Genomic DNA, 119,304 nt, shown 5'->3' with positions numbered 1-119,304 from the left:
ATCTCATTGGAGAGCTGGCTCTAGTCTGGCATCGCCCTGGAGCCGGCAAGAGACCCACCTCATGGAACAGCACCCACCAGAGGCAGTAGGAGCCAGAGGGGTGTTCCCGTGAGGAGCGGTGCGGTGCAGGGACCCCAGAAAACCCAGGAGGGCTCAGGCGGAGGACGGCAGTGTTGCACGGCTGCCCCTGTGCCCTGATCCCCAAGGCCCTGGCACTAGTGAGCACACACAGGGCTTGAAAGCATTTTCTAGCAAGCTTTCCCTTCTCCCACCCCACCCCTGAGCCACCCCTGGGACAGCAAGTAAACCTTTCCCTTCCCGTGGGCTGAAGCACGGGTGCAACGGGGTGGTAGGGCTGCAGGAAAGTAAACACGTGTCTCTCCATCTCGATGCAGTGCCCGATGGGCACTGGCACTGCCCGCGCTGCCTGCCATCGGTGGGAAAAGAGAGGGCAGCACACAGGCTGGGGAAACACCTTTGCCCACCCTGCTCTGGCAGCCCACCCGCATCCCAATGGCAACCGCCCGGGAAGAGGCGAGAAGGTGGCTGACAGCAAGATGGGACCGTGCCCAGATCCGCTCCGCGAGACATGAGAAAGGCAACAACGGCAGCGGCGCTCCGGTTAGTCACTGCCGGGAAGTGTGCCATGCCGGAGGCTGCTGGCAGGCCGGCGGTGGTTTTGGCCACCTGGTGTGCGTGGCCTTATTTTGATGATGATTTCAAGATTTCTCCGAGAAGGGGTGCAGCCGGGCAGCAGGAGTGGTGGGAAGCGCAGAGGAAGGAACAGGATAAAACTGCGGGGACTTGTTGGGGACAGTCCCCAGGGTCCCCTGGCCATGGGACCAGGCTGTCCCCATAAGGACAAGGCTCCATATGGGGCTGTGCGACTCGGGAGGCAGCTGCTGCAGGTGCTAAAAGTGGGTGCCTGGCACCTGCCAGGGGTGCAACCGTCAAGGTGACACATGTCCAGGAGGTTTGGACCAAAGGTCCCAAAGCTGGTGGGGACATGGGGTACACCAGCCCCTTTGCTGGCACAGGGGGGACCCCACAGGGCTCACCCATCCCTGCCCAAGAAACGGCTGGAGGGAGGCAGGGGAGGACATGGGAGCGGAGACAGAGCAGATGCATTTCGTTACCTGGCCAAGGGGTGTGTGTGTGTGTTGGGGGAAGGGGTGGCTGGGTGTGTGGGCGCATTTATTGCCTCTTCCCGCCAGCACCGGCTCCCTGTGCACACACGGGCGGCAGGGACCCAAGGGCACAGCCCACAGCTCGCTGGACTTTTACCCTGCTGTGCAAACAGGCAGGCGCCAGATTAGGGTATCAGTTGGAATTTCATCCTGTCAACGGCACCCACAGCCTCTCCAGGTGGGCAGCGGAGCATCTTCCCTCCAGCCCATCCCTTTGCCCACCCATGGGCACCCCAACACAGTGAGTGAATTTGGGAGAGGCACATTTCATCCCCTCCCAGGGCTCTGTTCCCCTTCAAGCTTCTCCCTTGAGCAAGACATTGGAGGCGATGGTGGTGCCCGGGGCTGCGTTGCCACCACCCCGTCCCCTGCCAGGGCAGGATCCCACCAGCCAGTCCCCATGTGGCAATGACAAAATTGGATGTCAAAGGCAGGCGAAGCCCAGTGAGGGAGGAGGATGCGTGTGGAGGAGCCAGTCCATGGCGTGGAGACCACGCTGCAGTCTGCACGCAGAAGTGGACCCCAGTTGCCCTAGTCCGGCCCAGCTCTTTGGGCAGGTGGCCCATCCAGTCCCATCCCTTTTCCCATATTGCACTGGCTCCGTTTCCTTTGCATCCCCCAGCTTGTTTTAGCTCCTGATGCCCCACATCCCCTTGCAGGGATGCAGGGAGGCAGTGGTCCCATGCCACAGGCAGTCCAGGCGCCGTGCCAGTGAGCGTGGGGTCACCAGGGTGCAGAGGTAGGTGCAGCCGCTGTTGCAAGATCAGGAGAAAACCCTTTGCTCTGTCCCTCTTTCTGCAATGCCACCTCATCCTGCTCTTGCTCCTCCATCTCCTCCACCCATGAGGACTTTATCCCGCATCAGGTGTCCCTCCACAGCCACCTGTCCTGCCCGGGCACCTCAGCACACATGTCCCCACCTCTTTCCAGGCAATGCTTGGCACATTTAGGGGCTGGAGGAGTTATTTTGGTCAGGGATTCAAGGGCAGCCCCTTGCTCAGTGCCTCAGGACCGGGGGGACCTGGCTGGGATGGAGAGAGGAGAGTGTTGGGCACTGATGCCAGCTGTCCCAGGCACTATCTCACATCCTCGTTCTCTGTTTACTCTTCTTGGACAAGGAGGATATTCAGCCCGTCAACAGCCATAAAACAAGATTAGAGGCCAGGAGGCACCAATGGGAGGTGGCCACGTCCATGGGCAGCTGGCCTTGTTCTTTGGCCTCCGCCAGCCCAAGCCTGGCCTCACCCTTTCCCCGGCTGCCCCCGGGGCTGTGAGTTTGCAGCCTTCAGGTTGCCCGGCATGGCCAGCCCTCTCAGTGGCAAAGGCCATGCCACCCCCAGCAACGCCCCTGCGGGACAGGCACACTGCATTCTACAGGGGCAAGGCTGCTGCATCAAGACATCCATCTGCACCGGTTTTGGTGGGACTGGGCAGGACCCCTCGCTCCTGACCCTGGCCGCGCTCGGGGACATCGGCACCGGTGCAGCCCCAGAGCTGGCATCCCTCCCCTGCTGCAGCACCGCAGGCTGGGAGGAGACAGCAACAAACTCGTGGCGCGCAGGAGTCCTGCTCGCTTTTATTTTCACTGATGCCTAAAAAATAAAAAGGAAAACCAGTTCTGCCTTATATATATACAAAAACTGAGCCAAAGTCCTGAGCCAATGCAAACATTCGTCCTCGCCACCAAGCGCAGCTGGCAGCAGTGGCCGAGCGAGGTGTCAGCAGCCCCCGCAGCAAGGAGACCCAAATCCTACAAACGCTGGAGCGGGGCGGCGGGCACACTGCTTGTAAAAGCCCGGACTTACTTGTAAAAGCCGCAGTGTCCCTGGGCACCTTGCTTTCTGGGCCAGGAGGGGCTGGGAGTGGTGCGAGGCTGGCGGCGGACAGGGCGGCCAAGGGATGCGATGCACAAGCAGCGTTGGGTGTGATGTGAGGGCTTGGTCGGGCGCTCTGCAGGCAGCTGGGGACATGTCTGCTGCTCCACCTTTCTGGAGCTCAGAGAAATGGGGCTGAGAAAGGCTGTGCAAGCTGCTACGTGAGGCCCGTGCACCCTCATCCCTGTCTTGGTCTTGGGAAGCCGCAGCCCAGGAGCATCCGGCGCAGCCCCAAGCAGGAGCCGCAGACACTTCTGTGTCCCAGCCATGCCCTGCTGGCCTTTGGGGCATGAGAAACCCGAGCCAATACAGTGGTCAGGACTCAGCAGGGTGAAGGGACACTTCAGCTGCAGTTCACCAGCAGGAAAAGAGGGCTATCAGTTACTGGCCTAGGGCACAGAGTGGGCGAGACGTGGTGCAGTGCATGGAGGAGGGGGGAGACGGAGGGCAAAACCTGGAGTCCTTTGGGTTCTGAATAAAACAGGAAAAACCCACTTCTCTCTCTTTCTGGAAACCACCTCTCCATCACCTAACACCAGGGCACGCGCCAGCCCTTCCTCTGCCTGAGACAGTCCCTGTCCACCCCGGCAGCAGCTCCGGGTGCCCACGGTGGCTGCACTCCCTTGGAGCAGCACCATAAAGCTCTCCCGGTATTGGCCCTTCTAGACGGCCTGGGCCAGGTTCTTGCAACCCATCCCAATGGCAAACCTTCTTGTTCTCCTCCCCTTCCCCAGTGGAAAGTGGTCTCAGAGCTCAGCAGGGTGGTCCATCTCCAGCGCGCCCATGCCCAACTGTCTCCTCTCCTGTCCCTGTGCTCCAGGTGGAGGATGGCTGCAGTGCTGCCTTGCCATGGCACAGCTGGGGGAACCAGGGCTGCCGGACACATCTCCGTGTGCCTTTTTGTGGCTGCAGGGGCAGAGCTGGGGGTGCAGGAGCAGGCACTGCCGGGATGGCAGGGACTTTCGCCAAGGGTGTGCTCCAGTTCTCCACCATTGCCGTGGTTTGAAGGAGTCCCCCCTCGGGTCCCACGGCCAAGGGTCCTGCCTGGCTCCTGCAGTCCAACTCACTCTGCATTTGGCACTCCCCTTCCCAGCATGGCAGATCCAGGAGACCAGCTTGGTGGGAATTTCTTTTGCCCTGAGTCCAGCCAGGTCTTTTTTCTAGTTCAGTCTTGTTCGAACTGCCCCAAAAGCGCCAGGCGTCTGGATCGCCAGGAGGACCGAAGGAAGTGTCCTACCAGCTCCACCTGAAGCACTGTAGGAAAGCCATCCTCCACCACTACTCGCTTCCTTCTGCTGGCATTAGGACCTTGCTTTGGGCTACAAATACCAGAGATCAGACCTGTGCATGTTTCCTACAGGAGAGCAAAACTACATAACCTATGTTTTTTACGTAGGAGAGAGCCCACCAGCCCCTTGGGAAGGTCCCGGTGCCACCTCACCCAGGCTTGCTGGCTGCCCCGTTGGTTCAGCCAGGGACCATCGTGTCTTTGGGAAGGGGCTGTCTCTCTTCAGAGCACACGGACTGGCTGGGCTCTGCTGCATAGTGCTTATCTCTTGGTGTCTATAGCTGGTGAAAGGGGTTAAGGCATGAATTCCTCCTTGATCGTCAGCGGAGACGAGGAGACGAGGTTTGGGGTGCTACTGCTGCAGAGGCCTCCGATGGGTCCTGGTGTGCCGACAGCCGGCGGGGTTGGCGTGGTGGTGCTGGTGGGCTGGCTTTGCTGCTGCATCTTCTTTTTGTTCACCTTCCTCTCCTTTGCCCTCCGATTTTGAAACCAGATTTTCACCTGCAGAAAGACAAAGGCTGCGATGCAGAGATGGGGACAGATGCAGCCAAGGATGACAACCCTTGGGGTCCCCCTGGGGCAGGGGGAGCATCCTGGAGTTTGGAAGAGAAGGCAGAGATGCGGAGCAAGGTGGGACCACCTCTGCCTGCTTGGGATGCAGCCCTTCCCCTCCCCAGCCCCATCTCCACCCGGGATGTGGGTTTTCCTGGGAGACCGCAGCACTGACCTGCCGTTCAGTGAGCCCAAGGGCAGCGGCCAGCTCAGCCTTGCGGCGGATGGTGATGTAGCGGCTGTAGTGAAACTCCTTCTCCAGCTCCAGGCGCTGGTGGTCTGTGTACACCACCCGGTACTTGTCTTTCGTCCTGGTCTTGCCTGGCAGAAAGAGCAGAGCGGGGGTGAGCTGAGAGGTTATGGAAGGGAGGGGTAGGAGCATCACTGAGGCCATGGAGGAGCTACAGAGCCACCCGTGGAGAGCTCAGGAGAAACATGGCAATGCCCTGGGGATCAGAGGAAAAGAGAGTTGTGAGGGTCCTACTGAATTTAATGCCCATTCTGGGTAGCACCAGGGTGTTTCTCCATGTTGGAAAGGACCTGGGCGTTGGGGAAATTGCTTGGTAGAAAGAGAAGGGATTCAGAGGCATCCCGAGAAGATGGACTATAAATCCCATGTGCCATGACACACTGTCCCTGAGAGGAGCAGAGCTACAAGTGCTGCGGTGGGCTGAGGACAAGCTGCCTGCAAAAATACAGCCTGGGAGGGCTGAGGGAAGCCCAGCTCTTTGCCAGGGAGCCCAAACCTAAGGTGCCATCACTCAAAGGCACATGGATCAGGACAGGGGAAAGAGGCAAAATCCAGGGATGACATAATTTTTCTGCTGCCAAGAGGGTTATTTTCCTCCTCCCAATACCGAGCTCAGACAGAGGGCAGTAGCTTATTCGTTTGGTGCAGTTTTTAAAGATGCACTGAAGAAAGCCCCCATGGTGCACAAGCACTCCCAGAGACTGGGTCCGTGGGCCAGTCACGTTTGACCAAAACCAGCCCAAATATTGCCTTGGGACCCCCATGTATGGACAGAGCTTGGGGCCATGGAGCCCCACATCTCCTCGGTGCACAAGGCAGCACTGCCACTTTCTAGCAGAAAAATACAGTCAAAAATAGCCCAGCCACCTTCTCCGTTAGCTCCTTCGTTAAATCGCACACATGCAGGGCAAGCTGCAGAGCAAGAGCCAACAGCTTGAACTCTGCCTGGCCCGAGGGCAGCGGGTGGCACTTGGAGGAAGGGTGCCCATGCCCAGCAGTTTGCTGACAAGTCCCCGGTGCTTTCTTCTGCAGAAGAGCTGATGGGCGGGGAACAAACACAGATGTGAATATTTGCTTCTCCACCCAAAATAACAAAATCCTGTTCCAGGGCATCAGGAGGGACGGAGCCGTATTTTCAGCTGAGCAGACACTGTCCTTCCAACTGGGAACCCAGCCATTTGCCTGGCAGACACATTTGCCCAACTTCTCCTGAATTTCTGCTTCTGAGAGTGGTGCTGCAATGGGAAGGGGCAGGAGCAAGCCCAGAACAGCTCCATGGATTTCCCCAGGACTGCCCTGGGTGTACCAGCGTGGACAGGATACTGCCCATCACTGCTTCAGATGTGCAGGGAGGGTTTTCTAGTGACCCAGCAACCCACATAACCTCACTTGCAGCCTGCTTCCCCCAGGAAAGGGGATCTTTGTGTGTCTGCCATCCTGTTCATCCATTCCCCCTAACAAGTCCTTGGCACATCCGTCACTTTGAGCCAAATCTGATCAACATCTAGATGTCTCAGCAATATTATTAAACTCTGACCATCCTAGTGGAAGCAGGCGTTTGGGTGGCTCAGAGCTAAACTGTGCTTCAGAGACTCCAGAGTAGCCTCAACCCTAATCAGACATCAAAGAATCTCCACACAACAAAACCCCAACCCCAGGCTGCAAATCTGTTTCTCAACCAACTCAATTTTATTTTTAAGGGTGTCTCTCCCCTGCTTCCCCATTTCAAGGAGATGGGGACTTTCCTAAGCCACCTCTGATGTTGAAATATAAATGTAAAAGAGGATCGGAGACAGGACAACCCACGGCCACGGTGCGCTGCGAGTGGGAGAGGAGCTGTCTGGAAGTGAAAACCTAATCCCTCTTCACCACTGCCAAGAGCAAACCTGCCTCTCACCACAGAGGGTGACTCTGCAGGTAAAAAGAGGGTAAAAAGGGTAATGTGATTGAGCAAGATGTGTACGGAGACGTCTGCAGACACACAGCTGAAACACAGCGATTTAGTGTGCGAGGGGTCTACGCCAGCATTCCTGGGCATTTGTCTCCTCTTTGGCACAGTGCAGGGCTGGAGCGATGCCGGGGCACCTGGCGCACGTGGGACCCCACGCTCTCCCCTCACTCTCCCACGGCACCCCTGCCCTTCCTATGGGGTCACTGCCACCTCTCACTGCCCCGCAGGTGAAGAGTTCATCAGCGTGAGAAGGACTTGTGCATCCCAGCCCAGGAGGGACCTGTGCTGAATTTGCAAACACAGCAATTCCCGGGGAGTTACAGAATAATCCAGAGGCACCAGCGGAGATTTATGCAGGGTTTAGCAGCTCCGTGAGAAACCGAGCTCCCTCTGTCTGCTCTAGCCTCAGGGACTCCTACAAGTCCTTTTCTTTCTCATATAAATTTATCTTTTTTTTATTTGAAAGCAAAAATCTTTCTGAAGAGGTAATGACTTTAAAATGATCTTACTTGCAATATTGCTGTTTGAATGCCACTGATTAGAGAAAAAACAGCTGGAAAGCAAAGGAACTGACAGATAAAGTGAAAAAAAAAATAAAGAATAAAGAAATAAGGTGGTTTGTGAATACCACATATGCCATGAATTTCAGCAGGAATTATTATTTCCTGCTGCAGCTGTAAACAGATCCATCACAGCTTGTTCTTTGTTATTCTCTCTTCACCGTTCATCCTTGATGAAGCCTGTGCTTTGCCTCAGGTCTGGCAGATAGCCGGCCGTGCCGGTGAGCCGCTGTCGTGTGATCCGGGCACCAGTCTCTCGCTGCCCAATATCAGATAGCAAAGACTCAAAGCAGAGGGCTCACGACCAAGCCAGAGATGGAAAGTTATTCATCTCGACTAATTGCTGGTTTCATCAATGTTTGCTGAATTCGGGAATGTATTGTGGGTGATTCACAAGGAAAAGAAAAGGACTCACAAGAAATACTATTGACAATGAATAATTCAACTACCTTGAATATGAATGCTGGGTTACACTTAACTGTCTCCTGGAGACTTTTTATGGCTCTGTGAAAGGAAAGAGGAAATTTGGTACGAGCCAGCCCAGCTTCTTATGGGGAGCCCTCATACCTATGGGGAAACCCCAGCGCCGCAGCGGGGAGCACGGCCAAGCAGAGGGATGGAGCCACTCCCGCATTTCCAGGGAAGCCTGGCAGCAGTGGACCAGGCTGTCTCATGGCCGGGATAGCCCGGAGCTGCTGCTGCTGCACCGGGAGGGAGTGCAGATGGGGTGTATGGGGTGCAAAGGGGGTGCTGGTGATGCCTCCTAGCACAGCTGCTAGCCCCTTCCAGCCCTGCTATGCATTTGAAGTCCCTTCTGCTTGTCCCCAAAGGACCAGGTAAAGGAATTGCTTGGGCATCCAAATGGAGTCATTCGCGGGGCCAGTGGGAATGGTTTCGGCTTTGGGATCAAGGCAGGGCCAATGGCTGCGTGCAGAGAGGGTATCGTTACCACTGTTAATGTATAACCCTAATAGCACTCACCTGAGCTGTGATTAGATAAGGGAATAGCTTTAATGTGCTGTGCAAACCCCAAAGGACACACTCCTGAGTGTTCATGCACATGCACTAGCACACACGCGGAGGGATGGGGTCCTGACCCGCAGCCTGGATCTGCTCCCCACGGCAGTCCTGGCCTGGGGATGGGGATGCTGGAGCTCCTGCCCTGGACCAGGTCAGGAGCCTGGCAGGGAAGGGAAAAATCAAACCAGATCCCTGTGCCCACCATCCTGGGCTCTGCACTCTCACAGCTGAGGCAGAGGCTGCCAAGGAGGGGGTAATTCACTCTCTCCAGCCCTGGCCTGCCCAAAGAATGGCTTTCAATGAGAAGCTGTGCCCCAAACACCCTAACAGATAGCTAATACGAGGTATTTTGAGGCTGTTGTTGAGCTGCTCTAAGAACAGCTGGGAAGAGGCTGGTTCATACCAGGGAGGAAAGAGACTGTGGGGTAGCAGCAGCATCCTGGGAAGAGGCGGAAAGTAGTGAAGGACCCAAAGCTGGCATGGTTTTTTGGAGCTTTTCTTTTCCCCAGTCCTACAAAACAACATAGCCAGCCCAGTGTGCCCAGCATGGCTAAGAGGGATCAGGCCATCTCTGAATGGAGCATCCTCATCCATGGGACACAGCCCTCCCATCTGCGGCAGGAGCAGCACGGCTGCCAGCAGTGAGGAGCATAAACCTGCATGGTTTTCTAAAGGTCTCTGTTTCACAGGTCAAAGCAGCTCCAAATTGCAGCAGCGGCAAACCCTGGCTCCGTGGGAAGATGCTATGCAGCCATCAGGGCTCCGATCAGGGCAGCCGGGGTACCTCAGCCCCAACCCGCTCACCAGAGCTGCCTAGATGAGAGCCCACCGTGGTACCGGCTGTCGCGCCCCAGCCGCAGAGGTCCTGGAGGCCTGGGGACGCGGGCACATTGCACGCTGCTTTGCAGGGAAGGTGCTGGCATGGGGGACGGAGGCGTTGCTTCCAGACCGGCCGGCCCCGTGGCTGCTCGGTGGCTCTGCATGCCCTGCTGCGTGGCAGCTCCTCGCATGACTGGCATGAAAAGCCTGGGCAACGTGCTTCTGGAGCAGCCCTGCATGGTCTCACCTTCCTGGCGATGCTCTGGCCATGCACTGGCTCCATCTGTACAGTCTCATCTGCCTGTCTGTCTGTACTGGGTGCATTTCCACACCATCTGATGGCACTACAATATTTTATTGCTGAAAAACATCAGGTGTGAAGGTCCTGTCACCAGTGAGCACCAGGGAAAGAACTTGTCTGCACTGGAGTTACAGTGCAGCAAGACGGGGTGCAAGGCTGTCCCCCGGGGTGGGTGCTTTCTCTCCATGACAAAGCTGCTTTATTCTGAATGAGCAGCATCTACATGCAAAGAGGATAAAATCCTCTTGTCCCAGAAGAATCGGTGTGCTATCAGGATTTGCCATTCCTCCCCAGGGAAAGCATCAAGGAAAACTTCCCCCCACCCCCGGCATAGCTAAGGCAATGCTACGGATGGAGAAACTGAGGCACAGAAGCAGTTTCAATCCAGAGTGAAGTCCCAGGGTCAGTGCCATGGGCTCTGGCTTCTGGCAGGACTCCCTGGGCAGCTTAACCCCTGGTCCTGCAGCTCTATGGGGGGAAATCCCACCACCACTGCAAAGAGGAGGGCAGCTGGCAGAGCGATGCCCCATGACAGAGACCCCAGGCCCAGGAGAGGACTGGGATCGGCTTCTAGCACTCAGGAGCCTCCAGGCTGGCTGTAGTCACCCCATCTGGCAGCCAGATGTGCTCCAGCTGCCTCTGTGAGGAGGGGCCGATGCTCCCTCTGCCGAGCAGAGGCGACGGCAGCCGCGCTGCGCAGCAGTAATGCTGACGCTTGGAACATGCAGCCCAGCTCATTTCACTGTCCCTAAACCTACTGCAAATGGGACTCCCAAGGTCTGCACTGACAGCGCAGGGGCTGAGCCCCCCGAGGCCCTCCCTCTGCCCCCCCTGCCCCACGCTTGCTTGCTCCCTTCCTTTTCCCTCCAGCTCCAGCAGCTGCTCCAAAACACGCAAGCTCCTCTGTGGCCAGGGAGGGGGGATAAACCCGAGCCACCACCCCCTCCCCGAGTGCTGGGAACCAGAAGGTTTTCACAAGCCTTCCCATGCATGCTTCAATATCGTCAGCTAGTTTTCCTCTGCCGCAGGAAGCAGGGGGGTGATGGATGGGACGACCAATGTGGGGCAAAGGACCGGAGCCATGTGGCTTGCTTCATCACCGCCAGTGAGAAAGGAGCCCCTCTGGAGGGCAATCCTTACTGAGATCCCTGCCTGAGATCATTCCTCTGCCAAAGGGCGTTGGATTTAGACAATTGATGGGTGTCAGAAATGGGATGAGAGGAACCACCCCCCCTCATACATATTTAATGTCTCTGTACAGCAGAGTGGGGGGATGCTGGATGAGTCCTCACCCAATGGACCCTGCCAAGGCTCCTCCAGCTCTGCTCCGGGTCTGAGAAACGGGCATTTCAGAGCTGCCGGGCTGAAGGCAGGACTCATCTGTGCCTGCGGGCGCTGGTGGCCCCTCTAAGGAGCCCAGTGACCCTCCTGCCCCCGGGGTAGGTCCTTGCATGGCTGCTTGCCTGACACTGACACAACCTGGGGATTTCTTCCTGGTGCCAAAGACTTGAAGGCAAACGGTAATGCTCCTGTGGGCACCCACCGGCAATAAAACCTAATTCAGCTTGGTATGTCGTGCACTCTATGTGTTTCACTTACAAAACCGCACCACATGTCCTGATGGCTTTCTAGTCTCTTGCACACAGAGGATTGAGCTCTACATTTCCAAAAAAGCCCTACAGCTTTGCTAAAAGTGAGTGCGTGTGGCTGGGGATTGCTTGCCTGGAGGTTATGGGACTGGCAGAGCCAGGAGGCAGAGACCAGGTCTTGGTGCATGGCACAGCCGCACAGGGCAGCCCAGCTGCTGGGAAGGGGCAGAAACACCTGGGAAAAGAGCTGGATTGGGAGAGCACAGACTGGTACGCAGGAGCACAGGCTGGCCCTGGCTGGGCTCCACGCTGCCAGCACAGCAGGATGGGGCCAGATCTACACCCACACCCACACACGTGAGTGAAGGCACCCCTCCTGCAAGCCTCATCTTCCTCCCAGGAGGTGCAAACCCCAAGGGGATGAAGAGCAGGTTGCTGGCGGTTGCAGTGAGCTGGTGGTTCCCCATAACAACCCCGCGTTCTTGGACACGGAGCAACGTGACAGGAGATGCTTCAACCCCAGGGGCAGCAGCCTGAGGCTGGGCATTGGGGCAAGTATTTCCCAGCCCTTTATTTTGGCAGCTGGCAGATTCCTTCAGTTGCTCCCATGGTTTTATGAGCTCTGAGCCAAGTGCCGCCAACCAGGCTCCTGTGCCGGATCAAAGACCGCACCAGCGCGGGAGGGCAAGGGGTGCCGGGGTGGCACGCGGGCTGGCCAGTGCGTGCGGGCTGGAAACAGCCTGTTTCAGAGCGTCACCTTTACACCAGCCCCACAGCACTGAGCCTGGATCCAGCTCACTCGGATCTGCCACCTGGATGGATTTGGCCCAGCTGCAGCATGAGGAGGAGGACAGCAAAGCGGTGGCAGTGCCGTCTGGGCACTGGGACTCCTCTCCCCCTTCACAGCCCCGTAGGTCTCAGCCCATCCTTACCATGGGGCAGTGTGGGGGAAGGATCTGGCCCCTTATCCGGGTGATTGCAAAGCTAACAGCACTGGAGTGGGCGTCCTTGAAGGGTCCTCTGTAGGAAACATCTGCCATTGGCCAGAGGTTTAGAGTGTCCCTCTGCTAATCCCAGGGTATTAGCCAGCCAAGCCCATCACGTAGGTACTGCCAGCGCTCCAGGGAAGCCTTTTTTGTTCAAGGAAAGTCAATTCTAGGAAAGTTTGAAAGGCCTGTACCTTGGCCAGCAGGCTAAGCAGTCAACAAATCCCAGCTGGGGCCAGGAGCAGGTTGTGGGTTAATAATTCAAGGGGAGAAGACCGATGGAGCCCAATGCACGCACACACTGAGTGACCCGGGGGACCAAAGGAACTCACGGGGCATGACCATGTCCTAAAGAGGGTCCCCCATGCAGGGACTGACCGGGGAAACGCACCGTCCTCCAGCCACCACCATCACCCCAAAACGTACCATGCACGGCATGAGCTCCACCTGTCCAGGGGAAATGTTTCTGTCTCATTATTGGGGTTTTTACTCTTTCCTCCAGCTTTCATGGACCTCACCAGGGCAACAAATAGAGCTGGTAAACTGAGCTGGAAATAGTGAAAACTGAGACAGAAAACTCCACACCCAGCAAATCGCCACTCGCCCATGCTCAGAGCATCACTATTTGCTTTCTATCACCCCAAAACCTGCCAGGGCACCACAGGCACTGATACCACCTGAAGCCCCGAGCACATTCACCTCCCCAAGGGATGCCCCAATTGCACTTTCACTTGCAATATTTAGCACTGCGGCCCTGGCTTGATTAGTGACCTAAAAGCCAGACCAGAGGCAGTATCTGAGGATTTGCATGACTAACGAACAGAGGGTGAATTTCAAAGTTCAGCCAGCCACCGTTTCCAGCCGCCTTCCTGAGCTTTTTATAGAGCCGGGGTGCAATTCACAGGGAAGTTTGCAAATAATTGCGAATAAGGAGGAAGCATGAGGCTCTGACACGCTGCTCGTGAAGATTTTATGAGCAGAAAAAGAGGTGACATCGGAGAGAGAAATGAGGCCTGGGGACATCTTCCAGCTTGGTTCCCTTTAACTCCCAATTTCCAGTGACCAGCCCTCTGGCATCGCAATCCCTTCTGCTGCAGGGTTATCTTGACTCAGCCGGGTGAAGTGAAGCACGCACGTATTTAGCAACAGATATATAAAATCATCCCCCTGTAAAGCCTGACTCTGCAATGAGTCACTGGGAGATTTCTCATTGATTTTTCTCTGGATTGCATTTGCAGAAGCCCCCAACACACTCATACTCCCTGTGTAACATTTTCTCTTACCACCCCACAGCTCTTTCCCAAAAGCTTTCAAACCGTGGCCAAGAACTGTTTATACAAGGCAAGACAGGGAAGGAACCTTAATTTACAACCCTCTGAAGTATTATGATTTATAGCACTCCTAATGAAACTGTTGATATTTATAGCAAAAAAGTCCGTGTATTCATTTCCTACTCGCACTGCTGTGAGATGGGTAGTTAATCAATCCAGACTGATTAAAGTCCCATGTATGGATTTCAATAAAATGATTCACCTAAGAATTTCACCCTTATCTATGTCAAACCCATCTATGCCCTGCTCTCTTTCAAGCTTAATGGAGAAAGGCTCTTTTTTTTCATTTAAAGGGCAGCCCTGGAAAACACGGGCTGCATCCCACCATCTCCCAGCACATGGTCCCACCATGGCCAAATCCTGCAGCCACTCGGCACCGGCAGCGCTGGGCTTGGACCCAGCAGAGACGCAAGGACAGGTCCTTAACCTGCAAGTGCCTTAAAAAGGGACCTTGCTGGTTGTCTGACCTGGGGAAACACCACAAGAAAGGGGCTTTCACCCCAGCACCCATCCCCGCATCCCTGGGGCTGGGCTGGGGCAGGGCTGGGGCAGCTCCTCCTCTGCGTGCAAGGGGAACAAGGCTGATTTCTCCCTTTGTAAGTATTTAATCTAGGAGATACAAACTAAGAAACTAATGATATTTTTCCAGAATTCAATCAACTCAATTGTCATCTAACTCAATCAGAGGCACTTTCAAGCCCCTGTTTTATCTCAGCCCCACTGCTGGGTGTAAAACTGTGCCCTTGATCCAGAGGAGAGGTGTGGTGATGTCTTTCTCCCCTCATCAGTCTTCCCTCCCACTTCTCTCCTCAGAAGAAACCGAGACTTTTGGACCTACAAAATCTGCAGGAGTGGTGGGGTCCCAGTTGCATGGGGGGAGCTGCAGGGTCACACCCCCCTTCCACCCCGAGGCAGAGGGAAGCCCTTAGTCCCAGCACGCCTGTGGGTCTCCATCACTGGGTATGGGGGGAGGCATTTTTCCTAAATAGGCATATTCAGTGCTTAAAACAGGCCAGGAAATACCAGCCTGCCTCTCCCCTCCTCTTTCCAGACCGGAGCTGGTTTTTTTCCATTTATCAGGATGTTCTGCCTGCTCCACCACAGCTACTGGTCCCGCTGGGACAGCCCCATCCCCAACCTGCCACGTGGATCTGGTGAACATGAGGAGCTGTTTTCCATGCTGGAAGACCCCAGGCACCTCTGCACCAGCCCCTTGCACTCGAGTCTCTCCAGGGGGCTTGGCCAGCCCCACGTGGGGACAGCGGGGAGCCAGAAACAAGCCTAAAATTGGAGACGCTTTGCAAACAGGGAGGCCTGGCCCCGATGCCGGGGATATGGGGCCACCGAAAGCAAACTCGCCCCCGAGAGATGCACAGACCACTCCTGTAGTGAGTTTGGCCCCAGCAGTGCTTTGCAGAGATCATGGCCAGCACGGGAGAGGGAGAGGGGTGGTGGGTCCGGGCAAGCCCAGCGGGCAGGGGGTCCCGCTGTGGGCAGGACGGGTCCAGGCTGGGCTGGCAGCGGTGATCGCAGCCTGGAGGGGAAGATGAAAGGGCGCGGGCAGGGCAGGACAAAGGGCCCCCGCACCTCACCTCGCTGCCAAAGGAGCCGGCCACCATCTCCATGACAAAGCGAAGTCCTTGTCAATTTGGGCTGGCCCCAAGGGGGGATCTGCCCACCGCCTTTGAAGTGGGCAGCAGGGACCCCCTGCCCAGCTGGGGCAGGGGGCTGGGGTCACCCAGACGCTTCCTCCCCCCCTGCCCCCAGGTCAGGAGTTCAGCGGGGACAGGACCCCGAGGACAGGGGGACAGAGGGACAGGACCCTGGGGACAGCACAGCCGCTCGGTACCCAGGCCAGCGGCAGGCCCAGGAGTGGGGGCACCCGCTCACGCAGTGTATGGCACCCACACACTGTGCACTTGCACACATGGCGTGCTGCACCCGCAGCACCCACATGCACCCTCCACGTGACACTGTCCCCAAACGCACCGCACTTGCACACACATCACACGTGCACACACACCACGCCTTGCACACACACCACACATGCACGCACACACTGCACCTTGCACGCACACAAGGTGCGCACGCACACACACTGCGCACGCACACACACACCGCACACACACACACCCCCCCACATGCACGCACACACTGCACATGCACACACACCAGGTGCACACGCACACACCCCGCACACGCACACACACACCGCACCTTGCACACACCCCACACATGCACGCACACACTGCACCTTGCGCACGCACCACACGCGGCACTGTCCTCAACACACAGCGCCTTGCACGCACACAGTGAGGATGTAGCATCCCTGGTACACACTCACTAACACTGTCTATACAGCAAGCCCCATACACATATGCTGCTTATGGCGCCTTGCACCTATAGCACCTCACACGCACTGAATACACCTTACATACATACACACAGTGCATGTAGCACCTTCCTTCCTCATATATACATATGGTACCTTCCCTGCACACATATACACACACACTACACACGCACGCAGCATGAAGCACCTTGCACACACATATGCACACAGCCCCTGCACGGGCTCTCACATGCAGCCACAGCCCTGCATGCTCGCCCTTGCACCCCGTCCAACACCCCCTCGGGCCCTGGGATCCCGGGGTGTCTGGCTCTGCCCATCCTACCCGATGGTGGCTGGCGAGGGCAGGGGTGCAGGGCCAGAGACTGGCCGGAAAAAAGGACTTTCCAACCATATAACCTTGGCTGCCAGCAATGCAGAAGCAACCTCCCTGCCCATCCTCAGCCCCTGCCACCGCGGCAGTGGGGTCCCCCTGCTCTTTGGGGGACAGGCGCCATGCTGAGGGCAGGCCAAGCATGCTGTCCCTCCTGGCAGTCACCATGCAGGGAGAGCCACGGAGCAGGATCCGGCCCTGCAGGACTTCAAGACCAGGGTTCCTCTGCACCAAGGAACGCGCAGGGGTGCATGGCTGGGAGGTTTCCTTACCGTTGCTGCTGGTGCTGGGAATGCTGCGTCTCATCCACTCGTACGGGGTGCGTCTCTGGGCGTTAGGGGAGAGCTGGGGGACCGAGCTGCTGATGGGTGGAGGCAGGAGTCCAGAGCTTGGGGGTTGGATGGGGTTAAAATCTGGGGGGCTGAATCCAAACTGCCCTGGGCTGGCAGTGGAAGGTGCAGCAGCGGTTCCGTAGGAATGCCAGTCCTCCTTGGCAGGGGTGTAGGGAGAGCCCCAGGCGGCTGCTGGCTGCCCGTGGTGCGGGTCGTTGTTAATCCCCGGCACATGGTGGTAGCTGGCGAAGTCCGAGTACTGGGGTGGCGCCGGCACGTAATTCTGGGGGTTGAGGTTGAGGCTGGGATGCCGGACAGGGCTGGGATACATGTTGGTGTCCTTATCCAAAAGATAACCTACATACATCTTCCCCGGCCGTCTCCACGCACATGCTGCACCGCCGTGCCGCCGGCTGCAGGCCGGGTTTGGTTTGGCAGGGAGGCGTCCGCCCCTCCTTTACTGCCGCTCACCTGGGCGCCTTGGGGAGCTGTGTCCCGGGGCCAGGCACCTCCCTGCCCACAGGCTTTTATTGGGCCCAACCTCTCGCAGCATTTGCATTGAAAGGCAGGTTTGCATTTCAAAGTGCAGGAACCCCAGCGGTCAGGGGGGCGAATTCAAATCTCCCACCCTGGCTGCAGCGGGGCCGAGGCAGTGGGTGACCCCGGGGAGCACCGAGGACCCCGTGTCCCTTCTGCTGTCACCATCCTGCAGCTGTCCCCACGCCACCAGCCTTGGTCCCTTTGTAGCAGCCGGCTTTGGGGACACTAAGGCATGGCGGGTGTTGCCCATGAGGATGCCCCAAGGAAGCCCACCCCGTCCCTGAAGCCATCTATACCCCAGGAGCAGGGTGCCTTGGTCTGAATCCTCGTTTTAAAGCCTGGCTGTGGGCAGTGGACAAGCTGGGCTGTGCCTGCCACAAGCCCTGTCCCCACGTTGGGTGACACCGAACCCTCGCTCTGGGGTGGTGCTCTCCCACACCCGGTGGCAGCATCCGCTTGATTCGGAAATGGGGGGCTGGTGGGAAGAGAAGGCTCTGGGTCCCGCTGCATTTACTCCATCTGGGGGCAAACCCACCCCTCCAACCCCGATAGCAAAGCTCAGCCCGGCCCCGGAGAGTGGGACAGACGGACAGACAGAGCCAGCTGTGTGCGGGGGGAATGCCCCCACCAGGGACCCAACAGGGAGTCCCTGCGCTCCGACATGGGTCCAAGGGGCTCCTGACCCTGCAGCAGGAAGAGTTTCTCATCTGTTTTCTTTCTTAAAGAAACAAGAAGATCCCCATACATTTTCTGATAGGGAAACCCAAGCAGAAAGTGGACAGCCGTGAAGCCATGTCTGCCTGCAAGGTGGGACGTGGGAGATCACCCGCTCGTCACCCGTCAGGCCAGGCACACCTCTGCTCCGGAGGGGGACGGAGGACTGAGGACCAGCACTGCGCCATCCAGGCCAGAAACCCCCATCATCTGCAGCCAGGAGCCTCCTCCCTGCTGACATCCCCCTCCCCACCAGTGTCACACTCCGGTTGCGTCGGCCACCACCACGTAGTCACAGTTGTCATTTGCAGGCTAACTTTTTCTCCTCAAACCAAAGCACAGCCCTGAAGAGGCTCCAGGAGGGTGTTTTGACACCTCCCCAAGGCCACGTCTCCCTTTTCTCTGCACCAGCCCCTTCCCCTGCTGGAAACACAACAGAAACAGCCTGGAATTTGACAACAAGAAACAGAAACAAACAAACAAAAAGGCAGAGAAAAAAGGGATTTGGAATGAAATTGAGAGGAGGGGATAAAAAAAGAGACTTTCAGAGCTTTTTCCTGGTATGGACCTGGGAAGTGTTTCCAGTGTGGGATTGCCTCCCAGAATCATGGGGTTAAAAGGAAAATGGGGAAAAAAACAGCAAAGCCTCTCTGACTCAAGGAGCTCAGTGCATTTGATGCACGACCATTTCTTGATTTCTTCCCCTACAGCCGGTAGCAGATGTCCCAGTGTTACAGGTGGGTCAGGAACAGCACCCGGCTATGGGTGCTCCCTGAGGCCAACGGTATCCTGAGCTCTCCCATGTGCGTGGAGGGATCGGCATGTCCCTGAGCCCCTGCAGCACTGCTGTCATCTGTTTGCTCACAGTGGACTTTGTGAGAGCTCGCTGTACCCATCTCGCAGCCCTCCCAGCCGCAGCCAGGCCAGGCTGCTGCCGTTCCCACCTTGCAAACAAGCACAGCGTGCTGGAGCCATAATGGGGCAGCACTCCCAAGCCCGGAGCTGTGGACCCGCAGTGGCTCTGCATCAGCCCTGGGTGCCTCACCCCATTGCTCCAGCCCCAATTCCAGCTGAAACTGGGTGAAAATATTACACGGATGTCCCTGTGCCACATCCACTCCATGCAAGGAGGTGGGAGCCAGGATGAGATCAAAGGGGGACGGTAAGAGGTAAGGGATCTGGTTTGCAAGAAGGGAGCAGAGTAAAACCCCAGCAATGGGAAATCACCCCCGGAGCTGGCATTGCCCAGGCTCTTGCCTCCTGAGACCTGGCATGGCCAGAGGTACCGCAAGAGATGAGCAATTTGGAGCATCCTCCCTGTTCCCCGCAGCGTCCCCAGCCCCTCACCCACCACTGTCCCGGCTCCCTTCCTCGTGACAAAGGTGACTGTCATGACTGTCCCACCCAGTGACGATCTCAGCTCACACCACAGCGCAGATTGATTGATATGCTGTATAACCCCATCTATTCTGTTTTTTTCCCAAGGTCTCAGCACAGCCATGGCTTTGTTTAAACAAGAGAGCCAAGGCCTTCTTCCTCCTCCTCCTCCTCCTGCCAGCAAAGACGCGCCGGCTCAGGCAGTGGGAAAAAAAGAAGAAAATCCCCCCTGAGCAGATGGTGGGAGGTACAGAGGGACGCAGGTGGCTGCTGGGTCCCACCCCAAGGGCGACTGCATTTCAGGGACGGGGGATGCTGGGGTTCTTCCTGCTGCTGGCTGTTTCCCGCAGGCAGTGAAGGACAGCCCAGGCCCCCTTTCCCTTTTCCCAGCCCATAGAGCCAAGGCCAAGGGCTCTGGGGGTCCAGGGGTGCGGGGGCAGCACCCCACACCTGCATTCTCCCCATGGCAGGTGAGGGGCTCGGTGAGGCGCAGCATCGCCAGGTGCCTGCTAACAGCCCTGCCGCAAGCACCCTCAGCACAGGGAGAAGGGGACAGGGGAAGACAATTGGGCCATAAAGATCCACTGACGATAACTTCCCTCTTTTCCTTTTCTTTGGCCTGTTTGCTGGTGAGGATTATGGTTGGCAAAGTTTATGCTGGGGAAGAGCCAGCTGAGGAGCCCTCCATGGCCTCCCCTCCATTGGCTTCCAGAGGAGCATCCTAGCTGCTAGACTGGGGCTGAAGGGTGCTGCTGGGGACCCTCGGTGCCCCAGGATGCCACCCGCACCGGGGTCCCATAAGTGAGCAGGTCAGGGGCTGCCAGAGCCCCCGGGGGTCCCCAGCTGGATGAGAGGAGGTGGCAGTACCCTCTCCATCCCTCCCAGAGACTCCCAGCACCAATCCCAGCCCGGGGAGCTCCTGCTAGTCCTCCAGACCTGAGATTCCTGGTGGAAACCAGGTGGATGCAGCAGAGAGGGAGAGCGGCCAGGGTTCCCCCGGCTCTCCCCGGGGCTCGGTGCTGCTATCCCTGATCGAGTGATGCCATCTCCTGGAAGCAGGAGGGCTGGGGAAGGGAGGACAGGGAGGTCCCCAGGGCCAGGCTGCAAGCAGCTATCACAGATGGAGCAGGTTTGCAGGGGAGACCACCCCACCACCTCCCATGGAGGAGACACTTACCCCTGGAAATCAAGCCCTACCTTGTCCCCCGACTTGCTCTGAACCCCCCCCATGGTTTCAGCAGGACAGGGAGATGCCTGCAGAGGGTTGAGGAGGTGCCTCCCCTTGCTCCCCTTTTCCCCCAGAGCCTCCTGCCCCACCACCTCCCCAGCAGCCCCATGGACCTGTGGTCTCCCCACTCCCCCCAGCCCCTGTTGCTCCCAAAGGCAAACCTGTGGCCTCAGACCAGCACATCCCAGAGCTGCATGGCCCCGCGCACACCCCATCCCAGCCAGCACCTTCCTCCCATTCCCGAGCTTCTCCTGCCGCCCTCCTGCAGCAGGAGGAAAGGGAGAGCAGAGCATGTCTCCTATGCATCACTCCTGCCATACACCTTTGGAGCAGCATCCCAGAGAGCAAGGGACGGATGGGGCAAGCACAACCGCCCCACCAAATGCCCCGAGAGCATCCCCTCCTCTCTGGCAACAGAGACATCAGTGCAATTCTATTGCAGAGGACAACCCCCTGCCCCAGCTCCATCAGCCCCACTGCAGACTCCCCTGTGCCCTTCGGCTTTTCTCAGGTGCCTGAACCATGTCTCTGCTGCCACTTGTGTCCCCATGCTGAGGAGGGCTCTGCAGAGCTGGTCCCCAGAGAAATAGGTGCTGGACCAGGATAACCCAAATTGATGTGCTGCCAGCACTGCCATACAGCCCCCCTCTCCCCTCCCCAGGGCTCCGTGTTGCTCTTTGGGATCTGGATCAGCTTTCCTGGCAAAATGCAAATGCCACAAATCTTGGGACTATCCTCAAGAGGGCATTGGGGACAGGGACACACGCTGGCATCTCTCATTGCTTTCCAGCGTGTGCGGGGCCCCTGCTCTCACTGTGTTGGTGATTCCCCCTGCACCAGCACAGAGCTGGGTGCTCGCGGTGCAGCCCATGGGTGCTGAGCACAGCTTGGCCACCCAGCCTGCAATGGGAGATGCAGGGTCTTGAAGGTGGCTGGGGCCTGGCGGGGAGCATCCTGGCCGTGCTTTGCTCCTTCGCCACGTTTCAGGCACTGCGTAAGCAGAGGGTTAACCATTCCCACATTAAGTGGCTGCAGATGTGTGGGAAAGTCTGGGGCGACCGGACGGCATCGCTATTAGTATTCACCCAGGAGCCTGCCGCTGCCTCCCGGGGCTCCGCCAAGCACATTTAATACCAAGGCTTGTCGTGGGAGTTAGGAAGAATGCGTGGGACGGGGCGGAAAGGCCCTGAGGCAGGGAGAGGCAGTGGGCTAGCATCCTCTGCTGCTGGCTAGTGCCTCCTCCAAGCACCCGAAACTGGGGGATGTAGGGGACAGGCCAGCCTCTGTAGGGACACAGCACCATATGGCGTATGGCTCAGTGCTACCTCCTGACTCCACCGTCACCCTGCAGCGTCCGTGACCAGCGTTCACGGACGCTGCAGGATGCTCCCCAGCCTGGGGTGCTCCCCAGCACGCTGTGCTCGGCCGTATGGTCACTCTGGAAGGAGCCCAGTACTTTCTCCCTCCCCTTACTCCCTGGCCACTGCTGTCACCCACTGCCACTCTGGCAAAGCAGGACCATGCACAGGGTAGTGGTTCCTCCAGAGGATGGGCAGAGCTCTGGAAAGGGCTGGATGAAGCCTCCGTGCAGCTCTCCCCACAGCCCAAGAGCTGGATCCAGCCAGGAGCAAGTGCTGGCTGCTGCCGTGCCAGATGGGTTGCCCAGATGTGGTGCCGTGCTCCTCGGCACCAGCCGCTCCTCTCTTGTGGTCTGGGGCTCGACACCACATCAGAGTGATACTGAAATTCCTGGGCTGACTTGGAGTTGATAGAGGCTCCGAGGAACCGAAGCCAGGGGTGAATCTGGCCCTCGTTAAATCTTTGGAGAAGCAGGAAAGGCTGACATCTGCTTCTTCTTTCCTACCTGCCTCTCACCTGCTGCCAGGTGGGACCTGTCACTGACTCCAGCACAGCCATTCCTGCCATCGTGTTGGATCACCTGGCTCTGGGATCTCTTCTCCATGTCAGGGATATGGGCTTTTCCCTGTGGTCCCAGCTCTGCCTGGTATGGGGCAGGAGGTCAGAAAGCTGCTTTCATCCAGGTGATGCCAGAGCAGTCCAAATACCCTGGAGTGTCCCTATCTCAGTGGCTGCTCTCCCCACCAGAGACGCTGTACTACATGACCCCAAGCCCCTGCTAGCACTTCATGATGCTTATCGAGGCTGGAAATCTCAGCCGAGAGCAGCTCTGGCAGCCCACACTGCAGCTGTCCCAGCCCCGGGGGAACCACTAAGTCCTGCAAGCGCCACGAATGGGGGTGCAGGCACCAAAAATAGAGGTGAGCAACAAAGTGAGGGTGAGGCAGAGGTAGCTGAGCGGCTCCCCTCCGCCCATGCACTCACACAAGCGAGTCTCTCTGGCTTCGGTGCTTCCTCCGAGCTGGCCTTTCCCAGGAGCTGCTGTAACCCTGACGCGCTGTTCCTAAACAAACTGCGCGGCCCTGGATGCTCCCTGGGGATATACAGTGTGGGCCGCCCTGTGCTTGCCGGGATGCTGTGGGCTCTCCAGGGCTCTCCCAGCATCCCAAAACAATGAACGCTGGCCTTTGCAGGCTTCTCCTGGGAGAGGGTTTTGTTTGCCCAGATTGTCCCTGCTCCCAGCCCGGGAGTGAACATTGGGGTCATCCGTTTGCAGGGGAGAGAGGGGGCAATATCGGCAACCTCGGGATCAGGATGCTCTGTCCTCAAGCGTGGTCTGTGCTAGCTTTTCTACCCCCTGCTCACCCCAGGTAGCCCATCCCCAGGGCAAGGGGGCCAGCAAGATTGTATGAGAGGGTTTTTCCCTCTCCTGGTGTGTTGGGAGCAGCAATACCGTCCTTGGAGGGGGGACGCTGCCGGGAAATAGCTCTGCTGAGCTATTCCCAGCAGCTCACATGTCCCCATGCAGGGACCTGTCAGACACATCTTTATCCCTTGGGAAAAGTGTCGGGAAGAGACATGTGCACAGCACGTCCCCTCTGCCGCCTGCCCCCCATATGAGCTGCTCTCACGCTCACCAGCTCCTCTTCTGAACGACAGACCATCTTGACTCGGGGGGGGCTGCCAGGGCCCCCCAACATGTGTCCGCCACCACATCTGGAGTCGGGGAATCCGGCCAGCTCAGCGCAGGGGAGCAGCGGAGTCTCACCCAGCCATCACCGCTTCACCCCCCCCGCCACGTAACCCAGAGTAAGAGCCCCTCCAGCTCCTGGGGAGCCGCCTCTCCAGCATCCTTCCTTTCCCCGGCCTCCCTCTCCTGCCTGGGCTCAGCCACGTCCGCATCTCCCCGGCCCTGCCCGCAGCTGTACCTGCCCGGCTGCCTGACCCTGCCAGGCACGGAGCCGGCACGTGAACCCCATGCAAAGTGCTGCTCATTGCATGTGGATAACCGGGGGTGCCGCAGCCCGGCTCTCCTCGCCCTCCGCGGCTGCACAGAATAAAGACCTTCCCCTTTGGTTTTTCATCGGTGCAAAGAAAACACCCAGATAATGGCCGATAAGCGGCAATCTCTTGGGCTAGTCCAGCCGGGGAATCATTAGCCGTCCCGATTGTGCAGGCGTTCGATAGTGAGGCAGGAGGGGACGAGTCTGTCCTGCAAACAAGCCAGGAACACAGATTTCAGCGGTGTTGTCTTTATGGGCATGGCTTTTTCATTCTTGGAAAGGGAAAAAAAAAGAAAGATAGAAAGGTATCTTTTCAGGGCAGCCTCCTTTTTCAGGATAGCCAGTGCATGTTTGCAGTTGTTCTTGTTTGGATCAGACAAAAGCTCATCCCCAAGATGGAAATGGTGGCAAGAAATGATGGGTCAAAAGATAGTTTTGATCCAAAGAGCTTCTGCACCTTGTTACAGTGCCAAAACAAATTGCAAAAAAAATCCCCTTTTAGACAAACAATAATGTTTTGCCTATTGAGAGATTCTCAGAAACTTTCTTTGAACTCGTCAAGGTGTGGGGAGAATTTAAAGCAGGTTCATCAGCTGCCCAGGGCAGGAGGGGTGCAGGACATCTGAGACGAGGTGGAAACTCCTGCCGCCTCTCCCAGCTCCATGCCCCTCGGCAGCTTAAACCGCCCCAAGTCCCCAACCAAACCCACCCTCTGCTGCAGCATCCCAGTTGCACAAGACCTTTTATTCCCCTTCCCCCCCAAAAAAAAAGGACTGGGAGGGTGCGTTGGCGGTCCCCGAGCGGCTGCAGCCGGCCGGGGGTCAGCAGGGCGGGAGGCGCAGTGCCGACACGACACGGCCCGGGGAGGCGTCCGGGGGGAATACGCGGAGTCGGTTCAGTACAGGCCTTCTTTAATAAAAACATGAGTCAGCTGCTGGCGTGGGCAGCGGATTTTCTAAACATCCCCTCATATCCTGAGAAAGGAAAAAAAAAAAAAAAAGAAAACGGGAGGGGGGGGCTTGAGGGGAAAAAAAAAAAATAAAAGAAAAAGAAAACAGGGAAAAAGGCCAGAATTGAAAGCAGACACAGGGAGAGAGCAGCTCCTTCTCTCTGGTTTAAGGAGGCGAGAGCCGGGCTGGTCCGGGCTCCTTTTGTTTCCCGTTAGCCAGGCCCTCGCTGCTCCCCCTCATCGGCAGCCTGCGGCAAAACTCCCCTCTCCTTGCAGCCACTTTGGCTTCTCCTCCTTTTTAAAATTTTTCCCCCCCCCCCGTTGCACTCGTCTGCCGGGCTTTACTCGCAAGTTTTGCTCTGCAAAGGGTCCCCGCAGAGGGTGGAGGGAGGAAGTCAGAGGGACTCCGCTCCTCATTGGCGAGGCAGCCTCCCCCCTTCTCCTCCTCCCGAGGTCTCTTTTATTTATATACGCACACACACGCATGCACATCCCTCCAAGCCCCACACCGGGGCCGAGGCAGCCGGACCCCCTCCCAGGTGGGCTAGGGGCTGCCCAGGGCGCTGCTGAGATGCACTAGAGGAGCAGAGCAAGGGCTTGGCTGCAGCCCAGCCCTGGCACAGCCTTGCCTCTCCTTTTGATTTGATTTTATTTTTTTTCCCCCTCCTCCCCTCCACTTCATTTCTTCCCTTCCCTCTCTTTCTCCTTTAAGTGGAAAAGCCTTGCCAGCTGGGGAAGGCTGGGAGGGCAGCGAGAGCCTCAGCAGGCAGCAGATAAAGAGTGCGGAGGAGGAGAGGAAAGAATTTCGGGGCGGCCAGCGCCCGTGGGACGTGCAGCACAGACGCTCGCCTGGTGGGACCCTCCCCAAGGTAAGCCCTCGCGTCGCCCACCCGGGTGCCAGCTCACCCTCTGCTCTGGCTCCCCGGCTGGGAAACCTTGTGCTGGAGGTGGTATGGACCTCAAGGACCCTCTCCCCGAGCCAGCCCGGTTGCTCTGGAAGGGACTTTGCTCCCCTGCAAGGGGCTGGCACCCGAAAACATCCCACCAAGCCCTGGGGAGGTGGTGTTTGGTGGAGGGTGGCCGAGCTCTGCAGCACCCCATGGGAAAAGCCGTCTCATCAGCTCTCGTCAGGTCCTGGGCTGGGATGGCTGCGGGGAGCCATGGCGATGCTGCGGCTGTAGGGCAGGAGGTGGGACCCCACTGCAGTGGGAGCAGGACCCAGGGGAACTCTGCTTCTCCCTGGGGAGCTCTTGCTCCCTCCCTGGATCAGGGGGTTACCCTGGCTCTCCCAGCCCAGCGGCTGTGGGAGGACTGGGGTGTGCGTGGATAAGGGGCTGCTCACCATCCCCAGCGAGACATCATCCAGAGGCGTGATTGTGCTCCGCTGCAGAGCAGCATCACCGCAGCGTTAACACATCCATGGTCATCCCTAAATGCAGCATGCTCCTAGGACCACACCGCTTCGGTCTGTGCACTTGGCAGGACTCCTGTCCCTGTGGGCCAGGCCAAGGTGAAGAGGGATGTCTGCAAGCCCTCCTCAGGGCCTGCATCCTGGCGTGGAGGGGGGAGAGCCTGGTAAAACCCTTCTAGGCTTGCATGTGGGCAACTGCTCTGCTATCCCAGGAGCTGAGGGCTTCCAACAGGCTGGAGCTGGTCCGGAACGAAGCTGCGCTGCCTCAGGGAGCCCCGACAGCCCGGGTACAGGGGGTTGCATGACCTGCGGGGATTTGGTGCTCACACTGGGACCATTGTGGGTTCAGAGCATCCAGCTCCTACACTCACCTACCAACAGGGAGACTTTCAAAGCAGGACTTGTGGTGGAAAGGGATGTTGTGCTTCTCCATTCTTGCCCCAGAGCACCTGGGGCTTCTGCTGAAGCAGTGGGCAAATAGCTAAAAGTAGTCGGTGTGGTGTGCAAACCCCGTTTGCAGGGGCTTGGCAGTCCCAAATCTTTTCAGAGGGTCTCCCATCGACGAGGAGGACCAGCAATGTTGAGCCCCAGTGCTCCCCAGGGGCCATTGAGGGGTTGGTTGAAGGGTCATTTCCCTCTCAACACCCTGTAGGACAAGGTGCCTGTGCACCTCGTGCTCTCGGGACAGGGGCACACACGTTTTCTTCAGACAGACGGAGCCAGTGACAAAGATGTGGCTCTGCCTGACAGAGGGCACATGTTGGGCTGGCTCAGAGGGGGAGCTGCCAGGTAGCCGCCCTGGTTGGCAGCCAGCCCTGGGCATGGTCTGACATGAAGCTTGAAGTCCCTCCTTGACATTGATGTCACCCAGGCACGGTTGTGCTGTGATCCCGGTAGCAGTCACCAACCAGGGTCCAGGAAATACCCCCGAGTCAGTCGATGCATCAAGAGGGATCAGTGTTTTGGAGAAGCATCAAGCCACAGTGACCCATTTGCAGCACGCAAAGGACTTTTCTCTCTCCCTAAAGCCAGCTGTCCCTTCCCCCAGCTCAACAGCATGGAGGGTCCTTGCTGAAGGAGCAGGCAGAGGGACCGCAGCCACCCAATTACCTGCCTTTGGCTCATCTCCCACATCCCCATGCAGGGCTGGGGGTTCAGGGTCTGCACACAAGCACGGCCAGCTGTAATGCTGCAGTCAGGGAGAAGTTAGCCATGGCTTGTTGTCCAAAGTCCCGGGCATTTCTAGTGGGGTCCCACAGGGCTCTGGCCTGGGCTTGGTCCTCTGCAATTTCTACACTAACCACCTGGGCGACCGACGAGCGCACATACTAAACTCCAGGCTGGCACCAAGCTGGGTGGGCAGCTGGAGTAGGGACAGATCAGAGCGCAGGAGGATCCCAAGGGCTCTGGGAGGAGTCCAGCGTCAACCAGGCAACAGCAAGCTGTGACAGCATGCTGCCATTGCGAAGGAAATATTAAATGTCTGTGTGTGATCTTGGGAGCTAACAGCCCAGGCAGTTTGTGTGGTGGGAAAGGATCTGGCTATAGCGGACACAAACCAGATTGCAGTGTGGTGCGGGGAAACACGCAGCTCTTCCCGTGGGATGTGCTGAAAGGTGCACAGCCAGAGGCAGCACGAACAGGCAGGGCGGAGGGAGTCGGTCCTCCCCAGCGAGTGATGCCAAGCGCTTCAGCAGGGATGCACACAGAGTGGAAAGGCTTGGGGAGAGCAGGGAGGGGGATCAGAAGCCCAGAAGAGGCTGCAGAGGACTGGGAGAAGGGTTGATGGGGCTTGTTGGTCACCGGGTGTTGTGGGGAGGTAGCACGCTGTCCTCATGCACAGGAAAGGTCACTGAAAAGAAAAAAGTTAGCTTTTAGGGGAAGTCTGTAGGTTTAAAGACATGAGGCTGGGTGCCCTCAGCCCCACAGGTTTCAAAGGACATGTTGGGCAAACCTCTGGCTGGGGAGAAGTGGGCACTGCAGCAGGGCAGTGACCCCACGATCTCTTTCAGCCTCATTTTTGATGGGTCTGTGACAGGATTTCCAACGCACTCAGAACAACACTGTTAGGAAGAGGAGAGCACTGAGCCCTTCTCCAGGACTAGGGCAAGACGAAATTGTCTTAGTGAGCACCAGAGGAAAGCTGAGGTTAAGAAATGATCTCTAGCTGCGAGAGCGATGCCATGCAAGAAGGGACCATGTTGGCTGCCCATGGCATCTCCCGAATGACGGACAGGTGTGACCGGGCACTGCCAGAGGGTCCGGGCAGAGACTCCTACGCTCAGCTCCACGCTGGGGCCAGGCGGTCCCCGAGGTCCCTCTGGCCCCGGTGTCTGAGGCCATGCTGAAGCGGGATAAGACTGCAATGGTGTTCACAGGGTCAGCCCCCGGTGAAACGCCTTCCCGGGATGTAGCAGCAAAGGGCAGGGAGCGAAGGAGCTACACGGTGGCCGAATCCCGTGGGAGCACAGCCGCTGGTGCTGGCAATGGGGGCTGCCTTTGGCCCAGAGCTGGAGGGAGCTGGGGACCGCGTGGGCTCGAGGCTGGCTGGACGCATCCTATCGCTGCAAGGGAGGATCCGGGCTGAACACTTTGTGGAGTTTGTTTGTTTGTACTTTAACCAAGGGAAAGAAATCCCCTGGAGAGGAGCTGTGAGGGGAGGGTATAGACCGGGTATTGTTTCCTGAGAGGCTGGAGCAGCTCCAGGAGGCTCCTTCCGTTCTGCCAGGCAAATTGGACATAACAAGGCTTGTTTTAGGGGTGGCTGTTTCCCCTCCTCCTCTCCCCCATTGCCTAATTAGGCTCCCTGAGCAAGCACACCTCTGCCCTGCTCCGGTCCCACCAGGACACCTCCTCCTGGAAGTGCAGGACTTTCCCGGCACTGTGGGGGACACAGAGCAGACCCGGCCAGGACAGGGACAGGAACGTGTGCCGGGGATGCACAGAGGGGTGCTGGGATGGGTCATGCGCCGAGCAATGGGGTCGCCCATGTCCATCGTCCCCCCAGCCTGGTAGCAGGAGACATACGGTGATGCGCTGCCCCTCACACCCTGGCTTTCCATCATCCCTGGGTGCACACCTGGGGCACAGGCTGGGGCTTGACCTGGTGTGTGTTTGTACCCTTGTCCTGCAACCACTGACCTGCAGGGCCAGAGGACCGCAGTGTGGAGAGCCTGTGCAGGGAGCAGGGAGCTCACAAAAGCTCCCACAGAAAGGTTGCTACCAGGAAAGCCAGGTTGGTATAGTGCAAGCAGTGTATGTCCCGCACCCATGGATGGACTCATCCTCTCCAGGGCATGCCTGCTGGGGCACCTGCTCTTCTGTCCACGTGTCTGCTAACACCCATCCTACACTCTTCCCTGGGCTCAGCGAGAGACGCAATGGGGCTCGCAGGAGGTTTTGGGCTGCAGAAGCAGGAGCAGGGAAGGGTTGGAGACTGTGGGGGTGTAACCAAGGGCACTGCGCTCCCTGTCAAACCCCAGGCTGCAAACCAGGAGACAGATGGAGTAGGAGGTACCTTCTCCCCGCTATGGAAGGGGACTTCTCAGCACGTCCCCATGGGCAGCACCAGGGCTGCTTGGTGGGACGAGGCTCCCAAAGCAGGCAGGAGACTGGCAGGCGACAGGCAAGCTTGCCCCTCGGTGTGAGGCCCCATCCCGCCGGTCCCTCTGCTTTCCCCTTTCTGGCCCGTCTACCACGCGAAAGACTCTGTGACTGAAATCTTAATGCTACCGAGACACAGTAATTGGCACCAATTAAATTGCTACATTCATGTTTGAATTGCTTTAACTGGCGAGACACACTGTCTTATTTATACAAAAAAATATGTTTGCTTGTGGGTTTGACTGAACTGGGGCCAGCAGAAAATACACCATTTCGAGCCTCGTTCTCTGCAAGTGCATTCTCCGCTCGCAAACTGGAAGTCACCTCGGTTTCAGCCTTTGCTGAGCAAGTGGTTGCAGAACAGAAACCCTGCTTTCCTCGGGGCCAAGCGCTGCTGGCATCGCGAGAGGGGTCCCCTCCTCTCTCCCCGCAGACAGCTGCCAAGTTTCCCTCTCCAGCCTGGGGGCTGTTTGGGAGAATATGGTCTGATTCAGGGAGGCGAATTCCTGGTGTGGGGAGCGGGACTCGGTGCCCATTTTAAAGCTGTGCTCAGGGGAGGGCAGGGGGTGCTGGCAGCTGCCAGCCCCAGCACTGAGTCCTGCCTCGGCTTCTCCTCCGGAGGATCCGTGGGGTTTTGGGGGCAGGGGCTGTTTGCAGAGCATGGGTGCAGAGGGGAACTGATTTTTGCTCCGTGACTGAGGGCAGAGGAACCCCTGAAGGTTATAAAGGACCCTGTGTGCAGGATGGCAAGCGTAGCTCATGCTGCCTGTGCAAGGCTTGTAGGAAGAGGTTTTCCAAGAGGGAGGCATCCCTTGTGCAACCTGCGGTTGCAGAGGGGATGTGCTTGGCTTTCTCTGCACCCCCCCTCACCCCCAAAAAGCTCCATCGCTGCTCCCAGGTCCTCTTGTTATAGGGAGGTGGGGGCCAGCCCCTCATCATGTGTGATTGCCTGCTGGGGGTCTGACCCCAGCTTGCCAGCGGGGGAGGCGTGGGGTGAGGGTGGCTGCCCCCAGCACTGCAGTTCGGCTGTCTCTGTGGTGCTGGCGCTGGGTGCCACCACCCTGGTCTTCCTGCCCCACGGGTGGGCTTATGGAGGAGGGGGCATGATCAGACCCCAACACCAAGAGCTGCACCAGCAGCTGGGTTTTACTCCCTCTCAGGGACCCAGAAGTAGCAGGGCCAAATCAAACACAACCCCCCTCTGAAAAGCAGCCTCTGCCCTTCACATCCCAGCGCTGCCTGGCCCCATCCTCTCCCACCTTGGCCGTGGTGCCAGGCTCCTCTCCAGGTCCCATGGACGGGTGAATGGTGCCCTGACCGCAGAGCTGGTGAGTGCCTAATCCCGGCCACGAGAGCCTAAAACCCAGAACAAAGCGATTAAGCTTGGGTCCCTTGCCGGCAGCCGAAAAGAGAAGAGCCAATGTATCCACGCGGATTATCTCCTCCTCCCCGGCAGATCTGTGTCTCACGGAAATTTTCAGAGGATCAAGTTGCCTATCCTTTGCTGGGACATGGAGATGGAGAGCCCACAACACTCTGGCTGCTCCCAGGGCTTCGCAAAGCTCCTGCATCCTACTAGGGGGAAGAGGAGAGGAAGATGGCTCTATTTTTCCTCCTGCCTCCATCGCCCTCCCCTTGCAGCTGACGATTAGTGGTTAATTAGAGCCAGCCGGGACCTTCGGCCCCAGCCCTGGCCCCACCACAGAAGCCACCCTCGAGCAGAGACTGTGAGTAGGTGATGGAGATGCTGATGTGCTGGGGACTGTTTTCCTCCTTGTGTATAGCCTAGCAAAGTGCTTCCCTTGAATCTCTGCAGGAAGGCAGGCACGGCTTTCTGGCAGCTGCAGCACCAGACCGAGGAAAGCCCTGGGGGTGGCAGGGCATGGGATGAGTAGCCTGGATGGTGCCCAACCCTTGCTACCACATCCCCTGCTTCCCCTCTCCATTCCGCCCGTGGTGGGGAAAAGCATCAAGTGAGCAGATAGGCTCTGCTCAGAGAGCCCAGCCCCATCCAGCCCCACGCGGTTGGGAGCTGGGACCCCCAGATATTCCAGTTTGGGGATGGAGGGGCCAGAGAGCTCTTTGAGCAGCTGCTACCAGCCAGCCCAGAGGCATTGCTACCTGGTTGGAGCTGCTTTTTCCTAGGGCCAGGTGATGCAGGGAGCTGCAGGGGTCCTGGCCCGTGGTTTGGGTGTCCTGCAGCCATGTTCGTAACTCACATTGGGCACATGCTCATGAAGCAGCGTGGTGTGTTCTCCTAAAAATGTCTTTGCTGTCAGGGGCAATGGAGAAGTTGGGGGATGGTCATGGGCAGCCCTGGCTGGGCTCTGTTTCATCCTTTAGAGCATCCTGCTGGAGAAGGGCACTGGGAAAGGCTGAAACGCTCCCAAGGGGCACACTTGTGCCTCCCCAGGGGGGTCATCGCACTGCAAGGGGTGAACCCCAGGACTGAGCAGAGCCCTGCTCCCCACACCTGGCATGAGCATCCCCAGTCGTGCACAATGCCAGAGTTCAGGGCTGTGTTCTGAAATGCTGGCCAGCCCCCAGCACCACCACGGACCAGTCCCAGCACCACCATGGGACAGCCCCAGCATCACCATGGCCCTGACACCCACCAGCTGCCCTAGGGAGACCAATGGGGACAGGATTCGGCTGGGGCGAGGAGCGGGGTATACAGCAAGGGACAGCCAGGCACCGTATCGGTCTTTCCCGGCACGTGGCAGCCATTCCTCCCAACACCCCTGTCCCCCCTCCCCCAGCCCCAGGTGAGCCCTGGTCCTCGCCCAGGGTTTTCCCACAGCCTGGGCCAAGCTCGCACGCTCCGGGGAGCAGCCCCACTGGCCCCGGGGTCCGGCCTTTCCTCCGAAAGCGGAAGCGGGGGAGCACGCGCAGCCGAAAGGGCCACGAATACCAACACTCGGGGCTGGGGGATTATTTATAACGCTGGCACCTCTCCAAACAGATGTTTCATTTTATTTTGAACTTGCACTAAATAGGTCACTCGTTTCCTCCGTCTCCCATGGGCTTAAAATGGAGGGGGGAAGCGGGGGGGATTAGGGGTGAGAGAGCAGGGCTCTCCGTGGTCCCACGTCCCCCCGAGCCAGCTCCTTGCAGTGATGTGTCACGGAGAGCCCACGGCTGGAGGTTTGCTGGATCACGCGCATGGATGTCGCGGTCCCCGCATGCTCGGAGAGGGAGGATGGCTGCAGCCAAAACGGGGGTGCGTAGGGCTCGCCACCCCACCCCATTCCTCACATGTCTGACCCCAGGGCTGCTGAATCATGCCGCCGGGGCTCAGTGTGGACTCATCCTCCCTGGCAGCCTCCCTCCCTGCTTTGGAGTCATGGTCCTCACTTTCGGCTTTCTGACAGATGCTGTCAAAGCCCGCGATAGCCCGTGGCTGGCCCAGAGGAGGCTGGCTGTGCGAGCTTGTGTCCTGCCGTCTGCTGCAGGACCAGTGTCCTCATGACGATGCAACCACCTTCTCCAGGCACCACCGAAGCTGGGGACCAAGGTCTGGGGTTCTGGGCAGGGGCTCCGGTCGCACCAGCCCTGCTCTCTGCAGCAGAGTCGGGCAGGAGAGCTGTGCCTGCGTATGGGCACAGTTTCCCTGAGCTCATACTGCCCCAGAGGTGGCATCTGCCCATGCTTTGACCATCTCCTAGAGAGCTTGTGGTTGTGGCTTTAATTACGTATTCACAGACGAAGGAGCTCTGGTAAAACTGCTCAAAGGGTTCAGGCATTTGCCAAATGAAATGCCAAAACCTCACCTCTGCATGACTAAAAGAAACCCCCAAACCCAGGCACGTTGCAAGCAGGCACCCAGGGCTCTCAGCATCCCTTGGTCTCACCAGCGCCTGGGTAAAGCCTCAGGACCCCCTTGGTGCTGGCAGGCAGCTGCGCAAGGTGGGTTTTGCCCCCAGGCATTCATCCTTTGGGCAGGGATGGCCTGTGGGACCCCGGGGACTTCCCAGCCCCTCTGCTCCTCAGCCTGGTTTCAGATTTCCTACCTCTGCTGTTTATCAGCAGCTGTTTATGGGCCTTGGGAGGACAGGCTCCCCATGTGTGTGCCCTGCGTAATTCTAGCCATGTGCTGGGAAAAAGAAAAAGGGCTCTGTGATGATAATCTGGCCTGTGAGTAAACGCGGTGTCATGGGAGCCGAGGGACCCCAGAGTAGAGATGTTGCAACTCCGGACGGTTCCAGCCAAGGGAAAAAAAAAAAAAACCCAGCTCAGTTTTATTTAGATTAAAGGGTGGGAAAGAAGCAGTCACGGAGGCTGGGGGGAGGGTGGCAGAGCAAAACAGGACAAGCCAAGGAGTTTTGCTGCCGGACAAGCGAGGCTTTAGTTTCAGGGGTTGCCAGCCTTTGCTTGGGGAGTTTTTTGCCTTCGAAAGCAGGGGACATTGTCTCCCCCAGCCAGGAGAAACCCTCATTCCCTGGCTGTGAGCAGCATTGATCATGGGATCCATACGGGTCTTTTTTTGTTGCATACGGGCACCCATGATCTCACTTAATGACTCAGATGCACTTAGACAAAGAAGAAATAAAGTATATTTTACTTCCCGCTAATTTGCACCAGATGTCCCTGGCCTGCTTGGCAGGACGGTGGGGCCAGCGAGCATTGTGGGAGCGCCTGGAAGCACAGCCCCAGCAAGACAAGGGGCTAGAAATAGAAAGCCAGAGGAAGAGAAAGGACCAGCGGCTGTGTGAGAGGCCTGGCTTCGCTTCTACGCTTCTTCCTTTGCCACGGTCATGCTGCTGCCAGCCGAGATGCCTTCATGGGCTGGGATGGCAGCCAGCACCTCTGCCCAGCATCGCAGGAGCGGGGAGGCTCAGGCAAGGGGAGGACGGCTAGGGGAGAAGAGCAACATGGGGCAACGGATGCAGGAATTGCCCCTGGAAATGCAAAAGGGGGTTGCTGAGAGGGGGCTGGGTGCCCTGATTTCCAGCGGATAGCACATCCCCTTGCTGGTGATTGATGGTCTGTATGGACTAGAGCTCCTTCCAAGGTGGCTGTCAGGGCAGCCGCAGCTGCTTTCCCCCTCCCTGGCACACCAAGCCATCCCATTCCCGGTGCACCAGCTTTGCAGGCTGGTTCCCAGCTCCCACAGCTCTGGGGGTGCTTGCGGGACCCCCATACTGGTTCTCCGCAGGGCATTAGTGGTTGTGGAGGAGAGGCGAGAAACGTGGTCTAGGCATGCTTAGGAGGAGGGCGGTGGACTGGGAGGGCCTCCTTGGTGTGGATGCCTATCTGTGTAGATCTCCCATGGTTTAAGGCATTTGCAGGGCTGGAAATGGTGCTGTCCCACATGATCTGTGCTTGGGCATGGGCAGTGCCATGCCATGCTTGTGCCAGCAGTGGCTGCCATGCGTGCTGAGATGCTCTGCCAGCAGCACTGCACATGCTGGGAGCAAGTACAGAGGGAAGGGGGCTCAGAGGTGTGGCAGGGCACGCCGAGCAAAGTCAAAGGAAATTCTTGCGTCGTTACCCAAGAATAGGCAAGACTGAGCCCACACAACACATTTTGGGTGTTAGCAAAGGCATCTTCAGCTTACTAGCATCCTTGAACAAGAGATAGGTCTGGACTGGGGGAACGGTAATAAATCAATAAGGTTTGGTGATGCTTGAGCTCCTTAGCAAGGTACTGCAAGGTGGGAGGAGTGGCAGAGATGGCTGAAGGAATGGTCCTCCCTAAATAAAGGTGGGACCATACTCAGCAGAGGCTGGATACGGCTCTTCCTTGTATCCAGAACCTTGGGTGTAGCCCTGCTCCCGTCACAGAAATTCCTGTCCAGGTTCATCAGCCACAGAGGCATCACCCCTGGCCGCTGCTCAAAGCAGCGAGCAGGGGAGTGGGAGAGGAGGCGGAGGAGAAACCTCAGCTGTCATCAGACTTGGGATGCAGGAGAAATGGGAGCAGGCTGCACTGGAGAGGCTGTGAAGTCATGAGACAGGGAATCATGAGACTTGAATCCCGGTCCTGGCGCAGCTGTGGTCCTGCTGCGTGGCCTTGGCCGTGCTGTTTGACCTCTCTGATCTGGCCCTCTCGCCTGTGTCCTGCCTGTGAGAGCATGGCTCTGTGGGCCGTCAGAGCCCCGGGTGCCCTCTGCACAGCCCTGCTGCTGCTCAGGGATGTCAGGGGTGGCCCCATTTATCCCATCTTCCCATGCAACACGCTGCAAAAGCAGGAGGCCAGAGGTGTGCAAATAGGCTTTCAGAGGTGCCTGGCCCCAGCCGGCTATGGGACGCTTTCCTTTCACCTGCACAGCAGCAGTCTGGGAAACCCAACAGCCCTGGAGCTGGGACAGGTCTCCCTCATCTCGCCTGCAAACACTGCTCGCTGCTCTCGAGTCCGGAGGAGGAACAGCCAGCGGGTGCGTCCCTGCACATATCAGCAGGCCGGGCTGATGTGATTACAGAGGAAAGATAAGGACAGACAATGTGGCTGTATCACCAGGCAGGGACAGTCGCCTGTATCTGCCTCTCATTTGGACTCAAAAGCCTCCCAGACATTCACGGTCCCGCAGTGCCCAGCTCCGGGCCCCGGTGCGCGGCAGCGTGGAGGCGAGCAGCGACGTGGCGTGCAGGCTGGTGGTGAGCCGTCCTCTCCTGCGGCACTCAGCGGATCCCCAGCTTGGCCCCAGGGACCCGAGCCCCTGGGACAGCGCAGCCACCCCACAGCCATTTGGGGCTGAGTCTGCGTACAGGGCTGCATCGTCCAGCCAGCCTGGCCTCCCTGCGAGCCAGCTGACCTCCTGTCTCCTCTTCCAGCCAAATTCTTCTTTTAGAATAATAAACAGTGCAGCTCAAGAGAAAAGCTCGCTGCCCTGCTGGGCCAGGGATGGCTTGCCCTCATATCGCAGCGCTGGAGCGGGGCAGAGGGAAGGTCTGTGCTGGTGGGGAGGAGAGGATGGTGAGGGGTATAACACGGGGATGGAGAGCTAGGACTTCACTTCAGGGGCTGCAAGGTGGGAGGCTGCCGCAGAGCTGCAGGGCTGAGTGAAAGGCTCTGGACATGGCATTGCTGCAGGACCTCCCTGGCTCTAGGCATGCGCCAGGATGGGTGGAGGCAAATGGTCCCATGGCTTGAAAAGGCTCAGGTCCTGGCCCGTGGGAAGGATGTAGGAGTCTGAGGGGTCCATGGCACCCTGTTAACCCATAGAGCTGGGAGGAGACAATCCAAGGCACTGAGCATCGTGTAGGTGCCTGCACTTGGGTCCCTGGGTGGAATAATGTCTGGGTGCCTGCTTTTGGATCACTGAGTGGGGTTGCACCCACCTCAGCTCCTCCTTGTGTAGCATTCTTAGGATGCATCTTATTGCTCTTGCTGAGAACAAAAGCTGAGATTGAGGAGGGAAACAACAAGCGCTCTCAAAGCTGGCAGTGAGCTGGGTGCATTTGCATCCTTTGTGAAATGCCTGTGTGCATCCACGTGTGCAAGCACACTTGTCCCCCGTGACAGGGAAAGAAAGGTTTTTCCTTCTGCTAGCCAGGCTGTGCGTGCATCCTGCAGGACGGGCAGAGCTCAGCATCTCTGAGCGTGCCTCTCACCCTGGCCAGAGCAGACAAACAAGGGAGAGGTCACCACCCTTTGCGAGACGTTGCCACCCTCCCACTCTGCTTGGAAAGCATCTCCAAGAGAAATGTCTTTCTGCAAAACCAGCGACTTTATTAAAACCAGCTATGAACACATGGGAGGAGGCCAGAGTCAGCAGGCAGAGGCTGCAGGGCTCTCACTGCTCACTGGAGCAACACCCATGCTAGCCCAGCACCAGCGTGCACCCGCGTCCGGCTACCCAGCTCCAGCAGAGCCGTGGTTTGCCCCATCAGTGATCCTGCAGAGATCACTGGTGGAGTGAGGCACCTGTCTGTGTGGGTAGAGGAAGCCAAGATCTCGCCTGCAACAGGACTAACAGTGACAGCCATGAAGCTGGACAGGCAGTTAAAAGCTGGGCATGAGCTTCAGAAGACCTTAGCTGCTGACAGGCAGATATTTGGCAGGGGGCAAATACAGCCTGGCTTGTGCATGCAGGCAGGGAGGGGTGGAAGGAGAGGATCCCAGTTGTCCTTACAACCTTGAACATTGAATGATGGATGAATCACACACCTCTGTAAAGGAGAATTGGGAAACAAAGCTAATTGTTCTCATGGCAGTGCCTTGGGGGGCAGCGAGATTAGGTTGTCCATCCTCCTCCTCTCTTCTGCAGGTCGGTGCTCTCTGAGGGTGGGTGCAGTGAGGTCACATTCATTTACAGCCTGAATTTCACCTCGGTCCTTTCATCCTACCCACCCCCAGCTCTTCCCTGTAAGTGCTCTCATCCCCTCTGGCAAATGCAGAAGAGAGAAGGAGTCACTGGAGGGGTTTTCTGGAGGGGGGAGAGGGAAGCTGCTGAATAAGCTGGAGACCTGGAAGGATTTGTTGGTAGATCAGACATTTGTTGAGCCAAAGCAAGAGAATAATAAAAACATCTGACAAGCGCACGTCATTTAAAAACCATTTCCTCCTTAACATCAAGCAGACCAGGAGGCCACTCCAGGGCCAAGAGGCAGCAGAGCCGCTCAGTAAGAGACAGTGCCTGGGCCAGGTCAGCAAGTCCAGATTGCCACTAGCCATCCCCTTGTCTGCCGAGCAGCTCCCCAGAGCACTGTGCCGGCATCACGGGGGGCTTCTCCTCAGGGTCTGCCTTGGGAGCAGGTTCAAAATGCCTCTTGCGCTGGGAGAGGGGAGGTGGCCCAGCGGCAGGGCAGGAGCTCAGCCCCGGATTGCAGCGTGGCTGAGCCGTGAAGTTCAGCTCCATGCGGGAGCATCCCCAAGTTCAGGACTACTGAACTCATTTCCCCCCAGCTTTGCCCAGGCACAGAGGAAGCCTTTCTGCTTACTCTTCCCTTTGTTAGCTTCTTCATTTTGCTTTTCAGAAATACTCATCTCCGTCCCTGCAGGCGTGATGGGGAGGGTTACCTGTCACCCCGTTACACGGGGGACAGAGCCCACTGCTGTTAGGGACCTCTGGCCACGTCTCTTCTGGGCTCTCAGTTTGCACCAGGGAGGGCTGAAAACACTCTGTGGAAATGATTTCTTGAGAAATGTTGATAAAAGGGATTTTTAACTAGAAAGTCCTCTTAAATATTCCCTTTATATATATATATATTTAAAAGTTAAATACAAGAAACTCAGTTTTTTGTGAGATTTCTTTGGGCTTGTTTTATTTCATTGGAAGGAGCAGAAAATGTGGGAGGGTTGGGGGGGGATCTGTTTTCTAGCAAGTTTTATCTCACTGGGACTGAGGGAAGCAAAAACTAAGGGAAAAAAAGGCAAGCAGTAGAGCAGAGGGAGGGAGAAAGGCAGGGCTCTGCAGCGGGGGGAGCGGCATTTCGAGCAGAGATGAGCAAGAGTTGACACAACTGCTGGAGCCTCCAGCAAAATCCCTGTTTACCAGCAGAAGATGCCTTAGAAACAGCTTCTGCAGATCCAGCGTGGGGGGGAACCAACCACCCCACCGGGAGGGAAAGGCTGAAAACTGGAAAGATATGGGAGGTTTCTGAGGTGGAAAAGGCAGCCCAGGGCTCAGGTGGGGGCTCAGGGACCCCCCTGCCTGGGACAGCCAAGGAAACCCTCCTCTGCAGTGCTGTGCTCATCCCACTTTGCTCTCGACAGGATTAGGTCACCGAGCCACAGAGCCTGCCATGCTGCGCCCCTCTCTGAAGACATCTCTTTGGCTCCTCATCTTCACCGGTGAGTGCTGTGGCTGGGGAGGTGTGTGCAGGATTGGGCCCTGGGCGGGGATGCTGCCCCTGGTTGCTCACTCCAGGGCAGGGAGGAGGAAAGGGGCAATGCCGTGGGGAGGCACAGGGGTGCACAGTGTGCTCCAGGCACATCTGTCCCTCCTAATGACTCGGGTCCATGGGCTTATGCGGACCTAATCCTATGGCGGGGTGGATGTAAAGTCCCCACCTGCTTCGTGCTGATGCACAGCTGGGTAGAAGGAGGAGACCTTTGCAGAGGGAGCACTGCCAGGTGCGCTCAGCCCTTAGCAGACACCTGAGAATCCACATTAGCTAGATGTTGTGCACACCCCTACAGCAGGAAGGATTCGGTCAGACCCCATATATACAATAATCCCCCAACAGCAAGGCAACAGGGCACCTGGCTGCATCGGGGCTGTTTGCAGCATTGCTGCAAGTCCCTGGGGGCTGTCCCCAGCTGCCCTGACCACCCGTGGGGACACCGGGGAGGAGCACATGTCCCAGACCCACTGGGACATCTGGGCAAAGGGTGAAGCAAGGAAGCTGGGAGAGACATGGGGAGTCATTCAGGAAGACCTTGCCTGTTCTATTGCTTCCAAAGGATTTCCTGTGAGGTTTTGCTTTCATTCCTTTTTCACTTTCTTGTAAACTGACATTGTTTCAGCCTAGTCTGTGTCCCGTCTGACACTGTCCCTGTGGAGAGGCAGCCAGCAGAGCAGGGAATTGCCTCATGTCCTCCTGTCCCCCTTGCCCACTAAATGCATGGCCTTTCCAAGCCTTTGAAGGCGCATTTGAGACCTACCTCTGCCTTTATAGTGACAGGGTCATTTTGGGGTCAGCAGTACTATTTATACTGTCAGCCCCCCAGGTCATCTAGACCAGCTCACAGGATGCATAAAAGCCAAGAATGTGAGCAAACATGTGGAGGAGGCCCAGGTCATCCCCATTTCCAGCGCCGTTCCTCACCGAGGATGCCCCTTGGGCTAGTGCAACACCATCACAGCATGGGTGGTCCCAACACAGCTCTGTTCACAGCCACAGTTTCAACGGCTGTTCCAAATCCCTGTGAGCCAGCCTTCTGCTCCTGACCGCCCGATGACGCTGGGCAGCACTGGGTGGCACTGAGGGTGCAGTTACCTCACAGAAATGTTGGATAGGGGCAGACATAGTTAAAGCATAAAATGGGGGGTTCTTCACCGAGCATTGCCACAGAAAATATGGGCAACTTTGAACATCGCTAAACCCCATGATGTCTTATTTCCTCTCTAGTAAGAGTTTCAGGAGGTACAGGGAATGAAGGGTGACCAACCAAGGTCTAGGTTGACAGGACATTTCTGAGGAACGCATGTGTTTGTCAGCAGTGGCTATGCCAAGGAGGACAAATCCAGGAAGGTTGTTTTTCAGTGTAAAGGTTGACATTACAAACCAAATGCATTGGCATGAGGTTGTGCTCCAGCGTGCTTCTCCTTGGATTTCAGAGGAATCCGATTTGGTCTCATCTCCCTCCTCTCCCAGGTCTGCTGGAGGTAACGTCTGGGGGCAGCGGGCTGCACATCGAACCCAGAGACACTGAGCTTGTCCTCGGCCTCCACAGCACCTTCTCCCTCTTGTGCTATGGGGATGGCGTGCTGGTCTGGGAACGGGAGGGTCAGCCTCTCGCTGCCTCGCTGGAGCACAGGGATGGTGTCTTCGTCAGCAATCTCACCCTCAGTAACGTGACGGGCCGTCACACCGGGGAGTATGCATGCACCTACAGCCCTGACCACGCTCCAGAGCCAGTGGAGAGGAAAGCCCTGTACATCTATGTTCCAGGTAGGCGACAGCATGTCCTTGTCTGCATTTCCACGGGGTTTAGCAATCAGGAGAAAGAGGGCTTTGAATTATCATTCTGTCTCCAAGCACCTGGCCTCCCAAAATCCTTCCTCCCATTGCAGGAGAGCCCTCATGGCAGGTCATCTGGCTGTGGCATGTCTCTGGTATGCCAAGTCATAGGAGAGGCCCCTGTGTGGTGTGCTGGGACAAGTGGTGGGGAAGGCAGTGGTGCTAGGAGGCAGCCTTTGGGTCTCTCTCACCCTCCCGGCAGAGGTTTGGCAAGCCCACAACATGACAGCTCTACTTTGCAATGGGGAGTAAGGGAAGAAGCATACCACCAGTCTGGAGACAGGGCCCTGTGTTGGAGCAGTCCTGGAGGAGCACAGAGCAGCCCTGGTTCAGCTTCAAGCATCTTTCTGGAACCACTGTTCCCTCTCTCCCACAGATCCCTCCTTAGTCTTCCTCCCCACAATTACCTCCGAAGAGCTCTTCATCTTCATCACCGGCTACACAGAGGCTGTCATCCCATGCCGCGTGACCAACCCACAGATGCAGGTGACCCTCTATGAGAAAAAGGTGGAGAACCCCATCCCAGCTGCTTATGACCCACAACAGGGATTCAAAGGCTTCTTTGAGGATAAGACCTATTTCTGCCGGACAATCGTGGATGACCAGGAAGTGGATTCAGACACCTTCTACGTCTACAGGATCCAGGGTGAGCTGCCACTGTCTTAGCATACCTGTGCACCTGCTGTGGCTGTTCCTTCGGTCCAGTGGCAGGGAACATCAAAGCTCTCCCCCTGTCCCCTTAGCAATGCCCTTGATCAATTTGGAGGCTGGATTTAATCTTGTCTCCATTAGAAAATGGATTCTGCCAAAGTGTCAGCTCCATCCCTCAGAGAAGAGACTTTCCAGTGGACCAATACACCCAGGATAAATGGACTGGGTGCCCACTCATCCCTTCCTTCATGATTCATTCCTTTCTTTCACCTTTCCCACAGTCTCATCTGTGAATGTCTCCATCAGCGCAGTACAGACCATAGTCCGTCAGGGAGAAAACATTACCCTGCTGTGCACTGTGAGCGGCAATGAGCTAGTCAACTTCAACTGGGATTATCCACGCAAGCAAGTGAGTGCTCCAGCCCCACAAGCTCTGGGCAGCAGCTCCAGCCTTCACCCAGGTGTCTCATGGCAATCACTCATCATACCCTAGGTGAAGCTTCCTATGAAGCTTCACCCCATGGCAGAAGCTGTGGGATGCTGCTGCTGCCACATAGGGAGGCTTGATGGGGAGATCCTTGGATTAAGCCTGTCTGTCTCAGTGGCCTCTGATCGGTGCACATTCCGTGTCCCTGTGGAAGCCAGACTGGGGCCCGCTACCTCCTCCCTCCCTGTGAGCCTGGCTTTGTAGCTCCAATGGCAGAACATGCTTGTGACTTCTCAGACCGTATCTCCTGTCCCCATTGTGCAGGCAGGGAAGGCTGTGGAGCCAGTGACTGACTTCCTGCCTGGATCCACCCACGAGATCCGCTCCATCCTCATCATCCAGAACGCGGAGCTGGAGGACAGTGGGACCTACGTCTGCAACGTCTCTGAGGGCTACCATGAGAAAACGGACCGGAAAGACATCACAGTCCATGTGATTGGTATGTTGCTGTCCACACGCCCAAAGCCAGCAAACCACGTGGGCATGCAGGGAGGATGCCCCAGAGTGACACCCTCCTCTCTCTGCACAGCCTCCAGCTCTTCCCCCTCCTCGCCTCTGCCCTAAGTAACCACAGCAAAAAGCCAGTCCTCACCCCATGTCACCCCTGCCCACTTCCTGGCTTCAAAATATCCCAAATCTCCCACCATGGCTTTTGTGACCCTTTAAGACACTTGAGGGTATGGGTAAGAGCTCATACGCCAAGGCAATGTGAGGTCATATTGTCACTTCCCATCTGCATCTGTCCTTCTTTTGTGTAACTTGAGAGAACCTGCCCCATCTGCACAAGTCAACAGCCTTTTCCCTGCATGCTCCCTGCTCCAGGGTGGCTCTGCACCCGCACTCCCCTTGGGCACAAACCTGAAGCCTTGAGGGATGGATCTGGAGCTGCCCCACCACTTCTGGGTGTTCAGAGTGTTTTATTTCAGATCCACGTTTGTCCAAAGGGCTGGAGAGGGGGTTGTTTCTCTCTCTGACCCCCCTATCCCTCCTGCCCCTTCTCAGAGCATGGCTTTGTGCGCTTCCACACCCGCCTGCCCAGCACGGTGTATGCCGAGGTCCACAAGAGCCACACCATCCAGGTGGAGATAGAGGCCTACCCGCAACCCAGCATTGTGTGGCTGAAGAACAACAAGACGTTGACCATGGAGAGCAGCAGCGAGTTCACCATCACCAGCAGGAACATGTCAGAAACCAGGTGAGGGCCCATCATTCCTCATCAGGGTGCAGGGAGGGGATAATTCGCAAAGCAACCTCCAAAGTGCTGGTTGGACACAGTTGGTGGCTGAATGCCTTTCCGTGAGTGGATTTCAAGTATGCCTCAAATGGGTGGGTGCTGGTTGCCTCTGAGCATTGTCAGCCCCCAGGTACCTTCCCACACCCATCACTCTGGGACTGTGTCTCCTCCAGGTACCAGACAGCTCTGGTGCTGGTGCGGGTGAAGCAGGAAGAAGGAGGATTTTACACCATCCGGGCTTTCAATGAGGATGATGAGCAGGAGCTGTCCTTCCATCTGCAGATAAATGGTGAGGATGGCCATGCAGACATGGGGCTGAGGAGTGTGGGGGCAGTCTCAGGGGATGGCTCCATCCTTTGCCACAGGACCCTCAGGCTGAAACCCTTACTCCTCTGACTACAGCTCCAGAGTGGGTTTGGTTAAAGGAAGAGCATTCAAGCAAGAAAAATGTTCATTTGAAATATCTTACACTTGGTCTCAGAGCAAGGGGGACAGGGAGGCAGTGCAGACACCAGCAGCTTGGCCTTCATGCCCTGGCCCAAGGTAGTAGATGCAGAGATGATTGCACAGCTCTGCTGTCCAGGACTTTCCCCTGCGCTTGCCTGTGCTCTCCAAGCAAGCTAGATGGGGACAGGTCTCCTCCTAAACCGCTTCAAACCTTTCTCTTTTTGCTGTTAGCTTTCAAAAATAAAACACGATTGATGTGGTGAGTCCTCCCTCAGTGCCTCCTCACCCCCAGGCCATGTTAGGGGTACAGTGGAATCATGTTCCCCTTTCGTCCTGCAGTCAGAAAGGAGGATTAATTCCCATCGCTGTCTCTTGGTTTCAGTGCCAGCCAAAGTGGTGGATCTTAAGGAGAACAGCAGTGCCAGCAGTGGGGAGCAGACTGTAACATGCTCTGCTGAAGGCATGCCCCAGCCGGAGATCAGCTGGTCTACTTGCAGTGACATCAAATGGTAAGTGGAGTGATGGAGCCCATGAGAACAGCTGGAATCTTGCATTTATTAGAATAATAGACTATTATTTTATTGTATTCTGCTGGCCCACACGCCTGGGCATCCCATGGTGGTGCATGGTCCCAACTGCCTCTCAGGTGCCTTTATCCTTCCCCGGACCAGGTGTAGCACCAAGGGGCAGCCCACCCGGCTGCTGGGGAATGAGTCCGCAGAGATCGGTCTGAAGACCAACGCCACATACCACGCAGAGCTGCAGGTGTACCGCGTGAACAGCACCCTGCAGCTGCACAGGGTGGATGAGCCCCTGCTCCTGAGATGCACCGTGCAAAACTTCCTGGGCACCAACTCCCAGGACATCACTCTGGTCCCACACGGTGAGCGCTGAGGGAATTGTTTGAGTCAGTGGCAGGGAGCTAGACTTTTCTCTCCATGTCTCCAGCCCGGAGGTGCTGGGAGCCGGGACTGTCCTCTGATGACTTCAGTCCTCTGAGACAGGAAACCTGGGTATTTCTGCCCAAAACGATGCCGCCTTTCGGCTGAGCAGGAAAGGCTGCTCCAGGAGGACTCTGGAGCCCTTCTGTCCACTGGTCGTGGACATCCTCTTCCCACCACTGGCAGGGTCATCCCTCCAGGGAGGCAAGATGAGAGTGCCTGAGGAGGTCCCTGGTGTCTTGTTATTAGCCCGCGGGTCACTAGATGGTGCCACGGACTCGAACATCCATGCATTGAACATCCCAAATATGAGGAAGGACGGTCTAAGCCCAGGCCTGGAGCTGCCAGCTCTCCCCCAAGCAAACCAGCCCCTCTAGCTCCTTACACCCTCCCATGGTCAAACTTCTCCCAGAGTAGCAAGCCCTTCAACAGGCTGTTACAACTGATCACCCCATTATCCCTGGGGTGCTGGCCCTGCAAGTGCTGGGCAGGTCTGCCCAGGAGGAGAGGACAGGGACTGCCCCGGCCCAGAGGAGAGTTCAGGGTCAATGACCGGGGGGGGAGGAGTGTAGCAGGAAGGGGACAGTGGCTAGAGGAGGGAAGGGGAAGGGTGCAGGGACACCTCTGTGCTGCTGTCCCCTCCTTTCCCCAGGATAGTCACATCACGCAGAGGTGGAGGAGTCTGACTGCTGTCCCTGTTATCGTTGTAGCCTTGCCATTCAAGGTGGTCATCATCTCTGTCATCCTGGCCTTGCTGGTCCTCACCGTCATCTCCCTGATCATCCTGATCGTCCTGTGGCAGAAGGTAAAAGAGGAGAGTGTTCCCAGGCTGCCACAGTGGTACCCCCATGTTAAGGTGGCTGGGAAGAGCAAAGCTGTGAGCTCCTGCTGGCATGGGCTTGATGATGTCCCATCCATGCCAGGGACCATAGGCCTCCATCAGTCTCTGCATGCCCCTGGTGTCTGTAGGCTAGACGGGGAATGAGGCAACGGCTGCAGGGACCAAAGACTCCCTAACAAAGCCCATCCACATCCCCCATGCCCTCTCTGACCCTCAGCCTCTCAAATCTCTCTTTTCCCTTTGCTCCCCTTTCCAGAAACCTCGTTATGAAATACGTTGGAAGGTGATTGAGTCAGTCAGCTCTGATGGGCACGAGTACATCTACGTGGATCCCATGCAGCTCCCTTACGACTCCAGCTGGGAGGTGCCCAGGGACAAGCTGGTGTTAGGTAAAGGCTCTGCAGGTCCCACTTATGGACCCCTGGGGTCCTCACTGTCTGGGGGTGATAGGTTTGGGTTTGGGATCTCCAAAAGAGACCAATCCAGAAAAGGCACAAAGATCCCTGGAGATACGATGTGGTCCTGGGAGAGGGGGACCATCTGGGACCATGGTGGGAGTCCAGCTGCCCACTTTGGCATGAAGGACTGGGTTATTCCTGGCTATCCTTTCTTGCAGTTGGCAGCTCCTTCCCTTCTCAGCCAGATGGAAACCAGCCCCAACCCCAAACATCATAGCTCATGACCACCTCCATGCCCACCAGGATGACTGCAGCAAGGCTGCTGTGGTTTCAGACAGGGCACTTGTCTTTTCCAAGCTACTCTCCTCTCCTCTCCTTGAGGACCATCACCAACTTTGTCTCCTTGCTGTTTCTTTGCAGGACGCACTCTTGGCTCCGGTGCCTTCGGACGCGTGGTGGAGGCAACAGCCCATGGCCTGAGCCATTCACAGTCCACCATGAAAGTGGCAGTCAAAATGCTCAAGTGTGAGTTGTCCCCACACCATCCCTTTCCCCCATCCAAAAGCTGCAAGGCCAAACAGGGCCCGTGCACTCCCTTCCTTGCCCTGCCATTCACAATGGCTTTCCCCAACAGCCACCGCCCGGAGCAGCGAGAAGCAAGCCCTCATGTCCGAGCTGAAGATCATGAGCCACCTGGGACCTCACCTCAACATTGTCAACTTGCTGGGGGCCTGCACCAAAGGAGGTAGCTGAGCCCCGTGTGCCTTGTCTCCTGTCCCTGCTGCCCTGGACTGTGCTGAGGACAATAATTCCTGTTTTCTGCTTCAGAATGATTCACCCTTTCCCTAGGAAAGCCTTGTGGGGCTCTGAAAGCCTTTCTTTCCAACCTGATTGAAACTGAGAAGGCATGTTTCTGTTAACCCCCACCTCCCTCCCCAAATACAAATTTCAAATTCCAAAAATGCTCAATACCAGAAAGGTTGCTTTTCCCCCTGGCCCTGCTTAGACATCCTGCAATCTGGTAATGTCCCTGTGGGATGAAATTCGCTGCCCTGGGGAGCGAGCGGGGCCGAGGCAGGGCTGATGTGGGTTCTTTCTCCCACCAGGGCCCATCTATATCATCACCGAGTACTGCCGCTACGGGGACCTGGTGGACTACCTGCACCGCAACAAGCACACCTTTCTGCAGTCTTACGGTGAGAAGGCCCGGCGAGAGACAGAGGTGTATGGGAACACCATCAAGGAGGACCACGTGCAGAGGTACCTGGAAAGCAGCACTCTCCTCCTCCCTGGTGCCTACCCCATCCTAGCTCCCATCGATGAGGGAGGCTGGTACTGCCAGGAAGTGTATCTACATTTCCTCCAGACCAGTAAAATAAATGCTGGCCCAGCACTGGGACACTCTGTTACCTTGTGAGACCAGCTCGTGTGCCAGCCAGCCACCTCCAAACAGCTCCTGGCAGACGGGGAGTTAGCAGAGGCAATCTGTGTGTCCTGGAGGCTGAGTTTGCTAGCACACACACCAGCTGCTCCATGCCAGTTGGGAGTATTCCCTGGCATCGTTAACTTTACTGGCATAACCATGGCTATGCATTGAGTATAGAGACGAAGGGTTTCCCAGCATGTCTTAACCGTTGGAGACCTCAGCTCTGCATTTTCTGGGCAGGTTATGTTGCTACCAAGCCTAAGGGAGAAGTGCTAGAAGGAGTGCAGTTGCACAAGAGGTGCTACAAGGAAAGGGAAACAGTCCTTCCTCTGGTTGCCAGCTGTAAGGGATACAGGCACATCAGCACAGAGAAACAGTCCCATGGGAAGTTAGAAAGCAGCATTTCCTTCCAGCACACCAAAACAATAGTAAAATAGAGCAGTGTTAGGACATCAGCCTAGCTGCCTTCTGTGCCTTCCTATTGAAGGCAGCTGAGATAAGCACTAAGCGCAGTCTGCCAAGCCCGTGGGGACATGCCCCACAGCTCTGGCCAGGCAAAAGGTTTTCCTTGCTGGGAAGGTTTTAGGGACAGAGGGTTGTGTCCTGCCCGCTCAGTTCAGCCTTCTCCAGGCCAGTCCTGGCCAACCTGGGAACGTGCACAGCCAAGGTGGAGGGTTTTGCCTCCCCACTCTGGCTTGGGTCTCATGCTCTCCTGCCCTGTGGCTGCCTGTGGACCTGCATGGCCCTGGCTCCCCTTCCTGCCCTCCCCAGTGCCGAGCTTGTGTGCTGAGCCAAGCCTGTGCTCTGCCAGGCAAGGTGAGCATGAGAAGTTTCAGCCTGTGGGCAAGGACGCCTGGAGCCCTGGAGGGGAATACGGCAGGGCTGTTTAAAGCCAGCGCTGAGGACACCTGAGTTGTTAGGTGGTAGAAGGAGGTCTCCAGTGCCATTTGCACTTCTCTGCATGCATGACGTGGGGCTTCTTTCCCTGCTGTGTGGCACATTTCAGTGCTGGGGCTGACGGTTCAGGAATTGCAGTTCCACAAATCATTGCCCCCATCCCCTGCATCTCCTCCTCTCCTCTGGATCTGAACAGTCTCTTTTCTTCCCCCTACAGTCACCTCTCCTTGTCTGTTGAGAGCGACGGGGGCTACATGGACATGAGCAAGGACGACTCCCTGGATTATGTGCCCATGTCCGACATGAAGGGTGAAGTCAAGTATGCTGACATCGAGTCCTCTAACTACGGCACCCCGTATGAGCTCGACAGCTATTCCCCATCAGGTAACAGCTCAGCCACAGCAGGAGGGAGAGGTGCTTGCACTTTGGGCACTGGATGCCTTTGCTTGCAGAGACAGATGGTCCATATTGCAAAAGTCTTTGGGACGAATCCAACAGTGGTGGCAGATGCCCTCGTGATGGGAGCTCCCAGCTCTGTCCCTTTGTTGCTGGAGGCAGAGCAGTCCCCAGTGGGTCCTTCCACTGGTGGGCAGCCCACAAGTGTGCTGAGTAACGCCAACATCCATCTCTGCTTGTCCTCCAGCTCCTGAAAGAACAGACCGGGTGACACTGATAAATGAGTCTCCGCTCCTCAGCTACATGGACTTGGTGGGCTTCAGCTTCCAGGTGGCCAATGGGATGGAGTTCCTGGCTTCCAAAAACGTACGTATGCCAGTTGGTCTGTGGTACCTGCAGCAGTGGAGACCAACAATGCTCTGCCATGTCCTGTGGTCAGCTTCTGCTCACTGTCCCTCTGTCCATGCCAACCTCCTCATGGGAGAAGTGGCCGTGCAACTGAAGAGCTGCTGACCACTTCTCTTTGGAAACACAGCTCTGGGGATCAGCATGACTATATTTGCACGTGACAGCTAACCCTGGTTTAGATCAAGATTCAGACCCCAAATTCCCTGACTCTGAGCTCCTCCCAGGCCATGTGCAGCACAGCTGTGGTGTTATATCATCCCTATTTACTGGGATGACCAAACAGTAATGACCTCCCTGTGCTAAAGCACAAGGCACTCCGCAGCATAGCTACTACTCTCCACGGACACCCCTATCGCAGCATATGCTCTGAGCCCCCCAGGCCTCATCAGAAGTGCTTGTTTAGTGGAAATTAAGCCACCACAGAAGACTAGGCTCTTGGATTTCCTACGGTCTGGCTTAGCCCAGGGGAGGCAGTAATATAGTTGGACTGTGTGAAACATCATGCAGGACAGGGCTAAGAGAAGGGGTAGGGAGGGCAGCAATGATATGCAGGGAGAAACTCCTGGCTCTCTTCCTCCAGCCAGACAGTTTGATCTCAAAAAGTGCATGGTCAGTTCTTCCCCATGGAGCACAGAAGAGGAGCTCCCAGCTTCCCACAGCTTCCCACAGTCACGTTTTACAGCGGTGTAATATCACCATGCTCGCTAGTAGTGTCTGGCAGGGTCTTGAGCAAACCTCGGGGCTCCAACATGCTGGCAAACCAGGAGGCACAAGCTAGGCTGGTGTAACTCTGATGTCTTCAGACTGCTGGGTTGGATTGTCCAAACAGAGATGGAGACATCCCCTTCTTGCCAGCCCACCAGTCCCCTTGCTTGGTCAGGCCCTGACAATCCCCTCTCTGCTGGGTTGTTCAGATTGCCTTTGCCAGATTTGTATGCCTGTTGCTGTCAATGGGGGTAGCAGTCCAGGCAAGCAGTGAAAATGTGGTAGCTCTGCTAGTGGCTTTAAGCCATGGTTGTCCCTTGAGGTGGAGGAGATGCCTCAAATGATGTGAGGTGATTCCTGTCCCTGCAGCCCCAGAAATGGGCTGCTGCTGGAGCTGGGCTGCTTCCTCGGGCTATCTGGGGGTCCCTCGTATTGACAGTGCCCTGCCTCCTCCCTACAGTGTGTGCATCGTGACCTGGCTGCCAGGAACGTCCTCATCTGTGAGGGGAAGCTGGTGAAGATCTGTGACTTTGGCCTGGCGAGGGACATCATGAGGGATTCCAACTATATCTCCAAAGGCAGCGTGAGTACCAGGAGCTGTGCAAGCCCCTTCTTCCTGGGGCTCTGGGCCTGGCACCCCCTACATGATCCCCGTGTGAGTCGCCTGTCCATCATTGTGCCCAGGGGTGGTGACAGGGCAGGACTCCCAGGAGATGGTGTCAACAGCCAACCATCCTGCACCTGCTGTGGTCTGCATGCTGTGGAATAGCAGGATTGCATGCCCATATCTCCAGGCTCTTACAGAACACCCTGGGCAGCAGCAGCAAAACTAAGGATTGTCCCCTGCACAGCCCATCACTGGCAGCAGCACTGCATCCCTTCCCTGCACAGCACTGAGTCCAGTCCTGAGCTGTAGGCAGGAGGAGTGCAAGGTTAGGCAGGTTGACAGTGCTCCACTGAGTCACTGGCCACTCTGGGAAGAGGTTCACAGACTTCTGCTCTAACCACTAGACCACAGGGTAAGAGGAAGTGTTTTCCTGTGAGCAGCTACTTTCCAGAAAGACGTCCCCAATCTTTCGAGGCAGGAGAGGATGAGGCTGTAATTGAGCTTCCCCAGAACCTCCCCTGTGACTTCAACAACAGTATGTCCAGTCCAGCCCAGGAGCATTTGGGAACGTGCAACCCCAAGCAAAGCAGGCCATGTAATTCCCAGAGAAACTGAGGCTGGGGGAGCTGAGAGTGGAGCCAGGCCCCTCAAACCCCAATCTTTATCTACTCTATGAACTACTTAACTTCTCTCGTGCTTTCTCCCATTTGCATAGGATGGCAGACAGGCACTCAGTGCCTGGGTAGGGAGACCCTCCTGCAGAGGGACTGGGGTTTTCCAGTCCAGCCTTGGCATAGCTGCTTTTCCTTCCGAAACGGGAAATGAAACTGAGCCCCTTTGCAATCCTTCCTGGAGATTATTTTGGTATTCATTGTGCAAGCAAATTCCAGGAACAGTACAGCCAGTGCTGCATACAAGCTGGTCAAGTGAGACTCCTTTTCGTGTATCGCTCTGAGTGAGTAAGACCAGGAAAAAGCTGGATGTGTCCTTTGGCTCTTTTCTGGTCATCCCATAGCCCTTTCCAGCCTGGGCTCAGGTTTCCAAAGTCCACGTAGGCCTGGACTCCCTTCAGGAGTGCTGTGGTCATGTTGTGCAAGTCAGTGGACTCCCCAAGAACTAGGGAACAGAGAATGCACACCATGACAGCTCATCATGACAGACAGTGATGGAAACGGAGGTAGTACACCCACTCTTTCCTTCTGCCTGCTGCGTTCATCCTGCACAAGGAAAGAGGAAAATTGTCCCTCCAAGAAGTGGCTGACAGCAGGTGTCAGCAGATGTGTTGGGCTGACAGGCAGCTCTGAAGGGTCTTTGCTGCTTGTAAATTAGGTGTCAGGCTCTCATCAGTTGAAACAAGTGCTGTAGATGCAGCTGAGCCTCTTCTTGTTCCATTTTTTTCCTCTTAGACCTTCTTGCCCCTTAAGTGGATGGCTCCAGAGAGCATCTTCAACAACCTCTACACCACCCTGAGCGATGTGTGGTCCTTCGGGATTCTCCTCTGGGAGATATTCACTCTAGGTAAGTGCCCTGGAGATCATGGTGGTGTCTATAGGTCTGATAGCATGTTAGCAGGATCCCTTCCCAGAGACAATAGAAACCCATTTCTAATCCCCAAGTCCCAGCCTTACCAGCCAGAGTAGACCTTCATTCCCTGTCTCCTTCTTTCCCATGCTGACGTTGCCATTTGGAAGTGAGATGAAACAGGAAAGGTAAAGAAAAAAGGAAACCTTGGTGTGAAATGCATGTTGGCATGGGGATGGCAGGCAATCTACCAGCCTGATTTCCTGGTCTCCCTTTATATCCAGGGGGAACTCCATACCCTGAACTGCCTATGAACGAACAGTTCTATAACGCCATCAAACGTGGCTATCGGATGTCCAAACCCACCCACGCCTCTGATGAAATGTAAGTGCTGCCCATACACATTTGCCCTGGGCCTGCCCTACACAAACTACAAAAGCATTTCTGCCTCTGTTTTCCCCACCCGCTAACTCACCAGAGTGCTCTCTCTTCCCTCTTGTTAGCTACAATATCATGCAGAAGTGCTGGGAGGAGAAGTTTGAGATCAGACCATCCTTCTCACAGCTGGTGGTGCTTATGGGAAACCTCTTGGTGGATTGCTACAGAAAGGTATGTTCAAAGTACCCTGTGCTTGAGGGACAGAGGAGGGTCAGTGCTCTGAGTAGGATGCCGCCTTGGTTAGGGCCCTCGATCAGGATTTGGAGACCCGTGTTTGGTGCTGTTGTGCCAGAGGATTTTGCTGTGACTAAGGCTGCATTAGTTTGAACAGCCAATGAAGGTGGTTTGGGCATCCTGGGGACACTGCTGAGACAAATGGCATTGCCAGACAGGCAGCTGGTATCTCAGCAACTGTGGAAATCAGATTGTCAGGAGATCAAAAACCTGCTTCCAGCTGTTTGGTATTTTGGAGCTGTGGAGTTATGCCCCTGATCTCTCCCTTAGGAAGTGTTCATAACCTGTCTTTGGTGGAATCAAGGTAGCTGAACCCAGCTAGAAGATGCCAGCCCCTCTAGAAAAAACCTAGCAGACAGGGAAAGCAAACACAACGCAAGTGCATTTATTTTCTCCACTCACAAGACCTTCCCATTTCTTTGGTAACCTGCCCTGTGAGAGCAGAGGTACCAGCAGGTGGATGAAGAGTTCATGAAGAGTGACCATCCCGCTGTTGTCCGCACAAGACCCACAATCCCTGGGCTGAACAATGCCAGGCTCACTCCCAGCTCCCATACCGGCAGCACCCTCTACACAGCCGTGCACCAGAATGGGGGCGAGAACGATTATATCATCCCTCTTCCTGACCCCAAACCCGAGGCAATCTGCGATCTCCCTCAGGAGGCATCGATCAGCCGGGCCAGGTAAGAACATTGCTTCTGAATGTCGTCCCTTCCCCTGACTGCCCAAATCTGAAAATGGGGGCCTCAAGAGGAAATGGGGATGCTCTGCTATGGGACAGAACAGGGGTGGGTTTACCAGGAGAGAAGGAGGGCAGTGTCATCCCCACCTGAGGTGCTGCGACCTTGCATGAGCCTGTAGGAATGAAGATGAATCAAAGGAGCTGGGACTGAGCTAAGATGGGGTGTCATGTCACATCCCCGTACACCAGCTGGCACAGCTGGGGACAAGAGACCCCACTTACAAGGAGTAGGGCACACTGGGGTGCATGGTCCGCAGAGTCCAACTGGCTGTATGTTTTGTTTGAGGGTTGAATAAACCCAACTGATATTGTCCGTCCCCCTGTGGAAAGCTATTCAGCTAGACTGGCACTGCTGGGAGCTTGACATGCTTCTCAGACGTTGGGAATTCTCTCCCACCAGGAGACTCGGGACAAGACACTCATGTGCCTCTCCTCCTTGTCTTCCTTCAGTTCTATGCTGAACGAGGCCAACACATCATCGACAATATCCTGTGACAGCCCTCTGGGCCTCCGGCAGGACGAGGAGCAGGAATCTGACCCACGGCCAGGCGGCCAGGAGCCGACCACAGGGCACCAAGAGGTGGAGGAGAGTTTCCTGTAGTCAGAGCTGGCCTGACTCTGCATATCCCCACGGCGAGACCAGCTGAGGGGCTGACCCAGACATCGCAGAGAGCCATGCTTTGCACTTGTACATCAGGACATCCCCACCTGTCCCAGCATTCCTCCTTCCCTCCCGTCTCCCAGTGTTGGGTGGGGAATTAAAGACTTTTCCCCATTGCCATCCCCTTCACCCTTACAAAGAGGTGGCTCAGTGCCAGCAACCTTCCAGATCACTGCCACATCCTCCTCAGTGATCAAACCACTGCAGGAGGGAGACATCTCACAGACCAACATCTTCTTTTCAAGTGGAAGACGTGGGTTAGCTCCCCACAAGAGACGCCACTTTCTGCATTGCTAAGATCATACTCCAGCCTCTTCCCCCTTCATGGCAATGAGTTTCATCTCCTCTGCACCAGCACTTCTTTGATGGTCTCAGCACCAGCCACACCATGGTTCTGTGAAATGCCACCGGGACAGATTATTTGCTTGGAACCCATTGCTGGGGTGTAGAGAACCTGCAACACCAACCTTCAGCTGCTGGAGATCAAGAGTACATTGGATAGATTCTCCTCCAAGCACAGCCAAGTCCTGGAGAGACCAGCCAGTGTCTCAGAGAAACTGAATCACCATTTTCCTTTCTTGACAGCTCTTCTATGGTGGATAGAGCGTCACAAGCACTACAGGTACCCATGGCTCTGGGGCACAGCTCTGCACCCACCTGGAAGGGCTGTCACACCCCAAACCCTTTTGTGCCCAGCATGGCACCAGGAGCCCCAAGGGCATGCCAGGAACTCAAAATGCTCTCACAATGACTCTGTTGTAATAGCAAAGAGGGCAGTCCAGTGTTGTTCGTGTTGTCTGTGTGGACATTAAGCTAATTATTCTCCATTGAAGATTTAAAGGGAACAAATATATTAATCCACTAGCCAGGGCCAGTATAAGGAAGCAATATGGCTATTCATTAATCTACTGCCACTAAGCCCAGCTCATCTGCTGGGAAATCATATAACCGTGCCAGCTGCAAAATCTTCGTGCCTTATCTTTGGGAAACAAGGGCTCCCTTTGGATAGACTGTTCACCCGAACACCCTTTCTCAGGATGGGAGGTCTCACCAGTCCCTCCTGAGTCACAGCAAGACTATGGGGAGTAACAAGGATGCCAGAACACCAACCCAGGGGCATCTCAAAAGAGAGAGAGGGAGAGAGCTGGGAAGCTGTTTGGTCACAGCTGAACTGTATCTCACACCCTACCACTTTCTGGGGGCCAGGCACAGCCACTTGTAGCCTGACAGGGCTGTAGATGAAATGTCATGGGGAACCAAGCAGAGCAAGAGGAATCGGGGAGTATTCCTCTCTCTTGGAAAGCGTTTTGAAGAATAAAAGGGCAGAGACCTTCCTCCTGCTTCTCATCTCCTTCCTTGCTTCTCACATGCAGGCCTGGGACTTCTTGTGCTCTCAGGTGGCACTTGAATGAGGAGACTCAAAGCAGGAGGAACATCAGGCTTTTGAAATCAGTGGTGAACCCCACCTCTGCAGAGATGAAAACTAGACCCCAAACACTACAGCTCTGACACCATAGAAACTAGCAGGGTTTTTTTCTGAAAGGAGAAGTTTTGCCTTGCACAGAGCTCTGTTCGCTGCATGCCCCCCACTCCCATTAACCCCCTTGTTGCCCTACTCACGCACATCTCTCTGCATCCTACAAAAAATGCACAGACAGGTTTACAAATTCAGAAATTCAACCCGCATCTTGCTGGGCTTCTGCCACCTCAGAGCCACTAGGAATTACTCTTTTTTTTAAACACGAAACTTCTGCCAGAAATCCCCAGCAAAACAGCATCTGTTTTAAGCTCTCTATCGTTGCAACGCTGCCGTTTATGCAGCTAAAAGAGGAGTAGATGTTTTGTGCACTGATGTCCTTGGTAAAATGTGAACATAAGAAATAGCACTTTTATTGGCAGCCGGTGGAGTATATTTTCAGCCCATGTGGTCAGATTCCCCACCATCCGTAGGAAACACACTGTGAATGACAACTGTTTTTCCATGCTGTGTTCCTCCTGCTTGTAATGAAGGAGCCATCTTCTGTGGCCACGGTTCATGAAATGACCCTAACTGTGGAGAAGCGGTAACTCATGAGATTGTTGGGGTCAGACCACTTTATTTTTCTAACATGTAAGGTGCTTGGTAGGAGCCATGTCACTGCAACTTGAGCCCATAGGATGGCACATCAGATCATCCTAATAGCCCCTGTCTGCACCAGCTCCATTTTTAATTTGTCCTTCTCTATCAAAGGTGAGCAGAAGTACCCAGTACTCCAGGTGAGGTCAAATCTAGACCTCGCATAGGGCATTAATAGTTGTGGTCTGTACTGGATTTGACTTGCCTGGTGTAGCTTTGGATAATGTTGGCCTTTTCCCAGCCACAACATACTGGTAGTTTGGAGTCATCCTCTAACCAATCTAAGCACCTACGTCTTTCTACTCTTCCAGCATTTCTAACCAAGATACTCCCCGCTGCTCCAGACATTGGGTCATCAGGACATTTTGTTAACAAACTGTTATTTTTGGGCTGGACTGACTAATAAAAATACTAAATGCTCCTAGCATCAAGGGCAACCCTAGAGAGCTACTTTTACTACCTCCGTCCAGCCCAAAGATTTCTCCATCAATTAACCCCTTCTTACCCTCCCTTTGGCCATTTGCTTATTTACTTCACAAATCCTGTACTAAACTCCATCTTGTACAGATTAAGCACTAATTAAACTACTATTTTCCCACTATCAAATAGTTTCCACAGTCCTGAAAGAGGAGATCTATTTCTTCTCCCTGCTGGGGGAACTCAGGTATCCTGTCCTATTAGCTGGGCATTAGCTACTTGGATGCCTATTGCATTTTGTTCCATTTGGAGATTTATTGCAATGATTCTTTGCACCAAAACCTGTCATGGCTGCGGACGAGGTGCTAACCCAACCACCCTCTTCCTTCTTAAGGTAGGTACGCCAGACTCTTTGTAAAATGGTACCGTTCTCCACTCCAGAGAGATATGACCAAATATTTGCCTTTGGCCCTGTGATTGTAAGGGCTAAGTCTTGCACTTTGTAGTACTTTCCTGTCCTTACTCAACTATTCCCATCACCATTTAGTGAGGGCATGCACACCCGCTGCAGCGAGCAGATCTTCTCAGCCAGGGACAGGCTGGCAGCTGGGCAAAGCCAGCATGTTTTTCTAAGCATCCCTGCAACTCTCCTCAAAGAGAGGACTTGGCAGGGCTGAGGCTTACAGCAGCCCCCCCAGACAACCTCTCTCCACTGGGAGAGCCAGCTCCAGACCCCCGCTCCCTCTCTCTCTGCTGCCGACATTCCAGTCCCGTGGGGTTCCGTGGCCTGGCAGGAGAAACGGTTGGCTGTTCTGGGCTCATCAGTTTTGGGGCCATAATTTCTCCGGTGAGACTCTGAAGAGAACCGGTCCCTCCGGGTTTTTAGTTTTGATGATCAGTATTTTTGTTTGGGTGTGTTTTTGTGTTTAGAGGTGGACCCAAACTAAGCCCCCCAAAAAGGGACACATGCCACAGCTTGGGCCCATCTCTAGTGCAATATCTTTTATTTGTAGATTGTATTTTACTCTGCAGCTGTTACATCGTTATCAGCACCAGTATATGCATAATCCTACTGCCAGTCACTATTTCATACATACCTAAGTGTATCCCAGAAACTAGTGCGACACTCCGGTGTCTCTTTCCACATTTAAGATGCTTCTCAGACTGATGTGTGCACAGGTTTTAATCCTTTTGTCCTTCTCGGTTTGAGCGTGTTATTGTTTTTTTACGCGAGAGTGTCACGTTTAGTGTTTGTTTATGTCGTGTTAAGAAATCTAGAGCACAGCGGACTTTACTTGTAACTAAATTGTCTCTGTTCACCTGCCAAGGGGACTGTGGTGGAGTCCCATGGGGACGGGAGGCAGAAGTGCAGTGCAGATGTGCAGCCAGGAGGAAGTCAGCCAGAAGTGAGAAATGGCTCTTCCCCTTCTTCCCAGTCAGGGCTCTGGGCTGGGGGAGAGACAGCACCACAAATACAGGATACTGGGCAGTGGGTTAGGTTTTGGCTGTGGGGAAGCTGGGCCTGTGTAAAACTGGGCAGATCTGGAGAAGGGGATTTTACAGATGTTTCTCTCTTGGGACCTTTCTCTAAAATGGGATGTCGACTAATGTGCTAAGGAGGCAAATCCCATGCTCCAACACACAGGCACGAGGAAGGGCTCTGGTCAGGCTCAGTGCTTAGCTCAGATCCCAGGATCGGTGTGGCCAGTTCACAGTGCAAACCACAGGATGTCCCACATGGACAGGAGAGCAGCAGGCTGCCAGCCAGCCCCAGGGAGCTCAGACGCTGTCTGGCTGTGCTCCCACTTGGAGAACATGAAGGTTGCCCTTTGGCAGCCCTCGGCAGCCTTTTGGCAGCCTTTGCCCCAGGTGGTTGCACAGGCAGAGAGCAGCCAGGGCAGCTGCAGGTCCTCACTGGGTGCCAGACAGCTCTTGGGCTTGGCACAGGTCCTTCCCGCAGCAGATCCCAGCCCTGCCTGGATGCTGAGTGACCAGGCCTGACTGTAACGGTGGAGACACAATGCTGTCTGCAGGACTTGCCCAGGGCAGGCCAGGTATTGTTAAAAAATCAGATTTCATGGGCCAGCACATGGGTAGCTGGGCTCCCAGCATAATTCCCACGTTTCACCCAGAGGGCTGAAGTCTCTGGGACATGCCAAGATGGATCCAGTTGGCTTTGGCAGAGGCAGGGGAACTGCTCCAGTGTAGCTCCAGTGGCACTTTGGAGAGATGACTCCTGCAGGGGTCGGAGGAGGCAGGGAAGCCAGCTCGTGCTGGGAGGCCTGCAGCGTCCCATCGTTCCTGTCCTTTCGTCATTCGTGGACTGCACCAAAACTGCAAAGCTTGCCCAAAGCGTGCCCTCTGCCCTCTCCCCCTCCTGCTGCGCTGGCTTGCTGGCATCACGCTGTTACTCTTCAGCATCTCTGAACTGAAGTAGCACCTGCCTCCACGCTGCCTGTCAGAAACCATCCTGAGGGCAAAGGAAAAAACAGAGTTCAGACTAAGGTACCAAAGAGTTAACATTTTCCTAGGTTTACAGATGTATTTGTAGGATTTGTACTATGTCACATCTATAGCCATGAGATATTATTTTTATGCTGTAAACTTTTACAAACACATTTTTAAAGAAAGAGTTTAAAAATAAAGGTGTTTTTCTTTTTGCAAAGTTCCATCTCTTCCTTTGTTTGCCTGGTTTTGGTTGCTCCCACTCAGATGGGGCTGGGAATACAGCTTAACCATGTTGTGGGTAAAGGCTAAGCATGTTAATACGCTGTGCATGACCCCAAGCTGGGAGCCAGGCAGAGAGAAGCATAGCAAGGCAACAGCTGATCCCAGAGACATGGTAAGGAAAAGGGGCTGCAAACAGGGCAGGATCTGTCCCATTTCTCTGGTAACTGGCCAACTTGTGGGTCAGGTTGCACTGGGAGGAGGTGAGTAGAGGGAAGGACACCGGGAACAGTTCCCACATGTATCCTCAGTGCCAGAGGTTTGGGCCAGCAGCCCCCAACAAGAGCTTGATGTGCTCCTTGGGAGCATTGCTGGGTCTGTGCTCAGATCAGGGTAGGGATGCAGGAGATGCTAGACTGAACAGTGCTGGGCTGAAGGAGATGGGAGACACCACAGTGCTGTTGATTTTTCCACATAGTTTAATAGCTCAGGGTGGTGGGAGAGACTGGAGGTAGCAACGGGGCAGGGTGCCAGCAGGAGTCATGCTGCAATGCACAGGGCTCACCATGTCTGGCTCTCCTCCAAGCTGGGGTCTCCTCCCCTCCATCTGGGATGAGGAATTTGCTGATACCCTTTCAAGATGCAACCCCAAAATACTGGGTCCCCACACTACCAGTCCCTCAGGTCCACGTCGCCCTGCTTTCCTCCTGGTCCCCTCACCCTTCCCCAGTTACCACTTCAGAAGTGCTGGGGTCCCCCAGCCCTATGAGAGACAGGCACCTCCTGAGTCCAGCCCAAAGTTTTTTCCTCTCTCTGGCTCCACGGAAACTGCTCCTCCCAAAAATGACCACAGGCTGCTGAACCAAGATGTTTGCAGCCAGCTCTGAGCTACATGCTTGGAAAGCCAAGGGTTGCTGCGAAGAGGGGATTTTGAACGAGGTTCAAATATATCCGTGTTGACCCTGTTTTCAGGCTGCACGATACAGCCCTGGTGCAAGTCCCCGCTGGCAGCAGTCATGCCTCCCTCAGCTGCTGGAAACCCAAAAGCCCAAGGCACTGGCTGCAGCAGGAGACAGGTCCAATTCCCAGCAAGGGTCCCCTTTCCAGCACGGCCTGTCCTGGGCTCCCGTCTTTGCTCAGTTTGCCAGAGATGAGGTTTGCAGGCTCCCTGACCAGCTCAGGCTGATTGTCCCCAGATATGCTCTGAGTCACCTGGCATGGCTCAGGCACGGCAGGCAGACAGGGCATTTTTCTCCAGGAGCTGAATCAGCAGGGGAAAAAAATAAACTTGTCTCCAGAGAGGCTGCAGCAAAGGCTTGGGGGAAAGCAGGGAGGGGGAATTGGTAGATCTCAGACCTGAAGCCAGCTGGCTCCCACTGCCTGGTCGCTGCCTGGCAGGCCTTTTGTATGTCGGGATGCACCGAGGAGGGGTCATGGGGCTGGGAATGAGTAGGCAGACATGGGGACTACCAGCCTCCCAGCGGGGCATTTTCCCCACCCTGAAACAAGTGTCCTCTCCAGTGATGAGACAGGCACCTCGTGAAAGAGCCCAGGGAAGCGGAGAAACTCAAACTGCAGAGACAAACCCTGACCTGTTGCAAGCAGGGTTTTTAGCTGTTTGGGTACCAACAGCTCACTTGGGACATGGGTGTTTCACATGCGTGCCCAGACTGCTGCAGGGCAGTACAGGCAGGCATGACACCATGGCCAGCTATACTCAGTGCAGGGGTCCTGTAGGTCTGGAATGGCCCAGCCCTGCTCCCAGACTGGGAAACAAGCCTGAGCTCCCAGTGCTCCCAACAATGGCTCACAGCAGCCTCCACTCTCACCTCCACAGTCAGCCTGCAGCCAGTGAGGCACTGAGCAAGTCTTGTGCCATCTCCCAGCACGCCTTCCGGGCCATTGGGGCCCCACAGACATCCCTGGGCTTCAAGTGACTCAAAGTAAGGCTGCAGCTCCTCTGAGAGCATCCCTGCTCCTTGCTCAGAGCTGCTTGGGCACATGAGCCCCAGCAGCACTCCTGTGACTGAGCTGCTGCTTGCAAGCACGGGATTTGGGGTGCAGCCTGCGGGCAGGAAGAGATGGCCACCAGTGAGGGAGGAATCCCAGCAGACAGCTTGTCCCACATCCCCAGGTGCATCCCCAGGTGTGCTCAGCCCAGCTTGGGGACCCGTGTGTACAGGCTGTGACTTGTCATCTGTGGACCACTGCCATCAGAGGCGCTCTGCAAGGGGCCTCCTCAAAGGGAAGAAGGGAGGCTGAGAGATTGTTTCCCTTCTCTGTATTAAACCTGTCTGGTTTAATACTTGTTCACACTGGTGAGTCAGTTCTCTCTGAGCTGGCACTTGTTCCTGGGAAAAAAAACACCCAAACTTAAAAAGAAGAAGGAGGGAAACAAACATCCTTTAAAAAGCCCCTTTGGCTCAAAAGGAGGAAAGAATAATCAGGCAGATGTCTCCTGCAGCCCAGCCGCTTGACAGCCCCCCAGCTCTGGGCAGGAACCCCCCCAGTACACCACGCTGCCTCTACTTCATGTTCTTCTTCCCCACATCCTGCCAGGAAAAACTGCTGAGAGGAAATCTTCTCTGGCCAAAAGCTGCCTTTCCTTCTCTCTGGACTCCCTCATGCTCTCCAGCCATCCTTCTGGCCAAAACCAAGAGCTCTCTCCACGTTCCCATGACTCTTACTCATCTCCAGCACAGTCAGCCATGCTCTCATCTCTTGGCCCCAAGACCTTGTCTTGCTGGTACCTCTCTAATTGCCCCCTTTGGAGAAGCCCATTCCCCTCCGGTTTGTGGAGGCATGAGGGGCACTCCTCTGCCTGGCACCTTTGCATTGCAAGTGCAGATTCAACAGCCACCTCTGTGCAGACATTTTGGACACCGTTTCGCAGCCGGTGTCCCTGTCACCTCCCCACTGATGGGTCTGCAGCTGGGTGCAGCTAAGGCAGAGCCCTCTGGCTCGCCCCAGGCAGGACCTTCCTCCCCTGTGCTTCCCAGCACTGTCAGGTGGTGGCCGTAACTTCCCACCCCAGAGCTGCTGTGAACTATCATGAACTTCTACTGCAGCATGAGGTTATCCAGAGATAGAGCAGAGAGCAAGGGGCACCCTGTGTCTGACTCGACCTGCCAACATCTTGCTGACTTGAGCGTCCCTGTGAGAGCGGTTTTGCTTCAAGACTACCCTCACCCCCCGTTTTGGAAGGGGCACGGTCCAGGGGAGGGTTAACAAAGTGCCTAATTGCTACTCCCAGGTGCCTGCCAGGTTGTCAATTAGAAAACAGCTTCAAAAAGCCTCCCCAGCAGCAAGGCAGGAGGACTGGGTGGGATGGGGTCCTGGGGAGGAGGGATCCTTGCTTGAGCCCGGTGGTGACAGAGTTGCTGTGAGCCCCAGGCTTGGCGGTACTCGGAGAGGAGGAGGGCTGGGCTCCCTGTGTGTCCCCCAGCCCAGCTGGAGACAGGGAAGGGTCTGCAGTCTGGACCCTGACATGTCTCCCTGCTGGGGAGGGTAGTGCAGGTGAGCCTACAGCTGGTTGGGCTCAGCCCTGCCTCTGTGTGGTGCTGGAGCGGGGCTTGAGGGTGATCCTGTGCGGCCGCAGGACCCCTCTGTGCGCCAGGGATGGTGCTCTTGGTTAAAACAATATAATTTGTCACCTTCGCAGGCCTCTTGCTACCTGGGAGCTGCCGTGGGCTGAATCATCTTTGTGAGCCTGTTGAGGGGAGTTGTCCGTGTTCCTGTGTGGGCCCTCAGGACCTGAAGCCAACAAGAGCTGCTGGGCCTGAGGAAAAACCTGTCCTGCTGAGGTAAAATGGAGTCCCCTGCCACCAAGGTGGGTCCCAGCCTGGCTCTTTGTGTCCCCAAGCAGCAGTCCCTGGGGGTTTGGGTGGCAGTAGGCAGGGCAGACTGGGATTCTCCTGAACCCTGGCACGGTGCAGTGGTCCTTGTCAGCCCTGGGGAGCGGTCTGGGGCTGATCCCCTCTCTGAGGCAGGGTCCGTGGCAGGAGGGTGGCCCTGACAGCGGGCCCGCAGCTGGGTGTGTGCGTGGCCCCACATCTGCCAAGGGGGTTTGTCACCAGTGACGTCTCAAAGCATCGCTTTCTTTTTTTTTCCCCTCCCGTTTCAAAAACAAACAAAAAAAAAGGGAATTTCTTAACTTGTGGTCAACTCAGAAAGGAGAAGCTCCTGCGGAGGGAGCGCTGGGGACGGTGCCCACGAGGAGAGGCACCCGCTGCTCAAGAGGATCCTTCAGCCGCGTCCCTGCTCCACACTGGGGACACCGTGGTTCCTGGGGACATGGGTCCTGCTCTCCTCCTGCTGCTCACTACAGCTGGTGTCTGGCACGGTAGGTCCACTGGCACCCCAAAGCCCTGTGGTGTCTTCATGTCACTCTGGGGTAGGTTTGGGATGTGGCAAGGGTTTCCTGGGTGTCTGGAGTGCTCTGTCCCTCCTTGGGTGAGGAGGGGTGACAGCCTCAGTGGGGCTGGGGATGGGGCAATGCTGAAGTTGGACTACTGGGCACTTGGTTTCTGGTGGTGGAGGGCGAAGCTGGGCTCCCAATCATGTCTACCAAAAGCCTGCTGTGGGCTGGGATGGTCTCTGCTTCTGGAGGCTGCTTCATGAGGTGGCTGCTGCTGCTGTGGGCAGGTTCAAGGAGCCTTGGCATGGGCTGGGAGCAGGCAAGAGAACACCTGCCCCATGGCACAGCAGGGAAGAGACACCAGCTTGTCAGCTGTAGCAGATTCCTGAAGACTATCCAGAACTGGCTATCATTAGAGGGAGGGCAGTGGTGGAAAGAGGCTGTGTTGGCTCTGGAGCCAGCTGTGCTGAGAGCTCGCTCTTGGCTGCCTGCAGCACTGCCAGGATAAGGCCAAGGGGTATGCAAAGGCGTACATAGCATAGGAAGAGCCTTGGCAGTGGGGAGATAGGAGAGGGAAACTTCCCACTGTTTGGGTCTGGGCAGGGGTTAGGAGGAAGGAGAGGTTCAGCAGAAAGTGTGTCCTGAGGGAAACCGTCTCTGAAATAACCCTTTGCCCAAACAGGGCAAGAGCTGGAGATGCTTGGCTTTTGGGTGAAAGAGTTGGGAAAGCTGGCTGCATGGGCACCTTCCAATGCACCTTGTGCCTGGCTGGAGATGTCTGAGGATTACTGTTTTCTGGTGGTGCTGGCATGCACAACAGGGCTGTAGAGCCAGATGTGAGAATTTATGATGGAAACAGAAGTCAGGTAGCCAAGGAGGGAAAGGTGAATATGCCTGGGTTTTGAGGCTGCAGAGGTGGCCAAGGCGATAACCCATCAACCTCAAGAAAGAGTCACTAAGCCCGTTCTGAGGTTTGCAACCAGACAGAAACCAGTATTACTACTCTTGTGTCTTAAGTGCTGGCAGCCTCTTGGATCTTGTGTGACACTTTCCTTCATCATCCTTTTGAGCTTGTTCCCCACACAATGAGACTATGGTAGGAAGTCCCCCCTGGAAGGGGGCAATCTGGGAGGAAAGCATTCAGCATGTAACAGGGAGGCAGTGTATCCTTCTTGAGCCACTGCTGTGTTCATGTTTTCAGCCCAGGAAACTTGCATCCTTCTCGCTATTGCACTGTATGGCGTTTCACTTCAAATCACGTCTTCGACATGCTGAGCAGGCTTTTTCCAGGTCTGTTGTGCTGGGAACTGAGTTGTGAAGGCTGCAGCTCTTTTAATTTCTTATCTTTTTTAACATAATAGGGACTAGGCAGGTCTGATGTAGATTTGTGAGATATCATAATGATATCTGTCAGGATCTCTCTGAAGGTCCCTTGAGTCACTGGGCAATGCAGGTCACCAGCTGTGACATCCTATCGGGCACTGTCCACCATGTCAGGGTGTTAGACACACATTTGTCTGAGTACTGTCACTGTTGGCCATCTGCAGCACAAAGCTACAGCATGTCAATGTTGTTCAAAACAATAGCCTCAAGCTGGAGCCAGAGCCTGACTTCTTTCTCCTACCTCTTGGATTGCAAGTGCATCTTCTGCGAGTACCCAGGGCTGATGTGGTATGACCATTGTGATCTGGGCTCTTGCTGGGGGAGTGTCAGGGGCTCAAACCCCAGCTTCAGATCAAGCAGAGGGAGGATCTGAAACCTGATCAGCTCATGTCTGTTCTTGGTCATCTGGAGAGGTCTTCCTAGGGTTTCTTTGGTTTTCTTGTTGTGGATGAATCTAAACCTCTGAGGTAGTAGCTCCAGGTAGAGATGTGATAAGCACCCTTTTCCCCACCCCCTGCCTCCCAGATACTGTAGGTGACTCTGGGGAAGGTGTCCTGAGAAACCAAGCTTTTCTCTCCATCATTGAGGAGGGAGGAAGGAGAGCTCAGGCCTGGTATGGGTCCCTCCCCGGACTAGACCTTGGCCTAGTTATCCCCCAGGACTAAATCAAGGTCCTGATGACTGGCTTCTGTGGTAAGGTTCTTGAGCCTCTCTGTCTTACCAGGCTTCACTTCTCCTTCCTCACCATTTCCAAACCCTCAGCAGAGGAAAGCTATGTTTTGGCTGGCATGGGAGAGGCAGAGACAGAGCCTGCAGCTGTAACTAGAGGTCATGGTTACACAACCCAAGTGTGGTAAAACCTTTGGCCAGCAGTTACTGGCAATGCTGCGGAAGCTGCTGGAGAGCAGCAGAGAGACATCCTTGGGCTTCGTGCAAGATTGCACACTGGTCAGCAGGGAGAAAGCCTCCCCCAGCAGCCCTGCTTCCCCATTCTGGAAAAGGACCCGCTGCTCTGACTCATCCCCCAGCACACATGGAGTGGATGCTTGGGTGGCCTTCACCTGGCATCGTCCTGCATTTAATGTCTGCCTTGTCTGTCCTCACTCCACTTGTGTGGTGGTTGTGGTATTGACAGGAGTCTCCAGTGAGAGCCTAAAGACCAGTTACAACATGGTCTTTCCCTGAGCTGGTTTGAATACAGGTCTTGGTCAAAGAGCTTGGCTCCCCCATCAAATGGTGCTGAAGCCTTGGATAGGGAGGGATAGCTAAAGCAGAGAGTAGGTGAGGGAAAAGCATCCAGTGACAGAGAGTAAAAGCAACAGAAATGTGTCAAGCCCTGCTAAAAACACAGTTTAGCAAAGAGGGAAGAACATCATATCTTAGATATGTGGAAAATGTTGCTTTGCAAAGGATTCTGGGATATGTTTTTCTCTGCTCTGGGAATAAATGAGACTTTTCCTGTTTCCACAGAAAGATAAAAGCATAAAAAAAAAACCCCAAACCCAGGGAGATAACATGTCAAATATTCCATGCTCCGAAGCTCCCTGTCCTCTGCTTCTTCCCCCAGGGTCAGTGAGTTTGATCCAGGCCTTGTTTGGGTTTCCTCTGGGGAACTGCATCATTGCCATGCACCAGCAATGCTCTCCAGGGCCTCAAGTCTTGTATTCTAAACCCTTTGTTGCACAGATGGAGGCATCAGCCCAAGACTGCTTACATGATGCTTTGAGCTCTGATGTTACAGCCCAGAGCACAGCTGGTAGCAGAGGACACAATTTTACCTTGGACATAGTCTTCCTCACCAAATGAGCTGTGAGCAGGGGTGGATGAGGATGGGTGCATGCTTCTGCTGGCTGTGTTACAGGGACAGTGTCCAAGGCAGCACCTGGGAACGGGTTTGCTTTAAGCTGTCTTTGCCTCCCAAGACCATAAGCAGCCTTCACTTCTCTTCTTGCTGCAACATCTGGCCACTACTCCCCTTTCCCCCCGAGGATATACAAGAGCAGCAGGACTAATGGTGCCATTATAAGGTGCTTTGCTCTCCTCCATTCCCTGATGAGTTAGGGCTTTTATGTTCATTTGGGCAACAAATCTTTCAACTAAAGAGCTTCTGTGAGTCCTGAGCAGCCTACTGCTGAGTTTGAGGCATCACAAGACCAAACTCAGCCCTTGTTTCTGCTGCCACCACCCAAGAAGAGCACTGCCTGCAGTGGCCTCCTCTACAAAGAACAATGAATTGATAAGTTGGGCAGCTATCTTTCTACCTACTCTTATTTGAACCTGGGTGTGTGTCCCTTTAAGATGCGAGGATGGGTTAGCAACTGGAAAGGAAAGCAGAAGTGGGAGAATAGCCCTGGATAGGGGCTGGAGTGGGGTGTGGAGCCCCCCGAACACAGATAGCCATTTGCAATGTGTTTCCTGTCCTCCCTGAAGGCCTGGTGTGGGGGTGGCAGTACCACTTCTTCCCTAGCCCCGCAGCCCTGATTCATTTCTCACTTCCCCCCCATCCTAAATATAGGTGGTGACTCAAAGAACGTGCTGACGCAGCAAAACAGGGAAAAATATTTCCTTCTCCCACTAAGGGATGGAGTGGGACCTTGGTTCCCCTTTATTCAGCCAGCGAAGAAGCCATCTTCAAAGTAGAGATGGCATCAGAAATCCAGCTGGGTTGCTATGCCAGTGTCAGCATGGCCTGTTGTGCTGTATGTACAATGCAGCTATGGGATTTTATGAGCCATTTAGCTTTTCTGTGCCTCAGTTTCCCTCCCCCAAATATCAATAATGATGCTGACTCACTTTATAATGTTTTGATGGTATCTGCAAGGAAAACACACTGTTTGACTCTATGATAAGGCATAAGTAGGCGTCCTTCAAAATCCATTGCACAGCAACCAAAAAGCCAGTCTTGCCAAAAGGCATGCACTGACCTCCTGCTCTGCAGAAGCCTTCCAGGTCTGTTCTAGCTCATCACAGCACCAATGCAACAGAGACCCATCCACTAGATTTGGCTTAAACGTCACCAAATCATGTTATGGGCTAACCAAGTTCATATAGTAGCTCCAGCTCTGCCACAAAAGGAAAATTGTTGCAAGAAGAGGCAAAACCCAACAGGAGTAATTTCCAAACTAGCATCTGGCCTAATGCACTTCAGATGATTGGCTTTTTCTGTCCCAGTGCTTTAAATATTCACATGTGGGGTTTTCTCTTTTCCCTGAAATTAATTCCTTGGATTATCAGGCAATATTAATCTGGTGGGATGGAGAATGGCTGGACTGACACAAGCCAAAAAGCCAGTTTGAATCCCAAGCCCAGATTCTTCCTGATGCTGAGCTACTCCATGCTCAGTAGTGTAAACTCCAACAGAGCATCATTAGGGATCATTTTTGCATCCTCACTCTTTCTCTTTTTTCCTTTGCAGGCTCAACATCCCCAGTGATCAGCCCTGACCTCCCTGCTCTGGTTGTCAATACGGGTGATCCAGTCATCTTGCACTGCTCAGGAGAGTCTGAAGTTGAATGGAAAAACCAAAAGGTTACATTCAGCAACCACACCAGCAGCACGCTCAGTATTCCCAAGGCCACTTACAGGGATACAGGCACCTATAAGTGTGCTTATGTCAACAGCAGTGACAAGGGCATTGCAACGGTGCATCTGTTTGTGCGAGGTAACTATGCTTCCCTCTTCCCATATATGCTGGCAGAGAATGGCCTCCTTTCAGGGAGCGTGGCCATTACACAAGTCCCCTCTATAGCTGTGGATGTGTGTGTATTTGGGGGAGCAGTGCAGGCTCCTACTGGGGCAGTGGCTCACCCACAACCGTGTGAGCCCACATACAATGGGGCCTGTGGCTGAAGCACTGGGGTAGAGTACAGAGCATCTACATCTCATGCATATCTGTGAATGGCCTGGACCTCTCCCTCCGTTTACCTTGGCTTCCCTTTCTGAAAAAACAGGGGTGAAAGTCTGCTTGGTGTTGTAATGAGCAGTGAGATCTGGACATCAGAGAATTGTATTGCCAGTACCCCAGATAAGGGAAAGTCACATAAGTCACATCCTCACAATGTGACCTGAACCCCAAACATTCATTTACCCCAGAAGAAGTTATGCTGTGGTAGCTCCACCACTTGAGTTCACCCCTTCCCTTGTACCAGAGATACTGTCCTGAACAGGGAAGCTGAATAAAACTAACACCATGGTGAAAAGCTTAATTAGAAGTAAGCATATTTCTCAGTCTCTCTTGCCTATGTACATTTGTAAGTTGATTGCTGTGCTCTCCTCAAATGCCTTAGCTGGAACTGGGCTTGTCGTGTGAGTTTTTGGAGGCTGAGTCAGGCAGGCGTTGAGCAGGGCTGCCCCAGCATCGAACTCCCAGTGGGCAGCAGTGCTGGAGACTTGCCTTTGCTGGAATGCGTTTCTCAGCTTCAATACATTTCCTGATCCCATTCTCTACCCTACCTTGCCTCCTCCACAGATCCCAATAACGTGTGGTACACCCCAACTTTCCGGATCTTTGTGACCAAAGGTGCTAATGCTGAGCTCCCTTGTCTCATCACGGCCCCCGAGCATGGATCCAGCGTGACTCTGATAATGGATGACACCTCTCATCTCTCACCCGGGACCAACTATTCTTTTAGTACTGAGAAAGGAATAACACTGTACAATGTGCAAAGCAAGCAGAAGGGCTTTTACCGATGCCAAGCAGTGATAAATGGAAAAATAGAGAAGTCATCAAGAATAAGACTGATTGTGGAAGAAGGTAAAGGACTCAGGTTGCTGTTGTCCTCAGGGAGACAGCAATAGCTAAGCTGGCCACAGTATAGTTAAGGAAAAGCTCCTCACCAGTGGTAGGAAAGACCTTCTGAACCTGTAATCTTTAAAGGGTATTTAATGGAGGCAAAATTCCACCAGCTTCTGGCAAATTGGTTCCTTCAGGTGGGTGTCCATGGGTTCAGCAGTGTTCAAACCTTTGCAGGCACTATCACAGAACAGAGGAAAAAGTCCACCTATCTCCCTGATGTTCTGCAAGTCCTCAGGCCCTGATGCTCAGGATGTAACCATAGCAGAACGTTCCCCTTCCCTTTCAACCCATAGTGCTGACTGCTGTGCTCTCTCCTACCTGTACTGCTTCCCAGGGACACTTGCACAAAAAGGAGTGATGATCCCTAGGGAAGGAGAAGGCTGGGGCTAAAGAGACTCAAGAGGATGGAAAGGAAATGTAGCCAGGCCCTGGGGAGTCTCCAAAGCACACGGGGTCACTGGACCAGCTGATGTTGAGTCTTTCCCTGCTTGCCTTTGTGTAGCACTGGAGAAGCCCGTGTCAGTGATGATGGACCCTGAAGACCATGTGCGAATCGTGGGTGAACCTTTCGAAGTCACTTGCAGAGTAATTGCTCCCTCCCACAAGTATGACATCAGATGGGTGACAGCAGCAAAGAGCGTAAGTTGTGCAGCTTCAAGGGGGTATAGGGCTTTCCTGGAAACTGGGAGACATAGGGTGGTAAGAACTGCCCAGACCCAAGTCACCTGCAGCAAAGCCTTGAACTGCCCAACCAAAGCAGCTATTCAAACAAGCTGTAGGAATCTGAATACAGTCATCCATTCCTTGGGATGACATGGAGTTAAGAAACACCTACCCATTGTCAGGCTCTTGCTGCAAGAGAGAAAAGTATGTTGTTTCATACTTTGAGTTTATACAGTGAAGTCAGTATGAGTTCATTGAGTAGGAGCCACAGTACCTACTAAAGCAACATTTCTCCACCCAGCCCTGCCAGGGCTTACAAAGCTGCAAGCATGTTCAGGACACACAGTTCCCCAGAGAAAAGATATGGAATGCATTTTGAAATATCTGTTGTGGTGACTTTTAATTGCTAGATGGTTAGATAAGGTTTGCTAGAAGTCCTTATATCCAGTGCCTTTATTAAGGAGTTGAAATAACATGCAAGATATGTTTGGATCACATAATGTAAAGCCAACTTGCAGTCAGAAGGCTGACAACAGCTATAAACCTAACTGCCGTGGAATATCTGCCCTGAACACTTAGGTTTAATATGCCTCTTGGTCTCCACACAGATGGCTTTCAGTGACAGGGTCTCTATAACAAGGTTCAGTAGCCCAGAACAGGAGGGGATGGATATGCTTGTCAAATATTCAGTTCCATCCTCTGCCCTTCCAACAAAGTGCCTGATGTTTCCTCCCTGCCTGACAGGTCAGGAGAGCTAAAAAGCCTAGCTTTGAAAATGAGAACTACTTCATCAGCGACATCCTGACTGTTCCAGTGGTGACTATGGAAGATAGTGGGAAATACACTTGTATAGCCAACAATTCAGCAGGATTCAGGAATGCCTCGACAATGCTTCAGGTAGTAGGTGAGTGCTTCCCCAAAAGACCAGGAAGGTGTGGGTTGAATCACACCTAGCCTTAAGTATTTGCCATTTCTGCCTCCATCTTGTTTCTAGTTTTATGGTTGGAAACATCATTCTTACTTGTGCCTGAAGGCTCACATGAGAACTGTGGAGCTGTTAGGAAAGGAACTGGTGTTCCCTTCACATCTTGAGGATAGGAGGACATTTTTTTTGATTCTGGATGAAAAATTGGAAAGCTCTTCTGTTTCTGTGTATTTATAAACAGCTTTAAAACAAAAAATGGGGCAAGGTTATGCTGAAGATGAGGAAAGGCTGGCTAGAAGGAAGGGCAAGCCACATGAGCTGAGTATGGAGCTTTGTCTCCTCCAGTAACAGATCCACATAAGAGGATTCAGGTCTATTATACACTTGTTTGTATCTCAAGACAGAAAATTCATCCTCACAGCTTGCAGGCTGGGGTTTGCTGATGACCCAAAGCCACTGCATACCATGGCTCTGAAAGATGGCTTGGTCTGAGTTGTTTCCAAGTGAGAAGCTAGGACTTCAGCTAAAGGGCCTGTCTTCTACGGATGATCAGGAGACACAGTTTTAGCCCCATCACTTATTAGGATACAGCACATAAAACCTCTTTCCCCATGAGAGTTCACTAACATTTTCTAGCTCTCCTCAGGCTGAGTGTAATCCAAGCTGCCGTGACAAAGCAGCAACTTAAAAGTACGCTTTTTGCAACATAATGTGTGTAATGCCTCATTCCCTCCTGCAGTCTCCCAGCTGCCCTTACCAATAATGGTCCATTATGAAGCTGGTATAAGCTTGTTTCAGGTCTCTGGACATGCCTGCTGATGGTCATGCTCTCCTCCATCCTGCAGAGAGAGGTTATGTGTTCCTGACCCCAGTGCAAGCCACCAGCCAGGAGGTTGCTTTGGGAGAGAGTCTGAAGCTGCAGGTCCACATTGAGGCTTACCCAAAACTTCTCCACTGGGGCTGGGAGCACATGAACCCCTTGAAGGACTCTGGGAGTACCACATTCGAGGGCCATATGATCTCTGGAAACAACTGGTATGTGTTCTCTCTCTTCTACATTGGCTATGGTGTGTTTCCAACAATGCTTTCCTTCTGAGACAGGCAGACCCCATGCTACTGGCTCACAGAAAACTCTCTGGTTTTAAGGAGGGGAACTGTTCTGCCTTTGTCTTCTCTTTCCAGTATTACCAGCAAACCACAGTGAGCAGGTCTGATCAGGTCAAGGAGGACACCACCTCTATCTAACTTGGCAGCCTTCTCTTTAGAAAACCTTGTGGAAGGCACTATCACGTTTGTGGTCTGATTGTTCAAGTTCGCACTCTCCTCGCAAGAAAAAATTGCAGGGGTGGATCAACAGTACAAAAAAACTGAATTCCTTCCCTGCTCCTTGGATCTCTCCCATTCTCTGTGGTCTGGAGAGTGTATGTACTGAGCAGCACTCTATGCCCCATGTCAAGAGAAGTCAGAAGCATTATGCGGATAAGACCTAATGGAGGGCACAGCCCTGCTCTTCCAAAGCCTACAGCCAACTGAGACAAAAAGAAGACCAAAAGAAAGAGAATCATTCCATTTGGTGGGGAGTTTTGGCAATTCCCCTTTCATTTTCTTAGAAACCCAAAATAATCCACAAGAGGAACTGTGCCACTCAGCAAGCATGATGGCTTTAGGGCGAACTTTCTTTCTTGCACTGGGATCTGAGAAATGGGCTGGGGGCAGAGGGGAGAGGGCACTAGGGACCATGACTTGATGGGCTAAGAAATGGGAGGAATAATTCATTCTGTCAAAGGCAGGAGGACCAGCATCCTCTAGCCCTTCAAAGGCAATGATTTAGATTAAACTCTCCTTTCTTTCTGAGCATTCACCCACCTGTAGCCTTTCATAAGTGCTGTGCCCTTGGTGCCAAAAGGTCTTTCCTCTAAGGAAGATCAGACCCTCCCTGCTTCCCCTGGAGAAACAAGTAGCAGATTCCCCTCATGAGCTGGGATTAGTGCTGGGAAGTGTTCATCCACTCCAGGGCACAGGAAGCAGCAGCATATTGATGAGCAAAGACTGTGGGAGTGCTTGAGTTTCCTCAGCACAGTTTTCTTCATAGTGTTTACTCTCTCTGTGTGAGCAGGTATAACAACACGCTCTTCCTGAACCGCCTGCAGGAAGGAGAGGGAGGTCTTTATACATTCTATGCCCTCAACAATGAGACCAATGCATCAGTTACCTTCAGTATCTCTGTGAAATGTAAGTGCTTGGCATTGCCCATTATTTCACCCTGCTTGCCCTGGGGCTGCTGCCTGGGCTGGCAGCAAGCAGAGTGGGGTACCAGGGTGCTTCCAGCCCAGTGCCCACAGGACACACAGCCAGACTGCATCTGGGACCCAGCCCAAACCTATGCATAGCACAGGGGTTCCTGGTGTTTTATTGTTGTGCATGTGGAAAGTAAATCAGAGCACAGGGAACGTGCTTTTCCTCTGGTCATAGCATTCACTGTTTATCTGCTTTCCCCAACAGCTCCTCCAAGGGTCTGCAAAATCAAGGTGCCAGCCAATGACTCCAGCATCCTTCAATGCATGGCCATCGGCTACCCTGCCCCACGCATTGAGTGGTACCAGTGCCCCATTCACTCCGACAGGTAAGAAATGCCCAGAAGCCTGAGCACCTCCAAAGTGCGCACTTGCCCTTGCTATGCTGGCATTTGCTCAGCAGCACCACATGGGCTTGCTTACAGGCCGTATAGCAGAGCCTGTTCAGTAACAGCAACATGGATGTTGCCCTGCTAAAAAAAAGAGGTTCTCGGGGACTGTCTGAGGAGACAGGACAGGTACTATTCCTAAAGTCTTGAGGCTGAACTCTTCAAGCACCTGTGATTCATGTTCTCCCAATGCTTTTCCAACGAACACATGGGTCCCTCGGAGCAGTGCCCTGGTGTAGGTTGCTGTAGAGCTATGTCGTGGCTGGTCCCAGTCATCTTTCTGGGACCCCCACAGGTCTGAGGCTCTGCAGAGCACAGGCTTACTGAGCTACAGTGTGATGGGAGGCAACTGCAGCTGCCTGGACAGGGGTGGCTCTGTCTTAGTGCCAGCCCCATTCAAGGAGGGAACTGCTGCCACAGCTGTAGCCCCATAAAGGCAGTTAAGACTCTGTCTATACAGGGCTTTGATGTTCAGGGAGAGGTCTTTTAACCAGGCAGTAACATGTCTCATAGAGCTGCAACCCTAATTCCCAGTGTCATGTCTCTAGTCTGATACAGGCACTTATTCACTTACAAGTAACTGTGCTGCAGAGGAACACTCATTCTCTCTACTTGGTGTCTCTGCAGATACAATGAGGACTATAGGTTGCTGCTGAATGACTCCAGTCCCCAGGTGGTGAATGTGTTGCCCTTCCGAGAGGTGGAGGTGGAGAGCATTGTCCCGTTCCAGGAGCTGGGTGCCAATTTCACCCTCTGCTGTGTGGCCATTAACCGAGAGGGGAATGCTTCTGACATGTTTCACTCACTCACTATCACCAGTAAGATACAAATTGGTAGCCTGGCAGAGTGGGGGAGAATGTGGGGACTTTTGGGGACCCATCTTCCTATACATATATCCCTACTGTCTTGCAAGAGAGGTGGAATAGATTCCACAAGCCCTCTGTCTTCACAGGAGGTGGAAGGCTTGGGCATTTGCCAGTCCTAGGAGCCATGTGGGAAAAGCTGGCTGGGCATACCCTGGTGCCAAAGGCTGAGCCATGCCATGAACACCTTATAACTGCAGGACCTAGGTCCAGGATGCAGTGCAGCCACTGTTGCTCAGCCCACTGGAGCCCAGGGGTTGCATCTTGTGATGGGACTGTTCTTGTTGCACAGATCTTGGTCGCCAGTCAGTCTGACCTGCACCTGGTGCTGTTTGTGTGGAAATTGGAGTGCACAGGGGGGAATCATTGCGGCCTTGAGTTTGGCATCAAGAACTTCCCTCAGTTCCCAGAAGCTCTTTGGGGTGTCCCTGAGGCCAGTGCTGGGTTGTGTTGCATACAGGGGAAGCCTAACTAAACAGCTGGGCAAAATGCTCCCAGAGATGGGATTGAAACAGGAGTGTTTTACTCATCCCTGTTTTTTTTGCTCCTCCTAGGAAATGTCATGGCCCCCCCAAACAAGCTCTTCAGCCCCATTCTCTCCACCTGCATAGGCACATCGGTCCTGCTGCTCCTCCTACTCCTCTTCCTCCTCTACAAGTATAACCAGGTCAGATTCCCTGTTGCATAGCAAGGGCTGCAGGGCCTGCCCAGCCTCAGAGACCGCATGGCCTCTGCTGGCAGCCACAGGCAGGGAGCATTCAGCTTGGAGGTACCAGGCAAGCTACCTCCCTCATCTCCACTGCCTCCCAACTTCCCCCAGGAGTTTCCTGCTGCAGGGCAAGGCTCATGCACCAAACCCAGTGTGTTAACCCCTCCCACCCTGGTCCCTCAGTCTTGTAACCCAGTGGTCAATGTGGATATTCCTTGGTGCCAGACAAAGGTTCTCGCTCTGTGCTGTCAATTGCAGCTGGTTTTGCTCTGGTCACCATGAATCCACGGGGTGAATTAAGGAGGGGAAAAAGTGGTTTGTGATTTGTGTCTACTTCTTATTCTCCTCCCTGCTTTATAAAAAGCTGTCTTTATGGGGAAACAGGATGATGTTAGAAGGCATGTGTCTCCAGGAAGACTGGGTCACTATTTTTATACAAGAACTTGCCCCATTTTCTCTGCAAGACTCGTTTTCAGCATTTGGATTCCTTCTCAGTTGTTTCCATAAACTGTACCAATCAATAGCCACCTCTGCTTCATCAGTGGGTGAAAATCTCCTGTTTTTCATCTCTCCTTTTTGGCACTCTTCCTCTGACAGCCCATCAAGGTTGCAAATTTTGCAGCAAAGTTCTGGTGCTAGTTGTCAGAACATCTAGCAGAGCCCTCTCCCAAACAAGCGCCTACAGCTTTGCAGGCAGAGCTGTCTTTGGCCAGTAGTCCAGAGACAGAGGGAGGGGTGGATGGATGTGCAAGCACAGCTCTGAAGAAATAGCTTTTAGGAAGGTCTTTCAAGCCCAAGAGAAGCAGGATGTGTTTATAAATAGTCTTATCTATTTCAGCCATGGGCTTCTTGAGCCATGGCTGATTGCTGCAGTGCTAGGTGAATCGTGGAGCAGAAAGCAGCAATGCTTACCCTCTGGGAGCAGGCAACAGCAAATAAACTGAGTTCATATGGCATTCTTTGAGGGACCTCTACCATAAACTGTGCTGCTTGGACCATCCTGTCTGGGCCTTTTTCAACAGCCTGCATGGGCACGGGTGTTCAAATTTCAGGCAAAGAAAAAAGGAAGCAGTGTGGGAGAGAAAACAAACAGATGTTTTACATCAAAATGGCAGATCTGTTTGCCTCAGTTATGGTCCCTCATGCCTATGCTAACCCAGCTTTGAGCATCTACCCATACACTGCATAGTTCTCTGCAACTATCCAGGGGAAGTGCTGAGGAAAAGCATTTCGGCACACACCTCCCAGTAGCTGGAACATAACATGATTCATCACAGCCATGATCACTCCACCCATGCTTCCCTGTGCCTGCCTTGATGGACCTGAGACCACCTTTTCCACTCTGGGGTGCAGGTCCTTGCCTGTCTCCTTGTACAGGAGCAAAGGCCACACACAGTCTCAGGCCAAGCTATTTCACTGCCTTTCTCTGTATTTGTGCCTCCACCCTGGCTCCCTAGCCCTCTCGACATCAATGACAACACCCAGCACACGCTGGCAACTGCCTCTGCCCACGGACTCCAGCACTGCTTCTCTCTGTCCTTGCCTGGTTACTTCTGCCATGAGATTTGTTGAAAAGAGAAGAAATTCTTACTTCTCTTTCTCTATTTCTTTTTTTCTCTCTAAGGGAAGCGGGGCTGGGCCAGCTCCACCATTCTGCTGTGCTCAGCAACCCAGGGTACCAAGGAAGGAGACACAGTGGGGACATCTCCCTCCAGCACCAGCTGGGCCCTGTCAGCCACTGGTCTGGTGGGACATGCTGGCTTTCCCAGCTCTGCCATCCCAAGTGAGGGCAACAGGCTACTTTAAGGGAAAGAGGCAAGAGAGCCTCCCTCAGTCATGGGTGACAACCTGGGGGGACTTTGTAACAGCAAAGGGACCAGGCTGTCCAGACAAAGCCCCTCTCAGTCCAGGTTCAAAGCAAGAAGTATTTGATGGGCTGAAACCTAAGTCTTCCCTCTATACCTGCAGGGTGAGAGCTAGAGTGCATGCTGGGACTGGGGAACCCGCAGGGCTTGAGGAACACTAAATAACTGGAGTCTCTTCCTTACAGAAACCCAAGTACCAGGTGCGGTGGAAGATCATTGAGGCCTGTGACGGGAATAACTACATCTTTATCGATCCCACTCAGCTGCCATACAATGAAAAATGGGAGTTTCCCAGGAATAACCTCCAGTTTGGTAAGAAACCTTCTTTGCTGCTTGCCTGGTGGCATGCAGCTCACCACAGAGCTGCAATGCTCTAAGGGACAGAGCCAAAGCAACTGGGCAACATCCAAAGCTGTGTCTAGACATTGCAGCAACATCCTTAACCAGGCCTTGCTGCCCTCTTCCACTCAGGGTGGCAAATGTTAGGGTACAACCTCCCTCCATTCCTCCATTGCTCTGAGGAAGGTTGAGAGGATCATGTCCTTCCTCTCCCATCTGGGGTCATTCCTAATGCATAGAGCTGGTGAGCCCATGTTTGGACATAACCTCTTTCATACCATTCTTGCTCACAGTAGAGTTCCCCTCAGATGCTAACCAGCTCTTGACTAAGGGATGTTCATCTTTTCTGGGCTTAGCAGGAATCCCCACCTGCCAGACATCCTCTTCAAGGCTGTGTACAGGACAACTGCTTAATCTTTTTCTATAAAGCATCTTATAAGCACATTTTTTTCTCTCTGCAGGAAAAACTCTTGGAGCAGGAGCCTTTGGAAAAGTGGTAGAAGCCACCGCTTTTGGGCTGGGCAAAGAAGATTCGGTCCTCAAAGTGGCTGTGAAGATGCTAAAGTGTAAGCCCAGAGCAACTTGCAATGGCTGAAATCCCCCGAGGTCCTTTGGGCAGGATGTAGTGTGTGTTCACCACATGTGTTGGTGCTCCAATGCTGTAACGTCTACTTTTTTAGATGTTTTGGTGACAAGTACTGGGTGCTGGAATCACACTGCAGTCACTTATGTGGACACGTGTAGCCAGAAGCACAGGCAGAGGACACAATTTCCTCTCTGAGTGTCTCTCCTCCTTTTGTTCCATCTCTCTGCCTATACCTTTTTCTGTCCTCCCCCATCATCTCTTCCTTGTCCCTCCTTCACTCCTTCACACAGCCCTTCTCGTCTTGCAGCGTCGGCAGACACAGATGAGCAGGAGGCTCTCATGTCTGAGCTGAAGATCATGAGTCACTTAGGACACCACGAGAACATTGTTAACCTGCTGGGAGCATGTACCTATGGAGGTAGGATCCCACTGCCCTGCTTCCCCCATGGACTCCTCCCATGGCCTGCTCCTCTGAGGCTGTTAACTCTCCTCGGTCTCACAACAGAGGTAGCTGATGAGCTCGGCAGTCTTTTTTCAACCTGTAACTTTGCAAGAGCCTGTGGGCTGGCCATTTCCAGTCATGCTTATGTGCAGCGTGGGTTCTGCTGCCCCTCCCAGGAAAGCAATCCTCAGGACAGGTCATGTAACATCACTTCTTAATGAACTCTTTCTGCCTCTCTCCCAGGCCCAATCCTCGTCATCACCGAGTACTGTCGCTACGGAGATCTGCTGAATTTCCTGCGGAAGAAGGCTGAATCCATAATTATCCAAGATTCTGCCCTGGACACCTCTTTAGACAGTGCTGCTGATTACAAAAATGTTGACCTCGAGAAGAAATATATCCGCAGGTAAAAGCAGAGCTCTGGTGGCCACAGGGCTGAGCAATGCAGGGCCTGGGTACTTTCTGGGAGAAGGGTGCAGAGGGCTGTGCTGGGGAGAGATTAAGGCCAAAGGTCTGGAGACTTGCAGAATACCAGGATATGAAAGCCACTGGGGTTGCGTGTATTTAGACTTGGTTACAGTTCCAAGTTTTTCAAAGTCTTTGACAGCAGTCGTTGAATATCCCGCAATAAATCCAGGTTTCAATCCAGTCGGCCTTCCCACAGTCTGGGATCAGAACTTTTTGGCTTCCTGCACTGTTGGGCACATGGGTTTTGTAGGACAAGATGCTGAGCGCTCCCCATCAGCCAACGGCAGTCCCTTGACAAAAGGGGAGTAGTATTTGGTGCCCCATTCCACAGGGCACCTAGGTCACCTTTCTGGATCAGCCTCAACATTGACTCTCCCTTTGCCCTTAAGCCTCTAGCTAAGCCGCTTCCTGCAGGCAGGGATGTGGTTTCTTCTCTCGGAGGATGTGGAGAAGGGCAGAAGGTACTCCTGGAGGGTTGCTAACAGCCTGCCTCCATCTCTGTTGCTTCTGACTCAGTGACAGTGGCTTTTCGAGCCAGGGTTTGGAAACCTATGTTGAAATGAGGCCTGTGTCATCATCGTCTTCAGCGTCATCAGATTCTGCGCAAGCCAGGGGTGAGTTAAAGGCTCATTTCTGTGGTTTTAATTCTTTATTCTGGAGATCCTGTCTGGTTTAGCCCCAGGGAACCAGGATACAGCATAGTTTGCATTATTCACCAGATTTGCAGCAACTCTAAAACTTTGCTTTGAATTTCAGGGAAAAGCTCAGAGGAAGATGAAACCAGGGAGGAACTCCGTCCCCTCAATCTCTCTGACCTGCTACAGTTCTCCAGCCAGGTGGCCCAGGGCATGGCATTCCTCGCATCAAAGAACGTGAGTGCCAAGAGGATGACTGCTCCCAGCACCCCAACTGGGAAATGCCAGTCCAGCCAGCAGGCACCAGCCATCCTGTCTGCAGGAGGCTCAGCATGGTTTTTAGATGGGGTGGTCAAGCTCAAACAAGCTGCTGCTGGAAATGGGCCTCTCTGCTCCATCTGTTGGGTTCAGACATGCTGGGCTGCGGTGACTGGTGTTCCCTTCAGAGCCTTTGTCTCCCACAGGCTCTGGGCAGGCCATCACAGCAAGGCAGTGTTATGGGGGGGAACCCAGGGCTCTGCATCATGCTAGTCTCAACATTTCCCCCAGCTTTTATACGAGGTCAGGAACTTTGATGTGAAGTTTTCTCGCATTGGCAGCTTCCCCACTGCCCCAGGGACAAGGAAATGAAAGTGGCCGTTGAGCTGTCTACCAGAGCTGGCTTATTTAGAGTATCAGAGTAACAGTATGACTGTTTCAGATATGAGGGCACAGTGTCAACAGCCCTTGGCTCTGAGCTTCCTCCCATGGGGAAGACAACGGCCCTGTGAGTGATTAAAGGACACAGCATGAAATGTCACAATGTCTTCCAACTGCAAATGAAGGGGTTGAAAGACAGCCCATACTCCTTGTACAGGACACAGTGCCTCTTACAGGGGCTTTTCAAGCAGTACATGTTCCCCTTGCCCCTGTAAGTGTGTGTTAGTGACAGGCCTGGGGTGTAGGAATTAACTGGGACTACTGGGGGACATTGGCTGGGTCTCAGTTGTGTTCTCTTCTCCCCAGTGCATCCACCGTGACTTAGCAGCCAGGAATGTGCTCGTATCAGATGGACGGGTAGCCAAGATCTGTGACTTCGGCTTGGCCCGTGATATCATGAATGACTCTAATTATGTTGTAAAAGGCAATGTAAGTAATTGAAATCGGGACAAGAGAAGGTACAGGGGTGGTATGAGGCTGGAGCACAAAGGACAGGGTGTAAGCGTAAGCTGCCAGCTTGTCCCAGTCTGCAGGACTCTCTGCTCTTCCAGGCCCGCCTGCCCGTGAAATGGATGGCCCCAGAGAGCATCTTTGACTGCATTTACACAGTGCAGAGCGATGTGTGGTCTTATGGCATCCTTCTCTGGGAGATCTTCTCCCTTGGTAAGAAAGAAGCGAGCTTGCAAACCTCTTTTGTTTTCCATGGCTTATCACTGGCCTAATGTCTCTGCAGAAAAGTTTCCAAGAAGGAAGGAAGGTTGACAAAAATCTAGGATGTATCAGGGCTATAAAACACTGTGTTATGCTTCCAGAGGGGCCATTAAAAACAATGGATCCTGGATGATTTGCTCTAACTCAGAACTCCCTGAGAATGAGTAGCACTGGCTCAGGCCATGCTCTAGGCTGCCTCTTCCCACCCCACAAGGCTGGAGTGTTAAAGCCTCTGATCTGAGAGTCATTTCTGCTCCTGTTACTGTCACAGGTAAAAGTCCATATCCCGGCATGGTGGTGAACAGCAAGTTCTACAGTATGGTGAAACAAGGATACCAGATGGCCAGGCCTGACTTCGCTCCCTTGGAAATGTGAGTGGATGCGCTCAGATGCACAGAATGGGTGACAGGGTGGCTGGAGCTGCTTCCTGGGGGGCGGGCAGGGAGATGGCACAGGGACCTTGGTCACAGGTCTGCCTGCTGTTCCTGGGTGTGTCTGCCCTTGAGGTTCAGGTTGGATCCTACCAGGCTGCTCCTTGCTCCTGTAGGAAGGCAAGACCTGGGGCAGTCTGGTATGATGCCCCATCCAGTATTTCCATGGACAGGAAGATGGGAGAGCTCAAGTTATGTCTACATTCCTGAACTTGGTGGATTTTTCTTTCTTTCAGTCACCTGCTTTTGACCCTAGGACTGTGAGAAGACAAGACTGAGTAGGATACAGGAGGGGAATGAGTTTTGCTTAAAGAAAAAAGTACTGGAGGCATAAAGCCCCTTGTTGATAGATTAGAGAACTTTGCTCTATCTGTTTCTGTGCTCACCTTTCCCTGGCGCACTGACCATGGGTTTTATAGACAGGAAGACAAGGGACTGTTCAGTACCATGTGCCTGAAATAAAGTGCTGCAGGGAAGAGCCTGGGCGTGCAGACCCTCCAGCAGCTTTGCAGCAACAAAGTACAAGTGCCCTGTCCCTGTTTGGTTCTGCAGGTACAGCATTATGCAGGCATGCTGGAGCCTGGAGCCCACACAGAGACCGACCTTCGACCAGATCGCCTGCTTCATCCAGAAAGAACTGGAGGTGCATAAGGAGCAGGTGAGGACCTTTGGAGAGGAGAAGGGGGAAGGAAGACATGCTTTTACCCTACATGAACATAGCTCCTGGACAACTTCCCTGGTGATGTCCCTTACATTTAACTGATGGGAGCAGTTTAGTGTTGGTGGGAAGTGCAGAGGGACATCCACGTTTCCCTGTGCTGAAGGGTTAAGTCACTCCCCACCATGACCAAAGGAGGCTGGACACAGAAATACAGCTGCTTTGCAGCAGCCTCTGGGCAACAATATGGGTAGTGATATGACTACCAGTGCGGCAGCCTGGCCCTGTGCCCCTGGATTTGGTGAGCAGCTGGACAAAAGTTGTGCTGCCTGTGACTACTGTCCTGCAGCTCCACAAAAGCACAGGCATGCCTGTACTGCCAGCTAGCCCCGCCCTGTGGGTGCAAAGGGTGGTGTTGAGTTAGCATCCCCAGCTGGTCATCTGTGCAGAAACAGATGTCTACACCATTGAAGGGACTGAAGCATACTTGGGCTGCGTTTTATTTTATTTTTTGCTTTCAAGGACTACACCAACCTCCCCTCCACTGCTGAGGAAGACAGTGGCTGTGATACCTCTGGCTGCTGTGAGGAGTCCTGTGAGCAAGAGGAGAGTGGCCAGCCCCTTCTCAAGAGCAACAACTATCAGTTTTGTTAGCTGGTACCACCACCCTGGGGTCGATCCCTGTCTCCTGGCTCTGCAGAGCGCACGGTTCTGCTCTGCCCTGGGACGCAGACACCTTCTGCTTTGGCTCTCCTCTCTGTGCTTTCTGAAGTATGAGTGTTACCGACTCCCGCACCGAAAGGATAGCACTGGAGTGACACAAAACCAAGACTCACCATGGGGTCCCTAAGGTTTTATCTCAAGTGTAGCATAGAGTTGTTAGGATGATAACATGCTCCATCTCTGCAAGGTACAGAGTAGTCTTTTTAAAATACAAGTTGCAGCCAAGTAAGAAATTTCCAAAAGGCACTCACATGACTGAACACTTGAATTTCAAGATGTGCTTGTAAAATGCAAGTCCTGAAGCTGGAACTGTTCCACACACCAGCAACAGCCCTCTTTCTTGGTGGTCCTGCTCTCTTTCCTTTGTCAGTCTGATCCTAGACAATGCAGAGCGAGTGTTTAGATATAGGTAAAGCCTCTACTTAGCATTAAATATGCATTAACCTCTCCATTTTCTCATGCAATCTACCTCTCTGCAGCTGATGCTTCTGCAGGGATTGTTTGAGCAAAGTGAGCCACGGAGACAAGCCCAGGGTTATGTGAACTTGTGCCCCAGTAACAGGACAGAGGGGCAGTTATTTCTCAGGTAAAATACAGAAGTAACCTGTGTTCTTCCACATGAGCACTGAATACAACCACAATCCAGGAAAGAATGGCAGCTTAAACAGATCTGGAAATGATCAACATAATTCAGAAACATGTAGCAATCACTGCCTTTGTCACAATTACAGATATGCTCTTTTTTCCTAAGTGTATTTTAATAGTACCACTGAGGTAATTTTTCTTCATAAGCTAGGGCCTAATGCCCTTAAACTTATTTCTCACCTAGCTCTTGCTCAGGGTAACTACTGCCACAGCCACCCGGTCCTGTGTAGCTATCAGAAGTAGCTAACGAACCTTCTTGGCTTTACCTGACTCAGTGGGTAAAAGGATCAGTATTTCAGGTACAAGCACTGACAGGGCCCAGGCAAACTACAGTGTGACAGAACTACTGTATGGCAGGTGGCCTCTGTCATACTGTGAACAGTTATATTGTGGGCCACTTCTGATTATATTAAACCTGTTTTTATGCTAACACCAAGTGATTCCTTCCTCCTTACTAAATAAAAAGCTAATATTTCTATCTGTCAGCATTATAAAGAATAAAATGTTTAACAAAATAAGTCTCTTCTAGGGCTTTAAGGACTGTTCTCAGAGGGGAACAGATTAGAGCATGGGTGATGCACTGGCCCATCCCCTCATACCCTCTAACTCTACTCCAGTTCCTCAGACATACTTCTCATTACCAGTTCTCAAAACCATTCAATCTTGTGTAATGCAAAAAACCTATTAAAAGCAAGGTTTTAAAGCACTTTGCTGTGACTGACCTGTCTGTAATTGGGAAAAATAAAGTAGTTCCCATGCATAGATATAATGGGGGAGTAATTTCAATTGTAATGATGGGACATCTGACAATGGTCACTGTGTTTGAGACAGGTGTGTGGTGGTGGTCTGTGTGGGAAAGGCAGTGCAATGCCAAGGGCAGGGTAGAGGCAGAAGGGCCCTGGTGACCAGGCTTGAGCTTACTGTGGCAGAACCTCCTCTAGCAATGGCTTAGATGCAGCAGGACCTCCAGCCCAGGCTATTAAACACATCCTGAAGAGGAGTTAGTCACCTGCTGCAGACTTGCTCCTCTGAAAGTCACTTCAGGAGCTGCCCTGGGCAGAGAAATGCAGAAGAGCAGGTAGACCAGGGGAGGCAACTGTCTGCAGAAGTTACTTTCTTACCACTTATAAGAACTATTCCTTAGCTATATTTAGCAGGATAATTGTATTTGATGCTCTGGTGAGGTGGCCCAAGCAATTTCTTGAGCTGCTCCTCCCAGAACACCTTGCTTCTGAGAATACCAGGCTCCCCCCCCACTGCCATGGCAGTGCAGACTGTAATCATGGTGTACATGCGCATGCAGTGTTCATGCCCTTTCCCACTGCAGTCCTCCCAGTCTTGTACACAAAAAACAAGTCACTGGGCAACAGTTTCACCCCAAAAATTGGAGATAATTTATTAAACTTTAGCACTGACTGTAAAAAGTCACTAATGTCTCTTTAATAAGTTAATGTTCTTAACAGAAAAACCCCAAGCCATAATTACTGCATTTGCTCAGACTTAATACATTTACTTTAACAGTATGGTACTCAATAGGTTCCCCTTCACAGAAGGGAGTTTTCAACCACACCGCAAGCCTCTGAATCTTCCCCACTGCTCACTCAGACAAAATAAACACCCTGGATGGCAACTTAGCAGTCCAGCATCCCCATCCTCTCCTCCGCAGGTCACAGCAAACATCCATTCACCTTCATCACCAGCAACAGCAGAAGGGAGCTGGCAGCGGACAATGTGCATAGCTTTATAACTGCCGCCCCAGGTGTTCTTTAGAAGTGCTGTAGGGGCAGAGGTCTCAGCCCGACTCCTTTCAAGGAGTTGATAAAGCAGCATGAGACTTCTCTAACCCACACAGTGCTGTGTGGACACGGACAGGGCAAATATGACACCTGACAGAGTGCTGAGATTGCACCCGTGAATGCAGCTCTCCCAGCACCTCCTCTGAGGGTTGAACACCGAACCCTGCTCGCTGAGGGGACACTGCATTCATTGTTTCTCCTTGATCCCACAGACTGTCTTTGTGATTCTGTTCTAAGGGCAGACAACAGAAATGCAAGGCCTTGAACAGAATGAAACTGCTTTAAAGTGTCCACGGGGACAGCATAGAAATTTTCAGTGTCGTTCCCCCTTCCACAGCCACGACCTTACACAGCGCTCATACAGCCCTCCGACAAGCTTGGTTCCCCTGGGGCTCACCCCATCAATTCTTACCTTTAGCATACAGAACACCTTGCACTCACTGTATGTTTCAGCTTCTAAATTATTAGTACTTATGAGAAGGGACAAACAATTCTACCTTTCTGCAGCCGAAGCACCCACAATCCTGGACCCAGGAGTGCAGTCTCCAGGGAGGCTCCCCAGATACGGCATGTTAAAGCTCCATGGCTCCTCCTCCTCCTCGACTACAGACTCCTTGCAGCCAGTGCATACGAAAGCTCTGCAAGATTTCCAAGCAGGAGTCACTGTCCTAAACTAATCTATTCAGAATGTTTTGGGGGAAATCTTCTTAGCTGTCTGCCTTTCATGCCTGCTCCCACACCCCCAGCCCTGCCACCAATATGCACAAAGAAGTTAGCAAGCAAGATTCAGAATTAAAAAACCTGTGCGCTTAACCATGCATACTCCCCGCTACCAGAAATGCCTCTCCCTTCTCCACTCATCAGCTGCAGGGAGGGCAACGTTTCACAGCACTGAAGAGCGGGTCCATCGCACACCTCGGGAGGCAGTTGCAGCCTTCAGCAAGGGGGGTGACAGACCCATGCTCGCAGCAGCTATCATGACACTACGGAAGCACACACCTCTTTGGTCACTAACAGCAGTCAAAGCCACTGGCATCACATCCCCACCTGTAAAAATAAACTCTCAAGCCAGACAGCTGCCCAAACCTTACAGAAGCTGGCCTAGCCCACCCATCCACACGACCAGAGAGAGAAGCCAACAAGCTGTTTCATTACTCAGCAACCTCTCTCATCCTCCTGCTTCCCCTCTTCCTCCTCTTCTGTTTCTGTTTTAATCTGGGCCACTCCAAGCCGGTAGAGAGCATCGCGAATTACCACCTCCCCAGGCTGGCAGCTCTGTACAATCTCCTGGATCTGCCGATTCACAATTTCCCTGCTGGTGAGGAAGTCCATGAGGCGGTTGTAGAGGTAATAGTGTGTGGCGTTCTCGAAGGTGATGGGCCTTTGGCGGATGTTGCTAGTTTTGCTGTCGTTGATAGCAGCGATGATGGCGCTGTAAGGCTCCAGCTCTCGGCACAGGGAGATGCAGTGATGCCGAGCCGTTGGGTCTCGGTGGCTGTTCTGCTCTGAACCCGTGTGAACAATTCGGCGAGCCAATGACTTGGTGATTGGGTGCTGAACAGAGTGCTCAGCCACAGTCATGTCTACGCTGTAGTGCTGGTCTAGCAGTTCAGGGCAGGACACATACTGGGAGAAAGAGAGACACATGCCAGGTAGAACAAGAAGGAACTTCCCCACAGCTAAGGAGAACAAGACAAAACTACCATTTGGCTGAACTCCAACCAGCACTATGACCCAGGACAGAGGGAAGGCTAGCTGATTCAGGCTTCCCCTAAATGCCACAAAGGTGGTTCTGTACACTCCCTCCTCGCTCGTATGCCCTCAGAGATAATCCCAAGCCACTAGCAACCCTCTTCCTTTCCCATTTCTCAAGTAGTTTGAGAAATGAGTTGCTGTGTCAAAATAAGCGACATGCTCCAAAGTTAATGACTTGAACTGTTATAATGCACTTACAGCACAGCTCTTCCTATTAAGGAGCACGAACCTAATACAATGCCCCAAGCAACACGTAACGCTTTCTGCTATGCTCAGAAGCTACGCACTGGCAAAGCTGTGAGTCAGGAGACACTTATCAGGTCAAATTATGTTGAGGCACAGTGCAGGTTACATATACCTTTTTTTTAATTTTAAATCTCACTTGAAACTTTTCCATATTGGACTGGAATATCGGAGTGCAAAGGTGAACACAACTAACCGTTGGAGGATCCATGGGGTCAGAGAAGCAGCCCTGGTTTTTCCCCCACATCTGGGAAGTCAGGCCAGGACAGCAGACGTCTGCACACAGTGCCACGGAAGAGGCTGTATCAACAACATACACTGGAGGCCAGTGACGTGAGGAAACCAACAAGTCCACGTGATCCCGGGCATTTTCTCCTCTTACTATGTACTTTGAGCCACACACAACCTAGAAAGAAAAGGATTAACACCAAACAGCACAATAAAACTAAAACCTATGGAAAAAAACATAGTCTTAAAAAAATTAAGCTTCCTTTCAGGTATTCCGGACAATACAGTAACCAGACAGTTATCTTCTCTAAAGATATTCTGTTTCCTCCTCATACACATTCACTTTATCTTGTTCAGGAAGAGGTGATTTTCAGCTCCACCTCAGCAGCAACATCAAAACCAGGCTTCAGATCACTAGTCAATCTTGACATCTCCTGCAGGACTGCTCATACTCCAAGCCCCCAAGGCAGTGTGTTTCATTCCCAAGGCTGAGAGAGGCCCACTCCACTACTTCTGTTTAATGAGGGAGTTCCAGCCTGGTTAAGTCACATAATAGTGAACAGCAAGGTAAGAAAAAACATTGCTGACTCCAGCCTTCTTTACCTGATGTGGACACACTTTGTAGACTTTCCCTCCTGTGTGATGAGCAGAGACTTGTGTGGTGCTTGTCCCATTCTGTACAAACTCATAGAGAGCCAGGAGGGAGTAGCAGAGCCGGTCCTAGAAAAGACAGGCCCCAGAGAAAGGCTGTATGTGGCTAAAATGAATGGACTCCTCCAGAGAGGGAGAAGGCTGGAGGCAAGGTCTCCCAAATCCTAATTTGCACTTCATCCAATAACTTCCTAATCCAACACCCAGCACCCAGGATGACAAGCAATTACAAGATGCTGAGCCTGGGACAAGGTAATTACAGGCTTCCTTTCTTCTAGCCCACAAAGATTCCATTTATTTCACCATGTGTAAGTTATCCTATAATCTGCAGGCACTCACTTCTAAGCCACCCCTGCCCTTAGTGCAGTAGGATGAGAAGTTAATTATCTAGGATAGCAAGTGTGAATGAGGGAAAGACAGTGAAGAACAGCTCCACTCCTGCAGGCTTGTATGTGGGCAAACAAGCCATTACCTTTGTATCTGAAGCCTCCCAGGGGATGCCACATTGTGTCAGAAAGCTCTGCAGCTCTTCCTCACTGTAAGAGCTTATCAGCTCAAGCCTGAATTTTTCTTCCTGAAGGAGCCTCACCAAGGCACTCCCATTACCTGCAAAGGCAGGAAACAAGTCTCAGCACTCATTCTCAGGAAGGGAAGTCACCAAAATAATTTCTTCTGAAGACTACAAAAGCATAGACTGCACAACCAACTGCCAGCAAGAGAAAGCTGTGAATAGTCCTATTTCCAAAGTGCGTCACAGCCCACACTTCTCTCGAACCCTTTGCTAGTGAGGTCACCAGACGGAGCCCAGCAGAGCTGCAGACTCCATGAGCACTTGCCTATCCTGTCATTTGTAACCTTTAAAGGACGGGTTGGACTGACGTAAGGATAAAGAAGTGACAGAAGAGCACAGAGAAATGTGACTGCTGCCTTCAGACTGAGCAGCTCCAGGCTTACCCTTCACATCTCCTCCCTGGTTCTTTCTCTGGAGCTCCATGTAGCCCTTCTGCAGCTCAGCTCTCTAAAACAGCTGCAGCCCTGTCTGCAAAGCCAACTCATATCCTTATTAAGCTTGCAAAGCCAGTTTTCCTTCTTATACCTAATACCTAAACTGTTAAGGGAACCAGGTGCTAACTAAATTTAGCTCTCATACATCTGAGCTTATTCATCTCATGGTTTCTTTTGACGTGAAGTCAATGCCCTGGATATACTCCATGTTGACAACACTAATCACTACCAACACATCCACCTCCTAGTCTTTTTTCCAAGTTCTGTAAAAACTTTTTCACCCTTTATTGAGATCATTATATCGAGATACCAAGCACTGCCTGCAGCTCTCACACTCCAAGTATCAGTCTAACATGAAACAAATACTGACTGGCATTCAAGTTGTGCACACATGCCTCTGCAATCAGACCATATCTCATTTGGGGTGCAGTGCTCTCATGTCCCCCATGTCTCAAATGCATCAAAGCACACCAGTGCATTCAAGCTTCACTGGGCAGGCCAAAGTTCAAGCTGCTAAGTATCCTGAGAACAGCTGAACTCTCTCCAGTGTTCTTGCCTTCTCTCAGCAGACATTAACTTTTAAAGAGTCATGCAATCATAAATTCTCAACTCTAAACATCACCAAAAGACTGACGTCACCGCCACGTAAAGCAGTCTCTTAATAAGCACAACCTCAGCAGTTACCTGGCACTGGCTGTGCATCCACATTCTTGTCCTTCTCAGTGTTGATCACCATCGCTCCTCTCATCAGTGGCGGGAAGAAAGGAGCAACAATAGAGGCATCAAACTTTGTGATGGGGATGCTAGAAGGAAAAGCCACCTGCTCAATCACCTCTGTCTCCATCGTGGACCAGAAGTCTTCTACATTCACTTCACTTGATGACAAGAATTCTGGCCAAGTAAACTAGAAAGAGCAAGAAACACACTGGTCAAATACAAATAACCGTAGTTCATTTGACAGTTTTGTGTCCGCCTCACTCAAAACATGAGGACTACCCAGAAGTGCGCTCAGCTCAAATACAAAAAGGTGACTTCAGGCTCCTAGAGTTCCCCACAATCACTTTTCATTGCGTGATAGTCAAAACCATTTATTTGACATAAAAGCCAGACATGCTGCATACTACTAGTTGGGCTTTTTTCCCCCGTTAGAGAAGACAGCACCTCAAGGAAACTGCTGTTGGGGAAAAAAAAAAGAATGCCTTTGTGTCAAAAGAAGGCCAAGTTCAGCAACTTTCATCCAAGGTCCCTACTGTCAGAGGCTGCTGGACAAAAGCTGTGGTCCAGGGACAGAGGATCCTGTTCTCCCCAAACCATACATCAACACCTCTAAGAGGAAGTGCAGGCATCACCACTCCAGCCACATCCTCTTGCCAGGCATCAGCAGAAAACTGCTCACAAAGGTCTCGTGTAATTATCATGCATTACAAAGACCAGAGTCAGCAAAAGTCATTATGATCTGCTTTGAACATGAACAGGATGTGAAGTTTGTGAAAAGCCTACCTCTATATTTTTCAGTGCCAGGACATTTTCCACATTCCTCTGGGCTATTTCCACCTTGGGGGTTATGCCACAGATTCCACAGATCATATCATTGTAATCCCGTACTGTTAGGCATTCAAAGGCCCAGTAGCCATTGCACAGCAGTTCCTGGAGCTGAACCTGCTCATCAGGGCTCAGGCTTTTTTCTGAAAAGAGAACATGCCACTGTTACAGCTTTCACTTCCTAAAGTCAGTGGAGAGGTAGTACAACTCTCCTACGCAGAACAAAAAAAACCTCTGTCCTCCAGAGAATTGTTACAAAGAACAGGTCACAGAGGTACTGTTGGGTTTAGGAAGTGATTTAACAGAAGCATACCACACTAGAATAGGTGAGTTTTGCTTTTTTGTAACCTAACAATCATCAACAGGTCACGGTTTGGTGTAAGTGTTATGGTAAAAACAAGAGGGAAAACCCACCAGTTTGCTCCTGAACAGAGTCAAGAATATTGCCAACAGCCACTCTGGGATCCTCTCCAAGTTTAATGTGGTTTCGGATTGCAAAGAGAAGATCCAAGCTCACTAGCAACTTGTTACCCACATTGAAAAGGCCTGCAGTTAAAACAAGACAGTTATTGTCTGTAGGGTTCCAGATCTTCCTCACAAAGAAATATATTCCTTACTGATACGCAACATACTCACACGAGTACAGTTCAGAGGATAATGGAAACATGTGGATAGCGGTTCTAGAACTGTTCCCTCTGCACATTAGAGCAAGGTTAGCTCCTTCCACAGACTTGCCTTTAAATTTAAAAAGCTACAAGGAACAGCAGTCCATCCATCTCCTCAGCTCCATGCTGCCTTGCAGGAGGCCCACAGTGACTGCCACCCGAGTCTCACTAGTCAACACTGAGAAACAGCACTCTGCAGAGATGTCTTTGATTATGATCTCAACATTTACCACTTACACAGAGGAGACCTACACCGGTGAAGCTAGGCACAGTCTTCCTCATCAAAGCATTCACATGTGTTTTTCCTCACAAATATAGATTTACTTGCAGAAGAAGCAGAAGAATAGTGCAAGTCAAAAATAATTCAAGTTTAATATATTGGGGCAGGGAATAGGCTTTTCTGTGCAAAGACAATGCCCTGATACAGTCCCAAGGCTTCTGAAGGGTTTAGACTGTAGTCCTGCTGTAAGTTGGTATGCTTACATTTTTCCTACCTGTGTAAATATCAGTGAAGCTGTGGAGGGCCAGACACTGCAGGTTCAAGCACACTTTGACCTGAGCTGTAACCACCTGTAATCTATTAGCTGTCAGCAGCCAGCACTCCTGAGGACCAGCAAGGGAACTGTAACAGACAACAAAAGATGACTCAGAGTCAAGCCAACAGGTTTTTCAGTCCAGTCCTGCAGTAACTTAAAATGTTCTAGTTGAGATGGGTTCATTAATATGTCAGTCTAAGCCAGTTCACATCATTTCACACCAGAAAAAAAGTGTTACATTTTAAAATGTATTCCCCTGGCAGAGTCAGGTCACTGCTCACATTCTTTTAACAGCACTACAGCATCTCTCCAGCTCCATACATTGGGCGCATAGTATTTGAGAGGTGGAGAAAAATCTATGGCCCCAGCTGCCCTGGGAGAAGGGTCAGCCGTATTGCTGTGGGACAACAAACGGTGACTAGTGACGCATTCTACCTGACAGCCTGTCCCTGCACACACAAAGATTCAGAAAGGCCTGCTCCTCTACAGTACAGCTGCCGAGGAGGAAGTTCAGACAGGAGAATGCCAGTTGCGCTCTAGTGGCAGAAATATAGCTGTCCACCTGAGAAAATAGGAATCAAAGTAAAAGCTAGCCCCGTCCCACTGGCAGGGTTTTAATTAGAGCCTATACAGGCACATGTGAGAGTCCCACGTGCAGACCATTGCAGAGCAGCCCAGCATAGAAACAAGGATTTACAATGCACAGGTTGTTAAGTCACAAGGTGAGAGACAGAGTGTGCAAGATAGCACTGTTCTGCAAAAGTTACTGAGTATAAAAAGTATTTCTGATGGAAAAACCTCAATTAGTATAGCCTGACCAAGGCAAACATCCATAATTGGTATCAAGAAAATCTTTTTTGCTGAAGAAAAACACAACAGTAAACTACCCAAAATTTTGCCATGGGAAATGTTTCAGCTCATGCTTTTGGCAACAGGATGATGTTTGGCACACTCAGTAAGGAGATATCCTATAAGCTTTTATACAAATCTAGTTAAGGTAATCTAGCCTATACACTGGTAGTTTCTGAACGTCCTTCAGGTTTCAATTTGGATATTTGTTCCAAAAAAGGATTCACTCAAGCCCACACTAAGCCATGCAAAGAACGAAAACATTGTAAGCAAAAAGATCCACACGGGAACGATTCAGATCAGGAAGAGAAAGAAAAGGGGAAAAAAAAAATTAAAAAAAAAAAAATCACATAATGCACATCTATAATCCCACAAGTTTGCCTCTGTCAGCCTCAAAACATTAGAATGGAAAACAAAGAAGGGATGACTAATGAAAGGACTCTGTTTCAAGAAGAAAAATAAATTACATCTAGACTTAGCAGTCACTCTTTGATGAAGCTCTCCTGCTGTACAGAAATGGTGACTATGACAAACTACACTGCACAGGAGAAACAGAAACAGCTTATCGCTAACCAGCTAAACCCTTTCAACACACATGTAGCTTACTCAGTGTCACTTACACCAGCTTCAGTACCAAACAAATATTATTTCAGGCACGCTTGTAACATAGAATATCAGCACGAGGTTGAAAAGAGTCACAAGTCTAAAACAGAATCTTACTTCTGTCCCCCTTTGAACAATGGGCTGTTACAGAGGAGGCACTGCGCAGATGGAGACTCATAGTAGTTTGACCAGGAGGTCTGCTCTATGGTGACTGTCTCCTCACTCACGTTGGACAGGATGAGACGCGAGCTGTTGAGTTCATGGATGAGCGTGAAGACCTCGGCCAGTTCCGACTCATTCTCTGGGATCTGCATTACCTTGCGCAGCAACTGCAGGGTGGATTGACGCTGGATCTCCTTCTGGGATGGGGTTAGGGGCTCGCTGGTGTTCAGCACATCAGACTGACCTGGACTGACCTCCTAGAAAGCAAGTCAAACACTCACATATTCAACTAGACAAGCATAGGGATGAAATATTAAGAAGCCCAAAGTAGTCATGAAGGGTAGCAGAAACACAGTAATCTTTGCACCCAGTAGACTTGACTTCTACTCCACTGCTCAATCATTGACTCCAAACAGTAGCTTCAAGACTAAATTACTTCACCAAACTTCATTACAGCCCAGCCTTTCAGGAACTCCTGTAATACTGCTAGACCATCACAGATTTGCCACTGAACTGGAGTGTTAGTGCAGAGATAGAGAATCAAGGTGAGGACAACCATCAACAGGTATATAAACACTTCAATGATCCTGGCAATCATCACTGCCTTTCTCCATCAGTTATCAAGCACGTTCTTCTGTATAATATGCTCAGACAGCCAAGGCAGTCTGCACACCCCTCCAGAAGTTAGAGAAGACAAGTTCTAACAAGAACTAGGGGCTACGATGTGCAGAATACACTAATCAATTAAAATTGATCAACTATAGTCCTTAGACACTGCCCCCAACACACACATGCTATCAAGACAAAATGCACAAGCACAGGAGAATGAAACTCTAAGTGGCTCAGAGAACAGGGAGAATGCAAACAGGCTAATCTGTTTTATCACTTAAACTCTTCTGCCAACATTTCAACCTGTTTTTCTGTCTAGTCTAGCAATGAGATAAATGATCAGTCCAAAAGCGCAGAGACAACAATGAACTGTGTGATAGGAATGTTAAACACATCCAAAAACAGAAAATAAGAAAAAACTAAATAAGGAAGAGACAAGCCACATGCCTCTCAAAATGCAAGCTGAGCTAAGCGCGCTGCTGTTCCTTACACAGCTGCTTATGTGCGAGTTTCACAGAGGCCATTTCAGTTTGTTTTTTCTTTAAAAGCACAACACAAAGTTATGTTCTTCAAAATAAAAAAAGCAAGTGGAAGAGTCATATTACCACACAGACTAAAATGTAACTGTCTATATGCTGAGTGGGCATTTCAGCTAAGAACAGGACAGCTCCCTTGTTTTTTAAAAAACGAAACAATTATGTATGAGAAAAGCTAACCTTTGAAACTTCAAAGACAAAAAAACCCAAACCCAAACAAACAAACCCCAGAATTCATTATTTACATCCATGTAGAACAGCAGACAACTGAAAAACATCTTTTTACAACAGAAAAAAATACTACATCCAGAAATAAATTCAGGCTGGAAGTTGGACTACAAACCCCTAAAAATAGGAAGCTCTAATATAAGATGTACTAACTGAATTGACATTAGCCACGAACTGGTCACAAAGCAGAGCATACTTGGGAGTTTCTTGATGAAGTCTGAAGTTCAACAAAGCTGACACACAACAAATGTGACTTTAGGGGTGATTTCCCCTGCATGTACTGACACGTCATAAGCATTTTTAAGTTACAGAGACATCCAGTGGTAGAACTGAGTGCACTCAGTCTCATTCTCAGCCTGAAGCACCAGGAGTTGGACAGTACAAACATCATCACAAGTATGTTCAATAGGACATTATTCTGTTAGAAAAGCTTACCATAATGAAAAAAATTAACATGTTTGCATGGGCACTTGCAAACTAAGGTACTTCCCTGCCCACCCCCCAATAGCCATTTGATAAGACAAACTATTCTGAACCTTACCAGGGATTTTGCTGTTTTCTCAGCTCTGTCTTTGGCAAGACTGTATCCACAGCTTGGACAGATTCGTGGCTTGTGCCTGTTTGTATACACGTAATTACAAGAGGGGTTCTTGCATTTCCCTCTGCCACGTGATGTTGCCAATCCCAAATCCTGAATGACACAAAAAAGATGCTTGCTGACCTTGACTTTTAGATGCCAACAAGATTCTAGAAAAGTTTGCTTGAATATCATATGCTTTTTCACCATTTTATAACACCTCGTTTAAAAGTCAAATAGCAGGCCCTGTCACTGCACAGAATATTTTAACTGGCACTCAAACATTTTGGCACCAGTTCCAGAGACCACAAACACTCACGCATTAAACTCATTCAGAAACCACTGAAGTACAGATTGTCTCACATTAAATATGAGATACATTTCTGCAAGTCAGTAAAACAAAAGTCACAGAACGGTCTCATCCCAGAGATGACACTCCCCACAATGTAAAGTCAGACCATCTGAAAAATTCTCACCAAAGTTACGGTGCAGCTGTACTTGTAGGAAGGGAATATATCTGGTTTGACCTCCACTACTTTAACCTGAGATGCCCTGCTGGTCAAAGCACTGTGGAGCTAAAGATTGAAAGCAGAAAAAACAACACCCATGAGATACCTACTACTGAATATATACATCCTGTAAGCAATACCTATTAGCATCCCCCCCCCCCCAAAGAAATCAATTAATGTTCATTTAATATCAGAAGACAATGCACTGTTTTGCATACTAAGGCATTACAATTCAAACATAAGCATTCCAGCATCATATTTCACAGGTGAAAGACTCAGTACTCAGTATTGCATGTCAGATTATCAAAGCACTAGCAGATCCCAAAGCAGCCAACAGAAGGATTGTCCAACAGCATCTCTCAGTTCAGTTCCTACACTCAGCCATCTAGTGTTCCTGCTGCTTCCGGGTCATATCATAAAAACTGTCAGTTACAGATCTCACCGTCATAAGGCTGCTACATTTTTATGTTCTGTTTCTCACCACTCAGGTCATATTCCTCATCTGGGGAAAAAAAACCCAGGAAAATAATATGCATTTGAAGAACAAACCACAGGTACCTTTCGCTCTTCGGCACTTGGAGGCTGCAGAATCGACTGGCCCAATTGTTTCAGCGTACTGGGCTTCAAGCCTGATGTTCTCACAGGGGAATGCTTGTCTTGAAGGAGGAAAGGGATGCAGCAGGTTAGATATGAGAAAACACGTCCTATTTCATTCTGACATCTTTGGTAAATGCCGTTATAGTCATGTGAGATTTTTTTCTATGAACCTGAAATGACCCAAGCAGGTGTTTCATGGCCTATTTACTGCACTCTCAGAGCGAGTGAGAGAGTGCTTTTCTAGTATAAGTCACCATCTACCTTCAGACATATCTTATTATTTGACAAAGGTCACTTCAGTGTGATGAGGAAAGTCAACCGCTCACAAAGCATACCAGAGAACACTGCTTTTACCGGTATTCACATAGGCCTGTCTGTTGGTAGGCTGCTCAGCGCTGGCTTCTCTCCCCACGCTGGCTGGTGCAGGCAGAATGGCTCGCATGGGTCTTGCTGCAGCCAGCAACGAGGGCTTGGGTCTTGGTTTACTCTTTATTTCTTGTCCTTTGTGTGTAGCAGCTGGAACATCAATTCTGAAAGACAAGAGCTACAACTGGAAAAAAATTTCATGGCTTCCCCCTCAGCCTCAATTTTCTTCTCTTCCCTGAACTGTGCTTTATTAGCACAATAATCACAGCTATGGCAGTAGAAAGGGGAAATAGTGCTAAGTATACATCTGGCCTGTGACTACAATTTAATTGTCACTTTAAAAAACCAAATTAGCTCTGATGGACGAAACAATCTCAAAGGAACAATCCTGAACTGGAAGAAAACAGGCAGTAAACAGAACGGGTCTTACAGAAAGCACTGCCAACAGCCTTCAATTTCTTGGATTAGTCCCATCAGCACACAACAGACATCATAGGCTCCCATAACATATGGAAAACTGACTCACCCCATTGGCTTTTTTGTAGAGGCATTGGGACTCAGCACCTCAGAAGACAGTGGCATCCCCAGCCCTACGCTATCTTTTTCTGCCTGCTCCGAAGAAGGGTCTCCTTGCCGTTGGCTCTCTTGACCCAGCATCACTCCAACAGCACCTCCTCTGTCTTCAGCAAGCACATTGTTTGCAAGAATATGAGCCTCAGAGATGACCACTTCCTCCCACTCGGTCTCCTGCATTTGCCCTCCAACAGGCACAGCATTCAGCAGCTGGCTGACAGCTTCAGAGCTTTCCAAGGCAGACTTGGAGGTACGCTCGCTAACAGCTGCTGGTTCTGTGAATACTGACTGCTGACCTCTTTTAGCTGCCGGAGTTTTAACAGAGGTGCCTGAATTTGGCTCAGATTTGCTTTTTGGTTGCTTTTCCTGGAAACAAAGAGATAGTTGCATTTCAGAGCTTTAGGCTTTCACAGATAAGTAAGTTCCCTTCACATATGCCAGGTTTGCCATGGCCTATTTAATGCTGGATCAAAACAGCAAAATCCTGTGTTTAAGCAGTGAACTGTATGAGAGCAGAAAGACATCATCCCCTGTGACAGCAAAGTCCCTGTTAACATTTTATCTAGCCCCTGGCCCTTCACGTATTATTTATAGACACTGTTTACTTTGAAAAAATCAGTCTTTCCTCAACTCCCTGAAATATCACCATTAGCATCAACACCACAAACTCACCCACCACCCTCTGTAACAAGGACCCACCTCCTACGCTCCCCTTTCATAGCTTCAGCTCTCTGACGCTGTCTGTTCTTCCACACCACTGAGGAACCAAAGGGATAGAGAACTTATATTTTTTGGATACGTGCATTCAGAAAAGCATGCATTTGAGCAAGTCAGGAAACAGAGCATTACTCAGGAAGGTTTTTTGATTTTAAGAAAAACGTTACCTTCAAGACTAAGGCTACAGAAGCCATGTATTAGGGTCAACAAAGGTACAATGGAACACTGAATTGGTAATATGCAAAAAGATATCAGAAATGGAATCAAGAGTTTCTGGCATGATAAATACAATTATAAGCTCTCTACAGAGTTCATACTCAGAAGGATAACCTAGGCTTTTAAAAACAGACATCTTCTAACCTACTCCCTTTTCCTTCTAAGGAACAGGAATGTATGTATATATTTAGTTTCAGTTCTACTGATGTTATTACCGGTTAAAAAAACCTCCTGGTGCATGTTTTTCCCAAGGCACGACACCATAAAAACAAGTGGAACTGTTTATGCAAACATGTTCCCAGAAGAGCAGAATAAAACTGAAAGCCAGAAAGAAAATTCTCTCTAAAACCTTTCAGTTCTAATCAATGTAGGATTTAAGAGGAGCAGACATGCCGTAGTCAGGCAGAAACACGTTTTTGCAGTTAGCCATGTATCTACTTCAGCAGGTTTACAGAACAAAAGCTAAGAAGCCATCATCACTATTTGTATCCTACCACGCAGGAAGCCCAGCCATCAGCTCAGATACTACAGGGTTTTTAAGCTGCCTAAAAAAGTTCTTGCCCCTAAATGCTTAATGGATCTAGACACAAAACAAAGGAGGTTCAGAACAAATCCACATAAACCCACTGAATGTCAATGCAAATTTTCACACTGAGAACATCCTTTAACTTGTGCCTGAGGAGCCTTCTTTCAGACAGAAATTTAATGAACGCACATCTGTTCAATGCTGACTAATTACCATGACATGGCCAAAGTTTAAGGAGCAAGTGGTTTTTGCTGTATACAGCTAGTAGAGATGCCAATAACTTAAGCGGAGTATATGTATCATGTGGAGAAAGACTTTTTCCACTCAAACTTCACAACTCCACCAACACCTGGGAATTTCCTTCCAGCCAAAGGTCAGAACATCATGAATAATCAGACACATGACCATGAGTCAACAATACCCAACAGCACTTCAGCTTCCACTAGATCAACTTTATTAGCTAGCTCCCAAAGGATCATATACCTCCTACACTTGAGAATTGTTCCTCCTTTCTGTTGAAAAAATGACGTTGAAAGACCACAGAAAACCTCGATTTGTAGAAGAACTTCAAACATGGATAAATTACCACAAAACAAATGGTTCAACCAAATCCTGAGCTTAGCTAGGGCTGTAGCAGGAAGAACAGGCAATGCCTTCCAGTTACAGAAACTAAAATGCAGGCAGAGGGCCAGAAGAACGTGTGTCCTCTCAACGAGAGAGTTACCAAATGCAGCCCCATGTATTCTAACTGACACCATTACAAGTGGCATCCTTACCCAAGGTGTGGTGATTTCACGTCTGTCTCCCCTTGGCCGAGTGTCCTCTGCAATGGTGAATTGCTCCAGCACAAGCATTGCAACACAAGTGCAGGGATCAATTCTGGCATATCTGACCTCCTGTGCTAGATCTACAGGTCTAGAAATACCACACGCATTCACAAAACCAGCACTTTTTGTCTGAAAATCAGGAAAGGAAAGGCAAATTTACCTTTGGGATCCATTTCCCTCCCAGGAAGTTCCCACATATTGGGCATTTTGGTGGCTTATGCCTGGTGACGTAGGTGAAGGAACAGCCGGGATTGGTGCAATTTCCATGTCCCCTGCGAGTATAGGTGGTTGTCTGAAACGAGAGTTGTCAAGAATTTCTCTACAGAGCTGAAAAACAAAGCTGTGCTCATCGCTCCCTTTTTCCTCGTAAGCACTTCACAAACATTATTCAGCAAATCACCAGCCCTCCACTATTATTCTTTTTACTGATCAACCACCACACAGTTGGATCAGAGTGAGTCAGCGCCGTAACTACACTGAGTCTAAATGCTCAGTCTACACAAGAGCCTTTAGTATTACCAGAATTTAGATCAAATTGCAGAGCAGAGATGAACAATGCATATAACCTACTGGAGAAGCTAACCTTGCATTTACAGTGATGTAACAGTTCTCTTATGTATATGAAAAAGTCATAATAAGTTGGTATAAAAATGATTCAAACAGCAGTCCACAATGAGGCAAGATGTGATTAACAGACTCATGTCAACTGGGTGACAAGACTTGAAGACAAACACTCATGATGCAGAGACAGTTTTCATCAGTAATTTGTTGTTGTATGCAGTGGTCAAGTACTCCCTGATGCTTTACTGTAACTTGCTATAAACTACTGTAACACCAGTAGCACCACCAGGCGCTATTTATAAAGACAATAAAGCAGAACCTGTCATCTTTGCCAGGACAACTGCATCAACACATTGAGGTTTTGTCAGCACAGCACTTCTCAATATTCTGTACTCAACACTCCCGAGGGAGCTGTTGTGCCGTAAGTCCCTAACTAGGTACATTTTTTTCTAGAAATGCAAGTGCTGCTGTCAAAGAAATGAGACAATTTAAGCTAGGCACTCCTCCTCAGGAACAAACACCTGCGGTATTTCCATTCTCCCTAAGACACCTGAAGAATATCACGCTATAAATACCTGCAGTGTTCCACCAGCTGGAAGCATAGAGAACCTGGAAAACAGGATTTGATGCTAGCTTACACAACACAAGGAGCTGCAGTGCTGACTGTACAGTGAAGTCCTACAATGACTACAGAAATACAGGTAGCTGGAGTGGTTAGATTAGAGAAATAATACTATTCTTCCTCATGCAATGGGCCACACAACCTTTTACATGGGTTTTCAAAACCTTAGGTCACTGCTCCTCTCCTGTCACATGGCCAAAGTGACAGCAATCCACAAGACTGGGGACCTCACGTGTTCCTGTCACAAGAGCGGATTCTTGCTCTTAAAAGGGATGGACACTAGCATTTTATGAAGACAAATATGCACCCAAGTAGGGGACGTAGATGGCTACACAGACCCTGTAAAAGGCAACACAGAAACTGCTGTTGGCCAGATGTGTTAGGATAGCATTATCTACTCCATCTGTTCCCAAGAACTCCTTGAGGAAGAAGACAGCAGAAACAGGCCTGTATAAGACACACTAGGAAGTCAGAGACCCCCATTAGCATACACAAGACATAAAACCAGGGATAAGAAATATATCAACTGACATGATGACTCCAACTTGGATTATCTTTAAGAACTGGGCCATGATCAAATCCTTCTTACTCTAACATCTTTAAGACAAATCTGTGGTAATATATCCATACTTAAAATACCATACAAGACTCCGAATTTCTTACCAATTTAATCGATGCTGGGTTCTCCACAACAGAATGAGCTGGCAACGGTAACATAATAAACTGTGTAGCAGGTGTGGAGGAGCTACTCTCTTCAGTATCCTAAAATGAAGCCAAAGGGAAAATACATGCAGAAAACAAGAGACATGGTGACTTGTGTCCCAGCCTCTCATGAACACTACCATTGAACATATGTCTTAAGGACTGATGAGACTAGAAAGCAGGAAAGAAAAGCGATCATTTCAAAAGCAATGGCCTTACCAGGTCTACTCTGGAAATTACCAAACTTTTCACAGCTTGAAATTGAAAACAGCAGATCCAATTCTTCACAGAATAAGGTTTTCTGTAACTGATCCCTAACATCTCAACTTAGAAGGACTCCCTTCTACCTCTCTGCAACCAAGAAAACAGCTATCAGGAGCCCAGAGGTAACATTTCTTTTCCCCAAAATCTTGTAGTCCAACTGTGGAACCCACCCCAAGTATGGTCATAAGAAATAATTTTAAAAAAACCTCAAGCAGTCATCTTAAGACACAAGTGATACCAGCACACGGCAGAGTCAATCTGCAAGCAGAAACGCTGTCATCACTGAGTTACAAAAGTTGCTGTTTCTCACCACTGAGCGTAAGCACGCTGGGCAATACAGGATCTCCTGCAGCCACCAAGGATCTCAAGTAAAATGTATTAAATAGCAGTTGGACATTTCAGGTGAGACACTGACAGGAGGCTGAGTGTCACTAGAATAACTTACCCTCCCAGTCACCATGGTCACCACAGACACACCATCTGAAACCTGAGGACGGGCCACAGCGATGCTCCCGTTGGAGATGTCTGTGGAGCTGCTAACTAGAGTCTCTTCAATAACTACCCGAGCTGTCTGATACGGTTGCCCTTCTATTTCCAAAGAAGCCTCATCCAAGAGGATATCTCCAGCCACTTTCTCTGTCACAGGCCCAACATAGTGAGAGAGAACCTCTGATGCAACCACTTCTTCCACAGCATCTGGCTGACCAAAGGAAGCAGTCTCTTCTGCTAGTCCTTCGATGGCAATGCACTGCTCAGAAATGCCAACATGGCTTGAGTCCACAGAAAGGATGTTTTGCACAGCATCACGGGAGACATTTGTGATATTGGTGGAAGCTGTTAATCCTTCGGATGCTGCCTGACCCTGTGTCACACACAGTTCCAGCGACTGCCTGCTCCTGTCCTCTTGAAGAGTGGTTTTGGGAATAATTATATAATCCGAGCGAGGAAGAATCTTACGGAAACCTGGAATGTCTGGAACTACTGCAGTTCGAGCGGACACCTTGGAGTTCTGTTGGCAAAAACAGAGTACGCAATAAATTAATATGAGAAAGGTAAGAGATTTAGTTCTCAACCCTGCTATTTTAGCACCTAAAGTTCAAATGGTTTCCTGAGGTAGTTTGCTGGGAACTTCACATGAGAGCCTGCAGAATCCCTCTCAGCCGTGGTTTTATCATCCACTTTACCATCAATCACCCTGATGACAGGACACAAAAATAACTACCATCCCTGTCAGCAGGTACTAGACATATCCATCTTAAATTTCAAAACACTATCCCTTGACTGAACAGAGGCAAAAGCAAGAGGCAGTGGCCTCACACACTGCTTCTTTATAGGCTGTTATAAGCAGAAATACAAACTGGAATCTGCAGTTAAATGATTCTCCCACACACAGTGCTGTGTAAGCAGTTAAGTGCCTCTCTCTTCACATGGCAAAGAACTGCCAGAAAGATGACTTACTGGGTCCAATCCCTCTTTCTCTAGCTTGGCTTTTTCCAAGTAATAGCTTTTTTCAGCCACACTGAGCAACCTCCAGCTCTCACTGATCTTCTTGTTGATTTCAGACTGAGGGAGGTGAGGGAGCTCTTGCTGTACTTTCAAGTAAATATCATAATAGTAGAGGAGGTAAGCAGATCTGAAATGCAACCAGAGACTGAAATGTTAACATCATTCTACATAAATTCCTTTGGAAAAAGAAATCTACAAAGTTTATGTTTGTCTCAAGGTCAAATGACAAGCACACTACATTCAATTCTACTTGTAAAGGCATTTTTTAACCAAATGAAAAATAAGATTCTGAGGAGAACCTCTGAAGTAAGGAGAAAGAGCCTAAGGCAAATTATTCTGGAGCACGCAAACTTTAGATCGAGCAATGTAGCACCCATAAAGGTAAGGATGTCAGAGCAGGCCCAAAGTGTCAAGCTAATTTTTTATATATGACATTTTACACTATGTAGCCTTAGCCTTACAAGTGCACGGCAAAGTTCACTCTTATCAGAAAAAAGGAAAACTGCTCCCATACCCTAAGCAGGCACTAAATGAAAACAGAAAGAACTTACCTAGGCTTTTTAGCTTTTTCTCCGTGATCACCAGTACTTTTATATTTCTTTTTCTTCTTAGACGGCACTGGTGATGCATAAGTGTAAGTGCCCTCTATTTCCTCCATTACCACAGTTACTTCAGTGCCATCATATGGAGCCTCCATTGCTAAAAATACATATTTTATGTTACGCACTCACCAAGTTATACAACATTTCTCCCAAAGACTGCTCTCGATCACCTTTGTAAACCAAAAACATCACCGGCATGTAAGATTGACTTTAATTAGCCAAGAAAACTATGTGTTAGCTATTTATCTATTTTTAGAAGAAAACACCTTTATTACTATGACCTCAATACCACCAGTTCAGTGCAGACACACTGCATCTGCACTTAAAAGCTGCAGTTCCCCAGTTACCTCTCAGATAAGTCAGGTAATCTAGAATGACCCTTATGCCCAGCAAGCAGGTGTCCAGCTACAAGATATCACGGCCACACTCACAAAAGCAAGACCAGAGGCTGAATTAGCATGGAAGCCTCATAATCCTCTTACCCACCAGAAGATCTGCAGGGCTTCTCGCTTAACACGAATGACAGCTCCAGCCTCCGGGGCGCTGGGAGGCAGAGAGGACACGAGAAGCCTCAGGAGATAAAGGGCAACACTACCTGGGCTCAGGCGCAGCCCACGAATGACCCGCACCTCGGCCCCACGCAGTCACTAATCCCGGGCAAGCCAAAGCCCGTTAAACCGAAGCCCCGTCTCCTCCATAGCGCCCGGGGTGAAGGGAAGCGGCGGGGTCCCCTTCAGCCCTGGTGCACCTTCCCCACGCCCCCCCTCCTAGGCACCCCCCGAGGAAAGGCCCTGGCGCCTCGGCCACTCACTGGGCAGCACCGGGGACGAGCGGTCGGACAGGCAGCGAGCTGTGGTCACGTCCCAGCCGGAGCGCAGCGGCGCAGAGGAGGCAGCGGCGGAGCTACGGGCCAGCCGCATAGAGAAGAGCGGGCGGACGGGCTAGGCGGGGCGGGCCGCCCCGGCATGCTGGGCCGGCTTCTAGGCCGGGCCCGGGCCGCGGGTCAGAGCGGGACAGCACCAGACCCTTCGCCTCGGCGGCCACCCGCCGCCGCCGGAAGTGCTCGCGGCAACAGCATCCGGGTCGCGGCGTGACGGCTGGGGGGCGGGGCGCTGGGAAGCGGCTGGAGGGAAGCGGTGCGGAACGGTGGCCGGGAGGGGTCAGTTCTTCCGCGTGTGCGCGGCGTCCCCTCGCGTTGTGGCGGGAAAGAGCGCGCGGGGCGAGAGGCGGCGCGTGAGGCGGCGCCTGCGGCCTCTGTTCCCGCCAGTTCTCCTCAGGGCGGTGCGGGGAGGCGGGAGCGCAGCGCAAGGAGAGCGCGATTGGGGAAGGGCTCAGGCCGCTGGGAGTGGGGAGTGTGCTCTGCAGAAGTAGCACCGTATTCTTGGGTCCGTCAGCGGTGCTAGGCAGACTTTTTTTTGGTCTGACGAAGCTGGTGAGGGGTCTGGAGCACAAGTCTGATGAGGAGCGGCTGAGGGAACTGGGGCTGTTCAGTCTGGAGAAGAGGAGGCTGAGGGGAGACCTCATCGCTCTCTGCAACTGCCTGAAAGGGGGTTGTGGGGAGGTGGGTGTTGGTCTCTTCTCCCAAGTGACAAGTGATAGGACAAGAGAAAATGGCCTCAAGTTGTGCCAGGGGAGGTTCAGACTCGATATTAGGAAAAATTTCTTTACTGAGAGAGTGGTGAAGCACTGGAAGAGGCTGCCCAGGGAGGTGGTGGAGTCACCATCCCTGGAGGGGTTCAAGGACCTTGTGGACGTGGCTCTGCGGGACATGGTTTAGTGGGCATGGTGGGGTTGGGGTGGTGGTTGGACCTGATGGTCTTACAGGTCTTTTCCAACCGCAATGATTCTCTGATTCTGTGTGACTTCCCACAGCTGGTCTGCTTCCTGGTCTCCTCAGAGCAGCAGGTACAGGCCTGGCCCCTTCCCTTGGAAGCGGGGAGGCAGCGAGGCAAAGCCGTGCTCCCTGGCTCTAATAACATCAGGCTGCCAATGCAGCCAGTCCCAGTTCCCGTTCCCGGTGATGAGGCAGATGAAGTGGCAACCCGAAATTCAGATCCAGCTGAAAATCCAAGAAATCCCAGTGCCACTCGACTAAGGTGGTGGTTGTTCCACAGCCAGCTGGTTGTATGGCCAGCGCTGTGCCACCACCTCAGCACGAGAGCCACCAGAGATCTTCCTGTCACGAAACATGGTATTGACCCAGATGCAGTAGCCACTCCAAATACTCATGGGATCTTTGGGTCCCAGCATTTGTTTACCAACATTTCTCACCCAGTTTTGAAGAATGAAAGTTTCCATACATGACAAAGTAATTGTTTTCTTGCCCTATAGGGCTCTCTACCCATAACTCTCTTCCTTTGAACCTTTTGGAAAGCGGGATATTGTGCAGCTATTGCTTTAACACGTTTTTCAAATTACACATTTTGGCTTTTTTTTTTCCTATTCATGTCTATTTCTGTGTTTTACATCATGACTTCTAACTTTAGAGAAATGTAAACCACATCTATCTCGTGTCTTCTCAGATCTCAGAGGAGCAGAATAAGGGCTCCTCTTGTCTAATAAGTCATTAATAAAGCCCACAAAGCACTGATATGAGAGCCAGTGTTAAATCTGCAATGAGTTATTTATTCTCCTGAAGCCCTGCAGCCATTTATGTGCTCTGCTAGTGTTTATGTGCAATAATTGGTGGCAAACTGTTCTGTGTCAAACACTGCGCGGCTTCATCCAACCTGTGTACTTTTCTGAAGCTCCGTACTTTTATCCGGATCAATATATGACCGCTAGGATTTTGTTGGAATTATTACCCAGCCAAATATTTGGAAAAAAAGGCTGATTGGCTTCACAGGACTAACAAACAACTGAAAAAATAATTTCAGAGAAAAAAACTTGAAGGAAAGCAGACGTGTTTCCCTTGTTGTTCATGGAGGAGTTTCTCATGCTGTGCATGCTGTCGATGGAGTTAGAAACTCAAATTCTTTCCTAAATTGGACATTTTGACTCTTCCATGGACATATGGCTCTATCTCAGAAAAATCATATTAACAGCATGTAAATTATTTTAACTACACTGTAATAGTATTTTGAGGAACAGGGGAAGCTGCTGTGTAGCGGTACCTATTGTAAGCCCAAGGAAAGTTACAAAGGAGTACCTGCTGTGTCAGGAGGGGAAAGGCACTCTGCCCCCAGGACACTTTATGCATCATTGCTTCAAGAAATGAAAGGTAACATGGAGATTACACAGGGATCTCCCTCTTCATTTCCCTGATAAGGCCCCTGACAAGGGCCACTTTGATGGAGTTCAAAAGACAGCCAGGCACACTGAACTACAGCAGGTACCAGCGTTTATTTTTAAAGAGTTGACTTCGGGGTCTGCTTAAATAGCTGAGAAATCGTAGCAGATTATTATTAGTTTCATCCATCTGCAGCTCCCTCATCTGCAAAGCCTTCCAAGGCTCAATCCCATCTCTATTCAGTCACCATAATGTTGTCATGCAAGTAACGTGGCACTGAGGCGTCTTTTCTGAGTGCAATTTGACATCATCCCTGTGTCAGCCCTCAAACAGCACCAGGTTCCAAGAGGCTTTCATGACACCAGCCCCTGAAACAAAAGCTGTGTGAGATTGAGGCAGCGCAGCAGCGAGGAGGGAAACCTTGCCAAGAACTTAGGGGGTTCATTTTCACAGTGGAGGTGGAGGGCTTAAAACCCCAATGGGACCTACTCTGAGCCTCGTCCTTGGTGACGGAGGTGTGCAGGGGATTTAAGAGCAGTAAGGTGGACATGTTATCAGCTATAGTCACCAGGGACAGTTTTCATTAGTCCTTCTAAGTCATTTTAAACCTCCCTGAGATTCGCTAGGACACTACCCTGGTGACCGTGGGGTCATGCTTTCCACTGAGAGCAAACGCACACTGAACTAGTTCCTCTGTGGCTCTGCACACATCTGCTATAGCTGCCATTTCACCGCGCCGTTCGTGGTCTTTGTGCTGATAATAACTGCAACAGCATGATAGAGCAGCAGTCGGAGGACTGGAGACAAAGAAGGAGCATCTGTCTGTCTGTAGAAAGATAAAGGAGCCCCTTTTCCCTCAGAAATGTTGCAATAAAGATGTTACTATTTTTAAAATGGCACCAGTGGAAAAGCAAAAAGGGATTTGTTATATTTCTGATGAATTCTGGTATGTTTGGGAGCTGTTTGCAAGAACAAACATCAGGGATCTCAGAAATGTTAACATTTTCAATGTTTCAAATTATATACACAGGTTTCTGAGGGGTGGGGGTTACAAAACAACAAAACTTTGGCTCTTAAATGTGGCTGTCTTTATTGAACAGGTAACTCACAGCACAAGCAAAGGGACCAAAAGTAATATATTTGATTTAGGTAGCAAAAAGTATCTTCTTGTTTTATCCAACATAAAGCAGCCATTAAACCGAGAGTGTTATTTAATCTTCCAGGATTATAAAAATTTCAATTTCTCCATGAGGCTGCTATAGCCACACATAGTACTTGGGGTTTCTGTGTTTATAAAACAGAACCCACCTTTCTTCTTTGAAATTGCTTCGGTTTCTGGGTCGCCATCCAACAAAATCTATTCAATAGTAGTCAAACTAGCACATATTTTACAGTGAGTGAAATTTCTTTCAAAAAGGTTACATAAAACATTTTCAAGACATTTATTCACTTTTTCCTGAACAATAAAATAGGAGCAATGATTCATATTACTTCTCTATTCTAGTTATTTCAATAAAATTGTTAACAGGGCTTAGAGGTGACCTTCATATTTTAAACTAAAATTTGATCTCTACACGGTTTTCTACTAAATGAGGTATAAAAGTATTATATGTAAGGTGATGAAAAAAATGAAAGCTATGAGAAGAGGCACAGTTTAAAAGACTGTCTAGAGAGTTTATGAAGAAGAGAAACCTAGCGATACGTTTGTGTAAAATAATGAACAGTACAGAAAAGGCTAGGCAAGCGTTCCCATTCCTTCTTTATTGCAGATAAAGGAAAGGGGATAGCTTTTGAAATTGAAAATTTTAATTTCATTCAGACTTGGAAAGTGAAATTGAAACATAACCATTCAAAGCTCACAGGAAGAAATACCTCCAGCTTGGCTGCCAGTTGATCACAGAGCAGCCCAGTACATCAGCAAGTATCCAAAACCCACTCAAACTTCACATGGATAACGCACCCATCTAGAAAACTGCATCAGGATAAACAAATAGGAGCTAAATTACTTCCTGTTTAAAGAACAAACTCATCACTATCTAAAGGACTAGGAAAAGTTCCCCGAGGCCCTGTATCACCGTAAGATTCTATTAGAGAGGGTTGAATACAGTGCTGCTGGCTCTTGAGACAGTCTTGACTAGGTCTGAGCCTTTGTAGGGTCCTGAATATATTTTCTTTAAATAAACATTTTTCTTTCCCCAGGAATATCAGGAATAGTGTGTCATTGTCCCTGGTTTAGCTGGAGTTGTCCCCAGAGAGCCAGAGGAATGGTCTTGCCTCAAGAAACAGATTCTGAGTTTTGTCCCACTATCTGTAAGTTGTGTTCACTATTTGCTTGCAAAACAAAACAGTGGAGCCCTGAGATGCTATGTGGTCTTTCTGCGGCACACTTGTGACAGCACCCTGGCTCTGATGCTGCTGCAGAAGAATCAGCCTTGCAGAGAGCAGAAAGCAGGCGTCCCTGACAGCGCAGCGGCTCCGCAGCCCTTTCCAGAGCAGGCAAGACTGCCAGCCAGCATAGGGACAGGCCCTGCCAGCATGCAGCTCTGCGCTCCGGCAAGAGCAGCGTCTGCCTGAGAGGAGGGAGTCATTATCTTTGTGGTAGTAAATGAGAGTACGAGATGGAGCCAGCACAGGTCTGCACGCTGGGCCTGACAGCTCATCCCCAGAAGGCATGTGAATTCTGTCCTTCCTGCCGTTTGCAGCTGTGGAAGTGTTGTTATTTTGCAGTGTGCATGCTGTGCTGGTTTCTCTGACAGGACGTATTGCTTTATTTCATTACAGTTTTGTTAAGTACCATGTAACATTTTTCTGAAATCAGTCAAGATAACTGCCTCCTTCCTTTAATGAACATATTAATGATTTTGATCCATGTTGGGCTTTTTTCTATTATTCCCAAAACAATGTCTTTGCTCAGATCCTTTCACAGCTTGCGAAGTACCGAAATGTGTTTCACTGAGTAATAAATACATTTGTTAATAAGGAGCTGTCCCTTATGAAGGCATCACCTTGTGAAATTAGAGTGTCCTTTGTGCCGAGCCTGTTAAGTATGACAAGCTTGACTTGGTCTGTATGGTTCATGAAGGAAAAGCTACTCAAAGACTTGGCATTTGGGGTTGCAGCTCTAATACGACACTTTACCAGCAACAGTAGTGAAACCTACTCAACAGCAGTAATGAGGTCTGTGATGTGAGGCAGGTAAACGCTGCTTCTCACTCCCCATTTTAATGATGAAAAAACTGAAGCGCAAAGAGATGAAAAAGCATAACTGAATATTGATATCTCACAAACCCAGTGAAGTCACTCAGTGGTTGACACAGATCATTGATTCTAACCCCACCTCAGTCAGTTTGGGGGGAAGAAAAAAAAAAGCAGTCCCAGGCTAACAAACAGGGAATGACTATACAATAATGAAATTTGTAAAGACTTTCTCCACCTGTATCCTACAGCTTTCTGCACACCTGCGTCCCTGAGAGTCCAGAACAGTCATGAGTGACTTTTGGGATGCCCTAAAATATTCTGAACCCAAGACCAGTGAACTGGATCCAGATAAACATCTATTCCTATCCCCATGAAATGGCACCTTTCAGCACTGCTGCCCGTGTCACCGAAACAGCAGGACTCCAGGGTGGCCCTGCACCATAACTTAATTATTTCTCAGAAATGCAGAGTCAGTGAGGAAAAGGAATCTTGGAGTTAAGGTCTTGGCCCATATTTTCTGGCTGAGACTATCTAAAGTCTTTGTCTACAATGCAGGCAAAAGACCTGCAAGTCATGGCACACAGCTGTAAATTAGCCGGCATGGGTAGGGATTCGGCAGCTGTGTAGCTGCAGCAGCAAGCCCCTCTGAAGGAGCTGGCTAAGATGCCTCACTGTGTCACAGCAGTGCTGGTCCTCACCCCTGCTAGATTAAAGCTTACTCAGAAGGGTTGACAGAAGTTATGGCCACACTTTCACTGCAGCATGGATGTAGAGTAAAAAGCAGGACAGTGCCAGGAGTGAAAGCAAGAACCAACAGCTTCTCTCCTGGCATGGCACAGCTGGTTGCCTGCAATAAAGGGTAAAGCTTGATGGGGTGAGAGACAGCAGAGCCTTCTTGTATCTGAGCTGGATTTGCAAAATGAGCTCCCTCAGGAATAAACTCCACTAATTTCTGGTCCCAAAGCAATGAGGCTCTTTCTTTAATCTTGCCTCCTGGAAGATAATTAAATACATATTTTTTTAAAAGATAGCCACCAAAACAAGACACTCCTTGCACTCACATCTTTCCCTGGAGATACAATGGGAGAATGAAAAACAGGAGAGATGTAAATCACTTACTGCAATGTTGGAAAGAGCTCAAATACTGGTGCAGCTAGTTTGGGACATAAAGAGTACATGTGAATCCCTCCAGAGTCTCGCTCATTCTCCTCCTCTGCAGTGTATATGAAAACAACGAGGCTCTGGTTTGCTCTCTAACGTCATGTTTGAGGTACGTCTGGGATCCTGACAGCGCGCACCTCTGCTAGACCTTCAGTAGCGTGGCTAGGAAAGAAAACCTCCCGCTTCCCCTTCAGTGGTAGCTGATGGCTTCCACCACACTGGTGCTCTGTGACAATCACTGAAGTGCCACCCCAGCAAGGAGGCAGTTTTCTTGAATACAAAACGCAGCTCCAACTGTCAAACACAAAAGGTGCAATCTTGGTCTCTGTGATGTTAATCTGGTTTCAAACAGAGCAAGTGAGTGGAGAATCAAGTACTCTGACAGTTCATGTTTTTACGGTGACATTCAGAACAACTGCATCTCCTGGTGTTTTGAACAGGATAATACCATTACTGAGTGCAATACTGCTAATCTTGTCTCCGCTCTTTCCACTGAAGGGGAGAACATCAAAGCTTTAACATCTGCACCTCCTACCTGGTATCTGTCTACTGTCTCTCTCCTCTCCCCTCCCTGTTCCCTCGTCCAATTTGAGCTGGAACCCTTGCCTTATCACATTCAGCAGTTGTCTGTTGATTACAAGAATTAAAAGAACTTTGAGCTGTGGCTCGGCTTGCACGACAGAGCATTTCTAAATGTCTGCAAGTCTCTGGCAAGCAGAACTCAGTGCCAGGGTCTCTTTTCACATAATAACTCAGGGTGACTTGGCATATTCATCACTCTGGAGGGTGTCTGAACAGACCCTTAGCAGCACAGTTTGCATGGAGAGACACAGTCAAGCTGCCTCCAGCCTTCAAAACTCCAGGGTCTTATAAGGGTTTTGGAAATTGTAAAGTAGGATCACATCCAGGAATGAAGTCACATCCCCATGGTTCCTTCTAACAAGTGCTGGCTTGTTTATACGATCCCCTCTGATAATATACCGCTGGAAAGTCCCAGCCAAAATAATGTCTTTGTCGCACTGTAGGGGCTGCACCTGTTTGTTAATGCCAAAAGGCATCTCTCTCGTATTTATTAGCACAATCACACGGAGTAGAAGGAATGAGCTCAGTATAGCATTGTGCTAACCATGAAACTCAAGAAGTCCTGGCTATTGTAAAAGTGCTACAAACATCCAAGAGACAGTTCATTAATACAGCAGGTTGAGCTAACCTAATTCCTACAGTACAATAGAGATAAGAATTTTTAAATCAAAAGAGACTGATAAAAGAGTGCATATCCTTGCAACTCTGGATTGAAAACATCAAATCTGCACTCAGTTACAACCACTGCAACAACAAGAATATATTAAGTTCTCCTTAGGAACCTCATTTTTAACTTGCTTTTATAAATCAGCAGTCTTCTGAATGCATAACTGAAGAACTTTTGCCACAGAACTGGTATTCCAGTTTTTGAGTTGGCACAGTGAAAGGCATGCACATGAGGAAGGAGTTACTCATTTATTTCTTCTAAGATTGTGCAGGGTACCAGAAATATCAGAATACGTGGGAGCATGACCAGACCTGATGAGAAGACTGTAACAAAGGGGAAATAGCTGGGGGGGGGGGGGGGGGGAAGCTGAGAAACAGAAAGCAGCTTCTCAGAGTAGGATCCATTCATCTATGGAATGGCCCTATAAGGAACCAAGGGGAACCCATGACTTGAAACAGAACTTTAAGAGACAAAACAGTAATGAGTGCCCTGGAGGGAACAAGGAGATTCTGCCCCAGCTCTTCTATTTTACAGGACGCCTGTGTGGCTGGTGCCATGCCTGGTAGGGCTTGTTAATGAGAAGTCTCAGTCAGAGCTCAGACTTGTGATTTGTCTTTAATAGTGAAGAAGTAGGTTAAAAATTCCAGGTAGGGACACACAAGAGCCTCTAAGGAAAAAGAGAAGAAGGGGCTGCTAACACTCACATAACCACTGACATTTTTTGGGGTGTCCTGTGGTGAAGGCTAACTTTAAGATTCAGTTCCCTAGAAAGCCAATTACCCTCACGCCCCATGGCTCCAAAACTCATGAAGTACCAATGGGGTTGAAAGCCCCATTGAACTTTTAAACCACTTGATGAATTTCAACAAAATTTGACAAAGAGGTCAAGGTTTCCACGATGTTACGTTTGAAAAGTTTTGTGCAAGAACACAGCAGGTAGAGAGTGTCACTGGTATGAGCTGACACATTATTAGACACCAGAGAGACAGGCAGCAGGCATAAGGCCATTAGGAAACCTGGCTTTCCTCGTTCTGTGGCTCACTGAACTGCTTGCAAATATATTTAAGAGTTGCCGCTCACAATTCCACAAAGAGCAGTTCAAACACTTCCCAGGATAGACTCCAACGTGAACGCGAGCCACTTTGAGACCCTTGAATAAAAGGGTCACAAATGGGGGCGGGGGGCAGGGGCAGAAAGTATTTTGTTAAAAAAAAGATAAATAAATGTCTCCACTAATAATTGATGCAACATGGACCATAGATTAGTAAAGACATGACCTGATCATAAAAGCAGTAACGCAGGTTGCTTTTTAGCTTCCTAATCTGGCTGTGATAGATGTTCTGCCTCAGGAGGTCACCTCCACGCGGCTCCTAAATTTAATTTTTTGTCTTGCTGATTCCTGGGGTATGCACACAACGTTGTAAACTTGCTTTGTAGCCAGGGTGCCCCATCTTCCTCTTCAGGCTATTCACTGATGCTGCAGCGCAGAGCTTATCATCTTCCCAAGTGGTTTCAGCAGAGAAAGCTCCTTCTTCCAATTGCACATCTTAGCAATCATCAGGGAGGGAAGCACAAGACAGCACAAGACAACAGGAAGAATTGGCTAAAAATTGCTTTTTTTTAATTAGCTTCCTTGGAACAGAAAACAACAGTGTTGGTATTTCTTTAGAATCATTCTTGTCCAAACAATTCAGAAAGGCTTATGAGCAGTAGATGCTACTGAAAAATTCCAGGCACTGTAACCATTAAAAACCCTCCCACACCTGGATTCACAAATCATTACTTTTTTGAGAGCCTGGAATAAATATTTACACCTGAGAATTCAAAATTTGCTTTTCTCTGAGGATTTAACAGCACTTTCCAAGTAAGGTCTGCCTCCTTAATACATGACTGATGGAAACATAATTATTGTAAGATTTGTTCAATTATAATGGTTTTTACTGCAGTAGTGCTGTTCAGGTGGCACGTATGACATGTTTTACAAGCCTCTGGGTGCTGCACTTGTCCTGTTTCACAGAAGAGGAAAGCAAGGCTCAGCAGTTTAAGATCAGCTCATCTAGGATATGACAAAGCTGGAAGAGAAAACTAGCTGAAAAGAATTTTGCTTTCTATCCACAATACAGGGAAGTACAATAAAAGTGCTGGTCTTCGAGGCAAATTGGAAGAAGTAACAATTAACGGTCCCCTGAATGGGGGATACCAGGGACAGTGAGAAGTCAGCACTGCCCCTGTGTTGCTGGTCTGCTGGCAGAGCTGTTTGCTCAAGCACCTCGGTGGGGCTGGGGACTGCAACCTTTGTGCCACTGGATCCAAGAGTGGGGGTCCAACCACAGCCTGAAGTTTCCCTGGGCCTGTTTGTAACTGAAAGGGGGTAAGGAAGTGACTGCTGTGCTCACAAGGGGGATGGGGAGTGCAGAAAGCTGCCAGGCAGCACAAGAAATAGTCCTGAGGTTGACTCAGAGAGGGATGCATTTGCGAGGCACCAGGTTCCTTGGGAAAGGCAAGTTTGGCTACGATGACTGTGGCCTCCTGTCACTTGTGTCCCTGTGTCCTAGAGAACACATGCGTGGTCATGCTATGGACATACCCAGAGCTGCACCCGTGAGGCAACACCCACAAGGTGCAAAACTCCACATGACTGATGCAACTTGTAGGGAAACTTTTGCCTCATGTCATGGTTGGTTTTACCTGTGAGGGCTTGAATAGTGCTGCAAAGTGCTGCTGCTTTTACCCGTGTAGAAACAGCCATTGATGAGTCAGAACATGGAAATAGCTCTGCTGACAGCGAAACAAAGACCCTGGTCTCCTGCCATAGTGTAGAGGCAGTCACTGTGTTTGGAAAAGAGCAGTCCCCAATTATGCCTTCCAGTATACAGAGTGATTGCTCAGAGAACCTAACATTTCTGCAGAACCTTTTTACCTGCCTCAGTCCTTTTGTTTACCTGCAGAATGACTGGCTGTTGAACCCAGAAAGTCCAGACGAGAGCATCAAGAACGAACAGGGGTACAGCAAAAGAGCTTTGTGAGGAAGGACAGAAAAAAAATTACTTGGTTTAGTCTGGAGGGAGTGGAAGAGATGCATGATAATACCCTTTAAATATGTAAAGGTGCAGTGCAGAAGGTAATAAACTATTATCTGTGTCTGCCAGGAGACAAGAAGTAATAGATTGCAGTAAGGGAGATTTATTGGTTAGACATTAGGAAGGGCTCAGAACAGACTGTGCAGGGAGTGGATGAAATCTCCATCACAGGAGCCTTGGAAGAGGCCAGACACCCTGCGATCAGGAATGGTTTAGCCAAAGGAGTTCTGACTCCCTTCTATTTATTTCCTATGATCTTGTCCTATACTATTCTTATAGTATGTACATGATTAAAATACCCCAGAACATGAGGAGTACTTCAATAGTTGCATTTCAGAGAGAGAAGTTCTTGCCAGGATGTTCTAGCTGCTTGGGTTGCAGTGAGATTAGCTCATGTCCTTCTAATGACATAATTACAAAGACCAGGATTCCAAACAAACTATTGGGTATTAACGACCCAACTCTCACTGATTTTGCGTGAAGCCAATTGGAATTTCACACAAGGAAGGACTGTAGTGCCAGGCACACTTTACAAAGACAAAGGAACCCTATGCTGTAGTAAGACATCTTTGCCACTGTAGCAATCTCATGTTATTGCACTCCTTGAAGCAACAGACAATTTCAATCAGTTCTTGCCATGCTAGTTTTGCTCTCTTAACTTTGGTTAATTGGGTGCTGCAGGGTTATCTCAGAGAGTTGAGATCTGCACTTTGAAACCACTAGATTCTTTTATCTAACCTAGGAAAGGGAAATGGGATTTCACGTAGCAAAGTTGTCAGTAACAAAACTGGATCAAAAATGCTGAACCACTGCATAAATGCATTAGCTGGGGTCCACTTACACAGCCATCTGCTGAGTCCAACCTTGGAGGTTAGCTCCCAGCAACTGAAGCCCTAAATTATTGTTTTAATACTCATGTCTGAATTCCTGTCTGAAGTCAACTGCCACTGCAGAAAGCAAGTCAACTCTGGCCTCATTGCCTGGGTTTGCTATCACGGTGTGTACATTCACCAAGCCCTCAGGTTTGACTGCCCCCTCCCCAGTTTTCACATGCAGATCTCTTGCTGATTCCTCTTTTGAAGGTTTTTGTTTCTGGTGCTCAAATCTTGGCTGACAGGAATGCAACCGTGCTGTGCACTGATTGCAGCTGGCAGGTGGATTAGAGCACATTCAGATGGCTGTGAAATGCCTCTGTGAGACAGAAATGGCAGAACAATGGATTATTTCACCATGAAGAGCCCGGAAACTGATGCAGACAGTCACGTTGAGGAGACAAGCTGAGGAGCATGCAGACATAAAGCACTTTTTGCTTCCATGAGCCCCAAGAGATCTTCCCAGCTCAAAGTTTTGGGGATCCGCTGCCAGTTCCCTTCCTCCTCACCTAAGCTGGTTGATTTCTCTGAGGTGCAGGATGTTCTCAAATTCTTCCAAAATATGTGGGAGTGACAGTTGCCAAGTAACAAAAACTCGTCACTCTTTTCCTGAAATGCACAATTCCTCGTTTTTCTGTCCTGTAGAATGGACAGACGAAGCTGTGATTTAGGACACTAATCCAGGATCAGGATCATTTGGACCTCAGCCTTGCACCTGGATAAGTCTATTCGATAACGGAGTTCGAGGTGAGATAGGGATCTGACTGCCCTTGTGGCTCTCAACTTCAAAAATAAAACTGGGGATGCATTTCGTGATTCACTGAACTGACTCAGTGGCCAGTGTAATGAGATTTCATTAAGAATACAGCGATGCTGCAGCCAGGGAGAGGCAGCCTGACCTCTCATCAAGAGGTGTCCTTCCCCCACACATACTTAAAAGTGCTCATATGGCTGATCTCAAGCAAGGTTGGAACAAAGCTGATAGATCCCACTCCTTCATGGGAGTTATGAGCAAAATTCAGCCCTTTGTGATATTACTGGAACTAGAGGAGGTCCACAGAAGAGCTAATAAAATGATCAGGGATGAAGAAGCTGCCTTAGGAGATGTGCCTTGAGCTGAGAGAGGAGAAAGCTGGAGAAGGAGGATAGCATCAAGATTTACAAAATTAAGGCAGCACTGGGTAAGCTGAATGTTCAGCTGTTGTTTAGCAAGTCCCACAGTACAGGAACCAGAGGGCATTTGCTGAAACTAGTAGGGGATTGGTTCAAACAGATAAAAGAAAGTACTTCTTTAAACCGTGGGGACTGAAATTCTGGAATTGGCTGCCACAGGAGGCTGTAGAAGCAGACAGAATTGTCAGGGTCAGGGAGGGATTAGACAAAATCACAAACAAAAAGTCTAGAAATGGATACTAAATGGTCTAGACAGAGATGTCCCCTCTAACATCTCTATTACAACAGTTGTGGTCGCTGCTGGGAGTATGAGGGGAATGGAGCACTAACATGGCCAAGTTAGCATGCTTTCCCTAAACAGCATCTTTTATTGCCTCGAT

The 119,304-nt window shown here is 51.7% G+C and overlaps 4 protein-coding genes across 4 annotated transcripts; 2 read left to right on the top strand and 2 right to left on the bottom strand.

Annotated features, from left to right (window-relative positions):
- Positions 1 to 4,643: 4,643 nt before the first annotated feature.
- Positions 4,644 to 17,130, bottom strand: CDX1 (caudal type homeobox 1). Its single transcript, XM_059825517.1, has 3 exons — positions 16,704 to 17,130; positions 5,077 to 5,222; positions 4,644 to 4,850 (listed from the first exon to the last, which is right to left on the bottom strand). Exons 1-3 carry the CDS (start codon positions 17,128 to 17,130, stop codon positions 4,644 to 4,646), a joined length of 780 nt encoding a protein of 259 aa, XP_059681500.1.
- Positions 17,131 to 25,455: 8,325 nt separating this feature from the next.
- On the top strand, positions 25,456 to 57,934 carry PDGFRB (platelet derived growth factor receptor beta). The gene is made up of 24 exons (XM_059825148.1): positions 25,456 to 25,472; positions 25,646 to 25,802; positions 39,606 to 39,683; positions 41,210 to 41,506; positions 41,952 to 42,221; positions 42,508 to 42,635; positions 42,978 to 43,152; positions 43,716 to 43,908; positions 44,121 to 44,236; positions 44,777 to 44,903; positions 45,066 to 45,277; positions 46,046 to 46,140; positions 46,433 to 46,565; positions 46,995 to 47,099; positions 47,209 to 47,319; positions 47,681 to 47,834; positions 49,115 to 49,281; positions 49,541 to 49,659; positions 50,867 to 50,989; positions 52,420 to 52,531; positions 52,819 to 52,918; positions 53,038 to 53,143; positions 53,651 to 53,889; positions 54,399 to 57,934. The coding sequence occupies exons 3-24, from the start codon at positions 39,635 to 39,637 to the stop codon at positions 54,547 to 54,549; spliced, it is 3,282 nt and encodes a 1,093-aa protein (XP_059681131.1). The 5' UTR covers positions 25,456 to 25,472; positions 25,646 to 25,802; positions 39,606 to 39,634; the 3' UTR covers positions 54,550 to 57,934.
- A 6,095-nt stretch (positions 57,935 to 64,029) lies between these two features.
- Positions 64,030 to 85,083, top strand: CSF1R (colony stimulating factor 1 receptor). Its single transcript, XM_059825217.1, has 21 exons — positions 64,030 to 64,151; positions 68,965 to 69,210; positions 70,018 to 70,302; positions 70,847 to 70,983; positions 71,752 to 71,911; positions 72,778 to 72,967; positions 74,049 to 74,164; positions 74,435 to 74,555; positions 75,243 to 75,433; positions 76,033 to 76,145; positions 78,238 to 78,364; positions 78,853 to 78,957; positions 79,285 to 79,395; positions 79,663 to 79,825; positions 80,404 to 80,501; positions 80,644 to 80,759; positions 81,528 to 81,650; positions 81,773 to 81,884; positions 82,204 to 82,303; positions 82,916 to 83,021; positions 83,544 to 85,083. Exons 1-21 carry the CDS (start codon positions 64,103 to 64,105, stop codon positions 83,673 to 83,675), a joined length of 2,901 nt encoding a protein of 966 aa, XP_059681200.1. The 5' UTR covers positions 64,030 to 64,102; the 3' UTR covers positions 83,676 to 85,083.
- A 749-nt stretch (positions 85,084 to 85,832) lies between these two features.
- HMGXB3 (HMG-box containing 3) lies at positions 85,833 to 105,796 on the bottom strand. Its single transcript, XM_059825210.1, has 20 exons — positions 105,774 to 105,796; positions 104,912 to 105,059; positions 104,313 to 104,487; positions 103,300 to 103,863; positions 102,552 to 102,650; positions 100,866 to 100,997; positions 98,373 to 98,785; positions 97,835 to 98,010; positions 97,442 to 97,539; positions 96,851 to 96,949; positions 96,339 to 96,488; positions 94,380 to 94,681; positions 92,769 to 92,896; positions 92,024 to 92,155; positions 91,568 to 91,752; positions 90,752 to 90,971; positions 89,535 to 89,668; positions 89,015 to 89,131; positions 88,380 to 88,589; positions 85,833 to 87,811 (listed from the first exon to the last, which is right to left on the bottom strand). The coding sequence occupies exons 2-20, from the start codon at positions 105,055 to 105,057 to the stop codon at positions 87,341 to 87,343; spliced, it is 3,951 nt and encodes a 1,316-aa protein (XP_059681193.1). The 5' UTR covers positions 105,058 to 105,059; positions 105,774 to 105,796; the 3' UTR covers positions 85,833 to 87,340.
- Positions 105,797 to 119,304: the final 13,508 nt, after the last annotated feature.

Source organism: Gavia stellata, chromosome 16, assembly GCF_030936135.1.
Source record: "Gavia stellata isolate bGavSte3 chromosome 16, bGavSte3.hap2, whole genome shotgun sequence".
Taxonomy (NCBI): domain Eukaryota; kingdom Metazoa; phylum Chordata; class Aves; order Gaviiformes; family Gaviidae; genus Gavia; species Gavia stellata.
Note: the sequence above shows the minus strand (reverse complement) of the source record. Positions and strands in the feature narration are given on the sequence as shown.

Excerpts from the sequence above, each read along its gene's own strand:
- CDX1 (XM_059825517.1), bottom strand. The coding sequence starts at position 17,130 with ATGTATGTAGGTTATCTTTTGGATAAGGACACCAACATGTATCCCAGC. Across the intron at positions 5,223-16,703 it reads TCCCAGCACCAGCAGCAACG|GCAAGACCAGGACGAAAGAC; the intron begins GTAAGGAAACCT and ends TCTTTCTGCCAG. Across the intron at positions 4,851-5,076 it reads TTGGGCTCACTGAACGGCAG|GTGAAAATCTGGTTTCAAAA; the intron begins GTCAGTGCTGCG and ends GTCTTTCTGCAG.
- PDGFRB (XM_059825148.1), top strand. The coding sequence starts at position 39,635 with ATGCTGCGCCCCTCTCTGAAGACATCTCTTTGGCTCCTCATCTTCACC. Across the intron at positions 47,835-49,114 it reads AAGGAGGACCACGTGCAGAG|TCACCTCTCCTTGTCTGTTG; the intron begins GTACCTGGAAAG and ends TTCCCCCTACAG. Across the intron at positions 52,919-53,037 it reads ACCCACGCCTCTGATGAAAT|CTACAATATCATGCAGAAGT; the intron begins GTAAGTGCTGCC and ends CCCTCTTGTTAG.
- CSF1R (XM_059825217.1), top strand. The coding sequence starts at position 64,103 with ATGGGTCCTGCTCTCCTCCTGCTGCTCACTACAGCTGGTGTCTGGCAC. Across the intron at positions 69,211-70,017 it reads GGTGCATCTGTTTGTGCGAG|ATCCCAATAACGTGTGGTAC; the intron begins GTAACTATGCTT and ends CCTCCTCCACAG. Across the intron at positions 79,826-80,403 it reads GAGAAGAAATATATCCGCAG|TGACAGTGGCTTTTCGAGCC; the intron begins GTAAAAGCAGAG and ends CTTCTGACTCAG.
- HMGXB3 (XM_059825210.1), bottom strand. The coding sequence starts at position 105,057 with ATGGAGGCTCCATATGATGGCACTGAAGTAACTGTGGTAATGGAGGAA. Across the intron at positions 92,156-92,768 it reads CTTCACTGATATTTACACAG|GCCTTTTCAATGTGGGTAAC; the intron begins GTAGGAAAAATG and ends TTTTAACTGCAG. Across the intron at positions 91,753-92,023 it reads CTCTGTTCAGGAGCAAACTG|AAAAAAGCCTGAGCCCTGAT; the intron begins GTGGGTTTTCCC and ends TTCTCTTTTCAG.